General features: G+C 46.3%; 9 protein-coding genes, 1 long non-coding RNA gene and 1 other non-coding gene across 12 annotated transcripts; 6 read left to right on the top strand and 5 right to left on the bottom strand.

The window, feature by feature from the left end:
* The first annotated feature begins 9,269 nt into the window (after positions 1-9,269).
* Positions 9,270-10,544, top strand: LOC125556131 (uncharacterized). The gene is made up of 3 exons (XM_048718919.1): positions 9,270-9,483; positions 9,565-9,641; positions 10,186-10,544. Exons 1-3 carry the CDS (start codon positions 9,399-9,401, stop codon positions 10,309-10,311), a joined length of 288 nt encoding a protein of 95 aa, XP_048574876.1. The 5' UTR covers positions 9,270-9,398; the 3' UTR covers positions 10,312-10,544.
* A 28,865-nt stretch (positions 10,545-39,409) lies between these two features.
* On the top strand, positions 39,410-40,981 carry LOC125509493 (pentatricopeptide repeat-containing protein At2g36730). Its single transcript, XM_048674474.2, has one exon. It carries the CDS (start codon positions 39,482-39,484, stop codon positions 40,976-40,978), a length of 1,497 nt encoding a protein of 498 aa, XP_048530431.2. The 5' UTR covers positions 39,410-39,481; the 3' UTR covers positions 40,979-40,981.
* Positions 40,982-42,903: 1,922 nt separating this feature from the next.
* On the top strand, positions 42,904-47,654 carry LOC125509494 (RING/FYVE/PHD zinc finger superfamily protein). Its single transcript, XM_048674476.2, has 9 exons — positions 42,904-43,239; positions 44,375-44,480; positions 44,576-44,933; positions 45,921-45,992; positions 46,079-46,143; positions 46,361-46,511; positions 46,610-46,687; positions 46,779-46,868; positions 47,128-47,654. The coding sequence occupies exons 3-9, from the start codon at positions 44,676-44,678 to the stop codon at positions 47,248-47,250; spliced, it is 837 nt and encodes a 278-aa protein (XP_048530433.1). The 5' UTR covers positions 42,904-43,239; positions 44,375-44,480; positions 44,576-44,675; the 3' UTR covers positions 47,251-47,654.
* Positions 47,655-52,740: 5,086 nt separating this feature from the next.
* LOC147971767 (uncharacterized) lies at positions 52,741-56,229 on the bottom strand. The gene is made up of 4 exons (XR_015603338.1): positions 56,070-56,229; positions 54,669-54,807; positions 54,519-54,578; positions 52,741-54,407 (listed from the first exon to the last, which is right to left on the bottom strand). It is a non-coding gene; the product is annotated as an uncharacterized LOC147971767 (long non-coding RNA).
* A 1,319-nt stretch (positions 56,230-57,548) lies between these two features.
* LOC147971766 (uncharacterized) lies at positions 57,549-58,608 on the bottom strand. The gene is made up of 2 exons (XM_087522843.1): positions 58,477-58,608; positions 57,549-58,364 (listed from the first exon to the last, which is right to left on the bottom strand). Exons 1-2 carry the CDS (start codon positions 58,606-58,608, stop codon positions 57,549-57,551), a joined length of 948 nt encoding a protein of 315 aa, XP_087378969.1.
* Positions 58,609-65,317: 6,709 nt separating this feature from the next.
* On the bottom strand, positions 65,318-68,341 carry LOC125509489 (transcription regulator/ zinc ion binding protein). The gene is made up of 4 exons (XM_048674471.2): positions 68,109-68,341; positions 66,568-67,200; positions 65,990-66,088; positions 65,318-65,889 (listed from the first exon to the last, which is right to left on the bottom strand). The coding sequence occupies exons 1-4, from the start codon at positions 68,268-68,270 to the stop codon at positions 65,539-65,541; spliced, it is 1,245 nt and encodes a 414-aa protein (XP_048530428.1). The 5' UTR covers positions 68,271-68,341; the 3' UTR covers positions 65,318-65,538.
* Positions 68,342-68,439: 98 nt separating this feature from the next.
* Positions 68,440-72,639, top strand: LOC125509492 (uncharacterized). Its single transcript, XM_048674473.2, has 10 exons — positions 68,440-68,775; positions 69,080-69,168; positions 69,308-69,415; positions 69,527-69,609; positions 69,931-70,064; positions 70,683-70,732; positions 70,827-70,919; positions 71,001-71,092; positions 72,053-72,159; positions 72,312-72,639. Exons 1-10 carry the CDS (start codon positions 68,524-68,526, stop codon positions 72,351-72,353), a joined length of 1,050 nt encoding a protein of 349 aa, XP_048530430.2. The 5' UTR covers positions 68,440-68,523; the 3' UTR covers positions 72,354-72,639.
* Positions 72,640-75,694: 3,055 nt separating this feature from the next.
* On the top strand, positions 75,695-77,748 carry LOC125509491 (transcription factor JUNGBRUNNEN 1). Its single transcript, XM_048674472.2, has 3 exons — positions 75,695-75,878; positions 76,661-76,962; positions 77,047-77,748. The coding sequence occupies exons 1-3, from the start codon at positions 75,698-75,700 to the stop codon at positions 77,746-77,748; spliced, it is 1,185 nt and encodes a 394-aa protein (XP_048530429.1). The 5' UTR covers positions 75,695-75,697.
* Positions 77,610-81,064, bottom strand: OTP87 (pentatricopeptide (PPR) repeat-containing protein). 2 transcript variants are annotated; one of them, XM_048674469.2, is made up of 2 exons: positions 78,225-81,063; positions 77,610-77,748 (listed from the first exon to the last, which is right to left on the bottom strand). In XM_048674469.2, the coding sequence occupies exon 1, from the start codon at positions 80,762-80,764 to the stop codon at positions 78,341-78,343; it is 2,424 nt and encodes an 807-aa protein (XP_048530426.2). In that variant the 5' UTR covers positions 80,765-81,063; the 3' UTR covers positions 77,610-77,748; positions 78,225-78,340. The 2 variants fall into 2 exon arrangements, with proteins under 2 accessions (XP_048530426.2, XP_048530427.2); XM_048674470.2 differs by having other exon boundaries at positions 77,629-77,748; positions 77,881-81,064.
* Positions 81,065-81,093: 29 nt separating this feature from the next.
* On the top strand, positions 81,094-81,174 carry TRNAL-CAG (transfer RNA leucine (anticodon CAG)). The gene has a single exon. It is a non-coding gene; the product is annotated as a tRNA-Leu (tRNA).
* Positions 81,175-84,066: 2,892 nt separating this feature from the next.
* Positions 84,067-85,752, bottom strand: LOC125529643 (large ribosomal subunit protein eL34). Its single transcript, XM_048694066.2, has 4 exons — positions 85,590-85,752; positions 85,397-85,476; positions 84,457-84,566; positions 84,067-84,368 (listed from the first exon to the last, which is right to left on the bottom strand). Exons 1-4 carry the CDS (start codon positions 85,666-85,668, stop codon positions 84,278-84,280), a joined length of 360 nt encoding a protein of 119 aa, XP_048550023.1. The 5' UTR covers positions 85,669-85,752; the 3' UTR covers positions 84,067-84,277.
* Between the last annotated feature and the right edge of the window lie 56,479 nt (positions 85,753-142,231).

Below are 142,231 nucleotides of genomic sequence, written 5' to 3'. Positions count from 1 at the left end.
CAAAGAAAGACCTCGGTGAAGCTGCTTACATATTGAGCATCAAGATCTATAGAGATAGATCAAGACGCTTGATAAGTTTTTTCAATGAGTACATACCTTGACAAAGATTTTGAAGTAGTTCAAAATGGAACAGTCAAAGAAGGAGTTCTTGTCTGTGTTACAAGGTGTGAAGTTGAGTAAGACTCAAAACCCTACCACGACAGAAGATAGAGAGAGAATGAAAGTCATTCCCTATGCCCCAGCCATAGGTTCTATAAAGTATGCCATGCTGTGTACCAGACCTATTGTATACCCTGCCCTGAGTTTGGCAAGGGAGTACAATAGTGATCTAGGAGTAGATCACTGGACATTGGTCGAAATTATCCTTGGTGGAATAAGGATATGTTTCTCAATTATGGAGGTGACAAAAGGTTCGTCATAAAGGGTTACGTCGATGCAAGTTTTGACACCGATCCAGATGACTCTAAGTCTCAATCTGGATACATATTGAAAGTGAGAGCAATTAGCTAGAGTAGCTCCGTGTAGAGCATTGTTGACATAGAAATTTGCAAAATACATATGGGTCTGAATGTGGCAGACCCGTTGACTAAACTTCCCTCACAAGCAAAACATGATCACACCTTAGTACTCTTTGGGTATTAATCACATAGCAATGTGAACTAGATTATTGACTCTAGTAAACCCTTTGGGTGTTGGTCACATAACGATGTGAACTATGGGTGTTAATCACATGATGATGTGAACTATTGATGTTAAATCACATGGCGATGTAAACTAGATTATTGACTCTAGTGCAAGTGGGAGACTGAAGGAAATATGCCCTAGAGGCAATAATAAAGTTATTATTTATTTCCTTATTTCATGATAAATGTTTATTATTCATGTTAGAATTGTATTAACCGGAAACATAATACATGTGTGAATACATAGACAAACAGAGTGTCACTAGTATGCCTCTACTAGACTAGCTCGTTAATAAAAGATGGTTATGTTTCCTAGCCATAGACATGAGTTGTCATTTGATTAACGGGATCACATCATTAGGAGAATGATGTGATTGACTTGACCCATTCCGTTAGCTTAGCACACGATCGTTTAGTATTCTGCTATTGCTTTCTTCATGACTTATACATGTTCCTATGACTATGAGATTATGCAACTCCCGTTTACCGGAGGAACACTTTGTGTGTTATCAAACGTCACAACATAACTGGGTGATTATAAAGGTGCTCTACATGTGTCTCCGAAGGTACTTGTTGGGTTGGCATATTTCGAGATTAGGATTTGTCACTCCGATTGTCGGAGAGGTATCTCTAGGCCCACTCGGCAATGCACATCACTATAAGCCTTGCAAGCATTGTAACTAATGAGTTAGTTGCGGGATGATGTATTACAGAACGAGTAAAGAGACTTGTCGGTAATGAGATTGAACTAGGTATTGAGATACCGACGATCGAATCTCGGGCAAGTAACATACCGATGACAAAGGGAACATCGTATGTTGTTATGCGGTCTGGCCGATAAAGATCTTCATAGAATATGTAGGAGCCAATATGGGCATCCAGGTCCCGCTATTGGTTATTGACCAGAGAGGTGTCTCGGTCATGTCTACATAGTTCTCGAACCCGTAGGGTCCGCACGCTTAACGTTCATTGACGATATAGTATTATATGAGTTATGTTATGTATGTTGGTGACCAAATGTTGTTCGGAGTCCCGGATGAGATCACGGACATGACGAGGAGCTCCGGAATGGTCCGGAGGTAAATATTCATATATTGGATGATATGGTTTGGCCAAGGGGTCAGGCCCATGGGGCTATAAGTCGGTGCAAAAGGAGTTTTGCGGAGGCCAGGGGGCCAAACGCCGGAGACCCTGGCGTCTGGCCCTGGGCCAGACATCGAGGCCCATGGCGTCTAGGCCAGACGCCAAGGATTGTGGCGTTTGGTCCTGGAGTCCGAGTGGAACTCTTGCCTTTCGGGCAAAACCGACTTTGAGGAGGCTTTTGCTCCAAGTTTCGACCCCAGGGCTCAACATATAAATAGAGGGGCAGGGCTAGCACCAAAGACACATCAAGAAACACCAAGCCGTGTGCCGACAACCCCGTCCCCTCTAGTTTATCCTCCGTCATAGTTTTCGTAGTGCTTAGGCGAAGCCCTACGGAGATTGTTCCTCACCAACACCGTCACCACGCCGTCGTGCTGCCGGAACTCATCTACTACTTCGCCCCTCTTGCTGGATCGAGAAGGCGAGGACGTCACCGAGCCGAACCCGTGCAGAACTCGGAGGTGTCGTGCTTTCGGTACTTGGATCGGTTGGATCGTGAAGACGTACGACTACATCAACCGCGTTGATATAACGCTTCCACGAATGGTCTACGAGGGTACGTAGACAACACTCTCCCCTCTCTTTGCTATGCATCGCCATGATCCTACGTGTGCGTAGGATTTCTTTTGAAATTACTACGTTCCCCAACAGTTTTCAGCAAGGTAATGTCTGCAAGCGCTGAAATTGTAAGTAACAGAGTAGTTTCATAGCAAGATAATTTGTAACGAGCAAGTAACGATAGTACTAACAAAAGTGCAGAAAGGTAGCCCAATCCTTTTGAGGCAAAGAATAGGCCAAAACGGTCTCTTATAATAAGCAAAGCGTTCTTGAGGGTACATGGGAATTTCATCTAGTCACTTTCATCATGTTGGTTCGATTCGTGTTCGCTACTTTGATAATTTGATATGTGGGTGAACCGGTGCTTAGGTGTTGTTCTTACTTGAAAAAACCTCCTATTTATGATTAACCCTCTCGCAAGCATCCGCAACTACGAGAAAAGTATTAAGAATAAATTCTAACCATAGCATTAAACTTTTGGATCCAATCGGTCCCTTACGGAATAGCACATAAACTAGGGTTTAAGTTGTCACTCTCGCAACCCATCATCTAATAACTACTCCATAATGCATTCCCTTAGGCCCAAATATGGTAAAGTGTCATGTAGTCGACGTTCACATGACACCACTAAGGGAATCACAACATACATACTATCAAAATATCGAACACATATTAAGTTCACATGATTACTTGCAACAAGATTTCTCCCGTGACCTCAAGAACAAAAGTAACTACTCACAAATGATAATCATGCTCAAGATCAGAGGGGTATTAAATAGAATATTGGATTTGAACATATAATCTTCCACCAAATAAACCATATAGTAATCAACTACAAGATGTAAACACTACTAGTCACCCCCAAGTACCAATCTAAGGTTCCGGTACAAAGATTGAACACAAGAGATGAACTAGGGTTTGAGAGGAGATGGTGTTGTTGAAGATGTTGATGGAGATTTCTCTCCCCAAGATGGGAGAGTTGTTGGTGATGACGATGATGATTTCCCCCTCCGGGAGGGAAGTTCCTCCGGCGGAATCGCTCCGCCGGAGGGCAAAAGTGCTCCTACCCAAGTTCCACCTCGAGACGGCAGAGCTCCGTCCCGAAAGTCCTCCTCTCATTTTTTCTAGGTCAAAATGACTTATATACTAGAAGATGGGCATCGGAGGTGGGCTGGGCTAAGCACAACCCACCAGGGTTCGCCTGGGGGGCCAAGCGCGCCCTGGTGTCTTGTGCTCACCAGGTGGCTCCCCTTCGGTAGTTATTTGCTCCAGTATTTCTTATTTATTCCATAAAAATTCCCCGTGAAGTTTCAGCTCATTTGGAGTTGTGCAGAATAGGTGGCCTGACGTAGCTTTTTCAGGTCCAGATTTCCAACTGCTGAAATTCTCCCTCTTTGTGTGAACCTTGCATATTATCAGAGAAAATGCATTAGAATTACTCCATAAAGAATTATTATGCATCAAAACTTTATAAATAACAGTAGGTAAATATGATGCAAAATGGACGTATCAGGAGGGAAGTTTTATCTTCTTCTTTTGTGTGGCATGGGTGGGTTTCGAGGTTCCTTGAGGCCTGTACATGCACAACGCGTACAAATAATCACCGGTGAGGGGGTGACTACTAACCACCTGACGCGGCCGCTCCCTCGGATTCCTATGGTGGTCTGTCGGATGGACGGCACACAACGTCAACACCTTGTCATCCCTGGCTATAAAAGCTCGGCGGCAAGCCTTCCTATCATGAAAACCCTAGCCGCCGCCTCCTCCCCTAGCTCATCACGCATGAACGCAACCATTTGGATGAACGTGTTGGCGGCCTAGAACCTCTCGTACCAAACGACGGGCACCGATGGTGCAAACTCTCTCAACGACACACAAGTTGTGGTGGGCGCTCCATCCTCCTCCGACGTCGCACGTGGCGCTGGTGGCGGCTGCAGGGGATCTGGCAGTTCCCATGGGGCTGACAGCTCCAAGCACGACAGGCGTTGTTATTATGGCACCTTGGGTGCCATCGTCCCTGCTAACAACACCATCATCAACCCCGCTGCCCCCCTTGTCTCGTTCGTCCCTATCCCCATCGAGGCCCAGCCAGAGCTAGAGCCGGAGATCAAGCCGAAGGACCCACTCTGGGTTGTGATGCAGCTCTGTGAACTCTAAGTGGCCACATGCCACCGTGAAGGGGAGAAGGAGGAGGAGCAACAACTCGTAGTCATTGCTTCGAGGGGGGAGATGACGACTTCGCCTACATCAACGAGTTGTCAAACTCAGAGTAGGAGGACGAGGACTAGGCGGTGACCGCGACGGAGTAGTGTAGGTAGTTGTAGCTAGCAATGTCGAGTAGCTACATTGTATATTTTGAAAATGTTGCTTAACGACATTTTAAGTCACAAAATATTTGTAATGTGATGACTTTTTCCATAGTTGCTAATTACGTTTATTGTGTTTGATGAAAATTATGAACTATTTGGTTGGATTAAATGTCCCTTAAACCGAAAATAAAATCACAAGAGCAAGAAAAAGAATAAGATAAACTAATAAATATGGAGGCTGCCTGTTTAGAGAATCTGTGTTTGCGCACAGCCCGGCAACCTTCAAATCATTATGGAGTACGTTCCATATTACGAATAATGGTTCAAATTATGATGAATCTGCTATAGTTGCTCTAACAAATTTATACTGATTTTTCTATGGAGGACATGAGAAAAGACAACGATTCTTAGAGTTACAGACCACCTTTGGATGCTGAGAAGTTCCTTGGTTCACATTTTCGTACGAGGCTTACCACACTTTACTAATCTACTCGACCTACACGCTATAGACTCGGCTTGATTGTGGCAAAGTTAGAGCAACTTCAATGAAGTGACCCAAACGGATGGCGCATTTGTCTGCTTTTTGTCTGTTTGAGTTGGCAGCCCGCTCGGTGTCCATCCAGTTTTGTATTTGGCTTGGTAATACGTCCAACGCGCCGACTCATTTCATATCCGCATTCAACTTTTAAATGAAAAAGACTCGCGGCCGCTCATGCCAGTGGTTATGTCTTATGCCGGCACCATGCCAGCGCCGGTATACAATGCCGGCTTCAGAAAATACCACAGTTCATGCTGGCGCATTCACCAGTCGGCCGGCACACATGCCAGCACACAAAAAATGGTGGGACTTGAGTTCGACCACGCCCTCGCGGCTCCCGTGGTCATGCCGGCACACCTGTCGGCATACAAAAAAGATGGCCCTCGACGCAATAGATCACTCGTCGTCGAACTTGAGCATGTCGGCCTGCATCTTCTCGAACAACGGCCTCTTCCTTGGCGACAAGGCGTTGAGATCCACCTTCATGATCTCCACCCCGGTCATCATGCTTGCAAGAGCCACTTCTTTCGTCTTTGTCTTGGCGTTGGCGGCCTCGATCTCTAGCATCTTGGCTTGCTTCTCCGCCTCGAACTCGAACATCTTGCCTTGCTTCTCGGCGTCAAGATCAAGCCTCCTCCTTTGGATCTCCATGAAAGCATCCATTTGCTCCACTTTGAAACGCCGGCGCTCCTCCTCCCTTGAGTCCTTCTTATTCATCATGCCGTCCACGCTTGCGATCAAGGCCTTGGTGGCCGCATCTCGCTTGTCCTCCTTCTTGGAGTTGGTCTTCCCCCGCGGCCGTGCCGGCTCGCCCTCCCCAACATCCTCCACGGCGCCCTTCCCCTCACGTGCCTTGAGTGCGGCATATTTTGCCTTGAACTTCTCTTCGTCCTTGATGACCCGATAGCAATGGGAGAGGTTGAAGCACTTGCCATTGTGTTGAACCTTGAATGCCTCCAAAGCTTGAAATGCCTACAAAATGTTTCCATGCAAGCATATGGGCAAGTGATAGCAAATGAAGACGTAAAATGATGATCTTGATGGCACAAAAGAGGGCGGCTTGCTTGCTATCATACCATGTCTTGCACGCCGATGCCGCTCACGGGACGGGCCTTGACGCTCTCAAGGATGGCGCAAAACTTGTTGCACTCTTGTTGGATCACGCTCCACCGCTTGGAAATGGAGACCCACCCGCGCATGCTCACAAATTGGTAAGGTGGAAACTTCTTGCGCTCATGAAACTCGCAGTGCACACGAGTCCAAAAGGTCGAATGCTTTTGCTCAGCGCCCGTCTTTGGGTCTTGTCCAATGTCTCGCCAACACTCGCAAAAAAGCTTGTCCTCGACAGCTGTGTACGCCTTCGTGCGCTTACTCTTGCGCTTCGGCTTAGGACTGGCGGTTTGGTTGGCGAGCTCGTCCTCGAACAAAGGCTCCACTTCGATGTCGCACTCGTCCTCTTCCTCTAGCCCATAGTCCTCCGAGAACTCGTGGTCGAGGGGAAGCCGTCCAGGTCGATGCCGACCAGATCACGCATGAAGGCCGCCTGATCGGGATCATAGCCAGCGGCCAGCGTGAACGCCCCGCGGCCGTCCTGGCTTTGTGTCTCGTCGGGATCGTAGCCAGCGCCCGGCGCACCACCATCGAAGATGAGGTTTTGCATGTAGTCCTCGTCGACGGCGGACGGCATTTCCTCGAACAGGTTACGGGCGTCCGGGAGCCCGCCCGCCGGCGTCTGTCGCGCGCGTTTCCTCGTGTCGCCGGACGACGAGCCACCAATCACCGGGGTGGCGTTGAGGTCGATGGGCACGGGCGCGGGCGTGGAAGGCGCGACCACGCTCACGTCGGGTGAGCACTTCCCGGAGAGGCAGGAGGCATGCGGGTAGACGTGGAAGCCGGGGACCGGGTTGCAAGCCGACGCGCGGGGTGAGTCGGGCATCACTATCCGAGGAAACGCCGACGAGCCGGTGCTGGCCGCGGCGACGACGGCTTGGAGGACGTTGTGCTGGCTAGGGTTTACCCCTAGCATGTAGAGCGCCTCCCTCGTTGCCGCGGCGACGCGGGCGTTGGTGAACTCCTGCTGCGCGGCGGCGGCCTCATCCCTCGCGTCCGCGGCGTGCCTCCGGCCTTCCTCTTGGCCGACTCCCTTGCCCGCTGTTCGGGCGTCAGCGCCTTCTTCGGCTTGGTCGCTGCGGCGGTCTTGCGCGGGGCACGAGGCTTGCCTTTTCCGGAGGGGGCGACGACACCGGACGAGGCGAGGGAGGCGAGGCCGACGGCAGCGTCGAGGTCGAGGTCGGTGGCATTCTCCATGGCTGGTTGGGGGGCAGGGGCGCGCGGGGGTGAGAGCGTTTTATGGGAAAATGGAGGGAAATGGTGATGGCTGCCACCGACCGGCGGGCCCGGGAAGAGGAGTAGGCACGCGCGCATCCGTCTCGTGTCCGCGCCGACGCAAATCCGACTCAAAATTGGGCATGAAATGGGTCGCCCACGGACGAAAAACGGACGCGCCGATCCAAACCGATGCGGGCGGACGAAATGGATCGCCCCATTGGAGTTGCTCTTAGCTTCAACTAAAACTTGTAGTCATGCCATTTATTAGTACTCCATGAAGCACTCAGATAAAGTAGAAATTAAGAACTTCGTGAAGCAGACTTCATGTTGAGTGACTCGAGTCTATGGTACTCATACTAGAATATTCAGGTTGACATAGCAGTACCACTAGCACGTGGGGTACAATGTATACTAGTAGTACGAAAACTCATGAACCGGCACCAATTATGCGGCTCACTATCCATTCTTGACTTCATGAACCAATGAACTCCAATCATCTCGCACATTCTATCTTTTTCTAAATAAAAAAACCAAGTTCAAAAAGCCTTAGCATTGGTCAGCCGAAATGTTGCAGATACTATATGGAGACTAACTTTTTGCAGCACCACAACAGTTCCGCACTCATCTCGGACACTAACTACACTCACCACCGCCGAATTAAACAAAAGCTTTATGGGTATGAAATGAACGAAGAGGATCCACCACTTTCCATAGTCTGTTTCAAAACGTGTCCACTGCTGCCTTGAAGAAATTGCAGCCGGTGGTTCGCATGCTTGTGCATGCCCCACTATGGATGATCCACAGACTTCCCAAACAAAATATCTAGATTTTGCCAGTGCATTGGATTGCACATACTGTTCGCAGCAAAAGTAGCATATTGCATTCTCTTGCACTCACCATTGGGTTTTGACACCAGACCAGTGTGAAGGGCTCCGAATAGATTTGATGACATGCAGTTGTCTATTTTTCATATGCATTAGATTTCATGTTCAGATTCACTCAATGTAGTTGTCTATTTACTTTGGCATAAATCAGAAAAAAAAGGAAAATGATGAATGTTTATTCGCAAACTTGTTTCTTTTTGTGCTAAAATTGTGTTCTTTGTTTTCTATTAGCACATCCTAATTTTGATGATGGAAGTCTAAAGGGTGCTAGAATATCCATTTATAGATTAAGCTGTAGAAAAAAAAGGAAATTCCAACGATTTGGTATCCATACAGAAGAATAAGTGTATGTTGCCATCGAAAAGCCGTCCCATTTTTTCTGATAGTGATCGCCGCTAAGTTGAAAGTGCTTCCTAAACCTAATAGGAATAGTTATAGAAGAATCGTGCACGCATTTGACAACTTTTTTTACTTAGTTTGTAACAAATTAACTTCTATAATATAATTCAAAAGCACATCACATACATTGAAGTTTATCCCAAGCGCTCGCTCTCTATCTCTCTCGTTTGTAGTTGCACCAAGACGGCGGAAGATAAACTTCCGAACAAATGACATGCAATTACCAATTTCAAACGGATCGATGAGATGTGGACAAATGGGAGCACTCCAATAGCTAGTGGAGGTGGGGAAAGGCAGCAAAATGGTTGGCTACTGCCCAATTCCACCCATTGGACTTTGTGAATTTCCATTACCCCTACCTTTTTGACTTTGGTACCTAGAAACGAGTGATCTAGGCGGCATGACATGTGCCCATAAAAGGGGGGTTCAAGGCAGCAAGCACGAACACCAAACAGAGATCCCGCATATTCCACTTCCATTGAGGTTGAGGTTGAGGGTAGCAGTCGAGGCAGTACAAGTGTTCAAGAGAAGAGAACTTAACAGCCTGGTGCGTGCAATGGGGAGCTCAGCATCCCTCTGTCTAGTTATCACCTTGTTGGCATTCTACTTCTTGGTTCCCTCCAACGCTATACCCCTCTCAAGTAAGGCTCACATCTCTAACAAAAACTGGTCCTAAGATGTTGTATCCTTATATGATCTGATTCGTTCCATTTGGGGTGTAGGAGTGCAGAGACTGGTGCCCTTGCAACATGCCAGTGAGCAGGTGCCATGGATCGAAGAAAACACTCCTAAGCCAAAGGTATGGTAGTGTTATTTTTTTTTGGTGGAAAAGATGTATGGTAGTGAGCTTTGTTCTAGACTTCATAAGATTTGAAGGGTGTTTACAGCAAAATCTTTGTACATGAAACTACGTTAAAAACAGTAATAATGTTCGTGTGAAAATGTAAATTTTAAGATATTTTTACATGACATATTGTGGAACAGAGATAGTAACTTCTATGTTCTTGTTGTTGAACAAGTGATCGTTTCTCAAGTTGGTTTGGCACCTATAGAGATTCTGTGAATTGTTTCGGTTACTTCCTGTAGCGTTTATCAAAGTGTGGAGAGTGCAACTTGGTTGTTCATGCTTCATGGAATAGCTTTTTTTTTGGAAAAGGAGGAAGCTTCATGGAATAGCTAGATTTGTTAGTTCTTTGGGATTCATGTGGTTCGGCGTACTCAGCTATCGAAAGTTTGATTATGGTGATACAGCGTACTCAGCTATCAAAAGTTTGATTATACGCGTAAAAAAAGTTTGATTATAGTGATACACTGACACTATCTCCGTTTGAAATATATTTCAGATGGACATGGGTAGAGTGATCCTAGAAGATGACGCGGTGAATGTCAGTGCAAGGATGGCTCTGGAGACGCAGGACTACGCGCCCTCGGGCCCGAACAACCACCACAAGCCACCGGGTTGGAACTGAGCTAGCGCATCCCGGGTCACAACTTTCATAAAGTTATATCGGTGGTTTCATTTAGTTAACCAGCCGTGTTGTGCTGATCTATTGTGTGATGTGATGCTCACAATCTTAATTTACACTAGGATATGCTTGAAAGATGCCAACTTATTTTACCATTGTAAGAGTCATGTTAATTGAAATATGACGATATTAATAAAAGTTGGGCGTGGCTCAACCATGACCATTCTATCGATAAACCTATCGAGCGAACAGTTCTTCTCCCTAGCGCTTTCTTCCACCCAACGTTGTCTCCCCTACTGTGCATTGGGCTGCCAATAGCTTGTTGTTCATCCATCGATATGTTGTTGTCATTGACTTCTCTTATGCACTAACCATCGCTGCGCCCACCACTGATGCCACCTTCTCATCCACCCCTAGCAGCAGTTTCCTGCGGGTGTCAATTTTAGTCGTCGGTCGATGGTACATATCTCATGCCTTTTCTTCCTCTTCTTCACGCCCCCCTCACTTGAGTTGTATGTCTCCGTCCGCCCTACAATCATACGTCATTGAATCTCTTGCTTATTAAAACCAACTGGTGAATGTTTATACATAGATTTCTTGATATTAAAGGATTAGTGAACAAAACCAGAACTTGATGACAAAGATTAGTAAAAAAAATGTTGATTGCAACGAGCTCAAAACTGTAACAAAAACGCACACTAGTGGCCAATAAAACCGCAACCTAGTTTGTTTAAGTAGCAAACTGCATCAAGGTTTGGAGTGCCTATTTGCTGCCTTAAAGCGGCAAATACGACAGCAACTGCCCCAAGAGACCTCATAACGGGGTGGCGACTTAAGCAATCTATTATCACATTCTATGCAAAAATTCAAAAAATATATTTCCAGATAATATATTTTAAAATACTTTTAAAATTCAGTTTAAATAATGGTGACATATTTAAAAAGAAATATATTCATGTACCCAAACAAAAAAAGTTCACTGCATATTTAAAAAATATTACTGCAAACAAAAATAACTATTCATGTGTTTTAAAATCACATGTTACAAAATTGTCTTCGTATATGTGGGAATATATGCTCATATGATCTTAAAAGCGTCATGTATTTCAAGAAATAAAAAGGTAACAAAAGGTGAAAACAATAAGCAAAAATGCTGTATCCTAGTATGTGAGCACAACTAACATCACTCTAAGTCAGATAAAATATGACGTTGAATACAACATGGTTGTTAATGGCTTTTCTTGGATTCTTGTTTGCTTCTTTTTGGTTTTGTTTGCTTAATAATCCAACTAAAATTTTGCCAGATCTAAAATGGTGAGACAGACAACTCAAAAAAGTATTTTGCGGCAAGGAGAGCTCAAAAATATTTTTAATGAAATTACTTATTAGCCAAAAGCAATTAAACTGTTTATTTGATAAAATAATATTTTTGAAATTTATAGAACAAAGGCAATATTTTCCAAAACAAAAGTTTAATAGCAAAATAGATTTAGTATGATTCTCTATTTCTAAATAGTTGCAACTCACTATCTAATTTTCATCTTCATAAAACTATGCCACATCACCAAATCAGGCATGTAGTCATAAGTTGATTTTTCTAAAAAAAAGTCATAAGTTGCTTTATTGCATTAATTTATTCATCCAAAACATGCCACCTTTTCAACTCATGCATGCCTTTTTTTAAGGGAACCAAGTCATGCAAAATAACTTTACATTAGTTTTTGTTTATTTAGCATTCATTTATGAATTTTTAACAAGATTCCCGCAGCAACATGTCTTCATGCGGCAATGGCATATCATCAAGTCATGCATGTAGCCACAAGTTACTTTTTTGCATTAATTTATTCATGCAAAACACCCCACATTATCAACTCATGCATGCCATTTTTAAGGAGGGCCAGGTCATGCAAAATACTCTTATAATTGTTGTTTTTATTTAGCATTCATGTATGCATTTTTAACAAGATTCTCACATCAATCTAAATATTTCCAACCCACTATCTAATTTTTCTCTTCAATGCAGCCGTGCTATGTCACCAAGTCATGCATGTAGTCACAAGTTACTTTCTGCAAGGTATTCACCCAAAACATGCCACCTTAGAGCATCTCTAGCAGACCCCGTAAAAGTCGGACCCGAAAAACGCGTTTATAGTTCGTTGCAGATCAAAATTGCGAGGGGAATTCGTGTGCTGCAGATTAGACCCCGTATATGAAATTGTAAAATTTTAAAAAAAACATTCGCGGCAGAAACTTGCAACGACATTCATCATACATAGTTGATCATCATACTCGTCGAGCTCGTGGCCAGTGGCGGAGCCAGGATTTCCGACATGGATATGCATGGTGAATTTATTTTTTTTGCTTCACAACAACGTAAGAAATAAAAAAAGTTCATGATAACGATGTTGATCTTGAACTTGGTTTTCGACGTCGATAGATAGCAATGTTGGTGTTGATGTCGAACTTATCTTCGGCGCCATTGAATAAGCAGCTCTGTCCCACAAACGCTTCCAATCACCGCTATTGTTCTTCATTTTTCACACCTATAAAAAAATGTTGCACAGTGATGGTGGCAATGGTGGGCAGTCTTACAGATTTGAATGTTCATAATTCAGAAACTAAGAAGCTTGAAATTCATCTTGTTTTTCTTGGACTTCTTCACAAATTTATAGCCAGACAATACAAACCGAACTAAAAATTTACTCAAAATCAGGGAATGAAGATAATCCTTTATTCTTAGCTAACAATTCAGACAAATCAAGAATAAACACTCAGGCCTTTTTTGGTTCATAGGATAGGAATTTTATAGGAATAGAAAAATCATAGGAAGTGAAATGACATGCATGTCAATTCCTATAGAGAAAGAGATGTCATTTGGTGCATAGGATAGGATTTTTTTTCATTGAGTCTAGGCTAATGTTTTTTTTCCTTCAGAACGTGAAGGATTGATTCCTATCCTACATAAGAATAGGAATCCATTCCTACAAACCAAAGGGCTTCAAAAAAATCTTTCCTTTACAAATCCTATCATATAGAATTTCTACAAAAATCCTACAAACCAAAGAAGCCTCAGTGTCTCGCAAAAACCAGCCTGACGATGCGAGAACTGCTCACGCCGCCGTCGTTGCCGACTTTCTTGCTAGATGGCAGATGTGCGTGCGCCGTTGCGACCCTGCAGCCTGTAGGGGAAGCCGCGAACATGCGGGAACGAGATCGATTGGCGGCGGCTTCCGATGGCCGATGTGCTCATGCGGATGCGGCGCAGTGATGTGCCCCAGTTCCTCGATGCGGCGCAACGGGCGGTTGAATCAGCGAAATCGTCGAGTCGAAGGCTCCTAGGCACGATGTCTCCTCGGCTTCATCAAATTGGGCAGCATTCTGCCTCGAAAGACACGGCCAGTAGCACTACCTAGGAATGAGTAGAACCCAATATAGGCCCAAGTGGGTCTGAATCGTTATTCTCTTCATTTCTTTTCTCCTGTACGTACAACTACATTGCCATATGTTATATGAACGCGCGCATATAGGAGCTTATATATTGAATTGTTTTTGCAAAAAATGTTGGGTATGCATTGCAAACCCTTGCATTAGCCTAGCTCCGCTCCTGCTCGCGGTGTTCGAACGCCGGCGGCGGCTGGCTTCCATAGTTTACCAATTCCACACACCCCGCTTGTGTGCGGCGTCAGAGATGCGGCAGCGACGGCGCTCCGTGTCACCCCCACCACTTTTGTAGCCGTCCATGGGTCGGGAAAGGTCGCTAGGGCTTTTTTAGGCTCGCATGGGGGTTTAGTCAGGTTTAGGCCTTCATGATGGAGTAATACCCTACGTCCTACTTGTTGTTTGTTTATTAATGGTGGGTATACCTCGTGCGAGGTATTACAGAGAGATGTATGGTTCTACGGAGAGTTGTTTCTACATGAGTAGATGGATGAAAAAGAACAAAACTGGCCCTTATATGAAACTTCAACACAAAATGATCCCAATCTGAAAATATTTCACGAAATGGCTCTCTTTTGCATGACGCCCACGGCTAGGGCGCCATGCTAGAGAGCATGACGCCCCGGGCTAGGACGCCATGGTAGGGACATGTAGCATGACACATCGGCCTAAAGCTCCATGCCAAATAGCACGACGCCCTAACCCGGGGCGTCATGCTATCTAGCATGGCGCCCTAGCTCCGGGCGTCATGCAAAAGATGCCATTTCGTGAAATATTTTTAGATTGAGATCATTTTGTGTTGAAGTTTCAAATAAAGGCCATTTTTATCCATTTGCATAGTAGATGGGAACGAGAGCCTCCTAGCCTCCCCTTATATCACTACAATATCTAAGCTCCCTAGAATGTAAGCGCTGTGAGCGCTCCAGGCTGGGAAGGTCAAGTTACCACGTCTTTATTTTTTTAGGAAAACCATTTAATTTTTGCCTCACTAGAATGTAAGTGTTGTGAGCGTTCCTGCATGGGAGGGTTAAATTACCACGTCTTTTTTTTAGGAAAATCACTTAATTTTTCTTAGGAGAACCTTGGTCTTTTAGTGGGTGAACATGTATTATTTACTATACTATCCATCCAACTATGTTTGTCCAGCATTTTGATGAAAAAATAATGTTTATTCAATATTTAATGGGTTACGTGTCAGTTACTCTCTCTACTAAAACTATGATATTTATTTTAGATCGGAGAGACTATTTTTTTGCGAGAAAAAAAGTTACGAGTCGCTCATGTACATCTGGTACACGAGGAAAATTAATGATGCGGTCAATTATATCCATGCGTGTCAAAATGATGTACCATCGCACAGCCACACGAGCACCGCCAACTTGGCCATCACCGCCTTCTCCAAGTCACACGGTTGCGCAGATGTCGTCAGTCCACCACCACACGGCATGCCCCGTCCTTCTATTCATCTTTCACCCTTTCTCTCATGGCAGTACACCCGAGCCATAACCGCCTCCTTCACACCTCACGGTTGCACGGGCACCCGGCCCATCACGGGCTCCTCCGCATCACATGGTTGCATGGACGCCGCAAGTATATCACCGCGCCACCCGCCCCGCCCATCTCTCCAGTTTTCTTCCCTTCTCTTGTGGTGGTGCGCCCGACCCATCACCGCCTCCTCTGCACCACACGGTTGCATGGGCACACGGACCACACCACCTCCTCCACACCACAAGTTTGCATGGGCTTTACCTATCCACCACCGCCCAGCACACCCCAACACTACTAGGAAAAACCCTATACACAGAATCTTAGCAGCAGAGCGGGTGTGGAAAACCCGCTACTGACAAGTGCTTAGCAGTAGCGCGCTCGGCGTAACCCGCGCTGCTACAAATATGGACCGACAGTGCCCACCCAACTCCATTTAGCAGCAGCGCGGTGCCGCGAGCCGCGCTACTGCTATAGTTGTAGCAGTAGCGCGGTTTTTCTGAGGTCGCTGCTGCTAATTTTCAAATCTGGCACACTTTTGGTCCCGGTTAGCAGTAGCGCTTGTACCTAAAGCGCGCTGCTGCTACTTTCTTAGCAGCAGCGCGGTTTACGTCCCACGCTACTGCTAACCCGCACCCACCACCTTTTCCCCACCCACCCTCCCCCTCCCCCTCCTCTCCCTTTCCCCTACCTCTCCCACTCTCACTCTTCTTCTTCCTCAATACTTCTTCCCCATTACTCTCCCTCTTCTACCTACCTTTCTCTCTCTTCATTACTCCTACCTAACTACGCAACCTCCATTAATGCATATCCTTTCTCTTTTTCCTTCCCCCTCCACTAGTTGAAGTCGTCTTCTCCCAAATTAGGTAGCTAGGTAGATGTAGTATTTAGTTAAGTGACCTATTTGTCCCCTAACTAGATCTATCTTTGTCAAGAAGAGCTTTGTGCACTTTTGATCTCCCTACATCATCATCTCCACCGTGTGCTCGATCTCGAGATATAGGTGATTAAAATTTCATGCTTTTGCAAAATGGAAATATGTTTATGTGTGTGTGTGTGATATGTTTATGGAAATTGTGTGTGTGGCATGAGTTGATGCCAAATTGTGCTTTTGAGTTGCCTATGTTTTGCCAAAATGTCGATTTATTTCCGTTTCAGCGAATTCCGGGCAAACTCTAGATCTATATATGTCCTATTTTTAAGGAAGGTCATGCCGATTTTTTGTATGACTTTGACGCATGCACTCATTTTTATAATCAATTTGTTTATTATATTACCGTGCAGAGTTGACGATGGTCAGTGGAACGATGGTGGACAGGTGGTTGCGGTCGGCGGTGCAGGACATGAAAGAAAATAACCGGACAGAGGTTTTATGTCTGTGTCGAAAATGCAAAGGAATAGTTTGGCTCGACCCCCATGACGATGGTCATGTCGAAGCGCCCCTGCTCATGACTGGTTTCATGGATGGCTATACTCGATGGATAATTGAAGATGAGGATGACGATGTTGAGGATGCCGACGGGGCAGGCAATGATGACACGGGGCAAGACGAAGAGATGATCGATAATGGCGGCGGGGAAGAGGCCGGACATGGTGGCGGAGAAGGGGCCGGACATGGCGGCGGAGAAGGGGCCGGGCATGGCGGCGGAGAGAACGACATGGACTCCATGCAACAGAGTTCGTCGGTACTAAGTTCAATCGTGCGGGACCCTCATGTTCAAGCATTGCTTCGCAAGGAGACGAGTACTGAGAGAGCTGCTTCTAGAGAGGAGGCTAAGCTGGAGCAACTGGTGGTAGACTCGAACACTCCATTGTATGATGGTTGCAATCCTGAGGTGACCCGCTTGAGTTTCACGCTCCAACTCCTGAAGACGAAGGCTAAAAACAAATGGACCGACACTAGCCTCGATGAGCATCTCAAGTACCTAAAGGATGTTCTTCCCGCGGGTAATCTATGTCCTAGTAGTGTTGATGAGGCCAAGAAGATCGTGTGCCCTCTTGATCTGCCACACGTGAGATACCATGCATGCATCAACGATTGCATAATTTATCGGAAGGGGCACGCGGAAAAAACAAGTTGTCCGGTGTGCAATGCTTCTCGATACAAGAAGGCCGGGAAGAAATGTCCCCAGAAAGTGGTATGGTACTTACCGTTCATGTTGGGTTTCGTAGTAATTTCAAAAAATTTCCTACGCACACGCAAGATCATGTGATGCATAGCAACGAGGGGGAGAGTGTTGTCTACGTACCCAACGCAGACCGACTGCAGAAGCGCTGACACGACGTAGAGGAAGTAGTCGCACGTCTTCACGATCCAACCGATCAAGCACCGAAACTACGGCACCTCCGAGTTCGAGCACACGTTCAGCTCGATGACGATCCCCGGACTCCGATCCAGCAAAGTGTCGGGGAAGAGTTTCGTCAGCACGACGGCGTGGTGACGATCTTGATGAACTACAGCAGCAGGGCTTCGCCTAAACTCCGCTACAGTATTATCGAGGTATATGGTGGCAGGGGGCACTGCACACGGCTAAGGAATAGATCACGTGGAGCAACTTGTGTGTTCTAGGGTGCCTCTACCTCAGTATATAAAGGAGCCAAGGGGGGAGGGGGCGCCGGCCAGGGAGAGAGGCACAGGAGGAGTCCTACTCCTTCCGGGAGTAGGACTCCCCCCCAATCCTATTCCAACTAGGATTCCCAAGGGGGGAAAGAGAGAGAGGGGGGGGGCGGCCACCTTCTCCTATCCACTAAGGCCCATGAAGGCCCATATGGCTCCCGGGGGGTTCCGGTAACCTCCCAGTAACCCGGTAAAATCCCGATTTCACCCGGAACACTTCCGATTTCCAAACATAGGCTTCCAATATATCAATCTTTACGTCTCGACCATTTCGAGACTCCTCGTCATGTCCGTGATCACATCCGGGACTCCGAAAAACCTTCGGTACATCAAAATGCATAAACTCATAATGAAACTGTCATCGTAACCTTAAGCGTGCGGACCCTACGGGTTCGAGAATAATGTAGACATGACCGAGACACGTCTCCGGTCAATAACCAATAGCGGGACCTGGATGCCCATATTGGCTCCTACATATTCTACGAAGATCTTTATCGGTCAGACCGCATAACAACATACGTTGTTCCCTTTGTCATCGGTATGTTACTTGCCCGAGATTTGATCGTCGGTATCCAATACCTAGTTCAATCTCGTTACCGGCAAGTCTCTTTACTCGTTCCGTAACACATCATCTCACAACTAACATATTAGTTGTAATGCTTGCAAGGCTTATGTGATGTGTATTACCGAGAGGGCCCAAAGATACCTCTCCGACAATCGGAGTGACAAATCCTAATCTCGAAATACGCCAACCCAACATCTACCTTTGGAGACACCTGTAATGCTCCTTTATAATCACCCAGTTACGTTGTGACGTTTGGTAGCACCCAAAGTGTTCCTCTGGCAAACGGGAGTTGCATAATCTCATAGTCATAGGAACATGTATAAGTCATGAAGAAAGCAATAGCAACATACTAAACGATCGGGTGCTAAGCTAATGGAATGGGTCATGTCAATCAGATCATTCAACTAATGATGTGACCTCGTTAATCAAATAACAACTCATTTGTTCATGGTCAGGAAACATAACCATCTTTGATTAACGAGCTAGTCAAGTAGAGGCATACTAGTGACACTTTGTTTGTCTATGTATTCACACATGTATTATGTTTCCGGTTAATACAATTCTAGCATGAATAATAAACATTTATCATGATTATAAGGAAATAAATAATAACTTTATTATTGCCTCTAGGGCATATTTCCTTCAGTCTCCCACTTGCACTAGAGTCAATAATCTAGATTACATTGTAATGATTCTAACACCCATGGAGCCTTGGTGCTGATCATGTTTTGCTCGTGGAAGAGGCTTAGTCAACGGGTCTACAACATTCAAATCCGTATGTATCTTGCAAATCTCTATGTCTCCCACCTGGACTAGATCCCGGATGGAGTTGAAGCGTCTCTTGATGTGTTTGGTCCTTTTGTGAAATCTGGATTCCTTTGCCAAGGCAATTGCACCAGTATTGTCACAAAAGATTTTCATTGGACCCGATGCATTAGGTATGACACCTAGATCGGATATGAACTCCTTCATCCAGACTCCTTCGTTCGCTGCTTCCGAAGCAGCTATGTACTCCGCTTCACATGTAGATCCCGCTACGACGCTTTGTTTAGAACTGCACCAACTGACAGCTCCACCGTTTAATGTAAACACGTATCCGGTTTGCGATTTAGAATCGTCCGGATCAGTGTCAAAGCTTGCATCAACGTAACCTTTTACGGTGAGCTCTTTGTCACCTCCATATACGAGAAACATATCCTTAGTTCTTTTCAGGTATTTCAGGATGTTCTTGACCGCTGTCCAGTGATCCATTCCTGGATTACTTTGGTACCTCCCTGCTAAACTTATAGCAAGGCACACATCAGGTCTGGTACACAGCATTGCATACATGATAGATCCTATGGCTGATGCATAGGGAACATCTTTCATATTCTCTCTACCTTCTGTAGTGGTCGGGCATTGAGTCTTACTCAACTTCACACCTTGTAACACAGGCAAGAACCCTTTCTTTGCTTGATCCATTTTGAACTTCTTCAAAATTTTGTCAAGGTATGTGCTTTGTGAAAGTCCAATTAAGCGTCTTGATCTATCTCTATAGATCTTAATGCCTAATATGTAAGCAGCTTCACCGAGGTCTTTCATTGAAAAACTTTTATTCAAGTATCCCTTTATGCTATCCAGAAATTCTATATCATTTCCAATCAGCAATATGTCATCCACATATAATATCAGAAATGCTACAGAGCTCCCACTCACTTTCTTGTAAATACAGGCTTCTCCGAAAGTCTGTATAAAACCAAATGCTTTGATCACACTATCAAAATGTTTATGCCAACTCCGAGAGGCTTGCACCAGTCCATAAATGGATCGCTGGAGCTTGCACACTTTGTTAGCTCTCTTTGAATCGACAAAACCTTCTGGTTGCATCATATACAACTCTTCTTCCAGAAATCCATTCAGGAATGCAGTTTTGACATCCATCTGCCAAATTTCATAATCATAAAATGCGGCAATCGCTAACATGATTCGGACGGACTTAAGCATCGCTACGGGTGAGAAGGTCTCATCGTAGTCAATCCCTTGAACTTGCCGAAAACCTTTTGCGACAAGTCGAGCTTTGTAGACAGTAACATTACCATCAGCGTCAGTCTTCTTCTTAAAGATCCATTTGTTCTCAATTGCTTGCCGATCATCGGGCAAGTCAACCAAAGTCCATACTTTGTTCTCATACATGGATCCCATCTCAGATTTCATGGCTTCAAGCCACTTTGCGGAATCTGGGCTCACCATCGCTTCTTCATAGTTCGTAGGTTCATCATGATCAAGTAGCATGACTTCCAGAACAGGATTACCGTACCACTCTAGTGCGGATCTTACTCTGGTTGATCTACGAGGTTCAGTAGTATCTTGATCTGAAGTTTCATGATCATTATCATTGGCTTCCTCACTAACTGGTGTAGGTGTCACTGAAACAGTTTTCTGTGATGAACTACTTTCTAGTAAGGGAGCAGGTACAGTTACCTCGTCAAGTTCTACTTTCCTCCCACTCACTTCTTTCGAGAGAAACTCCTTCTCTAGAAAGGATCCATTCTTAGCAACGAATGTCTTGTCTTCGGATCTGTGATAGAAGGTGTACCCAACAGTTTCCTTTGGGTATCCTATGAAGACACATTTCTCCGATTTGGGTTCGAGCTTATCAGGTTGAAGCTTTTTCACATAAGCATCGCAGCCCCAAACTTTAAGAAACGACAACTTTGGTTTCTTGCCAAACCACAGTTCATAAGGCGTCGTCTCAACGGATTTTGATGGTGCCCTATTTAACATGAATGCAGCCGTCTCTAGAGCATAACCCCAAAACGATAGCGGTAAATCAGTAAGAGACATCATAGATCGCACCATATCTAGTAAAGTACGATTACGACGTTCGGACACACCATTACGCTGTGGTGTTCCGGGTGGCGTGAGTTGCGAAACTATTCCACAGTTTTTCAAATGTACACCAAACTCGTAACTCAAATATTCTCCTCCACGATCAGATCGTAGAAACTTTATTTTCTTGTTACGATGATTTTCAACTTCACTCTGAAATTCTTTGAGCTTTTCAAATGTTTCAGACTTATGTTTCATTAAGTAGATATACCCATATCTGCTTAAATCATCTGTGAAGGTGAGAAAATAACGATATCCGCCACGAGCCTCAATATTCATCGGACCACATACATCGGTATGTATGATTTCCAACAAATCTGTTGCTCTCTCCATAGTACCGGAGAACGGTGTTTTAGTCATCTTGCCTATGAGGCACGGTTCTCAAGTACCAAGTGATTCATAATCAAGTGGTTCCAAAAGTCCATCAGTATGGAGTTTCTTCATGCGCTTTATACCGATATGACCTAAACGATAGTGCCACAAATAAGTTGCACTTTCATTATCAACTCTGCATCTTTTGGCTTCAACATTATGAATATGTGTATTACTACTATCGAGATTCAATAAGAATAGACCACTCTTCAAGGGTGCATGACCATAAAAGATATTACTCATATAAATAGAACAACCATTATTCTCTGATTTAAATGAATAACCGTATCGCATTAAACAAGATCCAGATATAATGTTCATGCTCAACGCTGGCACCAAATAACAATTATTTAGGTCTAATATTAATCCCGAAGGTAGATGTAGAGGTACCGTGCCGACCGCGATCACATTGACTTTGGAACCGTTTCCCACGCGCATCGTCACCTCGTCCTTTGCCAGTGCCCGCTTATTCCATAGTCCCTGTTTCGAGTTGCAAATATTAGCAACAGAACCAGTATCAAATACCCAGGTGCTACTGCGAGCTCTAGTAAGGTACACATCAATAACATGTATATCACATATACCTTTGTTCACCTTGCCATCCTTCTTATCCGCCAAATACTTGGGGCAGTTCCGCTTCCAGTGACCAGTCTGCTTGCAGTAGAAGCACTCAGTTTCAGGCTTAGGTCCAGACTTGGGTTTCTTCTCTTGAGCAGCAACTTGCTTGCCGTTCTTCTTGAAGTTCCCCTTCTTCTTCCCTTTGCCCTTTTTCTTGAAACTAGTGGTCTTGTTAACCATCAACACTTGATGCTCCTTTTTGATTTCTACCTCCGCGGCTTTCAGCATTGCGAAGAGCTCGGGAATAGTCTTGTTCATCCCTTGCATATTATAGTTCATCACGAAGCTCTTGTAGCTTGGTGGCAGTGATTGGAGAATTCTGTCAATGACGCAATCATCCGGAAGATTAACTCCCAATTGAATCAAGTGATTATTATACCCAGACATTTTGAGTATATGCTCACTGACAGAACTGTTCTCCTCCATCTTGCAGCTATAGAACTTATTGGAGACTTCATATCTCTCAATCCGGGCATTTGCTTGAAATATTAACTTCAACTCCTGGAACATCTCATATGCTCCATGACGTTCAAAACATCGTTGAAGTCCCGATTCTAAGCCGTAAAGCATGGCACACTGAACTATCGAGTAGTCATCAGCTTTGCTCTGCCAGACGTTCATAACATCTGGTGTTGCTCCAGCAGCAGGCCTGGCACCCAGCGGTGCTTCTAGGACGTAATTCTTCTATGCAGCAATGAGGATAATCCTCAAGTTACGGACCCAGTCCGTGTAATTGCTACCATCATCTTTCAACTTTGCTTTCTCAAGGAACGCATTAAAATTCAACGGAACAACAGCACGAGCCATCTATCTACAATCAACATAAACAAGCAAGATACTATCAGGTACTAAGTTCATGATAAATTTAAGTTCTATTAATCATATTACTTAAGAACTCCCACTTAGATAGACATCCCTTTAATCTTCTAAGTGATTACGTGATCCAAATCAACTAAACCATAACCGATCATCACGTGAGATGGAGTAGTTTTCAATGGTGAACATCATTATGTTGATCATATCTACTATATGATTCACGCTCGACCTTTCGGTCTCCGTGTTCCGAGGCCATATCTGCATATGCTAGGCTCGTCAAGTTTAACCTGAGTATTCTGCGTGTGCAAAACTGGCTTGCACCCGTTGTAGATGGACGTAGAGCTTATCACACCCGATCATCACGTGGTGTCTGGGCACGACGAACTTTGGCAATGGTGCATACTCAGGGAGAACACTTCTTGATAATTTAGTGAGAGATCATCTTATAATGCTACCGTCAATCAAAGCAAGATAAGATGCATAAAAAGATAAACATCACATGCAATCAATATAAGTGATATGATATGGTCATCATCATCTCGTGCTTGTGATCTCCATCTCCGAAGCACCGTCGTGATCACCATCGTCACCGGCGCGACACCTTGATCTCCATCGTAGCATCGTTGTCGTCTCGCCAATCTTATGCTTCCACGACTATCACTACCGTTTAGTAATAAAGTAAAGCATTACATCGCGATTGCATTGCATACAATAAAGCGACAACCATATGGCTCCTGCCAGTTGCCGATAACTCGGTTACAAAACATGATCATCTCATACAATAAAATTCAGCATCATGCCTTGACCATATCACATCACAACATGCCCTGCAAAAACAAGTTAGACGTCCTTTACTTTGTTGTTGCAAGTTTTACGTGGCTGCTACGGGCTTAAGCAAGAACCAATCTCACCTACGCATCAAAACCACAACGATAGTTTGTCAAATAGACTCCGTTTTAACCTTCGCAAGGACCGGGCGTAGCCATACTTGGTTCAACTAAAGTTGGAGAGACAGTCGCCCGCAAGCCATCTCTGTGCAAAGCACGTCGAGGGAACCGGTCACGCGTAAGCGTACGCGTAAGGTTGGTCCGGGTCGTCTCGTCCAACAATACCGCCGAACCAAAGTATGACATGCTGGTAGGCAGTATGACTTGTATCGTCCACAACTCACTTGTGTTCTACTCGTGCAAATAACATCAACATAAATAACCTGGCTCTGATACCACTGTTGGGTTTCGTAGTAATTTCAAAAAATTTCCTACGCACACGCAAGATCATGTGATGCATAGCAACGAGTGTTGTCTACGTACCCAACGCAGACCGACTGTAGAAGCGCTGACACGACGTAGAGGAAGTAGTCGTACGTCTTCACGATCCAACCGATCAAGCACCGAAACTACGGCACCTCTGAGTTCGAGCACACGTTCAGCTCGATGACGATCCCCGGACTCCGATCCAGCAAAGTGTCGGGGAAGAGTTTCATCAGCACGACGGCGTGGTGACGATCTTGATGAACTACAGCAGCAGGGCTTCGCCTAAACTCCGCTACAGTATTATCGAGGTATATGGTGGCAGGGGGCACCGCACACGGCTAAGGAATAGATCACGTGGAGCAACTTGTGTGTTCTAGGGTGCCTCTACCTCAGTATATAAAGGAGCCAAGGGGGGAGGGGGGCGCCGGCCAGGGAGAGAGGCGCAGGAGGAGTCCTACTCCTTCCGGGAGTAGGACTCCCCCCCAATCCTATTCCAACTAGGATTCCCAAGGGGGGAAAGAGAGAGAGGGGGGCCGGCCACCTTCTCCTATCCACTAAGGCCCATGAAGGCCCATATGGCTCCCGGGGGGTTCCGGTAACCTCCCGGTAACCCGGTAAAATCCCGATTTCACCCGGAACACTTCCGATTTCCAAACATAGGCTTCCAATATATCAATCTTTACGTCTCGACCATTTCGAGACTCCTCGTCATGTCCATGATCACATCCGGGACTCCGAAAAACCTTCGGTACATCAAAATGCATAAACTCATAATGAAACTGTCATCGTAACCTTAAGCGTGCGGACCCTACGGGTTCGAGAATAATGTAGACATGACCGAGACACGTCTCCGGTCAATAACCAATAGCGGGACCTGGATGCCCATATTGGCTCCTACATATTCTACGAAGATCTTTATCGGTCAGACCGCATAACAACATACGGTGTTCCCTTTGTCATCGGTATGTTACTTGCCCGAGATTTGATCGTCGGTATCCAATACCTAGTTCAATCTCGTTACCGGCAAGTCTCTTTACTCGTTCCGTAACACATCATCTCACAACTAACATATTAGTTGTAATGCTTGCAAGGCTTATGTGATGTGTATTACCGAGAGGGCCCAAAGATACCTCTCCGACAATCGGAGTGACAAATCCTAATCTCGAAATACGCCAACCCAACATCTACCTTTGGAGACACCTGTAATGCTCCTTTATAATCACCCAGTTACGTTGTGACGTTTGGTAGCACCCAAAGTGTTCCTCTGGCAAACGGGAGTTGCATAATCTCATAGTCATAGGAACATGTATAAGTCATGAAGAAAGCAATAGCAACATACTAAACGATCGGGTGCTAAGCTAATGGAATGGGTCATGTCAATCAGATCATTCAACTAATGATGTGACCTCGTTAATCAAATAACAACTCATTTGTTCATGGTCAGGAAACATAACCATCTTTGATTAACGAGCTAGTCAAGTAGAGGCATACTAGTGACACTTTGTTTGTCTATGTATTCACACATGTATTATGTTTCCGGTTAATACAATTCTAGCATGAATAATAAACATTTATCATGATTATAAGGAAATAAATAATAACTTTATTATTGCCTCTAGGGCATATTTCCTTCAGTTCACTCCCCATCTCCAGAGGTATTTTGTAGATCCCAAGGAAGCAAAGCTAATGCGCTGGCACGCGGAGAGGAAGAAGCCCGACGATGGAGATGGTCCGAAGCTGAGCCACGTCAAGGATGGAAGCCAGTGGAGAGCGTTGAACAGATTCTATCGGTATTTTGAATGTGATGCAAGGAAAATCGTGCTCGGCGCGTGTACCGATGGCATGAACCCGTTTGGCAACCAGAACACCAACATAGCACATGGCCCGTGTTTGTATGGATGTACAACCTCCCCCTGGTTGTGCATGAAATCGAAGTACATTCACATGAGCATGCTTATTCAAGGGCCGAAACAACTAGGAAATAATATTAATTTGTATCTGGGGCTACTTCAAGAGGAGTTAGACACGTTATGGAAAACACTGGCCAAGACATGAGACGCCAGCAAAGGCGAGTATTTCAACATGAGAGCCGCGCTGATCACGACAGTGCAGGACTATCTCGGTTACGGATATGTGGCAGGCCAGGTGTGCCATGGATATTGCGGATGCACGCGGTGCATGGATGATACAACGTCTCAGCAGCTAACGTCAAGGAAAGATGGCGGGTCTGGGAAAATCGTGTACATGGGGCATCGAAGATGGCTCGAACAGGACGACCCATGGAGAAACCGTGGAGATCTATTCAATGGTCACGCTGAGCATCGAGGACCTCCACGTAAGCGGAGCGGTGCCGAAATCGATGAGCTGTTGAAAAACTGGAAGGAGTGCCCCATGCCGGGAAAGACGATGAGAAAGGCGCCGGAGCCGCTGCTGAAGGTATGGAAGACGAGGTCTGTGTTCTGGGACTTGGAGTATTGGCACAAACTCGATACACCGCATTGCCTTGATCAAATGCATATCTGTAAGAATGTCCTTGAGAGCTTGCTCGCAACACTGATGAACATGCTGGATAAGACCAATGATGGGCCGAAGGCAAGAAAAGACTTGCAAGATTTGAAAATCAGGAAAGATCTGCACATGCCGCCCCGTAAAATGTCAAACGAGACAGAGATGGAGACAGAGGCACGGGAGAAGAAGGGCATGAAAATAAAGAAAGAGGTTTATTGCCCCCCTTCTTGCTCCACCTTAAGTCAGGCTGAGATTCATCAATTCTTTAAGTGCCTTACCGGAGTCAAAGTTAGTTCCAGTTACTGTGGCAAGATAAACAGATATCTAGACACGGACAAGAAAAGGTTCAGCGGGATGAAGTCCCATGACTGTCATGTGATGATGACGCAGATACTACCTGTTGCCCTTAGAGGGATAATGGACAAGCACGTCCGTGACACGCTTATTGGTCTATGCAACTTTTTCGACGTCATCTCTCGAAAGTCGATCAGTGTGAAGCAGCTCCGAAGGCTATGGGAAGAGATCGTTGTGATACTGAATGAGCTTGAGATGTACTTCCTGCCCGCGTTCTTTGACGTGATGGTGCATCTGTGTGTCCATATTGTGGATGACATAATAGACCTGGGGCCGTCATTCCTGCACAACATGATGCCGTTTGAGAGGATGAATGGGATCATCAAAGGATTCGTTCGTAACATGTCCCGTCCGGATGGAAGCATCGTCCAGGGCTATGTGACACAAGAGTGCATCTCTTTCTGTGAGAATTTTCTATATGGTGCAGACCAGCCGCCTGGTGTTAGTGTTGGTTTGCCCGTTAACAAGCACGATGGGAGGCTCGAAGGAGAAGGTCACTGCAACGGTCGCAGGGAACTGCACGTGGCATACTCAGATCGACGCAGCGACTTTGACAAAGCAAACTTGGTAGTGCTACAACACCTAGACGAGGTAGATCCTTTTGTGGCACTGCACAAAGAAATTATCGCAAAGAAGTATCGTGACCGGGGGGTATGCAGGACGGACGCCGAAGTTACTAGAGAGCACAACTCCACTTTCCTACATTGGTTCAAAGAGCATATTATTGCTAATCCCCTGGAGGAGGGCTCTAAGGACGGATTGCTCATATACGCCTTAGCACATGTCCCCTCGCCCAACCTCGTAACCTATCAGGCATATGATATCAACGGATACACATTCTACACGGAGGCCAAAGATATGGACAGTGATGATCAGAACTCAGGGGTGACGATGGAATGCATGACCGGCGGCGACAACGGCGCAACTGAACGATTTTATGGAAGGGTCGAGGAGATCTGGGAGCTTGACTACTTTGGACTGCACAACACGACGATGTTCCGTGTCAGATGGGCTAAGAATGTCGAAAGAGAAAACCGAATTTTCACTACCATGACTATACCCGACGCCAAGAGCGCTACCGTGAACACTATCGCCAAAAACGAGCCATGGGTACACGCTAAGCACGTGACACAATGCTTCTTCATAACCGACCCATGCAATCCCAGTCGTGTTGTCGTGAGGAGAGGCAAAAGGAACATCATTGGAATGGATGGAGTCGCCAACGAGGAAGACTATGATCAGTACGGCAACCCAATGAGGGAAGATGACGATGATGATGAAGTATACGTCAAAAGAAGAATCAATACTACACTACCTAAGAAAAATCGTACTCCATGGAAAAGGCAAAGTCACAATGAGGGGCTCAATTATTCTTCGACGAACAAGAAGGGAAAGAAGTTGACTCAAAAACGAAAACGTCAGCGTTGAGGAATATATGTTCCTATTTTGTATGTTATCCGTCAAATGATGTAACATATATATATACATATGTTCCTATTTTGTATACATATTTAACCGTCAAATGATGCAATATATATCGCCTTCCCTTCGTTCACTGCTCTCGGGAAATAAAAGTGGGAGAAAATAAAGGAAAAGGAAAAGGAAAACTGGCAGCAGCGATTTCCTTATAAAACAGCAACAGTCAAGCTAGCAGTAGCGATTTCCTTATAAAACCGCTACATCTAGTTAAGATAGTAGCAGCGCGTTTTATCTAAACCGCTACAGCTAGTGAAGGTAGTAGCAGAGCGTTTTGTCTAAACGCACTACTGCTACGTCCACTTAACCCAAAATTCTCACTCTCCCTGCTTCATCTCGCCTCTTTTCCCCCCAAATCCCCACTCTCTCTCCCGTCGCACCGCCGCGCCCCGGCGCTCGCCCCCGACCCGGCCCTCGCCCCGACCCCGGCGCTAGGCCCCGAGCTGGCGCTCGCCCCTGATACGTCTCCGTCGTATCTATAATTTTTGATTGTTCCATGCCAATATTATTCAACTTTCATATTTTTTTGGCAACTTTTTATATTATTTTTGGGACTAACATATTGATCCAGTGCCCAGTGTCAGTTCCTGTCTGTTGCATGTTTTTGGTTTTGCGGAATATCCATATCAAACAGAGTCCAAACGGGATAAAAACGGACGGAGCTTAATTTTGGAAAATTTGGAAAATTTGGAAGGAAAATCAACGCGAACCAGTGCCCAAGGTGGTCACGAGGCAGGGGGGCGCGCCTGCCCCCCTGGGCGCGCCCCCTACCCTCATGAGCCCACCGTAAGGCGGTTGATGCTCTTCTTTTGCCGCAAGAAAGCTAATATTCAGGAAAAAATCACAGCGAAGGTTTCACGCCAATCGGAGTTACGGATCTCCATATATATACGAAACGGTGAAACAGAGCCAGGGTAGAACGCAGAACCAGAGAGAGACAGAGAGATAGATCCAATCTCGGAGGGGCTCTCGCCCCTCCCACGCCATGGGAGCCAAGGACCAGAGGGGAAACCCTTCTCCCATCTAGGGAGGAGGTCAAGGAAGAAGAAGGAGGGGGGCTCTCCCCCCCTCGCTTCCAATGGCGGCGGAGTGCCACCGGGGGCCATCATCATCACCGCCATCTTCACCAACAACTTCACCACCATCATCACCAACTCTTCCCCCCTCTATGCAGCGGTGTAACCTCTCTCTTACCCACTGTAATCTCTACTTAAACATGGTGCTCAACGCTATATATTATTTCCCAATAATGTATGGCTATCCTATGATGTTTGAGTAGATCTGTTTTGTCCTAATGGCTATTTGATGATCGTGATTGGTTTGAGTTGTATGTTTTATTATTGGTGTTGTCCTATGGTGCTCTCCGTGTCGTGCAAGCGTGAGGGAATCCCGCTATAGGGTTTACAATATGCTTATGATTTGCTTATGGTGGGTGGCGTGAGTGACAGAAGCACAGACCCGAGTAAGTAGGTTGTTTGCGTATGGGATAAAGGGGACTTGATACTTTAATGCTATGGTTGGGTTTTACCTTAATGAATCTTTAGTAGCTGCGGATGCTTGCTAGAGTTCCAATCATAAGTGCATATGATCCAAGTAGTTAAAGTATGTTAGCTTATGCCTCTCCCTCAAATAAAATTGCAATAATGATTACCGGTCTAGTTATCGATTGCCTAGGGATAAATAACTTTCTTGTTGACAAAAGCTCTCTACTAAAACTAATTTAGTTGTGTCTTTATCTAAACAGCCCCTAGCTTTTATTTTTGTGTTCTTTACTTTCTTGCAAGCTTACTAAAAAACACCTACAAAGTACTTCTAGTTTCATACTTGTTCTAGGTAAAGCGAACGTCAAGCGTGCGTAGAGTTGTATCAGTGGTCGATAGAACTTGAGGGAATATTTGTTCTACCTTTAGCTCCTCGTTGGGTTCGACACTCTTACTTATCGAAAGAGGCTACAATTGATCCCCTATACTTGTGGGTTATCAGCCCCCGACCCCGGTGCGCTCGCCCCCGACCCGTCGGCCCTCACCTCCCTCCTCTACTTCCTCCCCTCCCAACCTCGGCCATCGTCGGGCATGCCTCCTCGCCCCTGCACCCTCTGTAAACCCCCCCTCTCTCTCTGCTAGCTAGGGTTCTTCGGTTAATTTACTTAGGTTTAGTTAGGGCAGTAGGTTAATTAGGTTATCTATTTAGTTATGAATTTAGCAATTGTCCAAATCAACATCCCTTGTTAAAGCAAATTTAGGTAGGATAAATTTATATGCAAATTTGAACTGGACATGTGATACGTGGATATGTCATGTTTTGGACATGTCATGTTTGGAATTTGAACATGTCATTTGGACATGTGATGTTTTGGTTCAATTTTGGTAAATGATCCGAGTGGCCTATGTTACGCCGGAATGTTGATTCATTTTTGTTCCGGTGAATTTCAGGCGCTCGATATGTCCATTTTTTAGCAAAGGTCATGCCGAAATTTGCCGTGAATAAAGGCATGATTTGTGCTACATAGTTGGCATACCGAGTGCTGGCACATGGATTTCTTTTTATGTCATTTCTCATTTATTCATACTTTTAGAAATAAACGAGGACATTTAATCATAGGAAACATGTCGAACAACGAAGAAACTGGGCCTTCTGACCAAGATGCAGACGAGATGGATTATGAGGGTGAACAAGAGTACCTCGACTATTTGACTGCTAAGCAAGGTTTGCAGGTCGGCCTCGATGATGGTACTGACGCCAACATCGACACCGACGGTGTCGACACCGATGGCGGCGCCGAGACCGGCGGGGAAGGTACCGGCGCCGATGCCGCTACCGAAAAGAGGAAGCATAAGAAGCAGAGGATACAAAAACCTAACAAACTAGGGATTGGACGACTTGTGATCACAAAGATGGCACCTGGCAAGTTTGAGCCATTAGAGCCGGAAGAACCTCGCAAGTGCTATGGGAACCAATTAGGATGCATCCTACGGGAATGCGCGAGCATCAACGACGATGACTTAAGGAGTAAAGAATATTTGACGCAGTTGCTCCTAACGAAGTTGCACAAGAGATTCAAGTTCCCCGACTAGGATGATAACATAGAACAACCGTGGGATGATCCGAAGATGAAAAAGATTAACAATCACGCCATGGGCATGTTTAGCAATGATTTGGCCTCCTGGAAAGGGAGGGTGAAACGAGCTATTGAGGCTGAGGAACCCCTCTCCAAGATTCTGGAGGAAAATCTGACACTTATGGAAGAGGAGTTCGAAAAGTTTAAGGACACTTGCGCTACCGAGGCAGCCAAGGCTAAGGCTGCAAAATTCAAGAGCCTTCAGCAAAGGAACATGGGGAAGCATCGCCTCGGAAGCCGTGGCTACCTCGGTAAAAGGCCCATATGGGATAAGGAGGACGCGGAACGTGAAGCCGCGGGTCTCCCAGACCCCTTCGCGAAGTTCACCAACCCCTTGGAGCGTGACTTCATCAGGGCCTGCTACAAGTGGGACAAGGAGAAAAAGGTTTTTACACGGACCAGATCACGAGGAAATTGATTAGACTACTGGAGAAGCATCACCAGCTTGCGGTCGAAAGCCCTACTTCTCCGACGAGGCCCAAGTGGGACACCCCTCTCAACCGGGCCTTGAACGAACTTAAGGGACTCCCTTTGGGCCAGCGGCCGCAATATGGTCGTGTGCACGGCGCTGGAGACGGCGCCACGTGGAAGGTGTTTTTCAACGAGTGCCCGGAGGCCAAGAAGCAGAAAAGAAGTTTAGTCAGGCGGACATCGACGCAAAGGTGAAGCTTGTGGTCAAGAAAAAAGCAGCTGAGGACGCGGAAAAAACAGCCGAGGAGAAAAATGAGTAGCTACAACAGGCAGTCAATGCAGCTGTAACTGCCTGCAGAAATGATTTCGCTACTAACTTGGTTCCAGCTATCATCAACTAGACGAAGGAAAATCCAGACAAGACGATACATGATTTCCCGATGCCTAGTTTCGTCGGGAGCAACTCCATGAACAACAACAACACCGCACCATCACTTGCTCACGCAACCGGGCCTCCTCTCGCGGTCGCTCCCGCTCATAGCAACCCGTCCTCAGTCTCTGGCGCGCTAGGTGGGCCTTCGTCTTTGGCTGAGCTCGACGCCGTCACGGTAATTACATGTCGCACCAACACACACACACACACATATATATATATATATATGTAGAATATTCCATTTTCGTTGCCTTTCGGATGTTTTACGCCACAGACATATGTGTTTGCAGGGCGAAGAAACCCCGTGCACCATACTCTACTTGATCAAAGGCCAGAAGGTGGACGTGGGAAAGGGGATGATAATGAACCCCATGCAACCCACGTTCCACAACCAGCCGATCCCCGCTGGGCACTTCAGGGTTAACTTGTCCAGTGTGAAATCGGGGCACGAGCATTTGCCTCCTCCGGTATATCCCATGGGAGAGGACGACGAGACCCTGGCATGGATTGGAAACAAGAAGGGTTGGGTGCTGCTATGGCCGAAGAATCTTATTCGTCTGGAGCCGGCCGAGAGCACACCAATAACCACACATCAACGAGCATGTGTGGAGACCACCACCCCGCCTACGCAATTACTAGCTCCTGTAGTGCCAAGTGAGAGCGGCGGACGACGTGATGAAGGGGGTGCAATAGTACGGCTGATGTAATCAGTCATGTAGAGCAGATGGATGATGAGACGGAGGTCGACCCTATGGGTTTCCTCAATACAAACGCGTATGACTGTGACATAGATCTGATGAGTCAACCATATGACGAATCGGGCTATCAGCATGCTAATGAGGATATTGATGTTGGGGAACGTGGTAATTTCAAAAAAATTCCTACGCACACGCAAGATCATGGTGATGCATAGCAACGAGAGGGGAGAGTGTGATCTACGTACCCTTTTAGACCGACAGCGGAAGCGTTAGCACAACGCGGTTGATGTAGTCGTACGTCTTCACGGCCCGACCGATCAAGCACCGAAACTACGGCACCTCCGAGTTCTAGCACACGTTCAGCTCGATGATGATCCTCGGACTCCGATCCAGCAAAGTGTCGGGGAAGAGTTCCGTCAGCACGACGGCGTGGTGACGATCTTGATGTACTACCGTCGCAGGGCTTCGCCTAAGCACCGCTACAATATTATCGAGTACTATGGAGGAAGGGGGCACCGCACACGGTTAAGAATATGATCACTCGGATCAACTTGTGTGTCTAGGGGTGCCCCTTGCCTCCGTATATAAAGGATCAAAGGGGGGGTGCGGCCGGCCAGGAGGAGGGCGCGCCAGGAGGAGTCCTACTCCCACCGGGAGTAGGATTCCCCCCCTTTCCTAGTTGGAATAGGATTCGGGAGGGGGAAAGAGGAGAGAGAGAAGGAAGGGGGGCGCCGCCCCCCTCTCCTTGTCCTACTCGGACTAGGGGGGAAGGGCGCGCGGCCCAGCCCTGGCCACCTCTCCTCTCTTCCACTAAAGCCCACTAAGACCCATATACCCCCGGGGGGTTCCGGTAACCTCCCGGTACTCCGGTAAAATCCCGATTTCACCCGGAACACTTCCGATATCCAAATATAGGCTTCCAATATATCAATCTTTATGTCTCGACCATTTCGAGACTCCTCGTCATGTCCGTGATCACATCCGGGACTCCGAACAAACTTCGGTACATCAAAATGCATAAACTCATAATATAACTGTCATCGAAACCTTAAGCGTGCGGACCCTACGGGTTCGAGAACAATGTAGACATGACCGAGACATGTCTCCGGTCAATAACCAATAGCGGAACCTGGATGCTCATATTGGCTCCTACATATTCTACGAAGATCTTTTATCGGTCAGACCGCATAACAACATACGTTGTTCCCTTTGTCATCGGTATGTTACTTGCCCGAGATTCGATCGTCGGTATCTCAATACCTAGTTCAATCTCGTTACCGGCAAGTCTCTTTACTCGTTCCGTAATACATCATCTCACAACTAACTCATTAGTTGCAATGCTTGCAAGGCTTATGTGATGTGCATTACCGAGAGGGCCCAGAGATACCTCTCCGACAATCGAAGTGACAAATCCTAATCTCGAAATACGCCAACCCAACATGTACCTTTGGAGACACCTGTAGAGCTCCTTTATAATCATCCAGTTACGTTGTGACGTTTGGTAGCACACAAAGTGTTCCTCCGGTAAACGGGAGTTGCATAATCTCATAGTCATAGGAACATGTATAAGTCATGAAGAAAGCAATAGCAACATACTAAACGATCGGGTGCTAAGCTAATGGAATGGGTCATGTCAATCACATCATTCTCCTAATGATGTGATCCCGTTAATCAAATAACAACTCTTTTGTTTATGGTTAGGAAACATAACCATCTTCGATTAACGAGCTAGTCAAGTAGAGGCATACTAGTGACACTCTGTTTGTCTATGTATTCACACATGTATTATGTTTCCGGTTAATACAATTCTAGCATGAATAATAAACATTTATCATGATATAAGGAAATAAATAATAACTTTATTATTGCCTCTAGGGCATATTGCCTTCAATTGATGATATGCCCGGGCAGGAAGGTCGTTGGAAGGATTGCAAAAAGTCTCTCTTCATGAATTCCTCAGAGGACACGCCTGAAGATGTCGCCTCAACACAGACTCAACTATCCGGGGGTCGTACAGTGCTTAGCCCGGGAACCCTGGGGCAGGGATTAAGGAAGGGTTTGGAAGGTGTGCCCAAGAAAAAGGAGAGGAAGAGATCGAGGAAGATAACTGCCTCCAAACAAGCCAGAGCACAAAGCAGCCAGACGATGCACTTTGAAGAGCGTGTACCCGTGAAAGGTGCGGCCATGTTCCATCTCACGGGCGAGCCGATGCTACCGCCGAAACCGCTGGAGGCACTATCAGGGGATCTCAGGAGACTGCACGGCCATGTGCTGTCGACTGAGAAAAGCCTACTAGCCTCAAAGGATCCAGGATATCCGACATATGCAGCTCATGTGCCTGAGGGGAAGTGCTACGTCGACACACGGCCCGCGGAGGTGTTCTTCCTGCGGTTTGACCATATCTTTGAGATGTTTCTGACAAGGCAGCTCGATTTTACAATCGTCTGCCTTTTTGCGCTACATATGAGCTCCGTCATGAAGAGTGAAGAAGTCTCGCAAATCTGTGTGGCGGATTCGTACTACATGCACGAGTCTTTCTTGAGTCTCAGCGACTTTGAGCGTGAAACTGCTAGGGAGTACCTCCAAAACTTCATGGTACAGAATAAGGACCGGGAAATTGTCCTCGTGCCTTATCATCCAAAGTAAGTCAGTTCCGGACAACCCTTTCGTACATTTCAATCATTCCTTCTCTCTCATATGGGGAATAATTTGAGGTGTCTTTTCCCCGCCGCAACGGGCGCGCCGTCCTTATCGTTCTTTACCCGCAAGTCTCCCACGCCGTGTATTTTGACCCTTCCAGAGACTACGAGAAAAAAGACTACACCCACATAATGAATATTCTAGATAATGCTCTCCAAGGCTTCAGCATTAGAGGTGGCCACATGCAGATTAGGAAACAAAGGAACAAGAAGATGGGTTTCGCGCATAAAACTAACTTCTCCTGCATCCATGTCCCAAAACCAAGTAAGAAGGATGGATTCTACATCATCCATCTCATGATTCATTTCAACACGGATCACCAAAAACTTCGCATGAAAAGCAGAAATGATGATCATGTCCACAAGTGGCTAGAATATCATGGAGAAGCGGATTATAAACTTAGAGATGACTTCTTTCGCATCCAAAGCGACATTGCGACGATCATCATGAAAGAAGTCGTCGATGAGAAGGGGATGTTCCACCACGGCCCTATATCGCGAGCTAACGTCCGAACTCGCATAGGCATGCAACGTCTAGACCTCACGACGTTCAAGAAGTTAGGGTCCATCCTCGATGATATGGAAGGATGAAACTTCTAGTGATTTTATGATGCCGATGATGATGATATGTGTCGGTTGAACTTGTATACTTTTTGTAGCGATGAAACTTTATGATGTCCACGGTCCCTGCCGAACTTGCGTAATGCTACTTTGTTAGTTTGCGTACGATGACCTGCGTACCTCTAGTTAATTAATTTGCGTACTGTATGTTGCATCTAGTTGCTAACCCTTTCTTTTTCGGTGTTGCTCTAGTATATTTTGTTGCATATATATGATTGTACATCCTCTTCATGAACATGCATCTCTAACAGGTACCTTGTTTCTTGATGGCGAGATGGAAGTGCTATGTCGTGTACAAAGGGAAGGTTCCGGGGGTGTACAACGAGTGGCATGAGTGTCAGGCGCAAGTGAATGGGTTCTCGGGCGCCAGCCATAAAGGCTTCAAAAGCAGACAAGAAGGAGAAGCTAGTTACTTGAGGTTCACGCTAGCGCGAGACAGGACTCGTAACCGCCACCTCATGTACTGCATAGTTTCGCTCTCACTCATAGTGATAGCTCTTCTCGCGTATACCTTTGTTTAGATGGATGACGTTGTAGTTGCAAGTATTCGAGACTTGCATGTATCGCTATTTTCGAGATGATGACAAGATACCACTTTGTGTTGGATGATGATTATGATGAGACTATTTGTATGTATATGCTATGATTACATTTGTGGTCTCGCAGGCATTTGTATGTGTTAAAGATTCTTCTATAAAGCCTGTTCAAATACAAAACAAATATGCCGAAAAAAAACAAAAAACTATTAAAATTAGCAGTAGCGAGTGGAGAAAAGTTAGCAGCAGCGCGGTAGTAGCAGTAGCGCGCACAGGAGAAGCGCGCTATAGCTATTAGCAGTAGCGAGTTTCCATTAAGCGCGCTGCTGCTACACTTGTGTAGCAGTAGCACTGGTGAGCACGCGCTACTGCTACGTGTTAGCTGTAGCGCCTTATTAGTAGCGCCGGTCTCCGCGCTACTGATACACCTAAAACCTGCGCTGCTGCTAGCCTTTTCCCTAGTAGTGCAACCATCGCTCTTTCTCCCCTTTATTTGTGCGGTAATTAGCGTCCAACAATAACGACACTCATGGCCTGGAGGAGCAGCCGACGAGGTAGGCCACCACGACTAGCAACGGTGCTGGACAGGGACGACTGTCGTCTTCAGAACTTGCTCGCCTTCGTCAACATGCCATGGTCCACAAGGTATGCAGTATGATTCCCAGTACCTCCTTCCTCTCCGTCTGACATCCTTTCTTTGGCAACCTGATTAAAATTCAATATCGCTCACTTCGGGGCTAAACAAGTAGGAGAATATACAAGGATTTTATCTTAGCGTGTAAGGTTTCAATTTGAAAGCCTCATGCTTCACTGCTTGAGTACCATGTCCGCGCTTGTGGATTAACAGCCTCTGACAGTTTATACATGGCATGCTTTATGCTTTCTCTGTTTGACAGTGCAATGTATATTAGTTTTTTTTCAAAAGTCCATGTTTGACTAAGTTTCTAGAATAAACTATCAATATCAGAAGTACTAAATAAATAAATTTTTAAAGTACATGTGGATCTTCACTTTTCAAAACAAAGTATGTACTATATTTTAGAGGAGGGAGTATTAATTAGCATATGGTTCCAAGCGTAAGGAGTATGGTCTCTAACCGAACTTAATTGGAACTAAACAAGAAAACAAATGATAACTAAGTTTTTTGTGAAAATTATTTGGTTAATTGTCACCGGGATGCTTATGTACATAGATCAATCACTTGTACTATTATCTCTTGATCCTCCCATTTCTGTCTCTTCCTCTTAGAGGTCGCTATAAACATGCTTCATTCCCTTTTCTGTTTAGTCAATGCAAAGCATTGCTTTTATTTCAGATATGTTCTTTCTATTTTGATTCTAATACACATATGAATAATCAATATGGAAAACTAGAAGCCATATACTTTGATGCAGTGCCGCAACTTTCAAGTATTTCTCACTTCCACTACCCTTTTACCGTTATTGCTTCATGAATTAGCAATCAAACAAATAAAGGTTAGAAAAGTAAAACGGCGCAGCAAGGCGCGCTTATGGTTTTAGTACACGGTGAAGGCTAGGGGTTTACAAAGAGAGATCACTGGTGTCATAATCTTGGGACCAAGATGATCTGAGGACGTCTATCCCTTCCCTCAAGCTCCCTCCTATCGTTTTGTATAAGGTGGGCCTATCGGCAGGCCTGCTGTCGGGCTCCTTGTCGCCTCGATTGCGCCGACTTTGATGTGCAATATTCCTGACCCCCATAACGTCCGCTCAGCTACCTCGCCTCCATAGCGCTGCAGCCATATACGATGAGTTGCTCCCGCAGCCGATTTGCAAGAAAGTGCTAGGCCTCTCATCGATGACGCCAGACTCCTCGTCCTATCATGTCGTCGTCTATGGCACGCTTGCTCCCACCCACCGGCGACCACCGCGTCTGCCTATTCCTGCACGAGGACGCGATGCCCCCAGAGTTAGTCGTGACCGCTTCGTTTCTGTTCCTCGACTTGCCAGCCGACCTCGTTGGCATGGACATCGCCGCCGCTGGCAGGATCTTGCTCGAGTGGCAACGAGAGTGGACCGGCAGCGGAGGTGCTCTCTCCTGGAGTGGCCGAAGTGGTCGTCGGTTTGCAACAGGGGTGGAGTTGCGGTCCAACCTTCTGAAACAGTGGTCGAGTTGCAACAAAATGGAGTAGGTGGAGTTTATGGACCGACCACTGGGGCATTTCACTCCAGCCCAGCCCAGCCCAGCCCAGCCCAACAAAACCAGCCGCGGTCTACCTGCGCAAACGGCGTGACGGCGTCGAGCACGAGCACGAGCACTCCATGGCATGGCCACTTCCCTGGCCGCTCTCATCGCCGGCGCCGCCACCGTGCAGCAAATACGGCAGCTCCACGCCAACCTCCTCACTTCAGGCCGCCTCCCCTCCCTCGGCCCTATCCTCCTCCGCCGCCTCATTTTCCTGCCCTCTCCCCACCTCCACCACGCGCAGCGCCTCCTCCTGTCCCTCCCCTCTCCGCCCCTCGCGCTCTTCAACCTCCTCCTCCCCCCACTCGCCTCCTCGCCCGATCCCGCCGCAGCGGCCCGCCTCTTCGTCCACCTCCGCCGCAGCGGCCTATGCCCTGACGCGCACACGCTCCCGCACGTTCTCAAGGCCCTCGCGCGCCTCGCACCGGGATCCCTTCCCCTCGTCGCCTCCACACACGCGGAGGCCGTCAAGGACGGCTTGGACTGCGCCGTCGTCTACGTACGAAACGCCCTAATGGCCGCCTACTCGGCCTGTGGCCAACCGGCGCGCGCCATGCAGGTGTTCGACGAAATGCCGCGCCGGACCGTGGTGTCCTGGAACACGGCGCTCACTGCCTGCGTGGACAACGACTGCCACGACCGGTGCGTTGGCCTGTTCTCTGCGATGGTAGAAGCCGGGTTCGAGCCTGACCAGACCACGCTCGTGTGCATGATGTCCGCCGCCGCTGAGCTTGGCAACTTGCCGCTCTGCAAGTGGGCGCATGGGCAGGTCGTCGCCCGGCGGCTGGACATGACGCTTCAGCTTGGCACGGCGGCAGTGAACATGTATGCCAAGTGTGGCTTGGTAAGTTATGCCTGGCGCTTGTTTGAGAGGATGCCGGCGTGGAATGTCTGGACCTGGAGCGCAATGATCCAGGGGTTTGCACAGAATGGATTAGCCCGGGAAGCGCTCAAGCTGTTCGAAAGGATGAAGGGTGCATCTGTTGCGCCCAATTATGTCACATTTCTCGGGCTGCTCTGCGCGTGTAGCCATGCTGGGCTGGTCGACGAGGGACGTCAGTTTTTCCATGAAATGCGGCATGTATACAGGATCGAGCCAATGATGAAACACTACAGCGCCATGGTCGATGTCCTAGGGCGTAACGGTCGCCTCCAGGAAGCTTATGATTTTGTTATGGACATGCCTCTCGAGGCTGACCCAGTTGTATGGAGGACATTGTTGGGCGCCTGCCAGATGCACAGCTCCAAGGACTGCATTGACATTGTCAGGAAGGTGCAGGAGAGATTGCTCGAGCTGGAGCCCAAGAGAAGCGGGAACTATGTGATGGTCGCAAACATCTACTGCGATGTTGGATCGTGGGACGAGGCGGCAAAGGCGAGGAGGGTGATGAGGGAAGGGGGGATGAAGAAGATGGCAGGTGAGAGCTGCATCGAGGTTGGGGGGCTGGTGCATCGCTTTATCGCTGGGGATGATTCTTGCCCAGAATATGATCGGGCTTGTAGCCTTGTCCATGAATTGAATCTCAACATGAGAAAATGTGAACTTATTGATGGGAATTCGCTTATTTATGCTGAATGATTACATAGTTTGCATTCTTTACCTGATGATACGTTTGTATATGTTGATTGTGCCACGTCTAACCATTGATGAAATGAAATTGCTTTGCGTCCAACATCTTCAGTAGAATCTCAGTATGATAATACAATCATGTGTACTTGTGTAGGATATTGGTCTGGTCATTCCATCGGAGGGTGATGGAATAGTGTAGTACGAAAATTCCTCGTATGCATAGTAATGCTCTGGATGCAACTATGCTGATAACTGAACAACCAAGTTTTATTAAATTTTCTGGAATTTTCCCTCAAAACAGAAACTTACCCAAGTTTCTTATTTCTAAACTTAAATGGACACTGTTAAGTCAAGGTAGCCAACGAACGTGCAGAAATTGTTTATCTTAATTATCGGAGACTCCACATCCCACATCAACAATCTGATCACCAACAATGGCCAGAGTTGGGTAGATTATCTATTTATCTGGATCTCCTTGGCAGCGGTACTGTTTGTGAGAAAAGAAACTATGTGGGATTTATTTTGAATCTTCAACGAATGTCAGTCTTGCAAATTGATTGCCGGGTAAAGAAAAAATCAGATAAGAACTCACTGAAGAAAACACATGGACAGCTTGAGATAAAAAACTGAAGGAATAAGAGAAATGTAGGTTTACAGTATCATGTCCACTTGAATTTGACATGAGTGATTGATCTGAAATTTGTTTGACTGTATCGTAGGGAAAAAAAGAATTTTTCAAAGATGTCTGACTCAAATTGGGGGGGGGGGGGGGGGGGGGTGTTAATGGTCTCAAATATAGTATGAAGAATCTTCAAGAAAAACTTGTATACAATTCAATTATAGAAATCAAACAATTTGCATAAAATAATTTTAAAATTTTAACCCTTTAATTGGGTGTTAATGGTCTCAAATATAGTATGAAGAATCTTCAAGAAAAACTTGTATACAATTCAATTATAGAAATCAAACAATTTGCATAAAATAATTTTAAAATTTTAACCCTTTAATTGTGATTACTTTAAAGAATTAGGAAGTTACGATAATTATAGCTTTCTTATCTTTATTATATTTTTTGCGATGTCTTATATTTATTATATTCATAAGAGAGCTACAAGTATTTTCACGCGGGGCTCAGATGGCCATAAGAAAGCTATAATATACTAGCTTTCTTATATTTCCTATACTCCACATGTGATTTTTTTTCCTGAATTATCAAAACATAGAAACATAATTTTCACTAAAGTTTTTAGAAGTGAGTTCACACGGGCCTAGGTTATGTTGAGCAATTTCTCTCAATTTGTGAACCAATATGTGGTTGGATGGTTAGGAGAACAGTCACCAGAGTATAAGTCCTAGACTCACATTTGTGTCCGCATTATTTCTGAATTTCTTTCAGCCATTTCGGCGATGTGCGTTCAGTGGAGTAGATGTTCCCGTCGGCTACGAAGGCGTCCGTGGCTACTCCGTCAATCTTAAGATGATGTGTCGGCTCAGTCTCTCAGAGGTGCTCGTGAGGGTAGGATGTGTGTGCGTGCGTTTATAGGTGTGAGTGCATGCTCGTGTATGTGAGCGACTTTGATTGTGTTGTGTTAAAAAAATCCCTCAATTTGATGTATTTTCATGTTAAAGAACAACGTCGCACATTGACAAAATAATCGTTACGAATGCACATTTGAATGGAGACAATCACAAATTCAAACGTCACTATTTCCCTTGCAAAAAATAGAACCATGGCATCCTCATAATAGCATTTCCCACGCAAACGTGTCCATGAACCAATGCTATTGCAGGGACGCGCCAAGAAAAGCCCGGGCATGTGGTAAACATGTCGTTCTCTCCCAATATTGGCTCCTACCTCCCAGGGGCTGCCCGTCCCCCCTCGCCATTTACAAGGGAGCGCCGGTGCCTGCCCGGGTGAGCGCCAAACCTACCCAATAAAAATAATTTCTCCCACGCCTTTTGCTCTCTTTTCATACTACCCACATATGAATAATTTTTTCTAGTGTATTTTATTATTCGTTTCTTGTTGAACGACGCCGCACGGCCAGGGCGCCGCAGGCTGTGGCTGGTTGGCTGCCCGCTCTCGCTGGCAGGTAGGGCCGGGCCGCGCGTCGCGCTGTGTGGAAGGCGACCTACCCGCCCGTGGGCCCCGCGGCGCAGCCCCCCGTCGTGATTGCCGGCATATATTGGCAGCGCCCACCGCACGGGGCGAGATCGAGGAGGAGGAGGAGGCCGGAGCCCGCACCAGGCCGCTGGGAGTTCTACCCCTGGTAACGAAATCCCCCCCCCCCCCCCCCCCCCCCCCCCCCCCCCTTCCTTCCTCCCCCGCACCCATTTCCCCCGATTTTACTCTCTCGAATCGGCTGCCGCGTCGCGCTGCGCTGGGATTCTGGCGCGGGGGGAGGCGAGATTTGGTCCTGCGGTCTCTCCGTAGCCGCGTTAATTTGCGCGGGATCGGTCGTCGGCGTGGGCATTTCGTTGAATTCGGGCGGAGGTTTCGGCGAATTCGATGCGATAGTGGTCGATTGTGGCGCTGGGGCTCCGCGATTGGGGATTCGGAGTCTGTCGGTGCGCTTCGTTTCGCTCGAATCCGTGCTTGGGTTTGATGGTTTAGGCGACATTTCGCTGTCTAAAGGGCAAAAGGAGTGCGAGGAAACTGATTCAATCCCTGCAAATTTTTTTTGGGGCGCGCTCTGCTCTATGCAGTTGGTGTAGATGAGTATTACTGTATTAGATAGTGTTTCCTTAGGGAGACATGATTATTGGCGTGTTAGTCTTTACATCCCTCGTCCTGCATACTCTAAAATTGAGGACGATGGTGGGAGCATCCTTAAGTTCTCATCAACCCAGATTGGGTGAAACAGCATTTTCATCAGTTTTTAGCCATAGTAATTTGATAGGCTTCAGGCTGGTTTTTATTGGCACAAGCGGTGCATATGATACATTTGTACAATTGTTGTGCTGGGAATGTCGTTCTGTGATTAGAATTTGGGAGGATAGAAATGCTATGCTTTTAATTTCTTTTGCTAGTATCCATTATTTTACTATATTGGTTTCCACTGCCTATGATTTACTCCCTCTGTAATCTAATATAAGAGTGTTTAGAACACTAAAATAGTGATCTAAACGCTCTTATATTAGTTTACGGAGGGAGTATATGCGAGGCCAGCTTGACGAAAACTATCAAAGTTTAGTCTTCCAGTCTTTGTGAAAACATGTGTATTTCTAGAGAAGGTTGGGATGGACACTGCTATTTGGAGAGCAAAGTTGTTTTACATATAGTAAGCGGTTTAGAGTGTTTGTGGAAAGTAGAAACATTATTTATGAACTCGCCGATTGCTTCATTTTGAGTCTCGTTGTAAGTTAATAGTTCCTGTTGTTACTGAAAGCATAACTTTCGTGCAGAAAGGTGGACCTCTAATATTTGGTGCCTCTTATCTCTCACCAAGGACGCTGGTCCCTCATTGTGGAAATAGGAAAATTTCTTCATCCGCTTCATAATTGTTGAATTGTAGGTTTTCAGCTGTTACGTGCCTATTCTTTCGTGAGTGTTTTTATAAGAAATCATGTCATTTGTTGACTCCTTTTTTTTTCTCTTCCTACCAGGACGCTAAGATTTATTTAGCAATCAGATTCCGGACTCTGAGCAGATCTAACAGGATCTTTAAAAGAGTTCTTTTGTTTGAAAATTTGTTACTTAGTAGAAATGGTGAAGGATCATCTAATGCTGAATGTTGATCGCCTAATGGTGCCTGAACCCATTGAGATCACTGGAGCACCCAAGAGCTCCTCATCGAGGGACACCACTGCACTGCCCATTACAGGGCATTCCTTTTTTGCAGTTGGAGACAGCATGGTTCCTGAAGAAGAACCTCTTCTGCAGATTACGGAGTGCCGTATTTGTCAGGAGGAAGATGACATTAAGAACCTGGAGAGCCCCTGTGCTTGCACCGGCAGTGTAAAGGTTCACATCATTCAATAAACTCTGGTTTTTGTTACTTGAAGTTTTTATTGTTATTAATTCGCATTTGATCAATTTATCTGGAAGCATATGTGATTTGACAAGATTAACTTGTCGCACCAGTGTTTACCTATATATCTATTTGGTATGCTCCTTAGAGCATTTGTTTGGTAGTTTATACTATGTGGTTCTCTGTTAGTCAATCTGGCCTTCTTATTTGTTTGATTAGGGGTCAACACTATCCTTCAAATGTCGGCTATTACTTGGGACACTGATTTGATTAACTTTCCAAAGACATTTGGAAAAAAAAACTCCAAAATATTGTGCTCATGTTACCACCACAAGCAGCATAATTCTCATAATATTTCAGTTCTCTCATTGTTTGCAGCTTTATCAACTTAGCAGGTACTAAGTATATCTTGTTAAACAAGAACTGACTAAAAAATCATTGATTTTCCTATCTCAGAGCTTAGTTCATTGCGTAGTTATATTGTTCTACTGTTTATCCTTCATGGCATAGTTCTCTTGGCGTCCATATTTTGTTGAAGATTCCTCTTGGTGTTCTCTAATCATCATGCTTTGGAGCATATTCATTTGACGTGCGTATGGACCATTTAAGATAGACAATAGGCAATTTGCAAATGTGATTCATCCTGGATTGATATGTCACGATTCTTTGAAACCTGAACGAGATTGGATGTTTCTACTTAGTAGTGCTCTATTCTTTGTGATCTCCCTCCCAGCAAATCATACATTTTTCTTATATTTGTACCTGAAAAATGGAATCAAGCTTTCTCTCTGTTCCATCTGTGTCCACGCCAGTCCTTATGCCCTTAACTAATAGATCTCCAAGTTGATTCTTGTTGGGTTGTTGCCATGCTTGTCCAATATGTTTATGAAGCTAATTTTCTTCATCTTTTTATATGAAATTTGGGTCTCTCCCTAGGTAAAGTGTATGGATAATGTTCTCACATATTTTATTTTGTGCAGTATGCGCATAGGGCTTGTGTACAAAGATGGTGCAATGAGAAAGGAGATGTCACATGTGAAATCTGCCATGAGGTGAATTTATTTTTAGATGTTCTATAAAGTATGCCCGTCCCACCAGATATGACTCTGAACTGATGTTGGAAATTACCTTACTGCAGCCGTATGAACATGGGTACACTGCACCTCCCAGACCCCATCCTGACGAAACTACCATCGATATAAGGCATGGCATAATTTTGTAGCATTCAAGACATAGATACTTGATTCTACTTCATAAGTCATTTTATTCTGTATGTCTGGTGTCATGTTTATATATACTCCCTCTGATCGAAAATAAGTTTCGTGGTTTTAGTACAAATTTGAACTAAAACCACGACACTTATTTTGGATCGGAGGGAGTAGTATTCAATTGTTATTTACTCCTTTTTTGGTGTGTGCAGTGGTGGCTGGACCATTACTGGTACAGCATTTGACTTGCGCGATCCTAGGATCCTGGCAGTAGCACAAAACCACATTATGGAAGCTGAATATGATGATTATTCAGCCACGAATGCCAGCACTGCTGCCTTTTGCCGATCTGCTGCTCTTGTCGTGAGTTCCTGCACTGCAGTCTGCAGATTTATTTACCTTTATTGAACATGTAATAGCATGTTTGTTGCCTACTTATTTATGTTTTCCCCTGTGTTCAGTTAATGGCTCTCCTACTACTGAGGCATGCATTGACTCTAACTGATGAAGACGATGATGACACTTCAGCAATGTTTTCAGTAAGCGGAATACTCTTTTAAGATATGCCAGAGGCACCATCTCTCCGCACATTATCATCAGTATTCATATCTGTGGTTCATTGTTTGGCAGCTTTTCTTACTGCGTGCGGCTGGTTTTCTTCTCCCATTCTATATAATGGCTTGGGCAATTAGTATATTGCAGCGTCGCAGACATCGACAGGTTAGTACATCACCGCCATCATATGCATCTTTCTTTTCTTTGCTGCTTCTGCATTTGTTTGGAACACCTTATAATGCTGCATTGCCATGTTCCTTGAGCTCTGAATTCAGTTAGATCTGCTTTGTTATCCTATATGAGTTGTTTGAAGTTGAGTTACCAAATCTTGTCTTTCTTATTTGATGTGTTCCTTGTCAAAATTTGCACTTGAGCCTATGTAACCACTAACTTGCTCGCTGTTTTGTACGGTACTTATGTTCAGGAGGCAGCTGCGTTGGCAGCAACTGAGGTGGCATTCATCCTTCAGTCTGGGCAAGGAAGAGGAGTGCATTTCACCATAGCACCAGATTCTCCTGCCACGCCCCAGCACGAACCACAACCTTGAAGATGTCGTGCCGATGAGCGACCGGCTGGCGGCTGCGGCTACATTGGATTGCTGGCTTGCGCGAATCACCAAAGGAGTTATGGTCTGCTGCCACTGCAGAGCCATGTTATTTACGTACTTTACGTCATTGCCCTGAGTGTAACGTTCTGAGACGTGTCCCTGTTTGTGCTTCCGGATTCTGTTAGGGTTGGCGTTGGCCAGGGAGTCTCGGTGAGTGGTGTGTATAAAGTAAGAAAGCCATTTGGACCGTGTATGTCGGTCCCAACTGTTAACTTAAAAATATATAGCCGACAGGCGGCTTTTCTGAAGGCCACTGTTTTGCCTATAGTCTTTACATGCTTGTTGTTTTTACAAGAAAAATATGTACTCTTGCTAGAATTGTATTATTAATGTCCCGAGTAACATGAATTGGTAGTGCTTCTGCGCATGATCTTGGTTCCTCGACTGCAAAATGCAGCGGCGCATGATCTCATTGCTAGGGTAGACAGTGTTAGTGGATCAGTACGGTGCTTATACTCTCCCGAAATGAAATTTTTGCGACCCCATATGCAACTGGGCCATGCGTTGCTGGCACTTATGTGGTGATCCACTCCTGTGACGTTAGTGACCGTATTTTGAGTATTCCTGAGCAGTGGCGGAGCCAGGATTTGAGTAGGGGGGGGGGGGGGGGGCGAGTATATATATTGATCTAATCTCGTTGGCAATTACTCATCGCTGCTACTAAATTTGTCGATCGTTGGGGGAGGGGGGGGGGGGGGGGGGGCGGGGGGCGGCATGCCCCTGCTCGTCCCCCCTGGCTCCGCCCCTGGCGAAGCTTGACAAGAATGCATGGGGGGCCAATTTTTTTTTAACCACCGCAATAAACTAGAACTGGTAGCCTGAAGGCAAAATGATATTCATATTACCTATATTGGTGGCAAAGTACATATATAGTTCAAAAAAGAACTAGACCAAAACATACATCTTGGGCGTGTTTGGTTGCCTACGTATGGCCTAGCTTGGCCCGTGCAGGAAGAAATTGGCCCGTTTGGTTGCCTGTGTTTACTGTATGGCCCGTATGGCACGAAACTTAAAGCACCTCCAGGCCAAGCCCAGGGGAAACGCCCGAGTCGGCAGTAGCTCACGAGCTTGGCTCGGGCGACGCAGGGGAGGGCGACGCGCTTCTCTCCTCGCGCGACCAGGAAGATGGCGCGAACTCGCCCGTGTCGCCGAAAAATCGGCGGGAGGATTTCGGCTCACCTCCCGCCGAGTCCGCCCCTATTTAGCCCCCTCCCTCACCGCCCCAAATCCCACCACCATTCTCCCTCCCTTCGAGCTTTCCCGCCGACACGCATCAGCACCGACGAGCAGGTAAGCGGCGGTCCACGGCGTCGGCGGTCCTTCACCGGCCGGCGGTGATCTTCATCGGCCGGCGGTCCACGGCGTCGGCGGTCCTTCACCGGCCGGCGGTGATCTTCTACGACCGTCCCCCCTCGTCCTCGAACTGCAACCATGGCCTTTGTGAGTTCAATCCTCCTTTCTCTTTGTTCTTTCTAGCTAGATCTGAGCTGCAGCTAGGGTTTGATGTAGATGCATGGTTGATTGGTGCTCTGATTTGTGAGCTCATATGGTTGATTGCTATGCTGCGGTTGCGATTGGTGGTATGGTTAGATGTTCAAGCATGTGGTAGGCTAGATTGGTAGTAGAGTTTGAAGTTGAATCTTGTGCCTGTGTTGATTCGTGCTTAGATCTGTGATTTGTAGCTATTGGTGGTCCATTTGTAGCATGCTGTTTGTTGTAGATGTATGTTCCTGCTCATAGATTGTCATGTATGCTTAGTATGATAGCGATGAACCATGTGCTTAGTATGATAGTGATGAAGCATGTGCTTGGTAGTGATGGACCATGTACATGTATGCTCTTGCTTTTATGGATTGTACGATTGTAGGACATGACCACACAGACGCAAGATCTTAGTCAGGCCCTTGTCCTGTCCGACAGCCAGTTTCCTCCATCGTTTGTCGAGGACTCACAGCCTATGTTTGAGATGGCACCTGATTCAGAGGTGTTCACGTCTGATTCTGTCTATGTGTCAGTAGTGCTCGTTGAGCAAACTCCTCCTGCTGTTGTTGTTGCTGCTGCCGCTGCACTCAAGGTAGCAACAACAAAGGCAAAGAAGGATGGTAGGTCGAACAACATGAAGTGGCAGTCGTTCATGTCCACGTTCGTGCTGAACAAGATGTGTAAGGCTCCAGGGGTTTACAGTTCATGGGAAGAAACCAGTGCACAAGTGGCATCGTATAACAACAGCAGCCATAGAGGGTTCAAGACTAGGCCGGCAGCAAAACAAGCTTACTCCGACTGGGTGCGAAAGCATGGAGGCAGCAATGTTGACAGTGGCAAGGTTGAAGGTGTCAAAGTGGAAGGTGCTAAGGTGAATCGTCAGTTTGGGTTGAAGCTGAAGAACTTCATCATCTTCGCCCAGTTCATCGCCATTGCTGTCCTGTGGCGTTGGTGTGCTAGGTGTGATCATTGTGGGTAAGCTCACCAATTAGGATACAAGTAAGCATACCATATACGCTGTATGCAACCAAATGCCGTGTTCATGTGCCACTTGGGCCAATGCAGACAACCAAACAAAGTGCACTCGCGTATTACCTAATGCAGGGAACCTAGATGCAGGCAACCAAATAACTTGCAGATGACGCATTTGGGTTGTTTTTGCTCAACCAGACTGGGTTAAGAAGTGTATGTAATGCAACTACTGTTCAAAACTTGAACCAAACATGGCCCTTGTCTACTTGCTTACATATACCACTGAACCCTTGAAACTTCAACGAGTCATTACCAAACCATGGAGGTACTACTGCCCATCAGCTTTTCATTCTTCTTTTTAGTCACAATTCAAGTAACTAGCTGAACATTCCACGCAAAAAAATACAAATAACTAGTTGACAAAATCTGCCAACAAATAGGACCGAGTCAACAGCAGTACTGATCAAACTCATAAAGGGAACCAAGCGACAAAAGAACTGGAGGAGTGGCCGGCCAGCCGGTTGCTCATGCAGATGCAGGCAACAACATTGGCAGCAACGAATTAGTGGCTAAGACACAGAGCTCCCTGTCGTTGGCTGCGTGTGTGGCCCAGAGGACTGAGGTGGAACTTTTGCGTGAGTCAGCGTGGAGCCTGTGTGGCGGCAATCGCGCCAGATAAGATGGAGCAGCCTAGGGCTTGAGTAGCAATGCCGGGTGAGATGAAGCAACCAAGCAGTCGAGCAGCTGAGTTGTGCATGCATGAAGATAATGGGCGTGTGCGTGCATCAAAACATGGGACAAAGTCATATTCCCTCCATTCCATAATGTAGTGCACCCGCGCTTTCCAAAATCTAAAGTTTGACTGTGAATTTAACCAACAAGACCGACTGTGGCAGGGACAAAAATTATATCACTGAATTCATATCGAAAATACGAATTCAGTGGTATAATCTTTGCCCCGCCGCAGTCGGTCTCAGTAGTTAAATTTACGGTCAAACTTGAATTTCGGAAAGCATAGATGCACTACATTATGGAATGAAGGGAGTACTAGTACCTCATAAAAAATAAATCTCGTTTGGGCTTGGGAGAGGGGGGGGGGGGGGGGGGGGGGGGGATGGCAACATTAGGAGATGATTCCAATGGACCGCACATGAATTTACCTCTCACCGCGGCGATGCCATATGCCCCATATGTGGTAACAATGATGAGACTTTATTTCATGCTATGATTCAATGCGATCATGTGGTGATGTTTTGGAATGTGACCGCAAAATTCTTTGAACTGAAGCTTCCTTGGTTGCACCCTACGGCAAGGAAGGACTTGCCAGGCCAATAATTTATCAACAAGGATCATGCTGCTATTGCTATTTCATCCATGTGGGCAATTTGGAGTAATAGAAACAAGTATGCTCATGGTGAGGTGCAGTACCAACCACGTAATCCGTGGAGATCATTTATGAATTAATAAGGGTGTTGGACATCCCATCTCCAGCTCCGCTGAAGCAAGTGAACTCTAATCCGAGATGGAATGTGCCTAATCTGGGATGTGTTAAGCTCAATACAGATGAAGCAATAGATATGGCTAGTGGAGATGCCGGTGCATGTGTTGTTAGGAGGGACTCCACGAGGTCTTTTCCATTTGCTGGAAGCTCAAAGCAAATGGTCAGGACTACCTCAAAAATTATCTGCATAAACCCATGGTTATGCCTGTCACCAATGAGTATTTCTTCCCCGCAAAAAAGAAAAAAAAACGAACAAGTATTTCAGAGGATCTAAAAAGGTCTGGTTCATGATGGGCAAGAGTGGCGGCGTGCAGTCATGACGCAAAACTGGCGAAAAGTCATCAAGGGTGCCATGATGAAAGAAGACGAAAATGGTTGTGTCCATGTTCATTGAAAGGAAAGTAGGCTTAAGGTCAACATGACCAGTGGTCTGATGCTTCGTTGACCCATGTGATGAACCCTTACTGAATGGCAGATTAAAATATATATGCAGTATTCTTGTGTGTCTAACGGTAGGTGTTATCCTACCGTAAGGGGGGAGATATCTAGCTTGTATTTTGTGGCCTACTTTTTTTGAGAAAGTATACTTGTAATCAAATCAAAAAATAATACAAAATCCTTGATCCATACGTACACACTCTAACACACGCACAAATAACCAGAATAACAAAAAGCATCCTAAAACAACGAAGATCTTGGGATTAACACATTCCGGAGATCATTTATGAATTAATAAGGGTGTAAAACACGAAGATCTTCGGAGCTCCGTGTCATCATTCCTAAACCTTGTGAGAAGACCCCTACAACAGAAGCATCTGCAACCAGACCTAAGCAGGTTATCATCTTCAACCACGGTATAATCGCCGCCACGCTCCTTCCCCTTTTCTTCACTCTAGCGCAAAAAAGACAAGGACACACATATGCATCCAACACGCCTGCACCAGCCTTCGCCATATGTGGCTTTGAGTACTGATGTATGTGCCCCTTCTAGATGGAAGAGAACTAAGATCTGGTTCTGTAATTTAACCACCCACCCTCCTTCAAAATGTACTGCCTTGGAAATCAGCACTGCAATGTCGTTGTTTAATATTCACTATACTAAGGGCTACAATACACTCAACTCATTTCACACCTTAATATGAAATGTGCTATGCTGAATCAAATTTCCAATCCAACATTTATATTTGGACTAGAATTTTGACCAACATTTGATATCTGGTCATAAAAATAATGACTACAATGTCAAAATGAGTGTTTCTTTTTTTAGTAGAGTTTCTAAATGATGCAATTTCCTGAAAGAAAATTTAACGTTTTTTTTCATATGGACTACATGCTGGTTTCATATCTTTAATTTAGGGACTGTCTATTTGACAGTCGACTGAAATGCAAATGGATTTCAATCAAATTTCCTAACAAATAGACAGAGGACAAGTGTACGCATGTCTCTTTCCCTGTATGTCAACGAACAAAACCCACGCATGTGCATGTTTGTATGTTCGCTAAAACGGGTCGGGCTAAAAGTAAGACCAAAAAAAAACCAAAAACCAAAACTGGTTGTTGCTTTTGATCCGGTTCCCTGGACCACAAAACAGCTGCGCCTGTAATTTGTAAAATACAGTACAAATGTGTATCTCCACTGTGTCAACTTACACTGTCATTACACAGAAAATACAATCAAATAACACTGTCATTACTGTCTACTTACAGCCATTTGTGAGAAAATTAATCTGCCATTACAGTATATTGGTAACTTGCAGTTTACAGTCTAGATACACAAAACTTACAGTCAAATTAGCACTGGAACTACTAAAATTACAGTGTATTTACTCATACTGTTTGAAATTACAGTGACACTATGACTGGAACTTGTAGATAATTACAGTCATTTACACAAAACTTACAGTCAAATTAGCACTGCTGTTACAGTGGCATATCAGGGGTATTACTTACACTTATAGTGTGTAAATATTACAGTGCCATTACTACTAGAACTTTCAATAAAAAAAACACTGACACTGAAACTTTCAGAAATTAGGAACACTGTGATTACTGTCTATTTACACTCAACTTACAGATACAATTACATTGTACATAGATACAATTACACTGGAGGTACACTGCAGAGAAAATTTAGAAAACATAATTCCAGTCATTTTGTTATATTGCTCATGTACTATCTAGCAGATCATTTAACTATAATGCTGTCATTTTGCACTCATTTAACAGTGAAAATTCAAACACATTAGGCACTAATCTGATGACTCTAAAACTACAGTAGACTTACACCAAAATTACAGTAGTAATTCAGTTGAATTACAGTAGAAATTATAGATTTACAGTAGAATTCCTTAAAGAGTGTAATTTACACTAGCATATGTACAGATTTACAGTGGAGTTACAGTGTAATTGAATTACACTGTAAATCTGCAGATTTACAGTTGAATTGCTCTGAAATTACACCTAACTTTGACAAACCCGCAACACTATCTAGAAAAATGATGTTACCCTTCAAAGAGAAACCAAAATAATTGCCCTGTAAGTCGCAGGGCAATTACAGTGATTTGCACAGGAATTACAGTGTAATTTCTCTAAATTTACTACTGTAAAATCCCTCAAATTACAGTGCAAATACACTGAAATTTGCACTTTAAGTTCCATTATAATTCCCCTAAATATACAGTGTTGATTTCCCCTGAAATAACATTTACAGTGAAATTGCAAGTAAGAAATAAACTACATTCTCAGTAATGATCACAATTAACAGTGCTTGGTCAATGAAAATCATAAATAACACAGCATTTTGGCTATTGATATTAATGACATCTTATTTTTCAAATTTTCAGATGGAAGGCATAAAAAGAACAACCGCTCAAGAGGAACTTCTAACGATGCCACGAGATCTCATTCTAAATGTAAGCTTGAGTAGCTTGCAGTAGCAAAACAATCGCAAATACTTTGGAAAAACTCTCTACAAAAATTTGAAACTACAAATTTTATTTCAGGCAACATTTTCATTTACAGAGCTCCTACAATCAGAGATTATATACAAGGTAAACATCGCATACTTATCTGCATGATTGAAGTTGCGAACAAGCAAAGAAGCAAAAAATCATAGAAGGTCACAAAAGCTTCTTCGGAGCTCCTACAATCAGACATTTTATTCTCAGAAGAATAAAAACCAAACAAAAAAGAAGAGGACTGTCAACGCAAACATATGGAAGCAACTACTGCAAGTAAACAAAATAGCACGCACATGATTCATATAGAACTCGAATAGAGCTCTGTCAAAGTTGCCGTCATCTTCTGATAGTTCCTGAATAAAAGACAACCAAAGAAAATTAAATAAACTGAAAGTGAAAACTAAAAACAGAATGAAAAGGAAAGGGAATACATAAATAACTACCGGTGACATAGGATATGAATCATCTTCCGCGAAGTCATTAGGCACAAAGGGTTCATCCAAAGAATATGCACTGCTAAAAGATGAAACTACAGGAACGTCCTTGTGAGAGACCTTCCATAGCCTACCCATTTCAAAAATCCTGTAAACAGATTACATGAATCACAAAATTAGAATTTCACAAGATTAAAGAAACAACAAAACTTAACAAGAGTTATGTGCAATAGCAAAATGAGAAATAACTTTAAAAAACTAAAAATAGCCACTGGGTAAATAAGAAACAAAGCCACTTGGGGGAACTACCGGAAACTAATGGAACAAAAAGACCTTATGCTGCTTGCTTATGGAACTTGCACTGCTGAAAATTGATGGAATACATTGATACATAAAATGAAAAAATACTACAAAGGCAGGGGACAACAATACTGAAGAACCAACACTGTAACTACTCTGGAATTTACGCTCTAAAAACACTATAATTACAGTGCAGCTTACAATGTAATAACACTGAAAAGGTACATTGCTCATGCACTGTAACTATAGTAAAAGCTAGGCAAGGTCCTGCTGATACTACAAATGCAGTGAACAACACTAATTACATAACACCACACTGAAAATTACACACCCAACTGAAAATACCAACAGCTCAATGCAACATCTACTAGTGCAGAGAAAATTCATGAACAAGGTTTGGTACCTTAAATTGTGACTAAGAGGGTCTAGCACCTATTAAATCAGATTATCTAGCCAGAGGATCTGACCACCAATCAAAATACAATATAGATGAGATGGGAAGGTTTGGCTACATCACCACATAAACTGAACAACAACTAACAGAAATCCCACCAAATAGATTCCACAAAACCACAAGGAAAATGAAAACCTGGAACAGGGGATCAAACACCTACATCCACACAAAAGGGAGCATGAACAAAATCAAACGACCAGGGGATTACGTGTGAATTTCCAGGATGTTCGACTTGAGCATCTACGTATACACTAAATTAGAGAGCCAGCCGAATCAAATTACAACTATTAAATTCGACTTGACCAGGGGATTACATGAAACGAGCCAGCCGAATCAAATTAGAGAGCACCTACCAGTGGAAATCAAACACCTTTTCACCACTTCTAACCACACAAAAAACCACCAGCAGAATCACACACTCGTATGGATAAAAAACAAGAGCACCTACCAGCGGAAGCAGATTCCAAATCGACATGGGGAGTCAAGCACCTACCAGTCTAGCACCGCCAAATCGGCAAAAAAAAAAATCCAGGGGAACCCAACTCTACATCTACACCTACTCCTACATCTACATCAAACGCCAGGGGATCTAGAAGGGGCATAAGCATCGAAACGAGAAATTCAAGGGGGAAAGGGGAGAGACGAGGACAACCTACCAAACCCACGGAGCAGCAGAACGGAAATCAAGCTCGAGCAGAGGAAGAGCTCGGAATCGCCATGAACTACGAACGAATCGCCTCCTCTTCTCCGCCGCTGTAGCGCTCTCTCTCTCTCTCTCTCTCTCTCTCTCTGTGTCGCTCTTTCTAGTGCCGCCGAATGAAATGGGTAAAGACAGAAAGGAAATATTCAAAAGGAAAGGAGAAATCAGAGGGACAGCGGTAACGGGTTGGCCCGATAGGAAAACCGCGCCCGAGATGAAAAACCGCCCAAAAACGCCAGCTCCCAGCACGAATCTTGGCACGAGATCGAGCGGACACAAATTTGAATGAAAACCAATTGCAAATCAGCTGACTGAAAAATAGCAAATCCGTTAATTTAAGGTTTCAGTTTTAACCGGAATTTCACCAAAATTATGAATTTTGCGCGTTAAGTATTGATAAAATTTATGAAAATCAGTATGTTATTTTCAAATCTCAAAAACGAGGGTTTTGTTTTGACCAAAATGCTGAAATTTCTATGCAAAAAATATTATATATTGTTTAAAACGAACATGCTTATTTCATACTTGAAAATCAAAAAATTTCAAGAAAGTATGATTTCAAAATATGACCCATTTTTTCATATTTCAAAAATGAGGTTTCTATTTCACCACCATATTTTTAAATCTCGAAAACGAGGGTTCTGTTTTGACCAAAACGCTTAAACTTCAGCGCAGAAATTATTATATATATTTTAAAATAAACATGCATATTTTATATTGGAAAATAAAAAAAATCAAGAAAGCATGATTTCAAAATATACCTCATTTTTCATATTTCGAAAATGAGGTTTCTATTTTAACCACCATATTTTGACATCTCGAAAATGAGGTTTCTATTTTTTTTTACCAAAACGCTTAAATTTCAGCATTTCAGAAAATAAACATGCTTATTTCATATTTTAAAATCAACATTTTCAAGAAAGTATGATTTCCAAATATCACACATTTTTCATATCTTGAAAATGAGGTTTTCGTTTTGACAGTATTTGATCAAACTATTGATTTTGCGCGTAAAATAGTTAACTTTTTTAAGGAAATCAACATGCTATTTCTAATTTTAGGAAATGAGATTTCTATTTTGAAATTTTGAGAAAATCGTAGTATAATCATGACTCGTTTCTGACAGGCACATTTTGAGTTAATAAAGGCGTTTTTATGAAAAAAATCTGGTTGGTTCTATCGATCTAATGTAAATCAAATTTGGAGTAAAAAACCCTAGTATAGTAGTCTAATGACTATAATCATTACTGAAGAAAGATACTGAATCGCCAATGGAGCATTAACCCGATCACTTTTTAAACGACTGAATAGCAGATTAGAACAGAACCACTTCAAGGAAAAAACAAATCCAATGTGCTAAAAGCCCAGATTGTATGTATGAAGTCTCAATACATCCTTGAACGACTAGTTAACGAGCTCCAAATGCGAGAGTTCGTCAATCATCATTGTGATCATCCGCCTTATCATCCTCGTCATCACCGTTGGCAGGTACCTCTACCCAGGCCATCCTGCGCATCCATTCGCTCTCATCCTCCTCGTCATCCGCTTCCTCCTGGTCGTCGTCATCCTCGACATCCACATCGATGGTGACACTGAGGAAGGCAAGCCCGTCGCCCATGGGTGGAGCCTCGGGTACGATGCAGAAGCGGCAGTCGGGCACCCCGCTAGAGAGCGATGAGATTTGGATCGTGTCCAGCGTCGCGACCTGGGTCTGGCCCCTGAACCAGGAGAAGCTCGCGGAGCACCCGATATCGTACTCCGGCGCGTGTGCCTGGACGCGGACCAGTGACACCACGCGCATTGTGGTGTCCGGGGGCCCCACGTGGAGCAGGAAGAGGTCGCTGTCATCATCTTCGTCTTCTTCGTATTCTTCGCTGCCGTGGAGGACGTGCATGCCGGCCTTCACGGGCACGTCGAACGGCTGGGCGTATTTGAACGCCGTGACCGGCCACTCGTGCTCGGCGTCGAAGTGGTTCAGGAGCGCCTCCGTCGTGCCAGCGAAGCCGCAGCCTTGCTCCGGGCAGAAGCATGGCGCGTGCGGGCACGCCTCCTCGTGCTCCGCCTTCTCGCCGCCGGCCATCATGGCGGTGCAGCCGTGCGCGGCGTTGGAGCACGGCACGACGATGGATTCGACGACGCGCTCCATGGCATGGCATCGTCTGGAGACGGCCTTAGAGCACACGCTGCAGGCCTTCTTCTTCCCCGGGAGCTTGTCGCGGCAGGGCGAGCAGACCAAGTGCCCTAGTTTGCACTGCATGCATGCAGAGAATCAACCGGACGTGGTTAAGAATTAACGTCATCAACAACACATGAGTGATGAGAGTATATATGAGACTAATGTACAAGAAAATGAATATGATTACCTGGAAGATGGGAGGGCTGAGGGGGGTGGAGCAGACGGGGCAGTCCAGCACGTCCTTCTTGAGGACGACGACGCCCTCTCCCTCCTCTTGCCGATCATCTCCTCCTTCCTTGGTATGTCGGCGATTAGCCATGCCTCCACTACCGCGGGTTTATGTCGGCGATTAGCAACGAACAAGCAACAATGCAACCTTGCCAACAAAATCGGCAATTTCTTGGGCGGCGAAACGAGAGTTCAACCAAAAAATTTGAGGGACTCCCGGCTGTGGCGATTACAAGGGGCGAATCTATGTGACTGTATATGAAGGGCCAAAGTTGTCCGTTTCCTAGTAGCATGCGTGCAGCCTCTGTTCGAGTCAGATAGGAGGTGTGTTTTCGTTTATTAGTAGTGTCTGAATCCGGCTCGTATAGAAGTCCGTCAAGATTCCAGCTAAACATGCATGTCAGTCCGAAGATGCTTTGGAAACTCTTTTCAGATATAATCAATAATCATATGAATCAGCGCTAACTAACTCATATTTTTTTCTAAAAAAACTACTCCTATTTTGATGCTTAATATTAACCAAACACACCTTTTTGTCACCAAAATGTACCCCTTTTTCAGTTTATTAGGCTCATCTACAAATTCTAGAATTTTCATTATGTAAGGCCCATAATAAGTTGAAGTTCTCGCAAGTAAAAATGATCCATGGGTGACGAGACTGTTACGGCAATGGAGAGTAGCATGTGTTGGAGATCATGGCCCAATTGCATGTCAAGTTGTTGTCGCAGTGTGTAGGTGCATCTGCAAGGCCTGGTGCAACACTATCTCCATTGACGCACTAGCGCGCCGTTATGCCTGGTCCATCTCCATGCCGAGACGCCATGCTTGCTCTTTTTTTTTTTTTGAAACGGAGGCAAAAGCTTTGCCTCATCCATTAAATAAGAGATAATAGAGTTTGTTACAAGTCACTCAATACACGGCATGAAATCATTCTCGCAAAATAAAGGACCCTAATTTTTTGGCACCGGCGATGATCCAAAGGTTGGCCTCGGTCTCTATGGAGGCAAGCAAAATAGTTGGAGGAGCGCTCTTGTGCTTGAAGACCCTTGCGTTTCGCTCGTTCCAGACAGTCCACGAAACAAGCATGGTAAGGGACGCCTTAGCTTGGTGATTTGGCGTGGCGTTGTCGCAGATACTTGCCCACCAAGCCTCAACTGAGTCGAACAGGGGCCAACCGTTGGTGTGAAGACCGATAATATGGTATTTGTCAATGATCAAAGACCAAAGCCTTCGTGTGTAGCGGCATTTGTAGAAGAGATGAGGCCCACATTCCTGCACTCTCATGCAGAGAGGGCAGAGACCACGGTTGGGCCACCCACGTTTTGCCAAAGATCAGCGGTCCAAATTATGTCTTGTAGCGCCAACCAAGCGAAGAACTTGACTTTGGGGGGGGGGGGGGGCAAGCCTTCCAAACCATTTTGTCCAAGGGTGTAAGAACCATCCCTAAGAATTGTGCCTTGTATGCGGATGCCACACAATGTCATCCTCGGTGAGATCATCAAGTTGGACCTCATGCAAAAGCGCCCAAAGAGTGAAGAACTGCGTGATGTGCTCCGCGGAGATGATGGTGGGCGGTTTGATCTTGAGGACCCATGCATTGTGTGAGAGGGCCTCCCGAACCTTCCAATTATTTCTCTTTGACGCTTTGTAAATGAGCGGGGCAATGTCTTTTGGCTTGCGCCCATGAAGCCATGCTTACTCCTTTTGACCAACATGAAAGAATACCATAGGAACAAGGTCACCACCATTTGCAGAACCTTGTAAATGTGGAAAGATGGAAAGCGAGGATTATCCATGCGCACATATATTTTTCGTTCTGTATCATCTTGGTGTGCACATATATCCAATAATCTCTATGAAGGCAAGATGGACAATGGATATCAAGCCAGTGTTTCGTTCTTCGAGGACTGCGCGGATACGCATGTATGGTATGAGCACATGAATAAGTACCAGAACTGTGTAACATGGCTAGTGAAGCTTTAAACAGCCACTGCTAAAAGATCACAGACAGAAGTGACAGTAGTGAAGCTTTAAACAACCACTACTAAAAGATCACAGACAGAAGTGACAGAAGACGTGATGGAGTTCCTCAAGATTATATTGGTTGACGAAGAAAAAACTGATTGGATCATGGTCAGAAATCGTTTGTTCCTTTGCCGGCCTACTTCTTTTCTGCTCGTGAATGTTGTGCCGATGAAGTCGAAAACCCAATCCCAATAGTTCCAAAAGGGAGACCAACTACCGAAGAATCCAACAAGAGGACGTAATCTGAGCGTCGGAGGTTGAGAGGCAAAAAAAAAAAGCTCATGAAGTTCGTGTACATGTTTACCTCTTTGTTCATTTCCATTCGTGCTTATAGTGTAGTTTCTTCCCCTGAAGAGTGTTAAAATATTTTCTTCAATTTTGCCAGGAAAGCTAAAGGCACTAGGAAAAGGAAGAGAAAAGAGAAAGATTCAGATCAAGAAGATGGACCATTGGAGGATGCAGAAGAAGAGAAAGATTCAAAATGTAAAATATGATAAGGTGGCGAGGGGCAAGAAGAGACCATATTGGAGGATGCAGAAGAATATTGTGCAAAACCAAAAAAGTGAGTATTTAGCATTGTGATGTGTAGTTAAACATGTTTACTTTGTTGGTAGTCTATTCATCTATTTGGAAACGGGGGTGTGCTGGAAAGGTGAAATCTGGGAGGAAGGGGAAACCAGAGGACAAGGAAGTGTCTGCTAGAAATATTCCAACAAAGGGTGTGCAAAGAAAATCAGTGAAGTTAGTGTCTGCCTTTATATGTCTGATGTTTCTGAACCGTTCCAGGAAAGGCTCTAGAAAGGGCAGTAAAGAAGAACATATAAAATGTGGGGTGAAGAGAATGACCTGCTAGGAATGTTGTAGCAAAAGTTGTGGGAATAAAAGCAGTGAAGTTGGCGTCTGCTGCTGCGGAGCGAAAATTAGTGAAGTTAGTGTTTTCGTGTTCATGTGTAATGTACATGTTCAACTCTTCTTTTGTATCCTATTAACAAATGTTGATTCTTGGAGGAAAAGAATGTGAAGTCAACACAAGATGTTAAGGTGGAGAAGGATACTAATTCTGGGATGTAAGAGCGAGAACAAAATGATGATGATTTTTCATGCGGTGCTCCACCTTGTTTTAGATGCTATTTGACCTGTGACACTGTAATTTGTGTTGTTGCTATATTTGATGGACTCGCACTATTTTGTGAAGTTCTAATCAGCTTAGAGGTCTCATTTTGAAATTTGAAATGGACTGGTCAAAATCGAAGCCTCGATAGGAATTATGAACACATCGACGGATTGAAATGTGGAAACCATCAAATAATGCATTTTTAGTGATGTAGGTTTTCCGTAATTTTATCATTGTCATGCAGTTTTTTTGAATTTTGATTAAATTATAGTCAAATTTCATACTTGTTGTCAAAATAAAGTTAAATTCTCATTTTGAAACATGAAATTTAGCGTTGGTTTTCAAAATTTCAAAATAGAAACCTTATTTTCTAAAATTAAAAATAGCGTATTAATTTTCTTTAAAAATAATTATTATCTTACGCCCAAATTAATATTTTTGATCAAATACTTGTCAAAATAGGAATCTCATTTTTGAAACATGAAAAATGGGTGCTATTTTGAAATCATGCTATCTTGAAAATTGTTGATTTTGAAATATGAAATAAGCATGTTCATTTTAAACAATATATAATATTTTTGCGCTGAAATTTAAGTGTTTTGGTCAAAATAGAACCCTCGTTTTCGAGAACTGTAAATAGCATGCAGGTTAAAATAGAAACTTCATTTTCGAAATATGAAAAAATGGGTGATATTTTGAAATCATGCTTTCTTGAAAAATGTTGGTTTTCAAATCAGAAATAAGCATGTTCATTTTAAATAATATATAATATTTTTGCGCTGAAATTTTAGCATTTCGATCAAAACAGAACCCTTATTTTTTAGATTTGAAAATAGCATGCTGATTTTCATAAATTTTATCCTTTTTTACGTGCAAAATTCATAATTTTGATGAAATTCTGGTCAAAATATGAAACTAACATGCAATCCATATGAAAAAGGGTTAAATTTGCTTTTCAGGAAATTGCATCTTTTCGAAATTCTACTAAAAGAAGAAACACCATTTTGACATTATAGTCATATTTTTACGACCATATATCAAATGTTGGGCAAAATTCTAGTCCAAATATAAATGTTGGATTGAAAATTTGATTTAGAGTCTCAGAATAGCATATTTTATATTCTGGTGTGAAATGAGCTGAGTGTATCGTAGCCCTTAGTGTAGTGAATAAAAAATAGCAAAATCGCAGTATTGATTGCCAAGCTAGTACATTTTGAAGGAGGGTAGCAGGATGGTTACACTACAGGCCACATATATGTACATTTACATGCCAAGTAGGTCACAAAATACAAGGTGGATGATCTTCATATACAGTTAGACCCAAAAGTTGATACTACAAAGTTCATTACTGCATAACACCTACCGTTAAACACATAAGTTCATACTGGATACTACATACATATCCTAGTCTGCCATTCAATCAGGGTTCATCACATGGGCCAATGAAGCATCAGACCACTGGTCATGTTGACCTGAAGGAACCTGAACAGAGTCTTTTCATCTTCTTTCATCATGACGTCCTCGACAACTTTTTGCCAGTTCTGCGTCATGATCGCTTATCTTTTTAGAACCTTCGAAATACTTGTCGGTGACAGACACAACCATGCGTTTATACAGATAATCCTTTTATCTCAGAGTTATTGGCTTACCGTGCGGAAATGCAATTTGGTGCGCGAGCTGAGATGCTCTCGATATCTATGCCGTGAGTCAGCCTCGGGATTAGGAATGACGCACGTATTTACTCCCGTATATGGATGTATTAGTCATTTTTTTGGGAAGGACAACCCACGCATGGCCCATGTTCATTTATTCGCTACCTACCGGGGTGTTCTCATGATTTCCTGCGCGTGCTCCCCCATGACGGCCGTCGGCGCTGCTGCCATGGACGCTCACGACGAGTGGAGGCGCACCAGCTCTAGCAGTTTGACCTGACGCAAGAAGCCTGCTAAGTGTGCTCATGCTGGTAGTCGCCATCGCCGCCACAGGCGCGAAGGCACCACCTCGTGTTCAGGCGCCTGAACCTCCGGCTGGACGCCGGCGGTGGCGGCGAAGACACTACCACTGCTGCAAGCGATGCGCTCGCACGGCAAGTTGCCCTCGATAGCCCGCCGTTTGGCGACGTGTAGACGACTACCCAAGTTCCATGTAGGCTCCCCCGTACGGTGCGCAGCCGCCTTTGCCGCGTCCGTCGTGGACGCGGTTGTCCTGCACGCTCACGCCGGAGCAGACGGAGAAGATGACCCTGTTAGAAATTTTTGGAGCCAGAGTTGCACCTCCCAACAAATAGTATCAGCCCTGATTGGAACAGGACGAGGCGCGACAAAGCTAGCCGCTGCAAGTCTCTTAACTAGGTGCCCCCGTCACCGGCTCGTCGGTGAAGCCGTGTTGCTCAGACGTAGGCATGTAGCACTACAGATATGTGAGAGAAGGAAACATGATGGAGGAAGAGGAATTGAATCCATAGTGCTCCTGTCCAACGCGCTAATGCATCTCAGCACGTTATATTATCGTTTTTTTTCGAAACAGAGATAAAAGCTTTGCCTTTTTCATTAATTAAAAAGAAGATAGCTGCCCAGTTAATTGTCGGAAAACTGAGCGAAAACCGATACATCAAGGGCCAAGCCCACACTAGAACTCAAACACCTAACGCCCGACACCGCGGATGACGCCCCGCAACAAGCCAACCCGCGAAACCTCATGCGAACTACACCCAAAATAAAAAATCGTGAATGTAATTGAATTCATCAGGACGATGGATTCAATCTTTCGTCTAGCTCGTGTTTGTTGCCGCAGCGTGCTGCACGGCCTGCACCTCCACACCAGCTTGCCCGGGGACAAGACAGTCGCCTGCAGGCCTGCACATGAGAAGGATGGATTGACGCTTTGATCTGGCACCAGAGCAGAGGGAGAGGTCAGCTACGGAGGCAGCAGCCGGCTAGACATTATTACGGTGAGAGATAGACGTAAGGGAGGACGCTGAGTGCCTGACAGTTGGCTTCCTGTACGTGGTACATGTCAGTACATTATGTATTCTTTTGCGTATAGGCTGTGGTATTTCCTCAAAAACTGAATTTGGCTCACATCACGATGCTCTATTGAATGGTATAGATAGCAGGAGCAGCTGGGCTCGGGAGCCAAAACGCTGTTCTCCTTACCGTGATGCTATGTGACTAACTATGGACAAATCGTTATCTCATGTAATAATTGAGTCTGATAGTCAAAACCTTTGCAACTTGTGGATGCAAGGTGATGACATGTGCGTCGGATGGCAAGTTTTCAGAGAGATGTGGTCTTATGTCTCGAGTTTTCAGGGATTAAAACTTGTCTACACTTGTATAGGAAGGTCAATGTGGCCGCTCAGCTTTCTGCTACACTCCTTTTCCTTAGATGTTAATCAGTGTACTTTTGATGTAATCCCTGAGTTTCTGATTGAGCCTGTTCAATCAGATATGATCCGCTTGAACGAATAAAATGCCTAACGGGCAGTTCTCAAAATAAAGGGTAGACAATGCAAGAGCTTGCCTGTAAATTATCCAGTGAAATTCACCGAAGACGTGGCGTAGTTGCTGTTTTCCAAATGCCGTTTTGAAGTGCAAGATTGTACAGATAGCACTACAGAGTTCGCCGATCCAGAACATACTTTGGCCAGAACAAGGCAACATTACTGATAAAATACTTGGATTTAGGGTCATAATTTTTTTAACCTCAGTGCTTGACCTTCTGCTTATAAGGTTCAAGACCCCACAAAGCCTACCCGGCCTGACAACTTTCGAAAATACCTCTAGCTGGAAACTTGACCAGACCACAATCCAACCCGTATGAAATGGGATAATTAAGTACAATGTGAAGGCACTCGAGCGCATCAAAATTCGCAGCTACCACTCAATCAAAATCAAGGGAGCACTCATAGTCATCACCTTCACGAACTTGACCGAAGGAACTGTACGCGAGATGATCACCCTTCTTCATCTTGCCACCAAGAAAGCTCTGGGGATCCTTGTCATCATGCTGCACCCTTCCGGTTACCTCCAGGCACAAGCCATTCTTTCCGAGTTTCTTGCTCTGTTTTACCCTGTCGGTTCTTGGCTTCACAGGTCCTGTTTCAACGAAGACTGGTTGCTCTCTGATCGAGGGGCTGGGCTGTATGCGTTGAACCTGATGCTTCTGTTCTAGTGGTCTCATGATCCCTTGGTCAGATTCCGACTCTGCCGCTTCATCACTGTTCAAAATTACCTGCAGAAGATACTTGCAAAATTATATCGGCATCGAAATGTTTCTTTTCTTATTGAAAGCTTCCAAACTGTGAACCGAGCCTGCAGGAACGAGTTACTACCTTACGGCCCACCAAATCAAATGTGACCGTCACTTTCCCCTTTTGTTTTTCAGCTGCATCCTGAGCTTCGTCGTGCACCTTCTTTAGGTTTGTCTTTTCCTGAAGCAAGAAAAACAGAGAACTGCAATAAATGTCTTTGTATATATCATCCAATTAGAACAACTTGCTTTTCAATATCCTAAAAAACAGTCACATAACATCCTATCATTCTCTAATCCATCAAATTACATCTTTTATCATATATACGCATAAAATAGATGATATATGCATAATTTTTAGGAGTAAATGACTCTAGAGTTGATTGCTGAAATGGGCTGATTCTGAGCACTAAAGAAAAATACATTGCATAAATAAATCCTATAAAAAATATAAACATACATTTTCACATTATGGCTAGGTGTCGTATGCAAATTTCGGTTAATAGCTAAAATTCTTTCGGTATGACTTAATCACTAAAATAAAGGACAGTGAAGATCAACAAATGGGAAAGAATCGGAATGAGTGGATATATATGAGTATGAGCCACAAGGGATGAGATGGATGGAACAATGAAATAGAAACAATCAAACGTCGATTACCTTAGATGAGAGCCAACTATTTCCTTCCATTTCAAAATAGTCACTTTGGTCATCATAAACTTTAGTTCTTGCTGCAGAGTTCCTGTCATAGTCAACAAGCCTCTTTGCATAAGCTTCAGCTGCAACTTCTGTGTCTGAAAGAGGAACTCCAACATCACCTAAACCCGCATATGTACTGCCTTCCATCAAGACAAGTGAGCCACAGAAACTACATGGTCCCTCGCCCTCTTGTTCACACACAATTTTTCCACATGATAAGCAGTTGCTAACAAGATTGTGCAGCCGTGCTTGGCATGAACAAGGTTTCCCCTGCTTGAAGACAATAGAACCCTTTGCTGCCTCAGCAAGCGAGATGGCCTTTCCTCCCTTCTTTTTTGGACCTCTCTTGGAGGCAGCATGGGTCTCAGCAGCATCTGATTGACTCTTGGAACTCTGACTAGAAGAAGATGCTGGATCTTTTTGTGTACGTGTCTGTTTCTTTGTTTGGGCAGTTGCTGCATCAGCAGATGGCTTCAAATAAGGCTGGAGGTTAGACGACTGCGAGCTTCCAGCTCCTTTTGAGGGATCAATGTAGCCCCTCCTCTGCAAGTACTCCTGAATGAGGTCCTGCGCAGCTTCTGCTCCAACAATATTCTGCAGAATTGAACACATAGAGCGATCAACATTTTACTTCACCTAAGTAACAGTAGTTTCCACATTCATGGCGTGTGCATAATATAAAACATGATAAGCTGATAAGCAATGGTGTCACTCAGAAGAAGCAGTCTGGAGTACGGATATCAAGGGCACACATTAGTTTCATCATGATGGTTTTTGGGCTGAATGTGCCCAGGTCATCCTTTCAACTATTCGAGATGCTCCGCAAAAGATATGCAGACACACTGCCAAACCAATAGTCAATGTACATGCTCACAAGAAAGCAAATCATTTTCATCATACACCACAATACATGTGTCGATCAGATCAGCAAGATAAGGGCAGGCTAACTATGCACTAGCCTAAGTTTCCCTTAAAGATGTAACTACAAAGCTCTAGATTGCCAGCGAACATGCACATATGCATATATTAAGTAATAGAACAGATAAGATGCTCGAAACATACTCACAACACATTAGGTTACAAAATGAGATTCATGACGATATGATTCTTTAAGCGCCATGTTCTCCACTAGCCGCATACAAGTCTAACATGGCACCTTTGATCATTCATCAGTTTAAAACCAGCAGACAACCCTCAACCAGAAATAGCAAACTGCCAGTGGCACAACGCAGCAACCAGACTATCGAAACTACTAACAATTATCTTCAAGCTCCGAAGGTTGATCTGACATGAAAACCAATCCTAATGTTAGCCAAATTTACTAAAAACCGCACAAACCCTAATCTGAGAAAACCCCCAACCGGATGCAGATCAGGCCGCCGCGTCAAACAAGCGCACACGCGCAGCAAGCCCAAATCAGACGGCCAAGCGCGACGCGATACGGATCATGTGCTGTACGCTATCGTTCCGGTGACGGAGGGGCGTGTGGCGGGGGTACGGACCGCGAGGTAGTCGGCCGCGTCGGGCGGAGGCGCGAGCTCGCAGAAGGAGACGAGGCCGGAGATGAGGCCGTCGTCGAGCTCCAGGGCGCTCCCCGTGCGGCCCCTCAGTTCCTGCAGGGCGCCCTCCAGCCACTCGCCGGACGTGCTCGCCGACGTCGCCATCGCCGCCGCCGTTGCCCACGAGCGCGGAGGTCTCGCAGTAAAAGAACGGGCGTATTGCACTTTGCAACATGGACCCCGAGTTATACGGCAAATAAACGAAGGGGTCTCCCGTCTACGTTTTCCGGCTTTGCACTTGCGTTTTATCCAATTTACAGAAAGGTCCTCACCTTATCCCCACGAGGCCGTGTCGCCGTGAGGCTTCCTTCCCCAGCGAGCAGAGAGAGCAGAGGAGTGAGAAGCGCCCCCCTTTCCGATGGCCTCCACGTCGTCGTCTCCGCTCTCTCTTGTCCTCCTCCGGCCGCTCCCATGCAGATCCCTCCTCCTCTCAAAGCACAGGAAGCCATTTCCCACCCCAAGAACCGGCCGCCTGGCAGCTTCAGCAGCAGCAGGAGCTCAGCAGCGGTTGCTGCGGCCGCCGGAGACCGGCCGCTGGAGCAGGAGCTCGAGGAGCGGCAGAGACTTCGCGTGCTTATCCTACAACAACCCGCCCCCGCCTTCCGATAAGGTGATGCGCCGCCGCTCCATTTCTTGATGCCCTACCCTACTGAGGCTAGCAGCAGTGCTTCTTGTTGCTTGGTGCAGAATTTAGCTTCTTGAAAGAACAGAAGAACTAGTGTTGAAATTTGAAACACGTCCAGTGCATCAATAGAAAAATGTGGCCGATGCATCGGTGAAACATCAATCTATGTGCAACGATATTATCTAGCCATGGAAACTTACTGAACTCTAGTTGGACTGTGAATATGCCTGCCTTTCTGATCTTGTCCTGCTGACAATCAGACTCTGTTGCGTTATTTGGATGTAAGCAGGATTCGAACGAGTGGCCCATCCTTCGCCGGTGGGATGTGCCGTGGGAGTGGCAAACTGTTGTGCTCAGCATGGTGGGCTGTGGAGTAAGGTACTCTTATCCTGCACACCGGATGGTTATTTTCAAATAAGTATCTATCTTGTATATGCATGCTGGTTGTGGTTGGTGATGCCTATTTGCAGTTTGGCATGTTAACCCTAAGAAAGTATCCTGAGCGTTCTTTAGACAGCTTTGCTCTGACAGGATTGGTTGAGCAGTCAATATTGCAATACGTAGGGTTTTCAGCCGCGGGGGCAACTATAGATGAGAAGGCAGAAATACTGTTCCTCGGACAACTGTATGGATCTATTCTTGCTTGATACTTTTTATGGTAGTGTGTACATACGAAAGGATGGATGTTGCCCATTTCAAAATATTCAATTCTGTTTATTTTTGTTGTCTTATGCAGTAGCGTGACTGCTGTTGTGCTTGGTGTTATATTTAGCATCACCAATACCTTCCGACCATTCCCTGATGATGTCTTCCGTTACGGTCAGGACATTATCTTATTAATATGCTTACTTTTAGTTCATTTGATCTTGTGCAAAGAGAGTGGTGCATTCTTTCCTGTAGACTAATTTTTTCAACTGTCAGAAGTGCTGTCGGTTATTTACTGCAACTGGAGTTTCCTTGTAACTATGAATTTAAGAGTTCCTCTTTTTCATGAATGCTGCTTTTAACACTTTAGTCAAGGTCAAAGATTATTTTTGTGATTTTTTGTTAGGAAGTAAGTTGACACTGTGTTTGGGACTAAAGGCTTTGTTGTTGTTGTTGTTGTTGAAGTAAGTTGACATTGTAATTTTGACCTTTCAGATGTCAAAGAACCATTCAAGCTGCAAAATGGCTGGCTTCTGTGGGCTGGTATTGGCCTCTTTGGTGCAGTCATTTCCATTGCTTTAGTTGGAGCTGCCATGACCTATCTGAATGGTGCACCTCCAGAGAGAGAGGTCAGGCTCTGTCATATGCGTTTAGCAGACAGACTTTTCTTGTGCATCATCATCTATTAACCGTTGCTCCTTACACTTCTGTCACCTTATAGACTTACACTAGTCTGACTCCATTCACCTTTAATTTGCACCCCGATTTGTTCATTGAAAAGTAAAATGGTAAATAAAGCATTTTGTTGGACAGTTCAGAATATGCCAAATGTAAAAGTTCTTCCTAAGAATCTGTTTTGTTTTCATATGGCCAATCTTTTGACGTATCTTTATGTAATCACTTTTACTCATGCAAGACTTACTCAATATATTCATAACCTGAGACTGTTCTATATGTTCTCTGTCAAAAAAGAAAGACTGTCCTATACTTTGGAGTTAGTACGAAACTATTGTCAAATCAAAAGATACATTTGCCAGAACAGAGAGCTATGTTGTTAAACATTTGGAAACATAGATTCTCTTATTTTCGGTTGGCAATTGATTTCTCTGAGATGCCTTATAATTTTGGATGTTCAATTTTTTTATACCTATATGTTGTACAACTACTGCAGTTAACCCATTTAATGGGTAGTGGGTACTACTACATGACTACTGATCTATTTCTGGACTCTCTCTTTGTTATCGCAGAAGGACTCACTGGTCCTTTTACTGCCCCTAATTGGCTCATCAACTCTCAGGTAGCATCTCACTAGCTTTTTTGTTTTACTTGCCGGCTGTCTATACACCAGGCTATCAGAACTTTATTTATTTTTCAAATTTTAAAATTGGTAGCACTGCCTATTTGGTGGGAATAACTGGAGTTCTAGCACCAATTCTGGAGGAGACTGTGTTCCGAGGATTTCTAATGGTGTCCTTGACTAAGTGGTAAAAGTTGATATTGTATTTATTTTTCTAGAGCCTGCAGTTTTGCATGTCGGTGTATTGAATAGTTTGCTATTGGTACAGGTTTCCTACTCCAGTCTGCGTGATTCTCAGTGCTGCTGTATTTGCCTTCGCTCATTTGACACCTGATCAATTCCCACAACTGTTTGTACTTGGTAATTTTCTAGGAGACTCAGAACTAATGTGGAAAACCAAGTGAATTCCATTTTTGCCATCTGTGCATGAACATACTTAGGGCTCCTTTGATTCAAAGTATTTTCTTAGGAAATTTTAGGGATTAGAATCCTTAGGAATTTTTCCTATGTTAGTTGTTTGATTCATAGGATTGAATCCTATCGGAATTTTTCCTAAGGATTTCTTTCTACTACCTCCCATAGGATTTCTAGCATCCACTCAAACCTCTTTGAAAGAATCCTTTGTTTTTTCAATGATGCAATCAAACAACCCAAAATCCTGTAGGATTGAAATCAGATGACATTCCATCCTATGTTTTTCCTGTTCCCACGTTTTTATAACCCTGCGAATCAAAGAGGCCCTTAGTTGCCGACAAACTTTGCCATATGGTCCATGTTGCTGTATGGGATGCTGCTGTTGGGACTTCCCCATATTGGGGGCAAACCAGCAGCGCATGGCACCCTGCCACCAGTAGCGAGTCCAGTGCACACATATTTAGGGGAGCTTCATGTTAGAGATAAAGTCCCCATATCAGTCTATCTGGTAGCAGGAAATTGATGGTGGGGCAGCAGTTCAGGATAATTAGGAAAGAGGTAGTATAGGACTTGAATTAGTTCCCAGTTAGTCTCAAGTCTTATGGGATCAGATTAGGTGGTAGTTATCCTGATGTGAACAATATTCAATATCAGCTGTTGTGTTTACATCTGGTGTAACCGTTATGTGGTATGTTATAATTGTTGTCTTCTCTTCTAAAGAAAGAAGCCAAAACTGGCTACAGAAATGTGACAGACGAAGCTGTTACGATGAAACAAAGAACAAGCACAACATGCAACATTTTGTGAAATTTGGTCTGAGGACTACAGTCTGTCAGTGGTGTCTTCTTCAGGACAAATTATCAGTTTTACCATTATGTTGATACAAATTTTCTAAATGTTCCGCAGGTGTTGCACTGGGGTTTACATATGCTCAAACTCGCAATCTTCTAGCTCCTATTACAATACATGCATTTTGGAACTCGGGAGTTATACTGCTGCTAACCTTTCTTCAGGTACGTCTTATCATTTGTGTCAGTAATTTGCTGGATGAAAATGCTAAGGAAATTATGAGTTGATTAACATGCAGAATAGCACATGAACAGGGGCAGCTAATTCATGTTCCCTTCTTCCTATGTAACTGACATATGATCTTTTATTGCTTCAGTTGCAAGGATACGATATCAAGGAGCTATTGGGGGCGTCTTGAAGTCTTTATAACCGTCCAGATTTTAGCTTTGTGCATATCCTTGAGTAACTTCTGCAAAAAGATCTGGAAGAACAATGAGCTTTCCTTTATTCGACTGCTTAGTGTATGATCTTACTCGGCAAGGCACACAATGTATGGTCTACAAGATGTCTTACAAAATATGATTATGTATGGTTCGTTTCATACTACTGCCAACCTACGTGGTGGAAAATGTTCAATCATACAAATAGAAAATACGGTTATTGCTATAAGAAATGCGTTGTACGTGGCTTTCAGGTTGGCTCAAGTAATGGTTCTTCCTTGCAAGTGGGCAATGGATGTTCATACCATGCTAGGTGCATTAAGTAAAACTTATACCAATAAATCTATCTCACTGGCATTTTCTATTATTTTTTCTTATGGATGTACTGTGTGAATGGAGGGAACTGCAGGTATGCACCAAGTTGTTCTTTCTTTGCTACATGATTGACATGCTCTGGTTTGTCCTATCTAGTAACTTCTTTTGAGTAAAGAGGTTGATGTTAACGGCTTCATTATACTATCGGGAGGTCAGATGTTGCTTTCTGGGCCAGTCCATTTCAGCCAAAAAAATAATTTAGGCCGTGCAATGTAAGTTCTGTAGTGTGCATGGACAAACAAATTATGAGGATGCATGAAAAATGCTCCTTTGAAGATAGTAAATTAGCAAGATATGTGTTGCTGGCACCACATATTTGCTCAATAGGGTTGTAGGAAAAGGAATGCATAAAAACTGGAGTTGATTTTTCATTTCCTTTCTAAAAACTATCTGATTCATGGAAGCTCTAATGACTCGTATTTAACCAGCTTTGCAAATGCGAATGTAATCCAGGGCCAGAGTTGTTAAGATGAAATGGTCAAATTTCCTTTTACATTTCACAGTAACTCAGTAAGTATCTGTTTTTATATGCTCCTAAGATATAAGATATGGAACATCTGTAAGCTCTCCAATGGCACACTTTGGCTGCAAATTTCCAGCACTATAGCTTGACGCACATTTGGATTGATAATCCCAAAGACTCAAAAGCTGGGACTCTTTTTCTTATCAAACAAACAGAAGATACGACCCTCGATACAAAATCTAGCACAGGTTGGAAGATATGGTACCATAACGTAGATTGCAGAGTCCTAAACATGCATTTGTAGGTGTGTGCTCTATTTTTAGCAAGTTCACAAAAGTTGGAAAAGGAAAAATCCAACCCGCAGATTAGGCAATAAAACAAAGATAATGCCCCTTTGGCAAGAACGTTCTGGTGCTCCAAGAACTACAAACCAAGAATGCGACAAGGACATCGAGAAGGTATGCGTTTGAAGAGTTCAACCCAAACCATCTCCCGATGTGGATCATGGTAGAAGACAAGAGTTGTGAACGTGATCATGTTTTGTTTTCAAAAACATGGAATTGATTGGGTGGTAATATCCTGCCTGGAATTGGGGAGGCATGGGAAATTTCTGAGTTATTTTTGGTACTAAGTTATTTGTAAGTTGTAACATGGCCAAAATCTTGTCTTTAAGCCGTTGGCATGATTATTATGTCAGCTGATTCAGCGCAGGAAAGATGATACAGAAAGTAGCATGGCAAAAAAATGGGGATACCTTTGACAGAAAGAGAGGCTGTACAAGATCATGTATGACCAAGTCATCATATTTAACTATGCTAACTGTGATACTTAAAACAGGATCTTATAAAATAATGAGCAATGAACTGTATACAATTGGTGATGGACCAGAACATACGATAAAGCACTCAAGCAAGCTGAGATTGATTCTACGACAATGACTGATTGTGAAATAAAAGTTGATATATATATATCAATATATGCGACAACAGTTTGCAGTGAGTTATACGATTCTTGGTAGAAAACTGAAGGCAATTACACTGCTAAGGCTATCATTGTCAGGAGATGACGATGATTATTTTTTAATGGCATTAACTGGGATGAAGGTTTCCCCACAGTGCAGTTTTTAAACAGTTACCCCGCCTTTTCAGTTAAGCTATTGCACAGGTTTAGAACAAAAAGTAGCAATCACAAATTCATAGGTACGTGTACATCTGTTGTCACATCAACTTTCATCCAAATTTCCATCAATGATGTTAACAGTAGAAATGAGCTAACCGTTGCTCCAGTACGTGCAAAATGGATCATCCTAGTGAGAACAAATTAGACAGTGGTGAGAAATGATTCCGTAAAAGAGAAGGAATTTTTTATGCAAAGTAAATCTCGAATGCAACCAGAAGCGTAATAGCGTATATGTACTGAAAATGATGTGTAGTAAGAAGAGATATCCTTTTCTATATACAAGGGAGTTTCTAAACCAGAGAATGGAGGAATATGTATTGGTATTCTTCAAGAAAATTAATCTAGCAAGAATAAATCCTGGATTGTGGTGTTGATGTATTTGAAAGTGTTTAGCTTCCAAAGCGTACTCCCTCCGTTCAGAAATATAAGGTGTTTTGGATATTTCAATATGGACTATATACGGACTGAAATGAGTGAACAAACACACTAAAACATGTTTGTATACATCCAATTCACTAAAAAGTTAGAACATCTTATATCTGTGAATGGAGGGAGTACTAAAGAAACTGTTCAGACCATACCTGTTTATGAATGTTTTTTAGGGGTTGTTTAGGGTGTCCTAGATCATAATTTAGGTCTGAAGTGAAAGGGACAAATAATCCCCATATATGTTGCCAAGTTTGTCTTCATTGAGATACTAATCCTTGATTAAATAAATCCAATAGATTCAAAAGGAGACTGGATAAAATATTATCTTATTGCAAGAGGGGCTTCAGAGTTGTGGGCCTCATCTAGTCATGTTTAAGCAGCTGTAACTTCTTTCATAAAGGGTATGTTAAACTCCCCTTGCCGACTATCGTTTATGACCTGGAATACAAGGCATATAATAGGAGCCTAGAAATCTGACAGAAAAACAGTTAATCTTACACAGTAGTTATATAAGTACTAGTTTCCTACCTCATGTCCTCAAGTTACACATGATACCTTCGTCTTCTATTCATTCTTCTTTCCCATATATTTAGGTCCATCAAGCCATCTCTGTATTTTTTTCTGGGTTGATAAATTCCTGTACCATATTAGATAACTGCCAGTAAGAGTTTTGCCATCTTTGCACAAGCACAAAGCCACAAACAAGGGATATAAATAGTAGACCGTGCATAGTTGATAAGTCCTTGCACTGTATTAGAGAGACAGATTCGTGAGTTTGTCTTCACCTAGGCAACTTGGACCCTAAAACCATACACTACATCCATATAGGTAATACAAGAGCAGTGCAACCTGTATCAGGCTTCACCCTTGTTAGGCATGGATGAGAGAAGTGATATGGACAAGTCAGAGGAGGTACTTCTGCCTGGTTTCCGGTTTCATCCGACAGATGAAGAGCTGGTAGGTTTTTATCTCAAGCGAAAGATTCAGCAGAAACCCCTTTCAATTGAGCTCATCAGGCAGCTGGACATCTACAAATATGACCCATGGGATCTTCCAAGTAAGCTGCTACCTTCTCTGTATTGTTCTTATTTGGCTTGTTCTTATTTGTTACTGAATGGAGCAACAAGGAACTTTGATCTTGTAAAGGCTTTAGCTTCAAATAACCAAATAAATGCCAGCATATACAATTTTGCATTTATCTATCAATAGAATGAATGGAAGACATCTCTCTCTAGTAACATGCAGACACCAGATATTATGCCCCACGTTAGAGATGAGATAGAATTTCAAAATTATTCCACACTCACCATCTTGCTTCTGCCGAATGCATGGAAGATAAACTCATAGCCTCCTTACTTTTGGGAAACTACAGAGCAAAGATACAGTCTTCATAGTTAACCTATATGAAAGTTAGAACGAACAAGAGAGAGAACTCGTGATTTCTGATACACTTCAGTACAAAGTTTTACTCTTAATACAAGTTGGGCAATCTTCTAGCAATATTTCAAGCCATGAGTAAACTAGTGGTCATGGTAAATAAGACCATATCATACTCAGACGGAGCACAGAAGATCCAAGATTGTGCATATCCATTATGTATGCATGCAACATATTCAAAATACAATAGTAACCATAATTATAGCAAAAGTCGCACAAAACATAGACATTATTTTCATAATATAAGAGCATTTTTTACACTAATACTTAAGAACCTTCTCATCAGAAAACCAAACTAAATATAGTTATCCACCTTAAATATCTGCAAACATTACTTCATTGCATTGGATTATTCACCTTTACTTTCTCTGATATTTTATTCATTACCTTGCTCTCACTTAGAACTTGCAAGTTCTGGGGAAAAAGAATGGTATTTCTACTGCCCAAGGGACCGGAAGTACCGTAATAGTGCTAGACCAAACAGAGTCACAGGAGCTGGATTCTGGAAAGCAACAGGAACAGATAGGCCCATTTACTCCTCCGAGGGAACCAAGTGCATAGGCCTGAAGAAGTCTCTTGTCTTTTATAAAGGGAGAGCAGCAAAAGGGATCAAGACTGACTGGATGATGCATGAGTTCAGGCTTCCTTCACTAACTGATCCATCACTTCCTAAAGTACCAATAGACAAAAACATTCCAGCCAATGTAAGCCTCTTATTCAAAACATTTACTTATAGTGCTAAAATTCCAAAAATATCTCGATATATGATGTATATCTTCTGATGACAGGATGCCTGGGCTATTTGTAGGATATTTAAAAAGCCTAGTTCAATGGCACAAAGAGCGCTATCCCACTCCTGGGGTCCTCAGTCAACTGCAACAATAGAGCCAGATCTCTTATCTGCCCTGCAATCCATACAAGCTTCACATTTTGCTTTCGAAAGCTCCCCTTGCTCAGCAGAAGTTGCAATACCTGTGAGTCGGCTCAATAGCCAGCATTACTTTCATGAGCAGCAGCAGCAGAAACCCAACAGTTCACAAAATGGCTCTTCATGTAAAGTCATAAATTTCAGCCGTGGTCCGTCTTTAACTCATATATCAGACAAAGACATCCATAGTGGTCCAATCATCTTTCCATTTGAAACACAGACCCTCCAGAGGTCATCAGATGCCGTGCTTTTCAGCATAGCCCCTGGAATAATCAATAGCATGAATGAAGCCTCGCCAGAGATAGAGTTTGAACACCCTGAACAGTGCAACGGGTACGCAGTTGATTGGGTTATAGACACAAATGAAGGTATTGGAAATAGGGACGAAGATCCATATACAAGAAAACCTGACAATGGACACAATACAGGCAATGAGTATGGAGTTCCACCGAAAATAAAATTCCCCTTTGATTTGGGGTTACATTCTTCAGATGATTGGATATCCAATGTGCCATGTGAATCTCTCAATTGTCCCCCTGCCTCTCCGAGAGATGTCCAATAGCTGCTCGAAGGAAAAAAAATATACATAGTTAGATAATACAAGAAGATGAGCAACCTTCATTTGCTAGCATTTCTGTCAGCAATTGCCCTTGTACATTTTCTGCTCAGTGTATACTTTGTGAATCCTACCCACCTGTACAAAAGATAGGCTAATAGAGAGAGAAATAGATTTGGTTGTATGTATTGAGTGCTTCAGTATTATGAATACATATACTTTCCCTGAGAATTATAAGTGTGCCCTACATGTCAAATATCATAAAGTGAATGACGAATTAAGTTCAGCAAAGAGCCTGACTCAGTTGTATTGTCGGTGCAAATTTAGAAAGGCATCAAGTCTTCCCCATGATCAGGAACAAATGTCACTAATCAGATGCCTAACAGGTTTAGAACAACTACCAATGCAAAATCTGGTGAACAGTGTAAAAAGGCTCAACAGTATATCCAATATACCAATGATATCCATTGCACATTGCTTACATGTAACCAACTAGCGCTCTTCTCAGAACTCCCCGAGATGATGTCATTATTTCATCTCAGTCAATGTACTGTGCTGCATTCCAGTTTTATTTATAGAACTCTTTGACCATTTCACTTTACACCATACTCAATCCAGGCTCTTTCTTTTTGCCCTTTAATGATTTTCTGACTCTCGCTACTTCCTCCCAGTCTCCAGAGTTTGCTAGAATGTTTGACAGCATTGCAAAAGAGCTTGGGTCATAATTATCTTCACGTATCCTATTTTCTACAAACCGTCCAAGTACAGCATCATCATGAACTCTGCAAGCAGCAAGCAGTGTGCTCCATACCATCAGGTCAGGCTTCATAGGCATACTCTCAATAAAACTTTTTGCCTCTGCAAGCCTCCCAGATCGACCAAGTAAATCAACCATACAGCAGTAGTGATGTAACACAGGCTCAAGCCCATACACGTTTCTCATAGATTTAAAGTAGTTAAAGCCTTCTTCAACTAAACCGTTACGGCTGCAAGCAGATAAAATACTCACTAGTACAACATTATCTGGTTTCACTCCACGCCTAATCATCAAATCAAACATCTCCAAAGAATCCTGACCGCTTCCATGCTGAGCATATCCATCAATTATAGCTGTCCAAGTAACTAAATCCGGGGAATTTATTTCATCAAAAACTTTACGAGAATCATGCAGGTTGCCATTTTTGGAGTACAGCTTCACAAGTGAACTGCTTACTGATAGATCAGACAGTATTCCTGCCTTAATTGCATACCCATGTAATAGTTTTCCATAGAGCGGTCTTGCTATGTTAGCACATAGGCTAAGGATAGATGAGCATATGAACCTATCTATCTGAAAACCAGCTGCCATCATAAGCTGAAATAATGAGATTGCCTCGTCAGTGCAACCATTTGTAGAGTATCCAGATACCATTGAAGACAACATGACCTGATCTTTGCATGGAGTTGCATCAAAAATTCTTCTAGCTGTTTGTACTTCTCGACATTTGCAATACATGGAAACCAAACAAGTGCTAACAGACGTAGTTTCTCCATAGACACGAAGAATGTGTCCATGAACTTCCTTCCCTTTGAGCAAATAGTCTGGTCCATTACAAGCTGAAAGAATGGCAGATAACGACACATGGTCAGGCTTAAGGTTATCAAGAATCATATTCCTGAACAGTCGGAATGCCTCATCTGAATGGCCATGAGATGCAAAACCAGCAATCATTGCAGTCCATGAGACTTCATCCCGTTCCTGCATTTCTTCAAAGACCTTGCAGCTATCTTCCATTTCACCACATCTAGAGTACATGGTGGAGAGTGCACTGCCCACAAGGACACCATGAACAAACCCATCTTTTATAACCAGCGAATGCAGCTGCCTGCCAAGCTCAATTGAGTCCACAGAACTGAAAATAGAAGCATAGCATTTGTCGTTTGGTCTTAGACCCTGACGAAACATCCTCGTTAACAGCTGAATTGATCTCGGTAGGTTATGACTACTAATCCCAGATATGAAAGTCGACCAGATACTTTTGTTGCTTACTCTGCCAACTTCTTCAAACACCTTCTCGGACAACTCAATAGCCCCAATATTAGCATATGTGCAGATCAAAGCCTCCTTGACAACGTAATCCAAGTACAGCTCTGTCTTTATGATCATTCCATGGATCTGGCTAGCCTCTCGTATCATGTGCATCTGGGAGCAGGCGAGCAAGATGCTAGTAGCCGTGTATTTGTTGATCGACACGCCACTCCGGACCATATCTCTGAGCAGCCGAACAGCGCCTACTGGCTCCTCCTGCTGCACGAAACCAGCGATCGCGGTGGTCCAGGATACCACATTCCGGACCGGCATCCTCCAGAACTCCCTCATGGCAGCGACCATATCACCCGACTTCGCATACATGTTGACGATCGCCGTCCCAATGAACACATCGTACTCGGGGTCACGCCGAAGCACCAGCCCATGCACTGCCTTCCCGACGCACAGCTCCGCACCTGCCGTACAGGCACTGAGGACACCGGAGTAAGTGAAGGAGTTGGGCTCGCAGGAGCCCCATGCCATGTCGCCGAACATCTCGACGGCGAGACCGTGCTCGCCGTTGCGCGTGGCCCCGGAGATGACCGCGTTCCAGCAGACCACGCTCCCGCGGTCGCCGTCCGCGAACGCCCTGAGCGCGTCCCCGAGGCGGCCGCTCTTGGCGAGCAGGTCGACCATGCCGCTGCAGACGTAGGCGTCGCCCGCGAGCCCGTCCTTCCAGGCGGCGCAGTAGAGCTGCTCCGCGAAGGCGACACTGCCCGCCCCGGCGCCCGTGGCGGCCGGGGCGCAGGCCGCGAGCGCGTTCCCGTAGGCGAACTGGCTGGGCGTGTGCCCCGCGGCGCGCGAGCGGACGAAGCCCGCGAGCTCGGGCGGGAGCCGCCCGAGGCGGTCCGGGCGCGGCACTCCATCGAGCAGGTGGGGGACACCGGCCCGGGTGGCGGAGGAGAGCGTGCGTATGTGGGCGGAGAGGGCGGGGGAGGGGAGGCGTGGAGGCATCGAGACGGCGGAGGGCAGAGACGGCGTGGGGTGGGGATGCAACCGGAGTGAGGGCGCGTGGTTGAGCGCGCGCTGTCGCCGCCTCGGCGGTGAACTTCTGCGCTTGAATTTTTCACGCCGATGGGAGTGTCTGTCCCGTACTACGGCTTGCTAGTGTCTATGTGATGTTGCACAAAAACATGCAAGTCTAGCCTACTTTAGGGTGCTGGATTTGAAATTCTCAAGAAATCTACTCTAGATCCAAGATGTTAGTGCTTGCTACTAATAAGAATGGTAGCCCTCATTGCTGCTTGCAAATGTTTAGCTTGATTGCAGACAAGAGGCATCAAGTCAAGATGGCCGAGTTGGTCTAAGGCGCCAGTTTCAGGTACTGGTCCGAAAGGGCGTGGGTTCAAATCCCACTCTTGACATACAGTTTTCATATTTTTTTTTAAGCTTTTGAAAGCTAATTATATATGCCCTTTCTCATCCTAGTTTTATCTATTGTAATCTCAGAGTTCTCTTTTCACAATCCAGTCTTCGAAAATTCGTAACATATCTTTCTAAAAATGCTAGTACATATTTTTCTGAAGCTTTTTTTTTAAGTTGGATATAAGTTAATGCAACTTCCACATGTACATCTTCATCTCAATGAGAGCTACTGATAGCTAAATACTCGTGTGTTGCAATAAAAATATTTTAACTGTCTAATCAATAATACTAGCTAAATACTCATGTATTGCAATGGAAGCAACTTTATTCTGATGGTTCAACGTAGGAAATTTTTGGTTCAGTTGAGATAGAGATATGTTGTGAGGAGGCGAAGGTAAAGAAAGATATGATGTGATTGAGATTTTGTACATACAACTATGTGAGTTGATTTTATTGTTCGCTTGCAAGTGATTTCCTGCTGTTGGTGATTTATTTGATTGTTGTTGATTGCGTTAACAGTAGAGATTAATTTGGTATTGTGGTTGTTGGTTTTTCTATAAACTTGGCCAAACATTACCATGAGACAATTGAGACGAAGGGAGTAATTCCAAGTGTGTAGTGCAGATTAGAACTTTCTCATGTACGACTTCATATCCATCAGAGTTATTTCTTTCAACTTCTAGAATAAAGTAGGAGTATTTTCTAAATTCTAATAACAGTTCAAGCTATTGCAAGCTAAGCGTCCTCTGGTCATATTCCATCCACTTCCTGCCATAATTCACAAGTTGATAAGCAAAGGACAAGTTGAATTTCACAAACTAGTAAAGGCGGAAGGGATGCAAGCAGATCGCATCTACATTGTCCGCGACAGGCTGTTGCTTTAATAATTGTGAAGTTCTAATTATACACTTGCGGGCGTGACACCTTGTGTCTAATTATACACTGTCCGCCTGCATCCCTAGCAAATGGCGGAAGAAATAAACAGGCAGGGTAATGCTAATTTGAAGATCAACCAGCGATTACCTTGCCTTGATTGAAAAAACAACTTTCCAGATGATTTTTTTTTTGGAAAAAAAATACAAAATCAGTGTTCTGAGTCTTAAAACAATCATTTTGCATGAAGAGCAGGAATCACATCACAAATAAGCCTTGGGAGGACAAAACATCACACAAGTATCTTTGCACAGCATAAGATCAACAATTTAACCGTTTTCCCTGGAGAAATTCCACAGATGGCCAGCTAAGATGATAAAATCAGCTGATCATGCAAAGATTAATCTATTGTAGAGCCCATGCAAGCGCACACATTTTTGTAAACTAATTACGTTGGGATAAAGAGATTGCATTTGAATTCCTTCCAAATAAAAAAAATCGCAATTGGAGGGGTAAAAAAGTGGTGTCCAAATGGCAAACAAGTAGATTAAAACGAAGTACTATGTATCTTTGACCCAATGCCTCAACAACTACAACATGCACTCTACAAGTAGCATATGGGTGTCCTTGGAATCAAATAGAACAAACTCCAGTTTTTTTTTTTTTTGCGGCAAGAGACTTTATTTCTCATATTATCGTCATACCGTTTACAAGATGATGAGAAACAAATTCAGTAATACAGTATAATAAGAATCCCAAAGGCTGGAAGATATAAATCTAAAAGAGTGTTTCGCGAACTCATCAGCAACTTGATTAGCATCGCGGCAACGGTGCATATAAGTAGATCTCCGGAGCTCCATCGCCATTTGGTTGCACTCTATTATGACTGTAACATTCGGGCCCAAGTACTCGTCCATCAGTTGCACAGAGTTCACTGCAAAACTACAGCCAGACTCGATCTCTATACTGTTGCACCCCATGTTAGCCGCCAAGAACATACCATTCTCAATTGCTATCAATTCCACAGAATCGACAGAGCTAACATGTGGTAGGAACCAAGTTGTTGCTTCTATAAAACCACCTTTATTATCTCGGATAACTATACCAGCAGCGCCCGCATGTGTCTCTATATGAAATGAAGCTTCGGCGTTCACCTATATCTTCGGCCACGGCCTTTTGAATCATTTCCAACATGCCAAAAATGTAACCAGACCTCCTTTGCTCGCCTACATTTGAAAAGACAATGCTGGACATCTTCCACACCAACCAAGCAGATTGGACATTGTGGTGAATCCAGGATATGGCGCCCAGTTATAGAACCCCAAAACAAGGAAGCACTCCAGGAAGAATTTTCCACGCAAAGTACTTTATCTTTCCTGGAATCCAAAGGCCCCAAATGTTCGTCTCCAGTTTATTAAGGGACTCTTTGAATCGTAGGATTTCCCAAATGCATGAATAGGAAAAACGTGGGATTGGATTGACATGTCATCTTGTGAATGGATGGTAAATTTCCTATGAAATCTAGTGCAAATGAATCCTACGGAAAAATTCCTACGGTTTACAATCCTACGAATCAAACAACCCACATAGAAAAAAATCCTAAGGATTAGAATCCTTTAAAATTCCTTTGAGAATCCTTTGAATCAAAGAAGCCCAAACGTTTTGCCTATCTCATTAGAATGCGGGGATTGAGTGAATGGAACTCTGTATCTAATATGGAGTTTCCCACCAATTTCATGGAGGCGACCAAGCCACGTCCAACCAAACCAGCCTGGGACCATAATCGACCCAGAGTATCCTACTAGAACAAATGCACTATTCACCAGAACCTTCCAGCCTTTGCAAACAAAAATGTTCATTTGAAAATTTACAGGCATGGTAAAACAATCTAGTGGTTCAATGGATGAAGTTTCTCAAGTGTACTTTTCTGATCCAAGGAGCAGGGCAGCAAGGAAATGAGAGTGAGGAACAGAAAAATTGTTATAGATCAATAACCACGAATGCAAGGTGAAACCAAATTAACATAAGTAGATTCAACATGCATTCAGAAATGAAACTGCAAATGGGTATCAAATGTTTCACAATCTCTGATGTCACGGCGGCAGAAGGATTTCAAGTACTCTAAAACATTTAGCTAGAAGGGACTAAACCATTGATCATAACCACCAACAAAAATATTCTCCTTGTTTACAGAACACCATCGCACTTCGCACTTCTGTTTCAAACAGATTACTTTGAGGTCGTCTTGTCCTTGGTCTTCTGTATTTTCAACACCTTCTTCACGATCTTCTGCTCCTCAACCAAGAAAGCGCGGATGATCCTGAAGGAGAACATGAATCCAATGAGAGTACATAAAGGATAGGTTTGAGGTAATGACATTAGATGGTTGTAAGGCAAAGTTTGCTCACCTTTCCCTCACTGCAGTTCCAGAGAGCACTCCACCATAGGGACGGTTCACAGTCCTGCGGTTCCTAGACAACCTTGATCTTTTGTATTCAGTAGGCCTGAGGTGGGGAATCTGGAAATGGAAGTATCAGATCATGAGCCATCATGTTGCAATATTCTTCAACCAAAAGGCAAAAATTCAAACACAAATGTCCTCTCAACTTAAAACAAGCATGACAGAAGAATCTCATTTCACTAATAAAAACAAGCTGAGTGAGCAAATGGAGTTGTTGAAATCACAAAAGGACCAAATGAGCTGTGACATTCATTCCCGTTATGAGAGTTTGCTTTGCTGGTAGTAAAATCATGCATAACTACCAATCTGATTGTATAATACAATCAACACTACTGAGCAACCAAGTGTTTAAACACACATTACTGATCTAAAAATTTATTATAGTCTAAAGGCACCACTAGAAACTAATAAGAATGATTGAGCCAACAAAATAAATACTTGAACTATTGTTGAAATGCAGCATTGCTACTCTGCACAACCAGCTGTCCACGTACACCATCGTACCAACTGTCGGACAACCAACTCTTAATTTGATACCCATGCACTACCACAAACCACCAAAAGGAATAACTAATTAGGAATGATATGAGGAAACGGTCTAAACATAAATCTGATGCCCGATAAGGTCAAATCGGCATCTACCAATTGTGCATCTCACCACAATCTAGTCGGTAATTTGTGTGGTAAAAGCCTAAAAGATACTCTAAAAGCTGATAACCATACATGTGTAAGATGGAGATAAACCACATTTACCACACATAAATAATACCCAAGCACAAGAATCCAATTCATCCACCATACAAACAGAGATATCGAATACCCCTATCATGGCAAAGCGAAACAATCAAGAATTTCATATAGATGCAAAAGGCAAAGCGGCAACTCACCCCCTGGATCTTCTTCCCGGTCACAGGGCACTTGGGGCCGCTCGCCCTCTTCTTGGTGTACTGGTACACTAGCTTACCACCTGCGGCACACAAGGAACAAAACCAACCGATTTCAGCGAAGATCTTGGCACGAACAAATCAGAAGCCACCAAAGAAATTCGTCTGGAGAAGGGGAGGAGGAGGGGATCCAGACCTGGGGTCTTGACGACCCGCGTCTGGTTGGACTTGGTGGCATAGCTGTGCCTCTTCCGGTAGGTCAGGCGCTGCACCATGTTTCCGTCGTCTCCGCCGCCGGCAGTAGGGGGCTTGGGCAAAGAGTGGGGGGAGAGAGAGGAGGGCGAGCGCGTGGCGGCTGTGACGGGTATAAATGGCCTCCCGCCGTCGCCGTGACCTAGCACCGACGGCTAGGATTTGCTTGATGGGGTAAATGGGCCAGACGTTCAATTGGGCCGTATGGGCTGTCTTGTGAAGGCTTATGTTGCCAGTCCAGTTAGTCAACGGCCTAGAGGCTCACGCAATAGCAAGGCCCCCTCGCTAAGAAAAAACCAAAGAACGCAAATAGCAGGGCCCTGTCGAAAGAAAAAACTTTAGCCGGCTATTATATTGGCTCTCCTGAAAAAAAAGGCTAATATTTTGGCTAGCTAACATTATGGTTATTTTGATTGTAATTCTTACTTTGTAATTTTTTGAATCTTTGATTCAAATCAACGTACATGTAATGGTTGTGAGTATGAATAAAATTACATATGTCCCCCAAAAAAGCTTTTGATTGAGTTTGCCACTGAGTTGATCAACACCGACAAAAAATATGTAGAATGGGCAAAGAGCCATTGACATGAAAAAAAGAACCATAAGCACAAACACCATGTTTTGTCATAAAAATGTAGAGACATTTACACGTATGCCCCTAACTCAAACCCACTACTCAGATTTGCCCCCCATTTGTAAGCATGCTCAAATTTGCCTCTCTGCCGTCAATTTCACTTATAAAGATGCCCGTTTGTGTCGTTTTCGTTCAGTCAAGGTTGTTTGATCACTAACTGGCCGTTTCTTTGACATTTTTGCCCCTCCGTCCTTACATGTGGGCCCAAACATATCGATTCACTATATATCTCTCATTCTCTCACTCGACCCGCACGCTCGCATCCTCTCCCGCAGATCGCCTCGCTGGGTAACCCTAACCCTAGCGCGTTCGATCCACGACAAGCAAAGCTCTAGATCTATGGTGGCCGTGGTGGATATTTGGCGTATCTGACTCCATTTGTGTGATGTGCTGCGAATAGGATGCAACCGTTGCGGATGGAGGGCGACAGTGGTTGCGGCGGCGGCCAACAAGGGAGCACAGTGCTAGGGATGGATACTCCGGTGGGTAAGTGACATGGTTTCAAATCTGACGCATGTTTTTTGTTATGCTTAGTTCTTGTAGTTGGATTTGTTGGTTACTGCGTTTGTAATGCTCATTTCGTTCAGTTATTTTTCTGTTTTTTCATGGTTATTCATAGGGTGGATCTTGGGGGAAATATTTGTCTGGAATATAGAACGCAAACAACACTTCTAGTTCTTGCTAGTACAAAAGCAGGCCAAACAGGCTTCTCATTTCCTTTGGTTGTGGACAATGGGTTGAATTTTGACCAATTTAGATCTCTCATTTGTGCTAAATTCCCCTAGGTAATACATGATGCAGTCGAATTCAGGTACTGGGACATTGATACTGTTGTTTGGGTCCCAGTCCATTGTGATGATGAGCTAGCAAAAATGTTTAGAGCGCATGTTTGTGTCCCAGTCAAATTAGAAATGAATGACATACAAAGAAAAGGAGGACATGCAGAGAGCATAGGAAGAATATCACAATCTACTAGTTCTAGAGGTAGGAGCAGTCAATCCAAAAATAGAAAAACAATCGCTAATAGTTCACAGCCTTAGTGCAGTCATGACAGAGTTAGAGATGCGGGAGAGAGCACTATGCATGTACCAGAAACACCAAGATAATAAGAGCCTAGTCATGCAGATCCTACTAATAGCAGAGAATCTACTGACCCAAATATTGAGAGGGACCTCTTGACGACTAGCCTGCAAATGATGAGGATGAAAGGCTTTTCCCATACACTGGTACGCGTCGGTGCTATACAAACGGTTTTTAACCCCTTTCCGTGACGGCATTTGAAACCGTCGCCAAGTGAGTGTGAGCGATAGGGGGTCCTTCCCACACGACCCAGAAATCGTCGGGGATAGGATACAGGCTGGGGCCAAATGAGCTCGTGTGCGATCGGGCGAGGCATCGAAACACAATCATTTCCGTTCGTATGTACATCCCACACGGTGAATTCTAGAAAAACATTTCCGTTCGTATGTATATCACACACGGTCATTGCAAGAAATACGTTTTCGTTTTATGTACATCCCACACAGTCAATCGAGGGAAAACGTTTCCGTTCGTATGTGTATCTCACACAGTTTTATGTATACGCTCGTGTGTGAAAGGTGTAACTATCACACACGCGCTGCCTTGATTAACTGTTTGCTTTTATGAACTACATCACACACGATTTGATGTAGAAAACTGTGTGACATTGGGCTATCCATCACAAGCGCTTTTACTGCCAGAACCGTTTGTAAAGTTTCATGACCGTCTGTTCTCTTTTTACATCGCACACACTGTTTTCTTTCTAACCGTGTGCACATTATTTTATTAGCTCATGTATACTTTTATTTTTGCATGTAATTTATTATTCGAATTGGAAATTTTAAAATATGAAACGTGCAATTCAAATTCTCAGCATAATGGTTCAACAACGAATCCATAAATAAAATTGCCAGTACAATATGTTAAGTAATTATAGGATTATGCAACAATTAACTATGATGAACCATAATATTTAAAGGCGGTAAAGGTGAAGAGAGAAGTGTAAATCATTTTGACTGCTGATGGTGTTGAAGAAGCGGAATGTCCATAATGTGCCTTCCTGCATGCCATAGGCACGAACCACTTTTGTCCAACCCCTTTGTGATGCCCCGAGACCGTTGCGCCAGGTGTCTTCCAGTTATTCGTTGTCCTTGCCATGTCATTCGCTTGCGTGTTGCATCTTTGTCATGTCATCATGTGCATTGCATCATCATGTTTTCAAAACTTGCATTCGTTCGGGTTCCCCCAGTCCGTTTTGAGCCCAGACACACTTGCACGCGCCCGCGACACGTCCGAAATATTATTTTATAAGTGGCCGGAAAAATGTTCTCGGAATGGGTTGAAAGTTGGCATGCGGTGTTTTTATGTTGTCAGTAGGTCGCCTGCCAAATTTCATCGCATTCGGAGTCCGTTTGACGCCCCAACGGATTACTATAGCGGCAGTATAGCCGGTCTAACGTCGGACGTTTTCGGTCTCCGAAAACAGTTGCCGGGCCTCTCTCTCTTCTCTTCTCTCAGCGCGAGCCCTTCTGCACAGCCCACAAGTTCCAACCGACCCCTCACGTGCATGTCCGAAACTTCCCCGGACGCGACCCGGACAATCGCCACTGTTGGATCCGGATCATCCCCAAACGTCTACAAAACGTCTCCGTTTTGTTAATTGCACTCCATAGCTATTTATTCGCGAACGTCCGATTGCGATCGGAGGAACGAGGTAGCCCCTAACCTAACTTGTGATGTATATATACTCCACTCCAAGTCTTTCTGGACAAACCCTAAAATATAGGGACTTGTCCCGTCAAGCCGCCACCATCCACCTCGGGATCCCTTCGAATCCATTTCCACCAACCGAAGCCGCCTCCTCCTTCCTCGTTTTCCCCATCAAGCCAACCGGCGGCCTCCCTGCGTAGCAGCGCCCCTGGCCCCGATCCAGCCACTCGAGGCCCAGCCTCCTCTCGCTCTCGTGCACATGCACGCGCTCAGGAGCTCGAGCAGGGGAGCCTCGATCCCGCCGCTCCCTGCAACCTCCCGCTGGAGTCCCCGATCACCACCGATGGTCGCCGCGGTCGCCTCTCGCCATTTCGTCGCCGGCGAGCATTGACCCAGGTCGTCGCGCTCGTTGCCTCCTCGCTCCTCTACTTCGATCTCCCTCTCACTCGCCCGAGCCTCTCACCTCTCGCTACCTGTGGACAGGCACCACCGCTGGAGTGCCGCACCTCGCCGCCCCATCGCCGGCTGGCCTTGTCGTCGCTGGAAACGGGTCGGCCTTCCCCGGATCTGGTTGCCCCACCGCCCCACCTGCCGGATCCGCCAAGTTCCCCGCCGATGTTGCCGTTCCCCTGCGATGGCGCCTCGGCCTCCTCTGCGCCTGCACTTGAGGCCCCGAGCTCCTCCAGGTCCTCCCCGTCCGCTGCTCCCTGCCGTCCTCGAAACCCCGCCCGGATCATGCCACTCCGCCGTCTGCCGACGTCCTGCCCCGCTGGAGCCGCAGCGCCGCCCCTGCCTCTGCTTCTTTCGAACCAGGGAAGAGGACAAGCGACGCCACGCTGCGTTGACCTTTCGATCGAGCCAAACAGGCCGACCCAGCGCGCCCCTGCCGGCCTCCTCCTCTCCACAGTTTTGGGCCGAGGCCCGTGGTGAGCAGCACCCGAGTCCCCCCCTGCACTATTGGGCTGCCCAGTTTCGGCCCATGCGTGTTTTTTTCCTGTTGTGTTTTATCCCAGAGATTGCAATTTTACAGAAAAGCCCTTGTTGATCATGCATTTAATATCTCACAAACCGTGCATCGGATTAAAATAAATTATATATGAAACTTGCTTAGAATTTCATCTAGTTTAATAATATGCAACTTTCATCCATGTTAACAATGTTTAAACTGCTGGTTGTGTAATTTTGCTCCTATGCCATGCTAAAATGCTTTATTTCATAACTAAATAACCGTAACTCGGAATTTAATAATCTTTATATGTAAATGGGGTGGAAAAATGCCTAGTTTAACATGGTGCTCTCATCTAGCATGGTTAACAACTCTAAAATTATGTTTAGGGCATAACAGTACCAAACCTAATATATGCATATGAGGAGTTTTTGGACTTGTTGTTTTGTTGTTCCGGCCTCATTTAAACTTGCCTAGATTAGATAGTTTCATCATGCTTCACCTCTTGCCATGCTAACAACATTTAATCTTGCTGGGTACATAAACGAGAGAGAACTAAATAAGTCATGTGGTGTTTTCTTCAATATGCAACTCCGTTGTATAATGAGCTCCACTTAATTTGTAGGATTGTTTGTGCACTTTGCCATGCCATGCCTCATTAAACCGAACATGCATCATACTTGTTTGCGCATCGTGCCATGCTTATGTGGTGGTTGTTTACTATGTTGTTTGCTTTCTTTCCGGTGTACTTCGTCTCGGTAATCCGGTAACATCGTGTTGTGAGGATTCGTTCGACTACGTCCGTTTGTCTTCTTCACGGACTCGTTCTTCTTCCTTGCGGGATTTCAGGCAAGATGACCATACCCTCGAAATCACTTCTATCTTTGCTTGCTAGTTGCTCGCTCTTTTGCTATGCCTATGATGCGATACCTACCACTTGCTTATCATGCCTCCCATATTGCTAAGCCAAGCCTCTAACCCACCTTGTCCTAGCAAACCGTTGTTTGGCTATGTTACCGCTTTGCTCAGCCCCTCTTATAGCGTTGTTAGTTGTAGGTGAAGATTGGAGTTTGTTCCTTGTTGGAACATGGATATTTGTTGGGATATTACATTATCTCTTATTTAAATTAATGCATCTATATACTTGGTAAAGGGTGGAAGGCTCGGCCTTATATCTGGTGTTTTGTTCCACTCTTGCCGCCCTAGTTTCCGTCATATCGGTGTTATGTTCCCGGATTTTGCGTTCCTTACACGGTTGGGTTATAGTGGGAACCCCTTGACAATTCCCTTTGAATAAATCTCCTCCAGCAAGGCCCAACCTTGGTTTTACCATTTGCCACCTAGCCTTTTTCCCTTGGGTTAGGCCAGCCCAAGGGTCATCTTTATTTTAACCCCCCCGGGCCAGTGCTTGTCTAATGTTGGTCCGAAACAGAGCCACTTGCGGCGCCACCTCGGGGAAACTTGAGGGCTGGTTTTAGCTGTACGTAGTGTTCATCCGGTGTTGCCCTGAGAATGAGATATGTGCAGCTCCCATCAGGACGTCGGCGCATCGGGCGGTCTTGCTGGACTTGTTTTACCATTGTCGAGGATGTCTTGTAACCGGGATGCCGAGTCTGATCGGATTGTCTTGGGAGAAGGAATATCCTTCATTGACCGTGAGAGCTTGTGATGAGCTAAGTTGGGACACCCCTGCAGGGATTTGAACTTTCGAAAGCCGTGCCCGCGGTTATGGGCAGATGGTAATTTGTTAATGTCCGGTTGTAGAAAACCTGAACTTGATCTTAATTTAAAATACATCAACCGCGTGTGTCACCGTGATGGTCTCTTCTTGGCGGAGTCCGGGAAGTGAACACGGTGTTGGAGTTATGCTTGACGTAGGTTGCTCTAGGATCACTTCTTGATCATAGATTCTCGACCGTGCTTTTGCCTTCTCTTCTCGCTCTCATTTGCGTATGTTAGCCACCATATATGCTAGTCGCTTGCCGCAGCTCCACCTCATACCTTTTACCCTACCTATAAGCTTAAATAGTCTTGATCGCGAGGGTGTGAGATTGCCGAGTCCCCGTGACTCACAGATACTTCCAAAACCAGTTTCCAGGTGCCGATGATATCGTGCAGGTGACGCAACCAAGCTCAAGGAGGAGCTCGATGAAGATCTTGTCCTTTGTGTTGTTTCGTACTAGTTGATCAGTAGTGGAGCCCAGTTGGGGTCGATCGGGGATCTATGTAGCATTTGTGGTAGTCTTCTTTTATTTTGGTTCCGTAGTTGGACCTTGATTGTATCTGGTTGATGTAATGCTTTATTCATGTAATTGGGTGAAGTGGCGATTGTAAGCCAACTATGTATCTCTTTCCCTTATGTATTACACGGGTTGTGTGAAGATTACCTCACTTGCGACATTGCTTTCAATGTGGTTATGCCTCTAAGTCGTGCTTCGACACGTGGGAGATATAGCCGCATCGAGGGCATTACAAGTTGGTAATCAGAGCCTTCCCCGACTTTAGGAGCCCCCCTGCTTGATCGAATCGCTGGCGTTGTTGAGTCTAGAAAAATGTTTTGAGTCATTTAGGATTATATATATCGGAGAGTAGGAATTCTTTTTACTCCTCAGTCCCTTCGTCACTCTGGTGAGGCATCCTGACGTAGAGTTTTGACTCTTCTCTTCTCAGATTTCACTAAAAAAAATTTAGGATCACGCGGGTATCTTGGAATCGTTTCGATGGTTTTGTGACTAGAACATTGTTCTTGGTGCCTCCTGACATTTAGGGGTTGTGGCAGTGTCCCGGGGAGTTGAGCTCCGAGGTGTTGTCGTCACAATTTTATCGTTGAGATTCTGGAATACCTGAGTTTCGCCGACATCGAAAATCTCTTTTATGCAGTTGTTGGTGAGATAACCTCGACGCCACCCAGTACTGGGGAGGGAGTTCGGGAGTATTGCCATAACTCGTATAACGAATGCTTTTCGAAGGTTGAGGTAAACGATTTCCGAAGGTTTCTTGGTTATGTGTTGAAGTATGGATACAGTTGGATGTAGGATTTGCTAGTTTTGGGTGAGATATTATGCTTCCCCTGTATCCCCAACACCTGATTGCATAACCGGGAGAATTTCGGGAGTTTATAAGTGGGAATTCAAGTAGCTCTTAGGATATCTTTCCTACAGACGCATGATATGAAATTGGGGTTCGACGTCTAGTGGTCCGCCTATCCACGGTTGGTTTTACAGTGGTCTCGTTGTGTCTTAAAGAGTCCTTAGCTATGCCGACTCGGGGACGCTTCGTATGTCATGTGCACTGCCTTGTACATGATGGTGCTGTACGATCGAGCCCGTGTAGGCCCCACCACGAAAACTTCAGACGAAATCTCTATCATATGTTTGTTCCGGCTTATTCAGCAAGCCAGTCCTTTGTTTTGTTTCAATTTGTGGTATTCGAGTTGCTTTGAAGTCAAATGTGGATTCCATACCTTTCCTAAACGGTGTTCTCGTATTCCTATGTGAATACAAATCCTTTTGATCTTCGAGTTTGCCATCTCAATTTTCTTCTGAACCGGTGTGTCTCTCTTCAAGTGGATCCGATCTTTTCAACATCCGCAAGATCAATTATCAGTTCTTCTCAAAGGTGTTCATTTCTTCCATCCCAAGTTGCCTTTGTATTCCCACCCTCCCACCCTTTTTCTTCGAGGACTCAGATTTCTAAACCAACTATCCATTTTATTCATGTGAAGACTCTTCATCCTTCTCTTTCAAGTTTCGATCCGGTGATTTATTGTGCAGTTGCTAAGGAAGCTTCAAGTTCATCATTCTTCATTCTTTTCATCTCCGGTGGTTTCAAATCAAGCTTTTGTTGTTGATCATATCTCTTTTCCCTCGTTTCCAATGCTTTCCCATGCCGTTGCACCTCTTCATTTGTTCGGGTGTGCTGAAGATATCTCGAAGGTTCATGTTTCCACTCCACATTCATTCAAGCTCTTTCGAGATTGTTATCTCATTCAAGCCATTTAATTCAACCGGTGCATTCTCTCTTTTAAATCGTTCAACGGTGTTTTCTCTTGAGTGGGCCCTAACCCACAGGTCTTTTTCCAGGATCTTACCTGACTCTTCTTATTTTCCCAGAGTTACTCTCAAATTCTTTTTTCAAGTTTGATGTAAGAATGAGTTATCATTAGTCAAATGCATTTCTCTAAGATCTCTCAAATTCTTTTCATTGTTGGCTCAACCTTTTCCAATTTTCTTTCCGGAGTGCCTCAAAAATTTTCAGTGGTGGTTCTCGTCATCATTCTCAACATTTGAAGACCGAGGAATAATTTCTCTTCAATCATATCCGTTCTCGTGAAGATTCTAAGTTCTAGCTTGATGCCATCCTCTCATAATTGTTTTGGTTGCGAGAATTCTTTTCATCTATCCGGAGCAATTCAAGAGTCTTCTCAGTTTGTTTCTCCGGAGCCCATCATCTCAAAATTATTCATGTCAGCTTTCAGCCATCATTCAAAAAATCTTACCAGTGCATCGCCCAAATATCCTCTAATTAGCTTGTGATCTATTCGTTCTCATGGATCTAAATTCACTCAAGCATCTTCGTTCATTTGCTAATTCTTCCCGATGTTTCTTTATCTTTACTTCGTTCATTTTCAATTCTTACGGTGGTTCGTTCAAGATTTCTCTTCCTTCGTTTATCATATCAATTTATTCGTTGCTTCAATCATACCGGTGGTTCATTGAAGACCTTCTCAAGGTTGTGCTATATCTATCTTAATCCTTTCTACGAGAATAAGTAGTGCCAAATCCATTGTTTGTCATCAATTTAATTGGTGAAGGAGAAGCACAATGTAATTCTTATTCTTGTTTCATCGAGGGAACTCAATTCCTTATTCCGGAGCCTCATCAAAATTCTCGGTTTCAATTGTTTCATCTTTCTTTTCCCGGAGTTCCAAGTTTTTCTCAATTATTTCATCGCGAAGATCCATCTAATCATTACAAGGATTCACCTTGTGTTTTCAATGTCTTTTTCCTTTCGTTTAATCATTCTTTTATTACCGGAGTTCATCATGGAGGCTCTACATGATGGTTCACCAATGATTTAATTCCTTCTCGAAGTGTTCATCAATATTCCTTTCAGAGGAGCTCAAGCTTTTTTTCATCTTGCAATCCGGAGTGCAATTCTTTCTACCGTATCATTTAAGGTGGTGCTATGTCATTCTTGATAATTTGAGTTCATGTTTCATGACCCACATGTTGTTAAGAATGAGGTATTTCAAATCCATCAACCTCTTCGTTGGAATTATCTTGGGTTATATTTCACCTAAAACCTTCCCTAAGGATTGTTGCTAATTCTAGTGCTTATAAATGATCCAAGTTCTTCATTTATCCTCCCGGTGAAATAGTTTCTCGTCTCTTTGTGGATATCAATCCAATCTATCGTTTCCGTCGGTTGCAGAATTTCAACTCAGTTTTGAGAGGTTTTCCATAAGTCCATATCAAACTAATCCTTTTCGTTGTTGATAATCCAACAACTCCGTTCTAGCCTTTGTTGTAAGCGTGCGCTACCAAGATCTTGTTTTCTCCTCCGTTCATTCCATTCCATTCTTCCATTTCTTCCGGAGGTTTTGTGATGTTGCTCTTTTCAATCATCATCTCGAATTGTGAGGATCATGTTCTTTTCGTGCTTATCCATTTTACCGGAGTGTCATGTCCTTCATTCAAGTTCTCTCATCTTATCAACTTTTGCCTCCCTTCTCAACCGGAGTGCCGTCTGAAATCGTTTTTACCCATTCTGCCTTTCTTTCAACAGTTCCGAAGGCAGTGTGTTGTTGATTTCATCAAGTATCCTCATCTTGTCAAGATCATGTCCGATTCCTTCCATTTACAGTCGGGGTGCTGTCCAAATTATATCATTCTTTTCCCTTCGCTATCTGGTTTAACCGGAGTGTTATGTCTATCATTCCTCTTCTAACCGGAGTCTCATCCAAGTGCTTTATTTTGCCAAGTTCATATTATTGCCTTCCATTTCCAACCGGAGTGTTGTCGTATTTCATCTCTATCGTTCCTTGTACTTCTCGTTTCGACCGGAGTGCTTGGATGCACTTCTTTCCCATTGCAACCCTTCTCTCATGTCTTTCAACCCGCAGGGTTCTCGTGATGTTCCTTGTTCCTCGTTTCTAACGGAGGTTTTCAACTTTATTAATCTTCGTTGTATTATTTCTTTCAAATTTGCTCAACCTCGCAAGGTTCGTGGTTCACTCCTTTGTCAAAGAAGCAACTTAGTTCTACCTCTTCTCTTTTTATTCCGTTTTCCCTCCGGTGCCATCCTAGATCTCAGGACGAGATCCTCTCGTAGTGGTGGAGTGTTGTGACGCCCCGAGACCGTTGCGCCAGGTGTCTTCCAGTTATTCGCTGTCCTTGCCATGTCATTCGCTTGCATGTTGCATCTTTGTCATGTCATCATGTGCATTGCATCATCATGTTTTCAAAACTTGCATTCGTTCGGGTTCCCCCAGTCCGTCCGTTGTCCGTTCTGAGCCTAGACACACTTGCACGCGCCCGTGACACGTCCGAAATATTATTTTATAAGGGGCTGGAAAAATGTTCTCGGAATGGGTTGAAAGTTGGCATGCGGTGTTTTTATGTTGTCAGTAGGTCGCCTGCCAAATTTCATCGCATTCGGAGTCCGTTTGACGCCCCAACGGATAACTATAGCGGCTGTATAGCCGGTCTAACGTCAGACGTTTTCGGTCTCCGAAAACAGTTGCCGGGTCTCTCTCTCTTCTCTTCTCTTAGCGCGAGCCCTTCTGCACAGCCCACAAGTTCCAACCGACCCCTCACGTGCATGTCCGAAACTTCCCCGGACGCGACCCGGACAATCGCCACCGTTGGATCCAGATCATCCCCAAACGTCTACAAAACGTCTCCGTTTTGTTAATTGGACTCCCTAGCTATTTATTCGCGAACGTCCGATTGCAATCGGAGGAACGAGGTAGCCCCTAACCTAACCTGTGATGTATATATACTCCACTCCAAGTCTTTCTGGACAAACCCTAAAATATAGGGACTTGTCTCGTCAAGCCGTCGCCATCCACCTCGGGATCCCTTCAAATCCATTTCCACCAACCGAAGCCGCCTCCTCCTTCCTCGTTTTCCCCGTCAAGCCATCCGGCGGCCTCCCTGCGTAGCAGCGCCCCTGGCCCTGATCCAGCCACTCGAGGCCCAACCTCCTCTCGCTCTCGTGCGCGTGCACACGCTCAGGAGCTCGAGCAGGGGAGCCTCGATTCCGCCGCTCCCTGCAACCTCCCGCTGGAGTCCCCGATCCCCACCACTGGTCGCCGTGGTCGCCTCTCGCCATTTCGTCGCCGACGAGCACTGACCCAGGTCACCGTGCTCGTTGCCTCCTCGCTCCTCTGCTTCGATCTCCCTCTCAGTCGCCCGAGCCTCTCACCTCTCGCTGCCCGTGGACAGGCACCGCCGCCGGAGTGCCGCACCTCGCCGCCCCATCGCCGGCCGGCCTCGTCGTCGCTGGAAACGGCTCGGCCTCCCTCGGATCTGGTTGCCCCACCGTCCCACCTGCCGGATCCGCCAAGTTCCACGCCGATGTTGCCGTTCCCCTGCGATGGCGCCTCGGCCTCCTCTGCGCCTGCACTTGAGGCCCCGAGCTCCTCCAGGTCCTCCCTGTCCGCTGCTCCCTACCGTCCTCGAACCCCCGCCCGGATTCATGTCGCTCCGCCGTCCGCCGGCGTCCTGCCCCGCTGGAGCCGCAGCGCTGCCCCTGCCTCTGCTTCTTTCGAACCAGGGAAGAGGACGAGCGACGCCAGGCTGCGTTGACCTTTCGATCGAGCCAAACAAGCCGACCCAGCGCGCCCCTGCCGGCCTCCTCTCCACAGTTCTAGGCCGAGGCCCGTGGTGAGAAGCACCCGAGTCCCCCCCTGCACTATTGGGCTGCCCAGTTTCGGCCCATGCGTGTTTTTTTCCTGTTGTGTTTTTCCCTTTTATCCCAGAGATTGCAGTTTTACAGAAAAGCCCTTGTTGATCATGCATTTAATATCTCACAAACCGTGCATCGGATTAAAATAAATTATATATGAAACTTGCTTAGAATTTCATCTAGTTTAATAATATGCAACTTTCATCCACGTTAAAAATGTTTAAACTGCTGGTTGTGTAATTTTGCTCCTATGCCATGCTAAAATGCTTTATTTCATCACTAAATAACCGTAACTCGGAATTTAATAATCTTTATATGTAAATGGGGTGGAAAAATGCCTAGTTTAACATGGTGCTCTCATCTAGCATGGTTAACAACTCTAAAATTATGTTTAGGGCAGAACAGTACCAAACCTAATATATGCATATGAGGAGTTTCCGGACTTGTTGTTTTGTTGTTCCGGCCTCATTTAAACTTGCCTATATTAGATAGTTTCATCATGCTTCACCTCTTGCCATGCTAACAACATTTAATCTTGTTGGGTACATAAACGAGAGAGAACTAAATAAGTCATGTGGTGTTTTCTTCAATATGCAACTCCGTTGTATAATGAGCTCCACTTAATTTGTAGGATTGTTTGTGCACTTTGCCATGCCATGCCTCATTAAACCGGACATGCATCATACTTGTTTGCGCATCGTGCCATGCTTATGTGGTGGTTGTTTACTATGTTGTTTGCTTTCTTTCCGGTGTACTTCGTCTCGGTAATCCGATAACGTCGTGTTGTGAGGATTTGTTTGACTATGTCCGTTTGTCTTCTTCACGGACTCGTTCTTCTTCCTTGCGGGATTTCAGGCAAGATGACCATACCCTCAAAATCACTTCTATCTTTGCTTGCTAGTTGCTCGCTCTTTTGCTATGCCTATGATGCGATACCTACCACTTGCTTATCATGCCTCCCATATTGTTAAGCCAAGCCTCTAACCCACCTTGTCCTAGCAAACCGTTGTTTGGCTATGTTACCGCTTTGCTCAGCCCCTCTTATAGCGTTGTTAGTTGCAGGTGAAGATTGGAGTTTGTTCCTTGTTGGAACATGGATATTTGTTGGGATATTACATTATCTATTATTTAAATTAATGCATCTATATACTTGGTAAAGGGTGGTAGGCTCGGCCTTATGCCTGGTGTTTTGTTCCACTCTTGCCGCCCTAGTTTCCGTCATATCGGTGTTATGTTCCTGGATTTTGCGTTCCTTACATGGTTGGGTTATAATGGGAACCCCTTGACAGTTCGCTTTGAATAAATCTCCTCCAGCAAGGCCCAACCTTGGTTTTACCATTTGCCACCTAGCCTTTTTCCCTTGGGTTAGGCCAGCCCAAGGGTCATTTTTATTTTAACCCCCCCGGGCCAGTGCTTGTCTAAGTGTTGGTCCGAAACAGAGCCACTTGCGGCGCCACCTCGGGGAAACTTGAGGGCTGGTTTTAGCTGTACGTAGTGTTCATCCGGTGTTGCCCTGAGAATGAGATATGTGCAGCTCCCATCAGGACGTCGGCGCATCGGGCGGTCTTGCTGGACTTGTTTTACCATTGTCGAGGATGTCTTGTAACCGGGATGCCGAGTCTGATCGGATTGTCTTGGGAGAAGGAATATCCTTCGTTGACCGTGAGAGATTGTGATGGGCTAAGTTGGGACACCCCTGCAGGGATTTGAACTTTCGAAAGCCGTGCCCGCGGTTATGGGCAGATGGGAATTTGTTAATGTCCGGTTGTAGAAAACCTGAACTTGATCTTAATTTAAAATACATCAACCGCGTGTGTCGCCGTGATGGTCTCTTCTCGGCGGAGTCCGGGAAGTGAACACAGTGTTGGAGTTATGCTTGACGTAGGTTGCTCTAGGATCACTTCTTGATCATAGATTCTCGACCGTGCTTTGCCTTCTCTTCTCGCTCTCATTTGCGTATGTTAGCCACCATATATGCTAGTCGCTTGCTGCAGCTCCACCTCATACCTTTTACCCTACCTATAAGCTTAAATAGTCTTGATCGCAAGGGTGTGAGATTGCTGAGTCCCCGTGACTCACAGATACTTCCAAAACCAGTTTCCAGGTGCCGATGATATCGTGCAGGTGACGCAACCAAGCTCAAGGAGGAGCTCGATGAAGATCTTGTCCTTTGTGTTGTTTCGTACTAGTTGATCAGTAGTGGAGCCCAGTTGGGGTCGATCGGGGATCTATGTAGCATTTGGGGTAGTCTTCTTTTATTTTGGTTCCGTAGTCGGACCTTGATTGTATCTGGTTGATGTAATGCTTTATTCATGTAATTGGGTGAAGTGGCGATTGTAAGCCAACTATGTATCTCTTTCTCTTATGTATTACATGGGTTGTGTGAAGATTACCTCACTTGCGACATTGCTTTCAATGCGGTTATGCCTCTAAGTCGTGCTTTGACACGTGGGAGATATAGCCGCATCGAGGGCGTTACACCCTTGTGATGATCGCCCGCCCATCCTTCACCGCCTTCAGAAAGACTTCTTGAGCATTATCATGAAAGCATGAATTATATACTTTAACCTTAGTTGCCTCCACTCCAGTCATGTAGTTTGCAAGGTATTCATCAGTAAATAGCTTCGAAAACCTGTAAGTGCATCTAGTGCCCCTTAGTGATTTTGGTGTATTGAAGACTTATAGGTTAAGGGACTAATGCGTTTGTGCGTGTACACAGGTCTATAAGTCTATGGGGAGTTTAATATTTACAGATAAAGTCGACCCCTAAAAATGAATTTCTTCATCTGAAGACTTTGGATTTCTGAAGACTTTGAAAGTGAATAAATTGTTGTGACCATGAAGACTTGATATTCATACGAGGAACTTGAAGCATGATGACTTTTATTTTCGTAGTTTCATTTTTTCTTTCTTGAGTCACAGGAAACACCGTACTGTTAAAGGGGGTCGAGGTAAAACTAAGAAAAAGTTTCCAGGTGATGCTCAACTCAAAATCCTACACCTACCAATCCCTTCGAGTGAAGCCATTGGAAATCTCATACAGTTCAGTCAATTTCTTCAGTGACAGAGACGAAGTTCTTCTGGTCTATGAGGAATTTGTCCTGACTGAGGAGTTAGGAATTCGCCAGTGTGGATTACCTACAAGTGAGGAACATGATAGCCCTGAGGAATTTGATAGTCAAATTTCCGACCGTTGTTGTGCTATGCGCCAGCTGTCCCAAAATATCTACCCACCTAACGGTCATATCATTGAAGGGCATTTATGTCTTATCATGTCGGCCTGCTCCTTAGGCTATAAATAGCCGCCCCTACAGCTACTAGCTGGTTGGCTGCTGCACAAGAAACTGACACTTGTCATTAAGAGCATCCCATCCTCCGAGGACTTTGAGCGAAAATCATCAAGTGAGGAAAAACCCAAAACCCCAAACCAACACCTACAACCCAAAGTGATTGAGCATCACTTAAGAGATTGTTCCTATGTGGAACAGATGCTTGTTACCTTTGATGACTGTGCATCCTCCAGACGGTTAGGCATCATGGTCTAAAGCATCCAAGAGGAATTGTGGATCGCCGAGTGACCAAGTCTGTGAAGGTTTGGAAGTCACCTGAAGACTTACCACGAGTGACTGGACGAGGTCTGTGTGACCTTAGTTCAAGGAGAATACGGTGAGGACTCTGTGTCCGGGACTGTGTGTCCTCAGGTTTAAATACCTAGCCGCTCTAACCACACGTGCAACTGTCAAAGCAGTTGGAACTGGTCTACCAAATCATTGTCTTCACCGAGCTAACTAGTTCTATTTCCTCAACCCTTCCATTTCCTCATTATTGTGTTGTGTGCTTGTTCATATCTATTTGAAGACTTTGACTGAAGACTTTCTCAATTTCCTCAGTTCAATTTCTTCAGTCTGTTTGTCTTCATCCTGTTTTATCATGTGCTTACGCTTTCTGTACTCTGTGTTCGTTTTCATTTCGTCATGATATCCATGTTTATGTTATGTCATGTATGCATCTGAGTACTTATTCCACTTCAAGTAGTTCATCGCTTAGGAATTTCCTCACCCTGAAATTCCTCAGTGAAGAATTCATAAAAAAATGCCTATTCACCCCCCTCTAGTCTACTTAACGCACTTTCAAAACCACTGAAAAGAGAAAAATATCATATACTGAGGTCTAATAGAGTAACTTGTTGTGGGCAGGGGAAAAGACAACACATTACTTAACATCCTAAAGTTCACTATTGTCTTGGACAAAGTGTAAATAAAGAGCTTAATTCCAATCACCCATTTCTTTCGCCTAACAATCTTTCTTAGTTTCCTCACTTGACGCTTGTTCATGAATATTTCATTGCCCCATACGCAAAAGGGATCGAAGCGTGGATCAGTACCGCTCATATATGTACCTACAAGCAACCAGTAAATGTTAGAAACTAAACTGAGATTGCACAAATGATGTAAAATACAACTACCTATGTTCCTAAGTACAAGTATTTTTTTTGAGATTTCAATATGAACTATATACGGATGTATATAGAATTATAGATATAGTTTAGATTAGAATCTAGATTCACTCATTTTGCTCCTTATGTAGTCTATATTGGAATCTCTAAAAATACTTATATTTAGGAATAGATGGTGTATAAGACATGGGATGCAGCTAACCTCGATGGCAAACAACAACATCGCCAATTGTAGCCCTGTGTAAGTACATGGAAAGCCAATGTTAACTACAACAGGGTTAACATCCACCAAAAATAGTAAATGGTAATAAAACGGCAACATCTATAGTGATATCTTCATTGCGAAAGAGTAGCACGGTAGCAAAGGGACGGATTTAAAAATAGATACAACTGTTAATTGCAACATGCTTAACAACATCCTAATTCATGTTTTGTAAGTTTGTAGTTATTGAAATACAACTCTTTAAAAATGGATACAACTGTTAATTGCAACAGGCTTAATGTCCATTGAAACCAGTACTGATAAAAATGCAATCGGCAGAGTTAAACATCACATGGCAGGTGTTGTCCAAGCAGATAATGGCCCGGTTGTCTATAAAAAGGTAGGGAAAATAGCTAAAACGTGTTAGGCATGTTTACTAGAACATGCTTAATACATCGACCGTATAGAACATAGCCATTAATTGCAACTGGTATTGGTAAGATTGAACTGGTGAGTACATAATTGGTAAGTCCTGAGAGGTAGTTGCTGGGGAACTTCATCTTGGCCAGAGCCCGCCCAAAGTCAATGGCGGCGGAGGCGAGCTGTTCCTCCGGGTCGAAATGTGGATCAGTGCCACTGACATGTGTACCTACAGGCAACCAGTAAATGATAGAAGTTAAACTACAATTGCATAAATGATGTGAAATACTGTAAGACATGGGATGCGGCTAACCTCGACGGCAAGCAACAGCATCGGCCGTTATCACCCTGTGTAAGTACATGGACATCATCTCTAGTATATCTTCATTGTGGAGAGTGTCATGGTAGAAAATGGACAGATTAAAAAATGGATACAACTGTTAATTGCAACAGGCTTAACATGATCCTAAGTCATGTTTTGTAAGTTTGTAGCCATTGAAATACAACTGTTTAAAAATGTATTCAACTGTTAATTGCAATAGGCTTAATAGACATTGAAACCAGTACTGATAAAAATGCAATTGGCATAGTTAAACATCACAAGGCAAGTGCTGCTAGAGCAGAGAATGTCCCAGATGTCTATAAAAAGGTAGGGAAAGTAGCTAAAACGTGTTAGGAATGTTTACTAGAACATGCTTAATACATCAACCGTACAGAACATAGCCATTAATTGCAACTGGTATTGGTAAGATTGAACTGGTTAGTATATACTTGGTAAGTCCGGAGAGGTAGTTGCTGGGGCACTTCATCTTGGCCAGAGCCCGCCCAAAGTCAGCAACGGCAGAGGCGAGCTGTTCCTCCGGGTCGAAGCATGGATCAGTGCCACTGACATGTGTACCTACAGGCAACTAGTAAATGGTAGAAGTTAAACTGCAATTACACAAATGATGTGAAATACTGCAAGACATGGGATGTAGCTAACCTCGATGGCAAACAAAAACATCGGCCGTTATGACCATGCGTAAGTACATGGACAGGCATGTTAAGTACAATAGGGTTAGCATCCACCAAAAATAGTAAACGAGCAGCATCTATAGTGATATCCGGAGTCATGTATTGTAAGTTTGTTGTTGGTATTGGTGAAATTGAGCTGGACACGGTAATATTTGAACATCACAAAGTGTGCAGTACTGAAATAAACAAGGCATGAACATGCTTAATACATCAACCGTACAAATCATAGCCGTTGCAAGTGGTATTGGTAAGATTTAGCTGGTAAGATCTTACCTGTTAAGTCATGGGGGATAGTCGCTGGGGCACTTCATCTGGGCCAGAGTCTGCACCATGTCGGCGGCGACGGCGGAGGCGAGGTGTTCCTCCGGGTCCACACGCACAGCGGCCATCGCGCCATGGACCGCCATCAGCTCCTGGCGATGAGGATTTGGAGGCATGAGGATGTTTCGCAAGCGCCATTTAAGCAATCAGGCCCGGGCCGTGATAGAGATCGGTGGGTGATAACCCACAAGTATAGGGGATCAATTGTAGCTTCTTTCGATAAGTAAGAGTGTCAAACTAAATGAGGAGCTAAAGGTAGAACAAATATTCCCTCAAGTTCTATCGACCATCGATACAACTCTACGCACACTTAACGTTTGCTTTACCTAGAACAAGTATGAAACTAGAAGTACTTTGTAGGTGTTTTTGGATAGGTTTGCAAGATAATAAAGAGCACATAAATAAAAAGTAGGGGTTGTTTAGATAAAGAAATAACTAAGTTAGTTTTAGTAGAGAGCTTGTTGTCACAAGAAAGTTATTTGTCCCTAGGCAATCGATAACTAGACTGGTAATCATTATTGCAATTTTATATGAGGGAGAGGCATAAGCTAACATACTTTCTCTACTTGGATCATATGCACTTATGATTGGAACTCTAGCAAGCATCCGCAAATACTAAAGAGCATTAAGGTAAAACCCAACCATAGCATTAAAGTATCAAGTCCTCTTTATCCCATACGCAAACAACCTACTTACTCGGGTCTGTGCTTCTGTCACTCACGCCACCCACCATAAGAAAATCATGAACATATTGCAAACCCTACAGCGGGAATCCCTCACGCTCGCGCGACACAGAGAGCACCATAGGACAATGCCAATAATAAAACATGCAACTCCAACCAATCACGATCATCAAATAACCCATAGGACAAAATGGATCTACTCAAACATCATAGGATAGCCATACATCATTGGGAAATAATATATAGCGTTGAGCACCATGTTTAAGTAGAGATTACAGCGGGTAAAATAGGGGTTACACCGCTGCATAGAGGGGGGAAGAGTTGGTGATGATGGTGGTGAAGTTGTTGGTGAAGATTGTGGTGATGATGATGGCCCCCGGTGGCACTCCGGCGCCACCAAAAGCGAGGGGGAGAGAGCCCCCCTTCTTCTTCTTCTTATTCCTTGATCTTCCCCCTAGATGGGAGAAGGGTTTCCCCTCTAGTCCATGGCCTCCATGGCACGGGAGGGGCGAGAGCCCCTCCGAGATTGGATCTGTCTCTCTGTCTCTCTCTGTTTCTGCGTTCCCCCTGGCTGCCCTTTCACCGTTTCGTATATATATAGAGATCCGTAACTCCGATTGGACTGAAACCTTCGCCAAGATTTTTTTCTTCTGAAAATTAGCTTTCTGGCGGCAAAAGAATAGGAGCAACCGCCTTACGAGGGGCCCATGAGGGTCAAGGGCGTGCCCAGGGGGGTGGGGCACGCCCCCTGCCTCGTGGGCCCCTCGAACATTGTCTCGCATTGATTTCACTTCCCAAAATTCATATATATTCCAAAAAAAATCTCCATTCGTTTTTATTCCGTTTGGACTCCGTTTGATATGGATTTTCTGCGAAACAAAAAACATGCAACAAACAGGATCTGGCACTGGGCACTCGATCAATATGTTAGTCCCAAAAATAGTATAAAAAGTTGCCAAAAGTATATGAAAGTTGTAGAATATTGGCATGGAACAATCAGAAATTATAGATACGACGGAGACGTATCAGCATCCCCAAGCTTAATTCCTGCTCGTCCTCCAGTAGGTAAATGATAAAAAGGATAATTTTTGATGTGGAATGCTACCTAGCATAATCTTGATCATGTAATCTAATCATGGCATGGATATTAAGACACGAGTGATTCAAAGCAATATTCTATCATTTGACATTAAGATAATAATACTTCAACATACTAATAAAGCAATCATGTATTTTCAAAATAATATGGCCAAATAAAGTTATCCCTACAAAATCATATAGTCTGGCTATGCTCCATCTTCACCATACAAAATATTCAAATCATGCACAACCCCGATGACAAGCCAAGCAATTGTTTCATACTTTTGATGTTCTCAAACCTTTTTCAACTTTCACGCAATACATGCGCGTGAGCCATGGGTATATCACTATAGGTGGAATAGAATATGATGGTGGAGGTTGTGTGGAGAAGACAAAAAGGGAGAAAGTCTCACATCGACGCGGCTAATCAACGGGCTATGGAGATGCCCATCAACTGATGTCAATGTGAGGAGTAGGGATTTCCATGCAACGGATGCACTAAGAGCTAGAAGTGTATGAAAGCTCAAACTGGAAACTAAGTGGGTGTGCATCCAACTTGCTTGCTCATGAAGACCTCGGGCATTTGAGGAAGCCCATCATCGGAATATACAAGCCAAGTTCTATAATGAAAATTCCCACTAGTATATGAAAGTGATAACTCAAGAGACTCTCTATATGAAGAACATGGTGCTATTCTGAAGCACAAGTGTGGTAAAAGGATAATAACATTGTCCCTTCTCTCTTTTCTCTCATTTTTTTCTCTCTTTTTCTCTTTTTTTGGTGGGCTTCTTTGGCCTCTTTTTTGTGGTCTTCTTTGGCCTCTTTTATTTTTTTGTAAAGTCCGGAGACTCATCCCAACTTGTGAGGGAATCATAGCTTCCATCATCCTTTCCTCACATGGGACAATGCTCTAATAATGATGATCATCACACTTTTATTTACTTACAACTCAATATTACAACTCGATACTAGAACAAAATATGACTCTATATGAATGCCTCCGGCGGTGTACTGGGATGTGCAATGATCTAGCATAGCAATGACATCAAAAAACGGACAAGCCATGAAAACATCATGCTAGCTATCTTACTATCATGCAAAGCAATATGACGGTGAATGCTCAAGTCATGTATATGATGATGATGGAAGTTGCATGGCAATATATCTCGGAATGGCTATGGAAATGCCATGATAGGTAGGTATGGTGGCTGTTTTGAGGAAGATATAAGGAGGCTTATGTGTGATAGAGCGTATTGTATCACGGGGTTTGGATGCATCGGCGAAGTTTGCACCAACTCTCGAGGTGAGAGAGGGCAATGCATGGTACCAAAGAGGCTAGCAATGATGGAAGGGTGAGAGTGCGTATAATCCATGGACTCAACACTAGTCATAAAGAACTCACATACTTATTGCAAAAATCTATTAGTCATCGAAACAAAGTACTACGCGCATGCTCCTAGGGGGATAGATTGGTAGGAAAAGACCATCGCTCGTCCCCGACCACCACTCATAAGGAAGACAATCAATAAATAAATCATGCTCCGACTTCATCACATAACGGTTCACCATACGTGCATGCTACGGGAATCACAAACTTCAACACAAGTATTTCTACAATCCACAACTACCCACTACACTACTGGAATCAGCTTCTTTGCCGTCCGCCATGGCGGACGGCAAAGGCATGGTTCACGGACGGCAAACCTCTTTGTCGTCCGCCAGCAGACGGCAAAATGTCCGGACGAAAGGGTGCCAGCAAAGGCCTTCTTTGCCGTCCGCTTTTCAGGAACGGACGACAAAGGATTGTGCCATCCGCCATCTGATGCCAGCAGATAGCAAAGAGAATGGACGGCAGTGCGGTGGCGTGAGAGCCGTTAGGGGGTTAACGGCGCTCTTTGCCGTCCGCCAGCGGACAGCAAAGATTCAAATCACTTTACTGTCCGTTGGCGGACGACAAAGAGCTCAGCTAGGCAGTACTGCGAAGCTGCCACGTGGCCAGCTATGCCGTCTGCTGGCAGACGGCAAAGTGATTTCAATCTTTGTCGTCCGCTGGCGGACGATAAAGTGACCAAATAGGCAGCCAGTGTTCCTAGGTTTCACAGGTAGCTGCCACGTGTCCTCTTTGCCGTCTGCTAGCGGACGGCAAATAGCTTTGCCGTCCGCTAGCAGACGGCAAAGAGGTTATATATCCCCTGTTGTTGTTTGAATCCATTTAATTTCACAGGAATTCACACACAGATATACATATATATATATATATTTTGTTCACAGCCACACACAAATACACATATATGATGTATCCAACACACATATATACATATACATATCTATCTCCATCACAACATACATACATAATAAACATAGTTCCATCAATATATACATATTACATATCACAATGTTCATCCAACACATTGTTCCATGCATCCATATAACAAGTTCCATGTTTTTCATCAATACAAACAAAAAAAGATAAGGGAAACAATTACTCCATCCATGCAAGCTTCCATATAGTGAATTAAATCTGCAAAATGGAAATAAGAAAGTTAGAAAAGAAGAAAACTAGCTAGAATCAAAAGAAGAAGAAAATGAAGAAGAAGAAGTAAGCATACTTAGGTAAAATGGAGCTAACCTAGCTAATTGTGCCATTTTTGAATGAACTAAGCATATTATGCCATTTTTGATATAACTTAGAGCTAACTTCATTTTGGAGGAGAAGAAGAAAACTAGAAGAAGAAGAAGACGAAGCAGTAAGAAGAAGAAGTTCTTCTTCTTTTCCTTCTTTTCTCCTTCTTCTTCTTCTTCTTCTTCTTCTTCTTCTTCTTATATTCTTTTTCTTCTTCTTCTTTTCTTCCTCTGCCTGGATTTTCTTCATCTTATTATGTCATTTGTGGACTAAATAGGCTAAATTATGTCATAAATGGACTAAATAGGCTACATAAGAAGAAAAATTCCATTTTTGAGCTTACCTAGCTAATTATGCCATTTTTTTACCTAACTAAGCATATTATGAGATATAACTTAGAGCTAACTTCATTTTGGAGCAGAAGAATAAGAAAACTAGAAGAAGAATAAGAAGAAGTAGATTCTTATCCTTCCTTCCTTTCTTCTTCTTCTTCTTCTTCTTCTTCTTCTTATTCTTATTCTTCTCTTCTTCCTATTCCTTCTTTTCTTCCTCTTCCTTGATTTTCTTCATCTTATTATGTCATTTGTGGACTAAATAGGCTAAATTATGTCATAAATAGACTAAATAGGCTAAATAAGAAGTAAAATGCCATTTCTGAGCTTACCTAGCTAATTATGCCATTTTGACCTAACTAAGCATATTATGCCATTTTTGATATAACTTAGAGCTAACTTCATTTTGGAGAAGAAGAAGAAAACTAGAAGAAGAAGAAGAAGAAGGAGAAGAAGAAGGAGAAGAAGAAGAAGAAGAAGGAGAAGAAGAAGACTAGAAGAAGAAGAGCCCTCGAGAGCCTTCTTCTTCTTCTAGTCTTCTTCTTCTTCTTTTCTTCCTATTCCTTCTTTCCTTCCTCTTCCTTGATTTTCTTCATATTATTATGCCATTTGTGGACTAAATAGGCTAAATTATGTCATAAATGTACTAAACACGCTAAATAAGAAGGAAAATACCGTTATCACGAAGGTGTAGGAATGTTCGGGGCTGCGCCAGTGCCAGACGGAGGTGAAGGACTGGTCGGGGTTCCGGCATTGGCAGAAGGAGTGGTCGATGCCTGTCGGGAGCCATGTTGCACCAAAGATCATTTCCAATAATGTCTCGTTAGCAAGTTCGCAAACTGAAATGTGAATAGTAGTAAGAAACGACCATTCAAATCAAACTCACCGTGGTTGCCGGAGCAATCTGGGGCATCGGCGGAGGGGCCTGACCGTTTTTCTCGTACATGGTCTGCGGATTTGGTTCTCACGAGTTAGTCATATTAGATAGTAATGCAAACATTACGTGCATGACTGGGCTTATTAATATGCACGAGAAACGTACCACGATGAGCTCGTATAGGGCCCGATTAGTGACGCCGTTCCGGTTCCTCTCCTCCTCCAACAGCTTAACCGTCTTCTCCTCCATCTCCCTCTGCTTCTCCTCCGCCTCCCTTTGTGCCTCCCTTTTTGCCTCCTCCACAAGCACCTTCGTCTTCAATCTCTCTTTCTCAACAATAGTCTGCAACACACCACTCCTCGTTAGCATCATGTAATCATCGACGGACGCACACACAATGTAATGGAGGAAAGGTGAGAGAGTCTGTATAACTAACCGCCATGGCGATCTCCATGGGCCATGCACGAGGCGCAATCTTAGGATCAGAGATACTTAGGCGCTTCTTGATCTGCGGGAGAGTCTTAGGATAATGTATCAGTCCATCACCAATGGCTTGAGAGCCATGGGACCTCCTGCCACCAGATATCATCACCAGCTCTGTATCAAAAGGATCTTGGCTCGGGTTAAAGTCCTCCCCTTTCATTGCCTTCCCCTTGTCTCTGTCACACAAGCTTGTGGTGGGAGGTATTGTTGGTGAAGTTCTCTGGATCATCTAGGTTAGACTCCATGAATGGCTTGGCCTTCTTGTACGGGGCCATATGGGCCATGCCTAGAGGTCGAACAGACCTGGCACATGCTTCTTGTGGTGGTGCGCCTGAGAGAGAGGAACAAAATATTAGAGCTATCTAAGGTTATTATGTCATTTTAGAGCTAAATATGGCATAAATGAACTATCCAAGGTAGTTATGCCATTTTTAACTAAGTAAGCATATTAATTAAGTCATTTTGGAAGGGATAAATGCTAGCATGAAGAATGAATTGCATGAATCATGTAGCAAACCACATACCCAGTTATCCCCGTACTCAAACAGGTTGGAGCTCCCTTGATGGTGTGGCACACCTTCCATTTGATCGCACTTATCCTTGGCCTTTTGGCGTTCGACTTTCCATTGGTCAGAGCACCACCTATCCACCAACGCCTCCCAACAGTCCATCTTATCCACACACCATCTCGGGGGCACCTAAGTGAGTCAAGAGAAATTTCAGCGCTACGCCTACGAATCAAATCAAGAAAACTAAGTTCAAGGCCTTAAGAATAGGTAATTACCTGCATGTACTTCTCCTTACTCAGAAACTTGCCGCGACACTTCTGCTTACCCCTCCTAATACCCTTCGAGGCGTAGTAGTCTCGAACGACCTGCACCCGAGCCTCGTGCCTTAAGTTCTAAAGTAGGCGCTTGCACTCGTTTTCGACAACCATAGATGCGGCCTCCTTCTCTCCCTCTGAAACCCTGTAGAAGGTCTGCAATCAAACAAGGCAACACTGATTAGTATAATCACTAGGTAGTGCTGATTTTTAATTCCGTAAAGGAGAAATTACCCAAAACCGATGGAACACAATGTCGAGCACCATCTCGCACAAGACACCGTCGACCCTCTCCTCTGGCGGGGCTTGGGCAACCGAGTACAGCTCCCAGGTCAGTGCTAGCTGTGGAACCTGACCCTCACCGGGCAACGTGATCCACCCAGGGAAGTGCTGCCGGCAAAGCACACCAAGGACCTGGTTGGGCCTATGGGCACCAGGGGGCCGTACCCAGCCCCTGCAGTATGACAAGGCCAACTCATTAGATATTAATTTGAAGGAACATGAAGGCAAATGGTTAACAAATAGTAAATACACTTACTTCAACCCTTTAGGCGCAATCAACCACCTCTGGTCGGGGGTCGTCGGCACGGGCGGGAGCTTTGTACAGCCACGCTTGTAGACCTTCTTGCCCTTCTCAACCAGCTCACGTCGATGTAGTTATCATCTGAAAAGGTGTCCTCGCTACCATCCTCCGGCCCACTAGCCTCTGGAGTCTCGTGGGCCGAAGACTCCATAACCGGAGTCTTCTGGGCAGAAGACCCCGTGACCGGAGTCTTCTGGGACGAAGACCCCGTGACCGGAGTCTTCTGAGACAAAGACTCTGGGACCGGACTCACATGGGGTGAAGGATCGGCGACCTGAGTCTAGTGGGGGGAAGGATCAGCGACCGGAGGCTCATGGACCGGAGTTTGAGACGGGTCCACGTCAGATGGAGCACTCCTGTGGTCAGGTGAATCAGCTGAGGGTGGTGGCGAGGAAGGCGTAACAGCCTTCCTACCTCTACCACTGCCACGCCCACCTCTAGCAGGCTTCTTCATCCTTCCCCGACCTCTCCCAGTCACAGAAGAAGCGCCCGCCGCAGTTGTCTGCATACTGTCTACCAGCGCTCTCCGGAGGGGCAGGGGTGCAATAATGGAACCACCCCTCCCAGTAGCGCTCGCAGGAGGATCGGGGCGCTCTGGACCCTTGCCCACCATCCTGTCAACACCTGCAATGACAAAAAGTAAACAAAATTAGTACAACATAAAAAATTTGGATACCTGACATGAACATAATAATATGTATATAATTTAAGTGTATCATAATCATGACCATAATAAAAATACACCCGATCACCACAAATATATATGGGGTCGGGGTGTGGTGTCGGGGTGTCGGTGTGTCGGGGTCGGGGTGTCATGCCGGGGTGTCGTGTCGGGGTCGGGGTGTTGTGCCGGGGTGTCGTGTCGGGGTCAGGGTGTCAGGGTCGGGGTCGGGGGTAAGGGTGGGTGTGGTGTCAGGGTGTCAGTGGTCGGGGTGTCAGGTGTTGGGGTGTCGGTGGTCGGGGTCGGGGTGTGGTGTCAGGGTGTCGGGGTGTCGGGGTCGGGGTGTCGTGTCGGGGTCGGGCCAGGGTGTCAGGGTGTTGGGCTCGGGGTCGGGGTCGGGGTCGGGGTGTGTTGTCAGGGTGTCGGTTGGTCGGTGGTCGGGGTCGGGGTGTGGTGCCGGGGGTCGGGGGTCGTGTCGTGCCGAGGTGTCGGGGTCTTTTTTTTCATTTTCTTCTTCTCTTCTTCTTCTTCTTCTTCTTCTTCTTCTCCTCCTCCTCCTCCTCTCCTCTTTCTTACTTCTTCTTCTTCTTCTTCTTTCTTCTCGTCCTCCTCCTCCTCCTCCTCCTCTTCTTCTTCCTCCCCCTGTCTACTTATTCTACTTTTATTCTTCTTTTTTATAAAACCTAAAACTAAACCTAAACAAAAAAAACTAAACTAAATAACCTAAACTAATTAAACCTAAACTATTTAAACTAAATAACCTAAACTAATTAAACTAAATAACCTAAACTAACTAAACTGAAAAAACTTAAACGAAATAACCTAAACTAAACAGAAAAGAAAAACAAAAAAAGAAAATAAAACAGGGGCAGGGGCTCATTGTGGGGGGCGACGACGGGGCGGCAGCGAGGCAGGGTGGCGACGGGGCGGGGAGGTCCTCGACGGGCGGCGCTCCTCGGGGAGGGGGGGTGGGGGGGAGGTCGCGGCGGGTGGGGGCGGCGGCGGCCCGGTGGAGGGGGAGGCCGCGGCGGGACGGGGCGGAGACGACCATGCAGGGGAGGGGGCGGCAGCGGCCCGGTGGAGGGGGAGGCCGCGGCAGGACGGGGCGGGGACGACCATGCAGGGGAGGGGGCGGGGCGGTTGGACGGCCGCGGCGTGGCTGGCCGGCATGGAAGGGGCGGCGGGGGGCGCGGTGGACGTCGGGGCGCCGCAGGAGAGGGGTGTGGGGCGACGGGGCGAGGGGGCGGCGGCGGGTGGTGGGGCGATGGGGCAAGGGGGCGGCGGGTGGTCGGGGCGGCGGCGGGTGGCTGGTGGCGGGGGTGGCGGCGGTTGGCGGTGGTCTCGTCGGGGAGAGAGGACAGAAAGAGAGAGAGAGAGAGAGGGAGGGGCGGGGTGGGGAGCCGTTAGTTAGGTTATCTCTTTGCCGTCCGTTGGCAGACGGCAAAGAGGGGGGCGTTAGGTTTTTTTCTGAATAGCTCGTTAGTGGGGCCCACCTCCCTCTTTGCCGTCCGCCCGCCGACGGCAAAGATTCTTTGCCGCCCGTCAGCAGACGGCAAAGAACTGGCTGATGGCAAAGACATTCTTTGCCATCAGCCAGTTCTTTGTCGTCTGTTTTTGCAAGCTGACGGCAAAGACCTTCTTTGCCGTCCGCGAGCAGACGGCAAAGAATAGGCAGACGACAAATAAGCAAATTCCAGTAGTGCTAGTGTCGGTGTCAAAACCGGCGGATCTCAGGTAGGGGGTCTCGAACTGTGTGTCTAGGCTGGATGGTAACAGGAGGCAAGGGACACGAAGTTTTACCCAGGTTCGGGCCCTCTCGATGGAGGTAAAACCCTACGTCCTGCTTGATTAATATTGATGATATGGGTAGTACAAGAGTAGATCTACCACGAGATCAGAGAGGCTAAACCCTAGAAGCTAGCCTATGGTATGATTGTTGTTGTGTATGTTGTCCTATGGACTAAAACCCTCCGGTTTATATAGACACCGGAGAGGGTTAGGGTTACACAAAGTCGGTTACAATGGTAGGAGATCTGCATATCCGTATCGCCAAGCTTGCCTTCCACGTCAAGGAAAGTCCCTTCCGGACATGGGACGAAGTCTTCAATCTTGTATCTTCATAGTCCAGGAGTCCGGCTGAAGGTATAGTCCGGCCATCCGGACACCCCCTAATCCAGGACTCCCACAGTAGCCCCTGAACCAGGCTTCAATGACGACGAGTTCGGCCCGTAGATTGTCTTCGGCATTGCAAGGCGGGTTCCTCCTCCAAGTACTTCATAGAAGATTTTGAACACAAAGATAGTGTCCGGCTCTGCAAAATAAGTTTCCACATATTGCCATAGAGAGAATAATATTTACACAAATCTAATCTGCTGACGTATTCCGTAGTGTGACACACCACGGCCAAGCCTTTATCCGAGTCGTTTCATTATCCCACCTCAGCGCGTCATGCGAGGCAGTTTCCTTGGCACGTCTTGTTAAAGCAGAGATCGTGTCCCCTTATTCCAGGATTCTCATCAATACGGGTGTGGGTAACCCAACCGCTTCTAGGACTCCTAGATTATAGGCAAGTCCAAACGGACACGGAGAGGACGCTTGATATTCACCCTCTTTATAAAGGGACAAGGCTTTTATTTTTCCCTCCCGTGCTCAATCGAATCCTTCCCCCACCTCAAGCTCAAGCGCCCAAAGTTCAGGTCAGGTGCTCCGAACCTTCAGTCATCTCCGGATCTAGCCTTCAAGGCCGATGGGTGCCTTCCTCCGTCACGGAAGAAGACATCAAAAAGTTGAGGGAGGCCAGATATCTGACCGCCGAGATTTTGCATCAGCTGCCTCCCCGAGGGCAGGCCGTCCCCACCCCTGAACCCAACGAGAACGTCGTGTTCGTCTCCCACTTCCTTCGAGGTCTAGGCCTTGCTCTGGATCCTTTCGTCAGGGGTTTGATGTTTTACTATGGGCCAGACTTCCATGATCTAGTTCCGGACTCCTTTCTTCATATCACAACATTTATCGTCGTGTGCGAGGCCTTCCTTCGGGTTACCCCTCACTTTGGCCTATGGCTCAAGACCTTTGAAGTGAAGCCGAAGATGATCGAGGGGCAACATGCAGCGTGTGGAGGTGCCTCAATACGCAAGATGACGGGAGCTTCGTGGCCCAAAGGTTCCATCCCAGAGGTGTCTGAATTGTGGCAACATGAGTGGTTCGACATCACGGCTCCTAGAAGTGCCAAGTGGGCGGCCCCCCTGTTTTCCGCTCGGGCCCTCCACCACAGCTAATGTCATGGATCAGCAGAGGTCTGAGCTGGGGTCTAGCCAAGGACGTGCCTATACTGCAAAGCCGCATTCGAGATCTGTTCAATGGAGATTTCAGTTTGGTTGCGGTAATACAAGTTATGCTGGTTTGTCAAGTCCAGCCTTGCAAACGCCGGCCTCTTCGCCTGTGGGAGTTCAATCCCGAGGGACCGCGTGTCATTCAAAATTTTCTCGGCCTGACGCACGTGGAGATGTACAAGTCATTCTTCGGACCTCAGGTGGAGTGTCCGGAAATCACCGAGGACGTGGGCCTGAGTAGTAACCGCGCCGCCGAACAGGTAAGGCATCTTCCGGCCAAACATACTATCTCTCCTTTGTTACGAAGTTATTTCTGAGAGTTCGCTTTTTGACCAGGACTGGCTAACAAAGGCGAAGTTGATTTGGTGTTCGGCCCCCCTCCCTGAGGGTTTGGAAAATCCGGTATTGGAAAAGATGCTCCAGACCGCACCTTGCCCAGAGCCCTTAAAGGAAGATACTGTGGAGGATAATGCGGGCGGACGCGGGCCCCCAACGCTGCCCATTGTAGCCGAGGGGGCGAGCGTCTCCATGAAGGAAGACGACTAGAAGAGAAAAAGGACTGCGCCCGGGGATTCGGAAGCCGAAGCTTCCGAACGGGAGAAGAAGTCTCCCACAGAGGGTCCTACCTTGGGGGGCGCTGTTGCCGCACAAAGTCCACGGGGGGATCAATTCTCCCGCGAGTCGTAAGTGACCCGAAATACTTTAATAGTACAAATATGCCATCTTTTTCTCCTGAGAAAATAACCATCGCATATATTTTTGCAGTTCGAGCCTTAGCCCCTCTCAAATGAGCTCGTCTTCGGGGGATCTTCTTCCAGAGATGATGGAGAGCGAAACGCCTCCTCCGGACTCCTCCGCTCCGGAAGCGGGCGACCTTGAAGTGTCGTCGCGGAGGGCCTCTCCGAGTCCGGTGAGACCGGAAGATAATCCCATTGACCCCCGAAGCTCCCAGTGTCCGGCTCCCGAAGAGAGCAGACAAAAGAGTCCGGCGCCGTATAGTGTGCGATCGGATGTTCTGAGGGAGTTGGTGGGGCGGGCGGCCATCTCAGATGAACACCGTGTGCTGATGAATATGGTGATGGAGAGAATGTCGTCCGCCGAAAGCGGATTGCATGAAGCTTTTATGAGTCTACTGACAGGCTTTGAGGTACGTAAAAGAATGTATGATAGTCCTGCACATGCTAGGTGTGCCCTGTGTAGATAGTAGCCCCTGAGACTCTGGTTGTCATCGGAAACGACGGCGAATAGAGGATCATATTCCCAGGTAATAACCATACTGCCTCTATGTGCAGGTGATGGAAGCTCCGGTGGCTAGCCGGACTAGCGAATTTGCCCATTTAGAACGGCAGTTGGATGCGGCAGACACCGACATCGAGCTTGTTAACAAAAGGCTTGACGAGGCACAGGGTAAGTGTCATTATCTGGTAAAGGCCACATAGGAAGAGCAGCATGATGCCAGTATATTTAGTATGCTATGACTACAGATGGAGCTGCCACTATTGAAGCCTTGCGGGCAGAACTTGCCCGAGCCAAGGAACAAGCGAGGTTGGGTAATGCGGCTGCTTTGAAGGCGGCTGAAGAGTTGCAAGCCGAGAAGGCCGCGCATGGCCAGAGCCGAGATAAGATGGCCATAGAATTAAAAGGCGCCGCCGACCATTGCCGGGTTCTTGAAAAGGAAAACCAAGCGAAGGCATCGGACCTTGAGAAGGCTGCTGCGACGAAAAAGGACCTCCGCTCTGCTATGAGGGCAAAGAAGGAGGAACTGCGAGAAGATGGGGATATTGTAGCTGGGAAATCCTTTATGTTGCGGAGGAAGTTCGGAGATCCATGGTATGCCCCTCTGGATCGGCTGTGGAGTTCGGAGGATGTATATATGGATTTGGCGGCAAGCGCTGCCAATGCGGCCAAGTATTTCCAGGGTCGGACGGACCGTGAAGTAGACCAGCTGTTTTGGAGATAATTCCATTCTCCCGAGCGTCTGCTTTCATTGACTGACCAATTAGCCGAATGGGCCGAACTAAATAGGTTGTCCGGACTTTCCATGAGGTCTGTTGTGGATCAGCTATGGCCGGAAAGGTCAAAACCGAACAACTATTTCAGCTTGGTGCAGCAGTTCCTTGACGTGGTGCCGTGCATTAATGCGATGAAGAGGTCGGCGTGCATAGAGGGCGCACGGATGGCCTTTGCCCATGTTAAAGCATACTAGGCGGAGATGGATGCTACCACTGTTGCAGCGCGGGATTCGGCCATAGGTCGAAGGGCTGCCGAGCACTACTTTGAAGAAGTTCTTGAGGGTGCTCGTTTGATAGAGACCCAATGCTCAAAAAATATTATGTTTGAGTGATGTGTAATCTCGTTGTAAGCGAAATGCTTTTATAAATTTTTATAAGGCTATTTTTATACTTTTGCCTGAAAGTAATATGATGCCTCCTGGGCGGCCGTTTATGTATACACGTGTATAACCTGAAAGATTGCAGCCGTCGGCTTCAACCCTCACGCATATAATGCGGAGGTGCTCGCAAAAACATGCATTCACACTTAACCCAACGTCTTGGTCCTATTAAGGAGGTGATAGCGGAGCGAGCGAGGCAACCGGACTATAATGCTTTAGCACTTTCACTTAGCCATAGGAGTTTGACAGTGGGGCTACTAGATAGCCCCTGGTGGCTCCGCACTCTCCCGATCTCGGGGTGCGTACATGCCTGGCGGAAAACGGCCCTTCGTTAAGGAGGAGGAATTCTAACATTCCCACAGGTCATCGAGTGGTTGACCAGTCTCATGCTATATCATGACAGTCAGTTTTCGGCTTTCTCTACTGAGGTGCTCGTCCGGATGAACCAGGGCACAATGCAGTAGTTCTCCTGGTGCTACCTTAGCCGGTAAAGCGGAACGTAAGGCACCAAAACACAGGAGCCGGGCAAACCCAACATTTGACCAAAGACAATGATTCGGAGCTGATGCATATAGGGCCAAACTCGCGACGCCGAACACTCCCTAAGGTATTCAATCTTTGTGGTATAAACCGGGCCTAAATAATGGCCTTTGTAAGAAGCCCCTTGTGTCCAGGTACATGCATTGTTCTGGCGTGGCCACATGCCAAGACGTCAGCATCCTTCTCAATGGTGGATATGTATCAACAAGAGATAGTAAAAAAGGTTTACGCAGGGTCTTAATCTAAAAAGAATCCTTGGAGCGGGTCCCTGCTGCATGTCTGCGCCTGTGTCTTCGTTGTGCCGTATCCTGGATGGGTGTAGCACGATGATCGTCTGTAAAAGAGAGGAATTTAGGTGAAAAAAGTTGTCGTGCAAAAAGATAGTTTGTTAAAGAAACCATGTATAATTCAAGGTGAGAAGAAATTGCCACTTGTCTGTGCGTGTTGAGCCCCTTGTATTGACAAATAGGGGTGTGACCGTTTATTCGGTATAAGTAGCGGCGCCGGACTCGATTAGTTGTGTCTGAGGTCTTGACGACCTATTGGATGCTTTCGCTGGTCCGGGCGCCTTCAGTGTGCGGCTGCCAAGGCAGCCTCACTCTCTTCAGCGCGCAGAGATCGCTTGATATTTCTGTGCACTGTAATGATGCCACGTGGACCGGGCATCTTGAGTGTGAGGGAGGCGTAGTGTGGTATTGCATTAGCGAGCGAAAGCTTCTCGTCCGAGCAGTGCTTGATAGCCACTTTGAAATGGAGCGATGTGGAAAGTTAAATGCTCGCGACGGAAGTTATCGGGGGAGCCGAATATAACTTGTAGTAGGAGGGAGCCCGTACAACGAGCCCCTGGGCCTGGCGTTACTCCTTTAAAGGTACTATTGCTATGGCAAATTTGTGTTGGGTCTAACCCCATCCCGCGGATTGTATCCTGATATATTAGGTTTAGGCTACTGCCACCGTCCATCAAGACTCGTGTGAAGTGATATCCGCCAATTACTGGGTCTAATACCAGGGCAGCCCATCCTGCGTGTCGGATACTTGCTGAGTAATCGCGATGGTCAAAAGTGATCGGTTGAGACGACTAGTGGCAGGACTTCACGGTGACAGGCACTTGGGTATATTTTCCTGGGGGTGCCGCGTTGTCTTTCCCTTGACCACGTGTAACACGTTTACTGTTTTGACTTCTGGTGGAAATTTCTTTTGTTCCCCCGTGTCTTGCTTGGGGGGCTCGTCCTCGTCTTCACTTGGTGTATCCTCCCCCTTGTGTACGGCGTTGAGCTTGCCGGACTGCTTGAAGACCCAACATTCTCTGTGGGTATGGTTAGCAGGTTTACCAGGGGTACTATGGATCTGACATACTTGGTCCAGAATTTTGTTGAGGCTGGACAGTTCATCCCTGGTGACTTTAGGGGGCGGCTTTTGACCTGGTCGAGAGCTTTTGAATCCGTCATTTACTGCCGTGCCCTTCGTGCTGTCTTCTTTATTCCGGTGTTTGTTATTGCTGTTGCGCCGTGATTTCCCGTTTCCATCTCTAACTTCAGATGTACTGGGGTCGCTGGTGCTGCATCTGGCTAGCCAGCTGTGCTCACCCGCGCAAAAGCGGGTCATGAGGTTTGTTAATGCGGCGATCGTTCTCGGCTTATTTTGGCCGAGGTGTCTGGCGAGCCATTCGTCACGGACGCTATGCTTGAAAGCTGCCAAGGCTTCGGCGTCCGGACAATAGACAATCTGGTTCTTTTTAGTAAGAAACCTGTTCCAAAGCTTTCGGGCTGACTCTCCAGGCTGTTGAGTTATATGACTCAAATCGTCCGCATCCGGAGGTCGGACATAAGTCCCTTGAAAATTTGCCCGAAAGGCGTCTTCGAGCTCTTCCCAACTTCCAATGGAGCTTTCGGGGAGGCCTTTGAGCCAGTGATGAGCTTGCCCTTTGAGCTTGAGGGGTAAGTACTTGATGGCGTGGAGATCATCTCCTCGAGCCATATGGATATGGAGGATGTAGTCCTCAATCCAGACCCTAGGGTCTGTTGTTCCGTCGTATGCCTCTGGAAATTCATGGTCCAGCACCTCATCGGTGAAACATAGGGGGTGTGCGGCACCCCTGTAGCTGGGTGTACCGCGTTGTTCGGATGTTTGTTGTGTTGCATTGTATGCTGGGGCGCACTTGCATGGTCCATAGATGGATCTTGTTGCATCATCCTTTGGGTGCGAGCCCTCGCATGGGTCGCGTGTTGTATTGTGAGCGGCGTTGTATGCTGCTCTGTGTTGGTAGAGGGGTCGTCTATCCGACCAGGTGGCTACTTTGATATTTGGTTGTGGGGGGTCTGAGGCCTCCTCATCGAATTCGGGTAGAAGCTTCCGCTTTGGGTAGCTCTTGGAGGGGCGATTGTCGCCGTACCTTGCTGCTGTGTTGAGTATTTTACTCCATCTGATTTGGTGTGTCTTGCGCGGCCTTGAGCCTTTGCTTCTGCTTTTTCAGACTCCTCGCGGTGGCAACAAGCCTTTTACGGGCAGTCTGCTGCTCCGGGTGCCTGTCTGGCGTTATGTCGTCCGGACCATTATCCTTGATAGGATTTGTTTGTTCGGTTTGATCATCCGGATTGCCGTTGTCCGGCAGCGGTTCGCCCTGCTCCAGCGCTGGGTCTGTGTGATCGCTATTTCTGTCGAGGCGGGATTTGGGGCGGCGCTTGCGTCGCCGCTTTGACTGCTTTTCGAGGGAACAAGCCTTCGGTGCGTCCTTCCGCTCCTCATCGTCATCTTTTGGTGCGTCCACCATGTATACGTCATATGACGAGGTGGCGTTCCAGGGCCCAATAGGCGCTGGTTCTTCATCGTCTCCTTCATCGGCGTCCATACCGTCGATGTCTTCGGAGTCGAAGTTGAGCATGTCGGTTAAATCGTCAACAGTGGCTACAAAGTGGGTGGTGGGTGGGCTTTGAATTTCTTCATCGTCCGTATCCCAATCTCGCTGACCGTAGTCCGGCCAGGGCTCTCCTGATAAAGAGAGAAACTTTAGTGATTTCATAATATCACCAAAGGGCGAGTGCTGAAAGATGTCCGCGGCAGTAAACTCCATGATCGGCGCCCAATCGGATTCGATCGGCAGAGGCGTGAATGGTTCGGAGTCCGGAGAGGAGTCCGGCTCCTTGGAATCACGAGTCTCGTGGAGTGCGGGGCTGGTGTTCGGCTCGATCGCCGCTAGGATCACAGCCCCCGAGGAGGCGTCCATCCACCCATCCTCGATCGGCGCAGTTGGCTCCGAATTAAGGGTCGAAGCCGATGCGGGTGCGGCCTTCAGGGCACTGTTAGGCGGGAGAGCTAGATCATGCTTGTCGTGGCAGTGCGGCGCGCTCGGCAGTGGCTCGAATCCGTCGAAGATCAAGTCCCCGCGGATGTCAGCCGTGTAGTTTAAACTTCCAAATTTGACCTGACAGCCAGGGGCATAGCTTTCGATCTGCTCCAGATGGCCAAGTGAATTGGCCCGCAGTGCAAAGCCGCTGAAGACAGAGATCTGTCCGGGGAGACAAGTTTCACCCTGGACCGCATCACTATCGATGATCGTAGGAGCCATCAAGCCTGACGGCGACGACACAGAGGAACTCCCAATGAAAGCACCAATGTTGGTGTCAAAACCGACGGATCTCGGGTAGGGGGTCCCGAACTGTGCGTCTAGGCCGGATGGTAACAGGAGGCAAGGGACACGAAGTTTTACCCAGGTTCAGGCCCTCTCGATGGAGGTAAAACCCTACGTCCTGCTTGATTAATATTGATGATATGGGTAGTACAAGAGTAGATCTACCACGAGATCAGAGAGGCTAAACCCTAGAAGCTAGCCTATGGTATGATTGTTGTTGTGTATGTTGTCCTACAGACTAAAACCCTCCGGTTTATATAGACACCGGAGAGGGTTAGGGTTACACAAAGTCGGTTACAATGGTAGGAGATCTGCATATCCGTATCGCCAAGCTTGCCTTCCACGCCAAGGAAAGTCCCTTCTGGACACGGGACGAAGTCTTCAATCTTGTATCTTCATAGTCCAGGAGTCCGGCTGAAGGTATAGTCCGGCCATCCGGACACCCCCTAATCCAGGACTCCCACAGCTAGCATGACTCTAATATCACCATCTTTATATCACAAAACTATTGCAAGGAATCAAACATATCATATTCAGTGATCTACAAGTTTTATGTAGGATTTTATGACTAACCATGTGAATGACCAATTCCTGTCATCTCTCTAAATAGATATAAGTGAAGCAAGAGTATTTAATTCTTTCTACAAAATATATGCCCACGCTCTAACAAATACAAGTGAAGCAAAAGAGCATTATACAAATGGCGGTTTTCTATGTGAAGAGAAACAAGCAATCCAAACTTCAAATGATATAAGCGAAGCACATGAAGCATTCTATAAAGCCATACTCAAAAGATATAAGTGAAGTTGACGGTGTCCTGGACTAGGGGGTACTCACCACGTTGTCTCCCGATCTGTTAGATTGGGCCGAGGACCCCCATGGCCGTATACTCATGGACCAGTTCAGACAGCTGCCGCATACATGGAAGATTCCACAAGACTTGGTGATCAAGACAAGGACTCCTCCCCACCGGCGTATTCGGCTAGGACTCTTGTTATCCTAGGCCTCTGGTGCATTATATAAACCGAGGCCAGGCTAGTCGATAGATAGACAACATACAATCAGACCATAGGCTAGCTTTTAGGGTTTAGCCTCCCGATCTCGTGGTAGATCAACTCTTGTACTACTCATATCATCAAGAATAAATCAAGCAGGACGTAGGGTTTTACCTCCATCAAGAGGGCCCGAACCTGGGTAAAACATCGTGTCCCCTGCCTCCTGTTACCATTCGCCTTAGACGCACAGTTCGGGACCCCCTACCCGAGATCCGTCGGTTTTGACACTGACAGAAGTGCAATGAGCATTCTATAAATCAACCAAGTACTATCTCATACCAGCATGGTGCATAAAAGAAAAGTGAAAACTAAATGCAAAATACGCTCCAAGATTGCACATATCGCATGAACGAAACGAATCCGAAAACATACCGATACTTGTTGAAGAAAGATGGGATGCCTTCCGGGGCATCCCCAAGCTTAGACGCTTGAGTCTCCTTGAATATTTACTTGGGGTGCCTCGGGCATCTCCAAGCTTGATCTCTTGCCTCTCTTCCTTCTTCTCACATCGAGACCTCCTCGATCTTCGAACACTTCATCCACACAAAACTCAACAGAAAGCTCGGTAAGATCCGTTAGTATAATAAAGCAAATCACTACTCTAAGTACTATTGAAAATTCATATTTTGTTTTTGCATTGTAGCTACTGTAATATAACTTTTCCATGCCTTAATCCACTGATATAAATCGATAATTTCATCAAAACAAGCAAACTATGCATCAAAAACAGAATCTGTCTAAAACAGAACAATCTGTAATAATATGAACATTCACCATACCTATGGTACTCCAAAAAATTCTACCAAAATTAGGAAAAATAAAAAATTTGTATAGAAAGACAGTGCAAAAAGTTTCAGAACCATTTGACGTTCCAGCAAAAAATGTAAAATCGTGCGCTACAGCCAAAGTTTCTGTCCTGCACCATACAAACCAACAAGCATCTAAAACATCCTAAAGGCAAACCTTGGCACATTATTTTTATAATACAATGGAATTTTACAAGGGGATAATTATTTTTGTTGAAAAGTTTCTGTAATCAAGATTCACAAAGTTTCCGTAAGCATAAACAAAGTTCAAGGAGCTCCCCCACTTCAACCATGCTTGTCTCTCTCACTTTCACTTTCCTTTTTGAAAAAGTTTTGGGTTCCCCTCTTTATTTTTCTGTTTTTAAACTTTATAAAAGCACACAACAGAAATAAATGACTCTCTAAAACTTCCGGGTTGTCTCCCTGGCAGCGCTTTCATTAAAGCCATTAAGCTAGGCATATAGTGCTCAAGTAATGGATCCACCCGGATCCCAAGGTATATCAAAGCCAATTTTAATTAACAATGATTTGTAATTTAGTAGTGAGCACAAGGTAACATATATCATGTAATGACGAAGTCTAACTCTCTTCCTATGCATCGGCATGTCATAAAAGAACAATTCATGCACACAAAGTGAAGGCCAATGCATAGTATAAACAGTTTCTTGCAATTTTTTCGTGTTGGATGTTGGGGAACGTAGTAATTTCAAAAAATTTCCTACGCACACGCAGGATCATGGTGATGCATAGCAACGAGAGGGGAGAGTGTCGTCCACGCACCCTCATAGACCATTAAGCAGAAGCGTTTATGACAACGCGGTTGATGTAGTCGTGGGTCTTCACGATCGACAGATCCTCAGTACCGAACGTACGGCACCTCCGCGTTTAGTACACGTTCAGCTCGGTGACGTCCCACGAACTCACGATCCAGTAGAGCTTAGGGAAGAGTTTTGTCAGCACGATGGCGTGGTGACGATGTTGATGAAGCTACCGTGGCAGGGCTTCACCTAAGCACCGCTACAGTATGACCGAGGTGGATTATGGTGGAGAGGGGCACCACACATGGCTGGGAGAGATCTTTGTGATCAACTTGTGTGTCTAGAGGTGCCCCCTGCCCCTGTATATAAAGGAGCAAGGGGGAGGCTGGCCGGCCCTTGTTGGTGCGCCAGGAGGAGGAATCCTCCTCCTAGTAGGAGTAGGATTCCCATCTTTCCTACTCCTACTCGGAGGGGGAAAGGAAGGGAGAGAAATAGAAGAAAAGGGGGGTGCCCCCCTCTCCTAGTCCAATTTGGACCAGAGGGGAGGGGGCGCGCTGCCTGCCCTAGGCTGCCCCCTCTCTCTTTCCCTTATGGCCCAACAAGGCCCATTAGCCTCCGGGGGGTTCCGGTAACCCCTCTGGTACTCCGGTAAAATCCCGATTTTACCCAGAACTCTTCCGATGTCCAAATGTAGGCTTCCAATATATCAATCTTCATCTCTCAACCATTTCGAGACTCCTCGTCATGTCCGTGATCATATCCAGGACTCCGAACTACCTTCGGTACATCAAAACATATAAACTCATAAAATCGATCATCACAGAACTTTAAGCGTGCGGACCCTACGGGTTCGAAAACTATGTAGACATGACCGAGACATGTCTCCGGTCAATAACCAATAGCGGAACCTAGATGCTCATATTGGTTCCTACATATTCTACGAAGATCTTTATCGGTCAAACTGCATAACACTATACGTTGTTCTCTTTGTCATCGGTATGTTACTTGCCCAAGATTCGATCGTCGGTATCCCAATACCTAGTTCAATCTCGTTACCGGCAAGTCTCTTTACTCGTTTCGTAATGCACTATCCTGCAACTAACTCATTAGTTGCATTGCTTGCAAGGCTTATAGTGATGTGCATTACCGAGAGGGCCCAGAGATACCCCTCCAACAATCGGAGTGACAAATCCTAATCTTGATCTATGCCAACTCAACAAGTACCATCGGAGACACCTGCAGAGCAACTTTATAATCACCCAGTTACGTTGTGACATTTGGTAGCACACAAAGTGTTCCTCCAATATCCGGGAGTTGCATAATCTCATAGTCGTAAGAACATGTATAAGTCATGAAGAAAGCAATAGTAGTAAACAAAAACAATCAAGTGCTAAGATAATGGAATGGGTCAAGTCAATCACATCATTCTCCTAATGATGTGATCCCATTGATCAAATAACAACTGATGTCCATGGTTTGGAAACTTAACCATCTTTGATCAATGAACTAGTCAAGTAGAGGCATACTAGTGACACTATGTTTGTCTATGTATTCACACATGTATTATGTTTTCGGTTAATACCATTCTAGCATGAATAATAAACATTTATCATGAAATAAGGAAATAAATAATAACTTTATTATTGCCTCTAGGGCATATTTCCTTCAGTCTCCCACATGCACTAGAGTCAATAATCTAGATTACACAGTAATGATTTTAACACCCACGGAGCCTTGGTGCTGATCATGTTTTGCTCGTGGAAGAGGCTTAGTCAACGGGTCTGCAACATTGAGATCCGTATGTATCTTGCAAATCTCTATGTCTCCCACCTGGACTTGATCCCGGATGGAGTTGAAGCGTCTCTTGATGTGCTTGGTTCTCTTGTGAAATCTGGATTCCTTTGCCAAGGCAATTGCACCAGTATTATCACAAAAGATTATCATTGGACCCGATGCACTAGGTATGACACCTAGATCGGATATGAACTCCTTCATCCAGACTCCTTTATTCGCTGCTTCCGAAGCAGCAATGTACTCCGCTTCACACGTAGATCCCGCCATGACGTTCTATTTAGAACTGCTCCAACTGACAGCTCCACCGTTCAATATAAACACGTATCCGGTTTGCGATTTAGAATCGTCCGGATCAGTGTCAAAGCTTGCATCAACACAACCATTTACGATGAGCTCTTTGTCACCTCCATAAACGAGAAACATATCCTTGGTCCTTTTTAGGTACTTCAGGATGTTCTTGACCACTGTCCAGTGATCCACTCCTGGATTACTTTGGTACCTCCCTACTAGACTAATAGCAAGGCACACATCAGGTCTGGTATACAACATTGCATACATGATAGAGCCTATGGCTGAAGCATAGGGAACACTTTTCATTTTCTCTCTATCTTCTGAAGTGGTCGGGCATTGAGTCTTACTCAACTTCACACATTGTAACACAGGCAAGAATCCTTTCTTAGCTTGATCCATTTTGAACTTCTTCAAAACTTTATCAAGGTATGTGCTTTGTGAAGGTCCAATTAAGCGTCTTGATCTATCTCTATAGATCTTTATGCCCAATATATAAGCAGCTTCACCGAGGTATTTCATTGAAAAACTCTTATTCAAGTATCCTTTTATGCTATCCAGAAATTCTATATCATTTCCAATCAAAAATATGTCATCCACATATAATATTAGAAATGCTACAGAGCTCCCACTCACTTTCTTGTAAATACAGGCTTCTCCAAAAGTCTGTATAAAACCATATGCTTTGATCACACTATAAAAACGTTTATTCCAACTTCGAGAGGCTTGCACTAGTCCATAAATGGATCGCTGGAGCTTGCATACTTTGTTAGCACCTTTTGGATCGATAAAACCTTCAGGTTGCATCATATACAACTCTTCTTCCAGAAATCCATTCAGGAATGCAGTTTTACATCCATTTGCCAAATTTCATAATCATAAAATTTGGCAATAGCTAACATGATTTGGACGGACTTAAGCATCACTATTGGTGAGAAGGTCTCATCGTAGTCAACTCCTTGAACTTGTCGAAAACCTTTCGCAACAAGTCAAGCTTTATAGACAGTAATATTACCGTCAGCGTCAGTCTTCTTCTGGAAGATCCATTTATTCTCAATGGCTTGCCGATCATCGGGCAAGTCAACCAAAGTCCACACTTTGTTCTCATACATGGATCCCATCTCAGATTTCATGGCCTCAAGCCATTTTGCGGAACCAGGGTCATCATCGCTTCCTCATAGTTCGTTGGTTCGTCATGGTCAAGTAACATGACCCCCAGAACAGGATTACCGTACCACTCTGGTGCAGATCTTGCTCTGGTTGACCTACGAGGTTCGGTAGTAACTTGATCTGAATTTTCATGATCATCATCATTAGCTTCCTCACTAATTGGTGTAGGTGTCACAGGAACCGGTTTTTGTGACGAACTACTCTCCAATAAGGGAGCAGGTACAGTTACCTAATCAAGTTCTACTTTCCTCCCACTCACTTCTTTCGAGAGAAACTCCTTCTCTAGAAAGGATCCATTCTTAGCAACGAATGTTTTGCCTTTGGATCTGTGATAGAAGGTGTACCCAATAGTTTCCTTTGGGTATCCTATGAAGACACATTTCTCTGATTTGGGTTCGAGCTTATCAGGTTGAAGCTTTTTCACATAAGCATCGCAGCCCCAAACTTTAAGAAATGACAACTTTGGTTTCTTGCCAAACCATAGTTCATAAGGCGTCGTCTCAACAGATTTTGATGGTGCCCTATTTAACATGAATGCATCCGTCTCTAATGCATAACCCCAAAATGATAGCGGTAAATTAGTAAGAGACATCATAGATCGCACCATATCTAGTAAAGTATGATTACGACGTTCGGGCACACCATTACGCTGTGGTGTTGCAGGTGGCGTGAGTTGCAAAACTTTTCCGCATTGTTTCAAATGTAGACCAAACTCATAACTCAAATACTCTCCTCCACGAACAGTTCGTAGAAATTTTATTTTCTTGTTACGATGATTTTCCACTTCACTCTGAATTCTTTGAACTTTTCAAATGTTTCAGACTTATGTTTCATTAAGTAGATATACCCATATCTTCTCAAATCATCTGTGAAGGTGAGAAAATAACGATACCCGCCGCGAGCCTCATTATTAATCGAACCACATACATCAGCATGTATGATTTCCAACAAGTCTGTTGCTCGCTTCATTGTTCCGGAGAACGGCGTTTTAGTCATCTTGCCCATAAGACATAGTTCGCAAGTACCAAGTGATTCATAATCAAGTGATTCCAAAAGTCCATCAGTATGGAGTTTCTTCATGCGCTTTACACCAATATGACCCAAACGGCAGTGCCACAAATAAGTTGCACTATCATTATAAACTCTGCATCTTTTGGCTTCAATATTATGAATATGTGTATCACTACTATCGAGATTCAACAAAAATAGACCACTCTTCAAGGGTGCATGACCATAAAAGATATTACTCATATAAATAGAACAACCATTATTCTCAGATTTAAATGAATAACTGTCTCGCATCAAACAAGATCCAGATATAATGTTCATGCATAACGCTGGCACCAAATAACAATTATTTAGGTCTGAAACTAATCCTGAAGGTAGATGTCGGAGTAAATGACCACGGGTAGCCTAGCCGGCTTCCCCTGGATCTTCAAAAAATTTATAGGCCAATTGAGCCGCCAAGCGTCCAAGACGTGGGGCCGCCTTCCCCCAGCTGGCTACCTCTCAGGCCGGCTGCGCAAAGGTGGCCCAGCCCTGAAATCCTTGAGAAACAAGACCACGAGAAGGTCGACTCCAAGAAGCCCGCCATGAGAAGGCCGACTCCCAGGAGCCGGCCCCTCAGCAGGCGGCCAAGAACGTGCCCTCAGAGTCTGCACCCACATAACAGCGACAAGACGGGGCGTGGCTACAGTGAAGCCTGCCACCCCCGAATCCCGGGGCACGCATGGCCACAGTGCGTCGTACGAGGCGGCCATCACCCGTCCAGTGCGCACTGTTGCCACGTTGATCACGACGTCACCCACGGCGAGTGGTTAGTACGACCCGTGGGTGGCGGGCCCCCTCAGTTAGGGAGACCCCAAAGGCAGCCAGGCTTCTCGCAGTTAGCCTGGGGTACGGCCGGCTCCCAATAGCCGGCCGGCTCTCTCCCTCGAAGGAGGTGCCTCATTAAGGAGATAAGACAAGGTAAGGCTACAGTGATGAGCCGCCTCGCGACGGCACTGTAGCCATGCTTACCACGACAAAGCCCTCGTCACCAGAGGCAAGGCAACAGTAACCAGCCTCCGACAAAATTCCCGAACGATGGGGCTGGCTTGTCGACCAGAGGGCCGGCAGCCGGCGGGGCCTACCAGGCGGCGGGCCCATCGGTCGGCGGAGAAGCCGGCCAACGTAGACACAGACGGCTGGGGCCCACGCCCAGCCGGATTACCATTGTACCCCTGGGGGTAGGCCTATATAAACCCCTAGGGCACCCATGCAGAGGGATCTCTCTTTGGATAGTTTTTAGACACCGCAACGAGAGGAGGAGTAGGCAAGCCTTGCCCCTCTTCATCCTTTCACCAAACAGCTCAAGGAGCCTCTTGTAGCTACTTGCCAATCTAGTGACCATGCGGAGACCCGCAGAGCAGCAGTAGGGGTGTTATCTCCACGGAGAGCCCTGAAGCTGGGTAAGATTCACCGGCGTGCATGTCTTCGCCTTATCCCGTTTCCAGGCACCGGCGATGTTTTATTGGCTCCCACAATGATAAGCCACCCGTTGGCATATGTCGCACCAACCACCCGACATTTGGTGCCTACCGTGGGGCCAGGTGCACCGTCGTCCGGAGACCTGCTCTGGACGGGAACCCTTTTGCTCCCCAGCGTGCGTAGCCAGCCCGGCTTGCCAGATGGCGCTTGCCCCGACGCGCTGCAAGGCATCGCTGACACATGCGTGGCGAGCTACCTCGCCGATCTTCTTGGCGAGGCTCGCATCTCTGACGAGCCCGCTTCCGACGCGGGCACATGCTGCCCCGAAAGCCACCTCGTCAGCCTCCTCGACCAACTCCACGTCTCCGGCGAGCTGGCTGCGGATTTGGAGTCAGTTGGCTCCACTGACCCGATGCTTGTCGATTTTGACACGGCGTCTCTTGACGCCTTCCCCTCCAACGTGGTAATCATCAACGACCCTCTTCCTCGAGCCGACAGCAGCGGTAGTGCCATCACCGAGGTACTGGTCATCAGCCACGGCGTCGCCTCTGGCGAAAACGCCCACGACGCCCTGCAGGCGGCGCTGCATGACCTAACCGCCCCCATCCCGGCTGACACCGACGCCCAGACACTGGAGGCGCGCCGCCTCGCCCTCATCGTGGAGGGCCAGAAGCTAGCCTCCATGAGACGCCTCACCGAGGCTCACCAGCGCGAAGTCGACCGCGCCGCCTTCGGCACGCCGCCTCCCGATGGGCCGAGCCGCGTCGGTATCATCAAGTAACGCGGTGCAGCTATCGCTGGCACGTTGGGAGCAGATCGCCCAGTCTATGCCACACCTCTCGAGAACTTACGCGCCGCCCAGGCGGCTGTAGACGAGCTGGACGGACTAAGGACCGATGAGCTCCCCTACATGACCAGACGCATCCAGCAGCTTATCGATGCGGCCACAGAGCGGCATGAAGCCGGTGTCCGCGCCGAAAGTCCTCCCCCGCGCCGATAGCATGGTGCGACGTCCCGAACGACGACGACGGGAAACACCCGCGCAAGGAAAGAAAAGGAGCCGGCTGCCAGCCACAGCCGGACTCGAATCTCCATCGAGCGTGCCGTCCTCGAGCTGTGGAATGGCGGGGAGATCCGCCCCCTCTTCCGCCTCGTGGGGAGAGATACCCCACTCCGCCGCCTGTCACGCATCTGACTGGGTCACCGCGAAGGAGTCGGCAAGAATGACGCCCGCCACCGGATCGACCGCCTAGCGCGATCCCTGGCTTTGGAAGAAGAAGACGATGTCGGCCCGCCCTGCTTTGGCCCCCACATCCGCGACGAGCCCTTCCCTAAAGGGTTCTCGCTCCCAAGAGACACGCCCAAATACAACGGCTCCGTGAAGCCGGAAGACTGGCTAATCGACTACTCCACTGCGATTAGCATCGCAAACGGCAACAGGCGCGTTGCCGTGAAGTATGTTCCCCTCATGCTCCAAGGCACGGCGCATACTTGGCTCAACAGCCTCAAGCCTTACAGTGGACTTCACAGAAGCCTTCATCCGCAACTTCACCAGCACCTACAAGCGGGCTCCTAAACCCCGACAGCTCTCCTTGTGTGTGCAAGGGCCCAGCGAATCAACTCGCGACTACCTCACGCGTTGGGCCGAACTCCGCAACTCCTGCGAAGGGGTGCACGAGGTTCAAGCTATAGAGTACTTCACCGTCGGGTGCCGAGAAGGCACCCTCCTCAAGCACCGACTCCTCAGCGACGAGCCGACTACCCTCGACGAGCTGCTGATCATAGCTGACAAGTACTCCACGGCCATTCCTCAATGAAGACCGAGCTCTGAGTAGACGCCTCCGGTAAGGTACTCGCTCCGAGTCCCAAGACGCCGCCAGGAGACTCCAGCCGACGCCCATACCAGAACGACCACAAGCGCAAGGCTCCCCCGCCGCCTCCCATCAGTCGGCTAGTGGCCACCACCAAAGACGAACAACTAGAAGGGCGGCCCACGCCCAAGAAGTAGAAGGGCAGCAGGCCGGCGTGGCAGCCGGCTTTCTCCTACGAGCAAGCACTTGATGCCCCCTGCAAGTTTCACAGCGGCATGAAGCCTTCGAACCACACAACCCGAAAGTGCCACTGGCTCACGCGGATCTCCAAGGGCGAGGGGATAGCGCCGCCTCCGCCTGCCGGTCAGCCACCTCCGGCCCCTCCACAGCCGCTGCTCGACCGGCAGTTGGGGCCGTTCAAGACGAATTCCCCGACGAGCATGCCGCCTACGTCATCTTTACGAGCCTACCAGAAGATCGGCGTAGCCGGCGCCGACAACATCAAGAAGTCAACGCAGTTGCCTCCAAGAACTCCGAGTTCATGCACTGGTCAGAAAGGCCTATCAGCTAGAGCCGGACTGATCACCCAGAGGCGATGCCGTCTCCCGGCTCTTACGCATTGGTTTTGGATGCCACCCTCGCAACAGAAAGGCAAGCCGCCCGTTTCTCCCGCGTGCTGATAGACGGTGGGAGCAGCATCAACATCCTATACCGTGACACCATGGAGAAGCTGAGCATCAAGACGAAGCAGCTCATGCCTAGTCGGACTGTGTTCCATGGCATCGTGCCCGGCCTGTCCTGCTCCCCAATCGGCAAGATCAAGATAGATGTCTTCTTCGGGGACAAGGATCATTTCCGCCGAGAGGCGGTGTGGTTTGAGGTAGTGGATCTGGAGAGCCCTTACCATGCGTTGCTTGGCCAACCCGCCCTGGCCAAGTTCATGGCAGTACCCCACTATGCCTACCTCAAGATGAAGATACTGAGTTCCAAGGGCATCATCACCATAGCCGGAGACTACAAGAAGTCCTCCGAGTGTGCGGCCGCCAGCAGCCGGCTGGCCGAGTCCCTCGTGATTGCTGAAGAGAAGAAGATACTGGACCGAGTTGTGGCTATGACCGGCAAACAGCCGGCCCTGTCCCCCAACCCCAAGGAGTGTGATGCTCAAGGTTCTTTCCAGTAGGACAAAGAAACAAAGAAGGTACCTCTGGACCCGGAGCACCCAGAAAGGTTTGCCACCATCGGGGCAAACCTGGACAGCAAATAGGAAGGCGAGCTCGCCGATTTCCTCTGTGAGAATCGGGACATCTTCGCATGGTCCGCCAAGGACATGCCGGGTGTTCCGAAGGAATTCGCCGAACACAAGCTACATGTCCGAGAAGGTGCAAAACCAGTGAAACAGCCCCTCCGCCGACTGTCAGAAGAGAAGAGAAGGATTTTAGGAGAAGAGATAGCCCGACTTCTGGCAGCCGGCTTCATTATGGAAGTTTTCTTTCCAGAATGGCTTGCCAACCCGGTCCTCGTGCTGAAGAAAAATAACAAATGTCGCATGTGTATAGACTACACTAGCCTCAACAAAGCCTGCCCCAAAGATCCCTTCACGTTGCCAAGGATTGATCAAGTAATAGACTCCACAACCAGATGCGAGCTGTTGAGCTTCTTGGATGCTTACTCAGGCTACGACCAGATAAAGTTGGATCCAGCTGACCGCCTGAAAACCGCCTTCATCACACCATTCGGAGCCTTCTGCTACCTGACTATGACATTCGGCTTGAGAAATACCGATGCCACTTTTCAGCGTTGCATGCAGAAATGCCTCCTCAAGCAGCTCGGCAGAAATGCCCACGTCTATGTAGACGATATTGTGGTGAAGACGGAGAAGCGCGGCACCTTGCTGGAAGACCTCAGAGAGACATTTGAAAACTTGCGCCGATTTCAAATCAAGCTCAACCCCGAGAAATGTGTGTTCGGAGTACCAGCCGGTCAGCTTCTTGGCTTCCTGGTCTCCGAACGCGGCATCGAGTGCAACCTGATGAAGATCAAGGCCATATAGAGAGAATGGAGATTCCCACCAAGCTATGGGACGTCCAGAAGTTCACCGGATGCTTGGCTTCCCTGAACCGCTTCATCAGCCGACTCGGGGAGAAAGCTCTCCCCCTCTATCGACTCATGAAGAAGTCCGCTCATTTCGAGTGGAACGACCAGGCGAACCAAGCCTTCCACGAGCTAAAGAAGATGCTGACCACGCCGCCTGTCTTGGCGGCACCGACTGAAAAAGAGCCCATGCTCCTTTACATTGCCGCTACTAGCCGGGTGGTCAGCATAGTCATCATGGTCCAGCGCCCAGAAGAAGGCCGAGCTCAGCTGGTCCAGAGGCCGGTGTATTATTTAAGCGAAGTGTTATCCAACTCGAAGCAGAACTACCCACACTACCAGAAGATGTGCTACGGTGTGTACTTCGCTGCCAAGAAGCTCAAGCCCTACTTCCAAGAGCACCCCATCACAGTCGTATGTACTACCCCGCTCGCCGAGATCATAGGCAGCCAGGATGCATCCGGCCGAGTGGCAAAATGGGCCATCGAGTTGGCTCCCTACACGATCTTCTACCAACCTTGCACCGCCATTAAATCCCAAGCACTGGCCGACTTCCTCGTCGACTGGGCCGAAACCCAGTACCTGCCACCGGCGCCCGACTCCACTCATTGGCGGATGCACTTCGATGGGTCCAAGATGCACATCGGCTTGGGAGCCGACATCATCCTCACCTCCCCCAAAGGCGACAAGCTCAAGTACACATTGCAAATTCATTTTGCCGCCTCCAACAATGTGGCCGAGTACGAGGCTCTCATACACGGGCTCCGGCTAGCCAAGGAGCTCGGCATCCGCCGGATCCTGTGCTATGGCGACTCGGATTTGGTGGTCCAGCAGTCATCTAGCGACTGGGACGCCAAGGACGCGAACATGGTGAGCTACCGCTTCCTCGTTCAGCAAATCAGTGGATATTTTGAAGGATATGAGTTCCTTCATGTACCATGCGCCGACAACATGCAAGCTGATGCCCTGGCATGAGTAGGCTCCACCCGGCAAGCCATTCCAGCCGGCGTTTCTCTCCACCGCCTCCTCAAGCCGTCTATCAAGCCATCTCCAGATCTGATTCTATCTTTGTGCCGCCTGACCCCGATGCAGTCGGATCCGACTTGGGGAACCAAGCAGGCGGCTCGGGGACTTTGACAGGCGGCCCGGGGACTGCTGTAGTCGCACCCGGCTCGGGGACTTCGACAGGCGGCCCGGGGACTGCCGTAGTCGCACCCGGCTCGGGGACTTCGGAACTCGGCCCGGGGGCTACTGCAGCCAGCCCGGGGACTGCATCGACATAGCAGGCGGCGGCCGACTCCAACTCTTTACCACCCAGCCCACCCGCCCTGGTCACAGTAGCAGTTCTGACAATAGAAGAAGTCACAGCTCCATCATGGGCCCAGCCCATCCTCAACTTCTTAATAAACAAAGAGTTGCCAACCGACGAAATCTCGGCAAGACAAGTTCAACGCCGAGCCGGAGCATACACAATAGTAAACCGAGAGCTTGTTAGGCGCAGTGTCACTAGAGTATTCCAGCACTGCGTCGAGCCGGAGAAGGGCATAGCAATCCTCAAAGACATCCACCAAGGCGAATGCGGCCACCATGCAGCCTCACGATCACTCGTCGCCAAAGCTTTCCGCCATGGATTCTTCTGGCCGACTGCTTTGGATGACGCCAAGGAGCTAGTCAAACATTGCAAAGGGTGCCAAGTTTTCAGTTCCAAGCAACATCTGCCGGCTTCCGCACTCAAGACCATCCCCTCACCTGGGCCTTTGCCGTCTAGGGGCTGGACATGGTGGGCCCATTCAAGACGGCATGCGGCGGCATGACACATCTTCTCGTCGTTGTGGACAAATTTACCAAGTGGATCGAAGCAAAGCCGATCAAGAAGCTGAATGGGCCGACTGCTGTAACATTCATCGCAGATATCACAACCCGGTATGGCATTCCGCACAGCATCATCACCGACAATGGTACAAATTTTGCAAAGGGAGCACTGGCACGTTTCTGCGCAACACATGGCATCCGGCTGGACCTAGCGTGCGTCGCCCACCCGCAGTCAAACAACCAGGTCGAGCGAGCAAACAGCCTCATCCTCTCCGGCATCAAGCCCCGACTGGTCGTGCCACTGGAGCGTTCGGCTGGCTGTTGGCTCGACGAGCTGCTGTCCATCCTCTGGAGTTTCCGCACTACCCCAAACAAGTCAATCGGCTTCACCCCATTCTTCCTTGTATATGGCGCCGAGGCGGTCATCCCAACTGACATCGAGTTCGACTCACCTCGGGTCACCATGTACATGGAGGCGGAGGCCAAGGAAGCACGTGAAGACGACGTCGAACTGCTGGAAGAGGGCCGGCTATTAGCCCTCAGCCGGTCCGCCATCTATCAGCAGGGTCTGCGCCGCTACCACAGCCGGAAAGTCAAGCCAAGATCCTTCCAAGAGGGCAATCTTGTGCTCCGGCTGATCCAGCGAACAGCCAGCCAGCACAAGCTCTCGGCCCCTTGGGAGGGCCCTTTCGTCATCATCAGAGCTCTAGGCAATGACTCCTACTACCTAATCGACGCGCAGAAGCTGAAGGCATGCAAGAGAGATGATTCCGGCAAGGAGTCGGAACGACCATGGAATGCCAATCTCCTCCGAAGATTTTACATTTAAAAAGCAGTATGTATCACGCTAACTTTTGTACTAAGTACGAGACAAAGGGTCCCCCGAGGAGCACTCGGGGGCTACCCTTTTTTATCTATGAATGATGGGTATCATGCCTATGAATATGCTACTACACTTGTCTTTTCGCCCGGCACCAGGCCTGACCAGTCGGCCCAGGGACTCGCCGCCTTAAGTTATATATAAAGTTCCGCCTATAGTCAGACAAGTAGTGTGCCGGCACCCAAGCCCCCTCTTGCCAAAAGTCGCAGCTCGAAGAATCGACTGTCCGACTGGCAAGAGCCAGGGGCAGGAAAGGATGCTCACAGAAAAACGGCTAAGGACCAACAAACTTATATAACGCGAGCCGGCTTCCCGCCCCGCCAGCCGGCTACTAGAGCAGCCTGCTGGCCGGCTTCTTGTTCACCTTGCTGCAATCTAAGAAAGCTCGAGTACTTGCCTTCCCAAAACAACCAAGTCCTTCTCCAGCCACAGACTGCAGAGCAGCTATCCGGCTGGGAAGGCAGCGGCCAAGGAAAGGCGGTAAAGGAAAAAGCCAAAAGGATGAAAAGCAAACATGAACGGAAGCCAAACACATGCATGATATTTACACAAAAGACCTTCGAAAGGCCAGCATTCAACATAGTCTGAATACACCCCCAGTGGGTGGAACTACGCAAATTTAAAGATTGTTCAAAAGAGTAACAAGCAGGAAAGCAAGGACGCAAGATCAAGCCAAGGGAACGACGAGCGAGTCGGGCAGGTTGGTGGAGTCGGCGGTGCCGGCTGGAGGAGTGACCAGCTCGCGAGTCTCGGCATCGTTGCTGGAGGCACGATTAGGCTGAGGCGGGCTGGTCGCTTCACCATCCGGTGCAGCGTCTTCACCATCCTCTCCCTCTTCCCCTTCGCCCTCATCACTGGAGGCAATCTCCTCCGCCGAGTCCTCACCTTCGGCCGGGTTCAGCCCGAACCACTCCTCCGACTGAGCGACGCCGGCGTCATCCACCTCAGGAGCAAAGGTGCTGGTGTTGGTGTACTCGGTGATCGCCGAGGCGCGCTGGATGATAGCCGGCCGCACCGCCTCCAGCTCCTCGTCAGCTTCCTGCCGCCAGGTGCTCAGCTGGTCCAAGTTCAGCCCAGGATACCAAGCTCAGACGAACTCCAGTGCCCGCCCAGCGCCGGACCGGTCCGCTGACGCCTTCCAGGCCTCAAAGCGGCCGATTGCGACCTCCATCCAGTCGACGGTCCGACTTGGGGTGCGCAGGATCACCTCGCTGGGCCAGAGGGTGGCCAGCACTTGCGCCTCGGCATGCTGAAGATGGCGGAGCATACGGTGGGCCGACTGCAGGCGGGCTTGAAGCGCCAGAAGCTGCTCCTCAAGCGACCGGCTGGCACCCGGTGCAACCTCGGCCCCCGCGTGCCGTCGCGCGTCACGGTAGGCCTCGATGGCTTGAGTGGCGGCAGCAGAGTAACCGGGAAAGTAATCTGCACAAAGAAGAAAGCAGTGGCACAAAGTCGAAAGACGAACCAGATAGTAGGAGGCAGGCAAACAAACAACGAAGAAGGCGGCTCACCGTCGATCAAATCTTCTACCCGGCTGTAGCCTTGACTCAGCGCCTGCCTGGCCTCGGCCCAGATCGCCGCCTTGGTCTCGTATTCGGCTTTGAGGGCGGCCTCGCTGTCCTGCGCCGCCTTCAGGGCCGCCTTGTGGTTCTCCTCCTGGTCGGCCAGCTTCTTGGCCAGGCGGTCACGCTCTTGAGCCAGGGCGGCGCACTCGGCCTCCTTGGCGCGAAGGGCGGTCTGGGCTCCGCTCAGCTGGCTCCTCAAGTCAGCATTGGCCCCTGCAGATGTGAAGAAAGAAGTTGTCAGGAAAAGATCCGACCCCACTACTCAGCAGTCGGCCCGAATCTCGGGGACTACACCCAGTGGGTGCGCTGACGCGCCCCCACTTGAGACAAAAGATGAAGCACTTACTCCAGCTCTTGGTCAGATCGGTGGTTTTCTGATTCAACTCCTGGGCCTGGGAGTTGAAGGCATCCGCGCGGAGGTTATGATATTCCTGCAGACAAGATAAGTGATACAAGTAAGAACAAGACGACAGTTAGAGTCTATCAAGAAGTTCCAAGCCGCCTGCTCAGCAGTCGACTCGGAACTCGGGGACTACACCCAGTGGGTGCGCTGACGCGCTCCCCACGAAAGAAATCAGGAGCAATCAACAAAAAACGGATGGACTCACCCGGATCACCGTTCGCGTCGTGAGAAATTCTTGGGTGTACTGCTTTAGCGCGGTTGCTTGGGCCTGAAGCCGGTTCCGGACGTCCTATGCCACCACGTTCAGCACGGCCGTCCCACCGCCCGGCGTCCACCCGGACGAGCTATCGCTAGCCGCTTCCAGGTCCTAGGCCGCCTGGCCGGCGCCAGCGGCGTTGTGCGGATCTGGTGCTGAAGTCACCTTCTCCGCGCGCCGACGGGACGGTGACAGGACCACAAGGTCCGCCCCGACAGTCGGCTCACCTCCGGCCGGCTGCGCGGGCGGCGCGTCAGGCTGGCTACCTTGGTCCTTTCCAGCCGGCGGCGTCGGTTCCGCCTCCTTCCCCTTCGCCGGCTGGCCGCGGCTAGTCTCCTCCGTCGGGGGCACTGGAATGTCGGGTGCCGCGACGCGAAGGGGGATGACGAGCAGTGGAGGTTGGTTTCGCTGGGCCTCCGCTTCCTCCTCCGTGGCTGCGGCCTCCGCCTGGGCCTTGGCAGCCGCATCGGCCCATGCCTCTGCCGACTTCTCCCTCGCCTCCCGAGCCGCCCTCCGCTCCTCCGCCTCCCGCTCCTCCCGCGCTTCCCGCGCATTTCGCTCCGTCGCCTCTAGGAGATCGGCGTGGGGGTCTACACGGCGGGAGCTTGAGGACCCTCCCGCGGGTCCGACTACGGAGGCGGCAGGAGCCCGTTCAAGAGAAAGTGGGGCCCTGTTTGATAAGTCAAGAAGAAGGCTTAAAAAGATATCAACCAAAGAAGAAAAAGAAAGACGTAAGAAAGAGAACACTTACGCTGAAACCGACTGCGGCTGCTTCACCACCTTACGGAAGCGGGCCGCCTCATCCCGCTTGGTCGCCGTCGCGGTACTCTTGGGCTTCTTTGGCCGGCTGCCGAAGTGGGTCGACGCGGCCCGGCGTTTCTGCGCGCCGCCATGGGGTGCCGGCGCGGCGGATGGGCCCGCGCCTTGATGATCGGGCGCCGACTGACGGCGCGGAACGACTTCGGCCTCGGCGTCATCCGGCCAATCCTCGAAGGCGGCCCCGAGCCCAGAGCCGCCTGCCTCGCCGCCCTCCCCTGCGACGTCTTCTTCCATGGCGGCCGCCCCCAGGTCCAGGTCGTCAACGTCGTCCATCGTGCGGTCAGGGAGGAACTGGCGTTCCACCCCCGCAGCCCCGGTTGCCGGCGGAATCATGGGATTCTGCCAAAACAAGCCGACTGGTCAAGAGTTGGCCATCATGAACCCGACGACAAGAAAAGAAGAAAATAAGAGAAACTTACTGCCGGCGGAGGATTGGCGCGAGAGTACGACACCTTGCCATACTGCCACTCCTCGGTGAGCTTGCAGTTGGAAATGTAGTTCACCATGTAAGACACCTCGGCGTGAGGCATCTCCTTGGTGCTTAGCCGGCACGGGTCGAAGCGGCCGCTCATCTGACAGATCATATGAGGTCGGCCCTGAAGTGGGAGCACCCGGCGCTCCACGAAGACGGCCACCAGGTCAGACCCAATCAGGCCCTCCGACTGGATCATCACCCGGAGCCGTGCAATGGAGGCGGCCCCACCCTGAGACAGCGACCTGGCCCGGAAGGACCATGAGGGCTGCCTCCCAACCGGCGGGCCGGCTACGTAAGGCGGCAGATTGACAAAGTTGCCTTGGGGAGCGATGTTCTTCACATAGAAGTAGGATTTCTGCCAGAGCTTCACCGACTGGATCAGTGGGATGGGCGGAAACGGGTTGTTGTCGCTCGTCCTCCGCATGGCGATGAAGGCACCGCATGGGGTGGGCACGCCCACGACGACAGTGCCAAGATTGCACTAGAAGAATTCTCCCCACAATTCGAGGGTGGGGAGGACACCGAGAAAACCCTCGCACAGGGCGACGAAGGCCGACAGCAGCATCACCGCGTTCGGAGTAAGGTGATGCGGCTGGAGATGATAAAATTCAAGGAAGGAGCGGAGGAACCCGCTCGCCGGCAGGCCGAAGCCGTGCAGGCAGTGCGAGAGGAAGATTACCCGCTCGTCCTCCTCCGGTGCTGGAAAGATCTCCCTCTCCGGCGCAAGGCGGACCCGCACGAAATCCGCGCCCGGCTGCCACCGCGTCTGGCGGAGGAAGTCGGCATGGTCGTCGTGGACGTTGGAGCCCTCCCAGGAGCTCGACAATGCCATGGGAACGGCACGGCGATGAGAAAGGTGCGGCGGAAGAAAGGCGCGCGACCCTTCTACGATGAAGCAACGGCAAGCCAAGAATATTGGCGGGAAGGCCGAGCGGCGGCGGGTGGCTGTGGCGGCGGAGAGGAGGAAGAAGAAGGAAGGGGCAGAGCGAGGGAGAGCGCGCGAGCGTCTGGCGCTCCCCTCCTCTCCCCCTACTTATAGCCTCGTGCGGAGAAGCCAACGAGGCAGGGCGTGGGGGACGTGGGATTTACTGCACCCACTCCCCCACGCCCCGCGATTATTGCGCCTTCACGGCGTGCGGAAACCGCCGCTGGGAGGCGCGCAGTCTGTCTGGGCCGCAGAAGATCCGCGCGTGGGCCGAGGCCCTGTAGTGGCGGGCCCCGGACTGCGGCGGCGTCCTGTCGCACGCGTGGGCTGGCAGGCCCCTCCAGCCGTGGGGTGCCACGTGGAGCGCAGGCGACGAACGGTCAGCTCGTAGCCTGACTCGCGCGCCGACTGGAACCCGCCTTCAAGCTTCGAAATCTGTAGAAGACGGCACGCCTAGTCAAAGCCGGCTCCCAGTTCCCGGCCCCTCAAGATAGGAAGCTGACTGAGCTCCTCGTCTTTTTTCTGCCTCGGAGCCCAACCA

Source organism: Triticum urartu, chromosome 5A (genome assembly GCF_056163025.1).
Source record: "Triticum urartu cultivar PI428250 chromosome 5A, HENAU_Tu73, whole genome shotgun sequence".
Taxonomy (NCBI): Eukaryota; Viridiplantae; Streptophyta; class Magnoliopsida; order Poales; family Poaceae; genus Triticum; species Triticum urartu.
This window is presented reverse-complemented; position numbering and strand designations above follow the sequence as displayed.

Bases quoted from the DNA above. Each gene is read 5' to 3' on its own strand.
- LOC125556131 (XM_048718919.1), top strand. From the start codon at position 9,399: ATGGGGAGCTCAGCATCCCTCTGTCTAGTTATCACCTTGTTGGCATTC. The intron at 9,484-9,564 runs GTAAGGCTCACA...TTTGGGGTGTAG, and splicing joins CAACGCTATACCCCTCTCAA to GAGTGCAGAGACTGGTGCCC. The intron at 9,642-10,185 runs GTATGGTAGTGT...AATATATTTCAG, and splicing joins AAAACACTCCTAAGCCAAAG to ATGGACATGGGTAGAGTGAT.
- LOC125509493 (XM_048674474.2), top strand. From the start codon at position 39,482: ATGGCCACTTCCCTGGCCGCTCTCATCGCCGGCGCCGCCACCGTGCAG.
- LOC125509494 (XM_048674476.2), top strand. From the start codon at position 44,676: ATGGTGAAGGATCATCTAATGCTGAATGTTGATCGCCTAATGGTGCCT. The intron at 45,993-46,078 runs GTGAATTTATTT...ACCTTACTGCAG, and splicing joins CATGTGAAATCTGCCATGAG to CCGTATGAACATGGGTACAC. The intron at 46,144-46,360 runs GCATGGCATAAT...TGGTGTGTGCAG, and splicing joins GAAACTACCATCGATATAAG to TGGTGGCTGGACCATTACTG.
- LOC147971766 (XM_087522843.1), bottom strand. From the start codon at position 58,608: ATGGCTAATCGCCGACATACCAAGGAAGGAGGAGATGATCGGCAAGAG. The intron at 58,365-58,476 runs GTAATCATATTC...GCATGCATGCAG, and splicing joins TCAGCCCTCCCATCTTCCAG to TGCAAACTAGGGCACTTGGT.
- LOC125509489 (XM_048674471.2), bottom strand. From the start codon at position 68,270: ATGGCGACGTCGGCGAGCACGTCCGGCGAGTGGCTGGAGGGCGCCCTG. The intron at 66,089-66,567 runs GTAATCGACGTT...TTCTTGCTTCAG, and splicing joins ATAGTTGGCTCTCATCTAAG to GAAAAGACAAACCTAAAGAA. The intron at 65,890-65,989 runs GTAGTAACTCGT...TATCTTCTGCAG, and splicing joins TTGATTTGGTGGGCCGTAAG to GTAATTTTGAACAGTGATGA.
- LOC125509492 (XM_048674473.2), top strand. From the start codon at position 68,524: ATGGCCTCCACGTCGTCGTCTCCGCTCTCTCTTGTCCTCCTCCGGCCG. The intron at 69,169-69,307 runs GTACTCTTATCC...TTCTTTAGACAG, and splicing joins ATGGTGGGCTGTGGAGTAAG to CTTTGCTCTGACAGGATTGG. The intron at 72,160-72,311 runs GTACGTCTTATC...TTATTGCTTCAG, and splicing joins TGCTGCTAACCTTTCTTCAG to TTGCAAGGATACGATATCAA.
- LOC125509491 (XM_048674472.2), top strand. From the start codon at position 75,698: ATGGATGAGAGAAGTGATATGGACAAGTCAGAGGAGGTACTTCTGCCT. The intron at 75,879-76,660 runs GTAAGCTGCTAC...GCTCTCACTTAG, and splicing joins TGACCCATGGGATCTTCCAA to AACTTGCAAGTTCTGGGGAA. The intron at 76,963-77,046 runs GTAAGCCTCTTA...TTCTGATGACAG, and splicing joins ACAAAAACATTCCAGCCAAT to GATGCCTGGGCTATTTGTAG.
- OTP87 (XM_048674470.2), bottom strand. From the start codon at position 80,764: ATGCCTCCACGCCTCCCCTCCCCCGCCCTCTCCGCCCACATACGCACG.
- LOC125529643 (XM_048694066.2), bottom strand. From the start codon at position 85,668: ATGGTGCAGCGCCTGACCTACCGGAAGAGGCACAGCTATGCCACCAAG. The intron at 85,477-85,589 runs GTCTGGATCCCC...TGTGTGCCGCAG, and splicing joins GCGGGTCGTCAAGACCCCAG to GTGGTAAGCTAGTGTACCAG. The intron at 84,567-85,396 runs GTGAGTTGCCGC...TTCCATTTCCAG, and splicing joins CCGGGAAGAAGATCCAGGGG to ATTCCCCACCTCAGGCCTAC.